Source organism: Callionymus lyra, chromosome 15, assembly GCF_982586985.1.
Source record: "Callionymus lyra chromosome 15, fCalLyr1.hap1.1, whole genome shotgun sequence".
Taxonomy (NCBI): Eukaryota; Metazoa; Chordata; class Actinopteri; order Syngnathiformes; family Callionymidae; genus Callionymus; species Callionymus lyra.
This window is the reverse complement of record NC_141832.1, coordinates 9,014,292-9,154,824: the sequence shown is the minus strand read 5'-3', so window position 1 is coordinate 9,154,824 and position 140,533 is coordinate 9,014,292. Positions and strand designations below refer to the sequence as shown.

Sequence of the window (140,533 nt, the reverse complement as noted above, 5' to 3'; positions counted from 1 at the left end):
CGGCAGAAATATTAATGAGGGGTAAATGGAACGGCGTCAAAAATAAGTCGATAAAATAGTAATGATGGAATGGAGTCAACAATGGCCGCCCCTTAAACCAACTGACCCCTGCGGGGATGTCGTCATGCTGGAGGTTAGCAGCCGAGGAACTGATGTTTTTAAACGGCAGGAGGTCGACTTGTCCCGACTGCTACAGAGGTGAACGAGGAGCCTTGTTTTTTTTTGGAGGGGGATGGAGGAGGGGGGGTCCCTTTTTTGGGGTTAAGTCTGAGAAGTTGTTGTTGATTTTCTGCACTCGGAGGTCAAGAGCGTCTCGTAAATATTGTGGTGTTACATAAAAACGTCGGCCTCCATCTCTGCCTGACCTGCTTGGTTGTTATCACACGACCCTTATGTTATTATTATTATTATTATTATTATACGAGTCTTTACTTCTGTTATCCTGACTGTGAGGAAGCTCATAAAAAACATTAATGAAGCTCAAGGTCCCCTTTCTTTCACTTATTTATGGTTTGTGTTTCACTCATTTTCACGAGTTTACAGGTTTATTTTTTGGAATAAATGTGAATTAAATGAGCCTCTTGAAGGGTCAAGAGTCGCAGGCTAATTTTACGTCAAAGAAAAAATATATTTTATTTCAAAACAAAAAACCTTTCAGACAGTTATAATCAATAGAACAGAAATTATAAAAGTTATCTTTTCTCCTTTTGCAGCCTGGTAACAAATGACTCACGGATCGGGTGGGCCGGGTTTTTTGTGGGGGGCGACACAGACCCCCCCGTCTGTGTCGAGAAAAGCTCCTTACTTCAACCAGAGTTAGTCATGTGATCATCATATCTGTCTGTCAATCAATAGACTGTTGACAAATGTTTATAAAGTTGCTAGTTCAGGGTTATCTGATGATCAATAACACGTCATTTCTCACACTGAACCAGAAAAAACATTGAAAAATGAACTCTGGAGACTTAAAAAAACGAAAAAAAAACCCAGCAAAAACCTCATGCCATCCTGTGCAGATTTCAGCAGAAGACCAATATGCCAAACTCAGCACTTTTTCGACAGAAGCCCGCAGTCACAGAAAGGTTTGCACCTGCAGCGACTTCTAAACGTTGAACGTCTCCACAGAGATTGGTGGAAATGTCGACGAGACGCGTGTCTGCGATCGCTGTGGTTTCGAGCAGCTCGCCCCTCTTGCCTGTCACGGCGGTCATGTCGCTGACGGTGATGCAAAGGGGAACCAGACCCGCAGTGAGCAAAAAACCCACACAGAGAAACTGCTGACATACACCTGGCATTTCAAAGATACGATCAGAGGATGGAGTGAGAATACGAAAAAAACAATGCATTTCAGTTTGATTGTGTTGCTGTTGAACGACTCAATCGGCGTCACCTTTTAGTTTCTTCTGGGAGGTCGAGGGGGCAGCAGCTGCAGGCCCCTCGACCAGTTCCTCTCTCTAGAGCATATTCCAACGACAACCAGTGGATGGTCTAGGTTTATCCACCTCGACATTTTTTCTCCAGCTCCACTACGAGCCTCTATCTCAAGACTGAGCTACACAATGGGTGACAATACTGGGTCCCATTTTTTTTTAGTGACTGGAAAGTAGGGTTTTGTGGTTTTATTTTGGTTTCATTTTTCCTGTCGATAATATAAGCAGTCAACATGTTTTCAAAAAATACAGTCATTGCGGTGATACTCTCTCTCCACATCACCCGGCAGAGCCACTTATGCACTCACAATTTGGCCCCAAATTTATACTGATATGTGGGACACAATTATGGCCACTCAGAGTCTGCTGTAATTTACAAGATTTCCCCCCCAAATATTACTTACAGTTTACAAGATTTAGCTCCAAAATAATGCTGACAGATTGCAACTCAGAGTGTATGATAATTGACAGTATTTCCCCCCAAAATAATTTTGACATAATGCAATTTGGGGTCTGTTAGAATTAACAAGATTTAGCCCAAAATACTAGTGACAGAATGCGCCTCAGTCTATTACAGTTTTCAATATTTAGCTCCAAAATAATCCTGACAGAACGCAACTCAGATTGTGTTGCAATTGACCACATTTAGCTCCAAACTAATGCTGACAGAACTCAACTAAGTCTACAAAAATATACCCAATTAGACCTAAATATTGCGAACAGAACGCAAATCAGAGATAATCTCGATTTTTCAAGATTTAGCTCCAAAATAATACTGACAGAACGCAACTTAGAGTCAACTATGATTGAAAAGATACAGATTTAAAATAGAACTGACAGAATGAAACTCAAAGTCAATTACGATTGAGCGTATTTAGCTCCAAATATAATAATGACAGAAGTCAACTCAGTCAATTACAATTGCCAAGATTTAGCTCCAAAACAATACTGACAAAAAGCAACTGAATGTCAATTACAATTTACGAGATTTAGCTCCAAAACAATACTGACAGAACACATCTCAGTGTATATTACAATTGATAAAAATTTAGCTCCAAAATAACACTGACAAAACGCAAGTCAGAGTCAATAAAAATTGACAAAGTTAACCTCAATATAAAGCTTATAGAACGCAAATCAGAGTCAATTACAACTACCAAAATTTCGCCCAAAAAATAATACCGAAAGAACATAAGTTGATTACCATGGAAACATGTTCAGTTTCATAGTATCTTAATATAATTTTAAATTATGATTCCTTTATTTTTCTTCATAGAGAGACGATCTAAGCTGTAAACTCTGCAATGATGTTGAGTTCCTCTTCAGTCGAGTCTCAGGTATTCACTGGCACTTGTTAAGCCAGCGTGACCGATCAGTGAACACGGATCTGATGACCGATGGTTTGTGTTGTTCCTGTGAGGATTTATCTGCACGGACAAACAGGCTTAATCCTGGTAACATCACGGATAAACTACGCTTTATTTAGGAATTTTAATCCTCATATTTACCAAACCGAGGCTGCTCTCTGCAGCCAGGTTGGACGAGCTTCACGAACTTCGACACATCACAGAAAAGGCTCCAGTGGGAACTTCAGTTCCCCGACGAGAAACATGAGCTGTTTGCATTTTACACGACTTATCTTATCAGGAATCACACGCTCTGTTTTGTATCTGCGCGGCGAGACGCCGACACGAGATTTACGGCCTTGTGGCCTGAAGTCATACATAACCAAGAGCTAAAATACAAACTGGCGTCAGCAGCACTTGAGCTGAGATTTATGCGTCGATAAATCAATGGGAAAAAAGTTGTTTCATGAAGAAATGGGCAAGAAATAAAAGTGTGTGAAACATTTAGATGTTTTCATGAGATGAGTACCAACTGCCAAAAGAACTGTTGCATGGCTTCATGTTGAAATGTGGGGTTTTGACGTAAAGTTTGGACAAAAATTACATAAAAAAAAACCATAAACTATTAAAAAAAGAAGCCACCAATTACATGTCTTTTTTTCCTTTTCCAATCCTCGTTCTTTTATCAATAAAATTCAAATGCCTGCAAAGTAAAGCAGAGCTGCTGTTGACCAATGAGGTGTCTGTGTTTTGGTCATGTGATGTGGCAGACGGTTGAGTCAATAAAGTTTTAGTTTAGGCTAAAACCGTGACGACGCACAAGCTTTTATGTAGATACAAGTTCAATTTTGTTCGTATATAAGTCTTACCTAGAAATAGTTTAAAGTAAAGAAAGTCGAGAAAATGTAATTGCTCCTTACAACCCGGAAAATACGGTAAATTAAGTTCAAAGATTTATCTTTTATATATTGGCTATAATTGGATTCTTTTAAGTGGGTCTACAAGAATACATTTTGGCCGGATAACTACTGGAACGGCTTTGCTTTAATGGGATTAGATTGTCTGTAAATGGAGCTATAACTCTCTAGTGGTTAAATAGCGCAACTGCACGAGAAAGAAATCTAGCGTGAAACTGGTTACAGGACAGTTGGAAGCTTCGATAACACATTTAGAATAAAATATTGTTATCGTTGACATCCCTAAGACAAACCAAATATGTTTTGTAAACGCCTAAGTCGTAGCTCCGCCTCTCGAAAAGAAGTAAACAACAGCACAAAAACAGTGTATTTCGTTATAATTAAGAGCAAAAAAAAATGCAAAAACTGAGGTTTAAACTAATTTAATTTGATAGTTCATGTTAAAAAAAACATGAAATTTGTGCGAGTTTGGTCTAAGCCCGATCCCAGCAGGGATTAACTAGAGGAGTCATGTTTTTAAATTCCATGTGCGAGGAGCAGAGGAGCAGCTGGTCGCACCGACGGAACCATCCGGAACCAAATAAAGCCTCAGCCTGAAGCTGCATGGGTTTGTTCCACCGAACCTCCAAACATCCCGGCGCTTGAGCACCTCTGACCCCGGCCAACCTGCCGTCGAACACAAGGCCACAGCTGCATCCCAGAAAGTGAAAGAGGGGTCGAGGAGGAAGAAGATGCTGATGAAGCAACTCTTATTTTGGAAATATCTGGGGAAGCCGATGAAGCCGAGCCGCCCTTTCAACCGGTCGGCCCCTCTGTTCTTTTTTTTTTTTTTTGGGAGGTGGGAACACAAGTTTCTATTTACTTCCGCTGGGACAATGTGAGGAAGTCGGCCTCTGATGAAGAGTCGTGATAAGGCTGCGACTGGGTGTCGAGGGGTGACATTACTGAGGGACTCGCCTGTGAAACAGTTCACCGTGTTGTTGACGTGTGAGGACACAGTTACTTATGCAACACAAATGCTCGACAAACCTTGGCAGAAACACAACGATAGCAAAGTTGCTAATATCTAAATAGACTTATGTTTTCATAGTGTCCATTTTTGATGAATGTATTAAAGTTTAAAGAGTGAAAAGAGCAAAGGAAAGTCATAGAGGTCAGTGAGTGTGTCTGCCAAGTATGACTCTTTTTATTCTTCAATTTATTCTGAATCATCTCCGTGTTTGTCCTTCTTTACCAAACACTCCCAAAACATTCACTCAGTTTTACTCTCATGGGAAAATCATCTTTAACATCTTTACATCAAATCAACGTTAATCTACTTTCTGTTTTCGTGCAAACCATCCAGAGGGACCACAATGACGAGTCGACCCCCGGGTACCTCGAGCTCGACCCGTGACGTGACGCCCCCCGTTAGGATGGACGGCACCAGCTCTTTTCCAGCGATTCAGAACCCAAGCGGGATTTCTACGAATGTGAAACTGAAAACAAGGGTCGACTTTGACGATTCGTCACGCACAGGAAAAAAAAAGGAGGGAAGTGAATAAATCCTGGAAGAATGTCGGGACGGGAAGTCGTGAGTCGTTACAATGGAACAATCGTATCACCAAATAAAGTCTGCGTAACAGAAACTACGAGTCAAGCACGGTGACAGCATCACATGGAAAGTTTTAGAATGACACTTTAAAGTGTCAAACTGGTCCAGAAAAGGGCCGAGACGGTGCAGGTTTTTATTCCAACCAGTCAAGCACACATGAGTTAACGAATCAGGTGTCAGCTTAAACAAGCAACACCTGCCTGACAATCAATTGATTACAGTCTTCAGTCGCCTGATTGGTTCAACTGTATGTGCTGGACTGGTTGGATCCAAAACCTGCACCGTCTCGGCCCTTTTCTGGACGAGTTTGACACCTGAGTGACATTGGTACCCAATTCTAATCCTGGATCTATTGATTATTACGGTTTTTGAAAGAAGATCATGTTTTATCTTAAGAAACGTCACTTGTTTTAAGTCAAGTTTACTCAAACTATAAACCAAACTCTCTAAGATGAATTGTTACTGCTTTAATCTGAAGATCTGTCCGTGATTATAATAAATGGAACCGGTCCGGCTGGTTAAAGTGAGCAGCAGAATTATTAGCTCCGTCTGCTGCTTGTTGTTATAACCCGCCAGATAATCAACCCTGTTCATGACAAGCGGTGGCGGATGAATGAATGAATGAACCTTGTGTGGTAGTCGGGGGGGTCACCACACCCTGGTCTTGACCATGGATCGACAGCGTCAGGACCGACAAACACGTCCCTTCTGTGGGTTAACAGCTGCTGGTTAGACTCTCTGCTACTGAGTTAGTGAGTTTTTTTTCTATTCTATCATTTACATAAACAAACTTCCTGTTACGCACGAACCGAAGCTTTACCAGAATCACCTGACCCCGGCTCATAAATCCGCAGAGACGAGCTTACGGTCAGTACCTGCCTCTTTCCCATCGTGGACGGCAGGAAGCGAAGAGGTCTCGCCCGCTCGCCGGTTGTCTCCGCATGTTTCCTGAAACTCTTCAAATGTTGTGAAACGAGCGTTTCCTACTGGAGATATTTTATCTCCCCGAGCTCACATCAAGGCCTGCGACTGTCTTGCGAAAACAATGGGGTTCTGGAATCCCACTCTCTCTGCCAGGTGATTTAGATAAACCATATCTCCGCGTCTGGACACACGTCGAGGACCTCGCTGGTGTGACTCGAGACAATGCAGCGTTAACGGCTGTTTGAGATCTCAACGGCAAACAGGCCTGAGGAATGTCAGGGAAAAAAGCCTCTTCCTAAAAGGGGATTTTTGGGGGTTCAGCTGTATCAGTGAATCTGGAGGGTCATTGACTCCCCCCCCCCCACCCCGCCCACCACAGCAGACGGAGCGAAACATCTAAATACTGACTTCCTGTAGAAAATGCTTGGTCAAAAGCGTTGCCACTTCCTTTTTCTCTTCGCTCTCATCCTTCATCTCCACTCCGAAGATTCCCAGTGGACTCTGGTGAAATTCCCAAAGTCTCACTTGATTATTAAACAATCTCCGAGCGGCGCCGAGTCTTGAAGTCTTCAGTTTAAGGAGGACGTGACAAGCAGTTGTTTTCACAACCACGGCGGAGAGGTAGTGGCCGCGCAGCGTCGACTTTAGTAGAAGTTACCGGTAAACAGAAGATTAACTTCCTCAAAGTTGCGATGACAGAACCTTTAATGCGGTTAACCATGCTTTATCATCTGGAGGTGAATGTGTGAAGATTTCAAAGAAAGACGAGAAGGTGTGAAGGTGGGAAGGTTTAATGTGCGAGAATATCGTTGATGTCAAAAGGGCACTAACAGAACTTGGTTCACACTCAAACTAGCCATTGTTCACCTCTGACCTCTAAACCAGTGGTTCCCCAACCAAAGTCTCACTTCATTATTAAATGATCAGTTTGGTATTTAACGGAACAGTTTAATTTATGTTGAATAGGTTATTAAAAGGGCTGGTTATCCAACTATTGTTCTTTTGCTGCACTGTCAAAAGGCTACGACGGTTCCAAGCTCCTTCAGTTTCGATATCCAGATCAAAACTTATATGTTAAATAAAGTAAAGGTAAAAAAGGCTGCGAACATAAGAATTATTTGTTGTTTATTTATTAGAAAACTGTTTTAAAATGTATCAAAGATTACAAATTAAACTCAAGATTTGTGGTGTGTCATTTTATTTTCTCTTGATCTTATGAAATTGGTTTTCGAAAGACACCTGTATCGAAGTGAATGTACCAGTATTGGTACTGGTATTAAAACATTACCAGCAATACCCAGTCCTAATTATTACTGTCTGAAAGGTCTTTTTTTAGGATATATTTTCTCCAAATTAATACTACGTGAGACCTGTTGATGCTATATCAGTCAAGTTAAAGGGTTAGTTCAACCAAAATTCCAATTTAATACATTTTCGAGGGATTATTTTCACAGTAATCTATTCCTTTGTAGCGTTATAGACAAAAATGTATGTTCATTTTAATGTAGCGACCAGAGTTTAGTGGACAAACTTCGTCCAAAAAGACACTTTTAAACATCCAAATACCTCCATAATACTTGTCTGTATTTAAGCTTGGACATGAAGAATTGTGCTTTAACTTAAATAAGTCTGTATTTTACACTGGTTTGTAAGAGATATTTATAAAACCGAAGTACTCCGGGTAAACACCGCAAACACTTCCAGAACGCATACAGTCTACAGTCTACACTGGAAGCGCTCGCGATATTTACCCAGAGTACCTCTGGTTTATATCGCTTGTTATTCTTTAAACGTCTGCCACAAACGAAGGTAAAGTATGGACTTGTTTACATTTTTTCAGAAACAATTCTTCTCATCGACGCTTCAATACAAGATGGACGTTACAGACGAGCAGTACGGAGGTATTTGGATCATTTTAAGTGTGTTAAGTGGGTTAAAATGGGAACCCCTGGACGACAACATGAATTCTAAACCTTCTCCTGCGCAGCGAGCAGCGTGAGCATCAAACAAATACGACCTAAATTTAGCCAGAGAAAACAAGCAGACTTCCTCTGGTGATGCAACAAGTCCAGATGCGGTCAGTCTTTCAACGGCTCCTAGAAAACACTGAGGTCATGGGAAAAGAAAGGGAGCCACCCACCTGAGGGGGTCGCTCTCACATGTCCGTCCAGACCAACTCAGCAGTCCAGGGAAAGCTCACTCAGACCCTCAGACGTGACAGAAGAGGAGATTTAGAACGATTCTAAAATGAAGGGAGGAACTATAAAAACATCGGAGTTGCTTAAAGTTACAGAATGAAGCTGAAAGTCGAAACTTTCTCCCTGAGCCTCAGGCTGTGATCGACAGTCGTCTTTAACCTTCCACGACTGGAAAAACATTTATTATGTGGTGTTTTGTTTTCAGAGGGTTGTGAGGTTCCACAACTGTGGTAACAACGTTATATAACTTCCTCATACTGTTAAAGGAAAGAAAGAAAGGAATAAATGTGGCTCTAATCTCTTTATTCCGTCTAGTGAATGTTCTGCAACAAGGAAAGCCTTGAAAATGCTGCACATGTGAAAATAATTCACACTTCAAGAAGTGAGAAGAACTCACTAACATGTGGCCTGCAACACCTGCTCCACCCTGCACTGGATGGATATTTCGGAGAAATTGAGCCGCTGTGTTAGTCAAGATAACAAACAATTATTTGTATCATGTTGAAGTGCTATGTTTAGATGTGTGTGTTCAACTGATCAAGGTGGATGATGAAGGTGAGGCTAGAGGATGATGATGGTGAGACTAAAGGATGATGAAGATGGTGGGAATATGGTTTTGATTGTTTAAGCGCTTTGTGACCCTGGTCTGGAAAAGCAGTATATAAATACAAATTACTTATTTACTTACTTACTAGAGGAAGATGAAGATGAAGGTGAGACTAGAGGGTGATGAAGATGAAGGTGAGACTAGAGGAAGATGAAGATGAAGGTGAGACTAGAGGGTGATGAAGATGAAGGTGAGACTAGAGGAAGATGAAGATGAAGGTGAGACTAGAGGAAGATGATGATGAAGGTGAGACTAGAGAATGATGATGATGAGGTGAGACTAGAGGTTGATGAAGATGAAGGTGAGACTAGAGGAAGATGATGATGAAGGTGAGACTAGAGGGTGATGAAGATGAAGGTGAGACTAGAGGATGATGAAGATGAGGTGAGACTAGAGGATGATGATGATGAAGGTGAGACTAGAGGATGATGAAGATGAAGGTGAGACTAGAGGATGATGAAGATGAATATGAGACTAGAGGATGATGAAGATGATGATGAGACTAGAAGAAGATGAAAGTGAGACAAGAGTATGATGAAGGTGAAGGTGAGACTAGAGGATGATGAAGATGAAGGTGAGACTAGAGGAGGATGAAGATGAAGGTGAGACTAGAGGATGATGAAGATGAAGATGTGACTAGGGGAAGATGATGATGAAGGTGAGACTAGATAATGATGATGATAAAGGTGAGACTAGAGGATGATGAAGATGAAGGTGAGACTAGAGAATGATGAAGATGAAGGTGAGACTAGAGGATGATGAAGATGAAGGTGAGACTAGAGGAAGATGATGATGATTAAGGTGAGACTAGAGAATGATGAAGATGAAGGTGAGACTAGAGAATGATGAAGATGAGGTGAGACTAGAGGATGATGAAGATGAAGGTGAGACTAGAGGAAGATGATGATGATGAAGGTGAGACTAGAGGTTGATGAAGATGAAGGTGAGACTAGAGGATGATGAAGATGAAGGTGAGACTAGAGGATGATGAAGATGGTGGTGAGACTAGAGGAAGATGATGATGAAGGTGAGACTAGAGAATGATGAAGATGAGGTGAGACTAGAGGATGATGAAGATGAAGGTGAGACTAGAGGAAGATGATGATGATGAAGGTGAGACTAGAGGTTGATGAAGATGAAGGTGAGACTAGAGGATGATGAAGATGAAGGTGAGACTAGAGGATGATGAAGATGGTGGTGAGACTAGAGGAAGATGAAGATGAAGGTGAGACTAGAGGAAGATGAAGATGAAGGTGAGACTAGAGGAAGATGAAGATGAAGGTGAGACTAGAGAATGATGAAGATGAAGGTGAGACTAGAGGATGATGAGGTGAGACTAGAGGTTGATGAAGATGAAGGTGAGACTAGAGGATGATGAAGATGAAGGTGAGACTAGAGGATGATGAAGGTGAGACTAGAGGATGATGAAGATGAAGGTGAGACTAGAGGAAGATGAAGGTGAGACTAGAGGATGATGAAGATGAAGGTGAGACTAGAGGATGATGAAGGTGAGACTAGAGGATGATGAAGATGAAGGTGAGACTAGAGGATGATGAAGATGAGGTGAGACTAGAGGTTGATGAAGATGAAGGTGAGACTAGAGGATGATGAAGATGAAGGTGAGACTAGAGGTTGATGAAGATGAGGTGAGACTAGAGGATGATGAAGATGAGTTGAGACTGGAGGATGATGAAGATGAAGGTGAGACTAGAGGTTGATGAAGATGAGTTGAGACTGGAGGATGATGAAGATGAAGGTGAGACTAGAGGATGATGAAGATGAAGGTGAGACTAGAGGTTGATGAAGATGAGGTGAGACTAGAGGATGATGAAGATGAGTTGAGACTGGAGGATGATGAAGATGAAGGTGAGACTAGAGGTTGATGAAGATGAGTTGAGACTGGAGGATGATGAAGATGAAGGTGAGACTAGAGGATGATGAAGATGAAGGTGAGACTAGAGGTTGATGAAGATGAGTTGAGACTGGAGGATGATGAAGATGAAGGTGAGACTAGAGGATGATGAAGATGAAGGTGAGGCTAGAGGATGATGATGGTGAGACTAAAGGATGATGAAGATGGTGGGAATATGGTTTTAATTGTTTAAGCGCTTTGTGACCCTGGTCTGGAAAAGCAGTATATAAATACAAATTACTTATTTACTTACTTACTAGAGGATGATGAAGATGAAGGTGAGACTAGAGGGTGATGAAGATGAAGGTGAGACTAGAAGTTGATGAAGATGAAGGTGAGACTAGAGGATGATGAAGATGAGGTGAGACTAGAGGTTGATGAAGATGAAGGTGAGACTAGAGGTTGATGAAGATGAAGGTGAGACTAGAGGTTGATGAAGATGAAGGTGAGACTAGAGGATGATGAAGATGAAGGTGAGACTAGAGGTTGATGAAGATGAGGTGAGACTAGAGGTTGATGATGATGAAGGTGAGACTAGAGGTTGATGAAGATGAGGTGAGACTAGAGGTTGATGAAGATGAAGGTGAGACTAGAGGATGATGAAGATGAAGGTGAGACTAGATAATGATGAAGATGGTGGTGAGACTAGAGGATGATGAAGATGAAGGTGAGACTAGATAATGATGAAGATGGTGGTGAGACTAGAGGATGATGATGAAGGTGAGACTAGAGGATGATGATGATAAAGGTGAGACTAGATAATGATGAAGATGAAGGTGAGACTAGATCAGGGGTGTGCAAACTCGGTCCTCAAGGGCCGCAGTGGGTGCAGGTTTTTGAAAGAAACTGGAAGCCAGTGAAGAGTTTTAAGGATCAGAGAAATGTGAGTTCTTCTACTAGAGCGGCTCAGAATTCTCGCTGCAGAGTTTTGTATTAACTGCAGGCGAGACAAATCCTTCTTGTTAAGACATGAAAACAAACTGTTGCAATAGTCCAGACGAGAAGAAACAGACGCATGGATTATAAGCTCCAGATCATGTCGTGACAACATTTTCCTAAATTTAGAGATTTTTCTCAGTTGAAGGAAACAGTTTCTGGTCAGTTTTCTGCAGAGTTGAACTAGAGACATACAAAGATACAACACCCAGGTCCCTCAGGCTCAGTTTGACAGACTGACCTTCATCATTAATCATCATTCATTATTCATCATTAATAATTCTTAAGCATTAGAGCAGGGGTCAGAAACCTGCCTCTAGTGTACAAAATTGCAATGTGTTCACAACACTGGCAATAAACGTTTTCTGAGGATTTCTTTGCCTGATTTCTCATGTTGCGATTACATGTGACGCGAATATTTGTCAGCGTTGTGTTGTCGGGAACACCAGTCGTGACTCAACTAATGTGTGTCTGGGAACCAAGAGCCGTCATCACAGAATGATTCAGACACGTCATTAATTGTTTTGTAGAAATAACATTTATCTTCTGATGATGAGGTCGCGACAGTGACGGGGTTCACGCCAACGTCACAGAGTTCAAAATGTTGCAATTTTAGATCAGGATAACACGTGGGAAACCCACTCAAGCAGAACAGGACAGAGTGTACTCTTGAGGTCAGTGTGCAAACTACACAACCGCAGCCAACTAACAAATGTACTTCTAATGGATCATTCTTTACTCAAAAAATTACTTTTTGCTTAACATTTCAAGATTATTTGAAAGATTATTGATTTGAAATTAAACCATATATTAAACTGAACTTTTTCTACTCTCATGTCGACTAAAGGTCGAGATTATTTCCAGAGTAATCTGTTCCTTTTTAGAGTTATAGACAAAAATGTTTGTTCATTTTAATGTAGCGAGTGGAGCTCAGTTTGTCAGTGTCCAAAAAGACACTTTAAAAACATCGAAATACTTCCACACTGCTCGGCTGTATCGTCCATCTTGGACTGAAGCCTTGACAAGAGAAAAACTAAAAGAAAGTCTAAATTTGATGCTTGTTTGTAGCAGAATTTTATAGAATAATAAGCGATACAGACAAGTTCTGTGGTAGATCTAAACATTTTCAAGACTTTTTAGATCTAAAGTTTTTCCAGGAACAATTCATCTTGTTTCGGTTTCAATACATTATAGCCATGTGGTGCAGCCTACTCCCATCAGTATGTGTGAATGGCTGTCAAAGCGCTTTGTGACCCTGGTCCAGAAAGGCGCTATATAAATAGAGATTATTATTATAGACAAGCAATATGGAGGTATTTGGATGTTTTTCAAATGTTTTTTTTTGGACGAAGACCAAGACAACTGAGCTCCAGTAACTACATTAAAATGAACACACATCTTTGTCTAGAAGTCTAAAAAGATCAGATTACTCTGAAAACAATTTAAATAAAATGCTATGTCTTATTTAGCTGACTTGTATAAGGTTGTGGCTTAATTCGATTTTAGCTTCTTCTTTTTTTTAAATTCTTGTTACTCAAGTCTACTTTTCTTAATTATATTAAAGCTCTTTTTCTCGTTCCCCTTCTTTCCGAGGTGTTTACCAACAGAAACATTGACGTCAAGACGGAAACCAGACTTGAGTTCCTGCTTAGGCTGTTGCTAACAGTTAGCAGGAAAGAACCCAAGCCACAAATACCAATGCCACCCTCGACGTTTCCATTTCCTGCCGAGAAACTTCGCTCACCGTTTTGCAAAAACGTGATCTTAAGGCTGCAAAGTCGTGGAGACGCTCCAGTTAAAGAAGGCTATGGTCATGTACTCTGTCATTGTGAGGAAGGCTATCTCGCGCCTGCAGAAGGAAACTTAACCACAAACCATCAACCTCAACAGTAAAAAGGGTCAAATGTCACGGCGAAAAAAGTGGGTCAAATACAAAATAAATTTGTGTCTTGTCATTTTGACTATTGTAACAGTTTATTTTGGTGTCTAAACAAGAAGGATCTGTCTCGCCTAGAGTTAATAGAAAACTCTGCGGCCGCTCTAGTAGAAGAACTCACATTTCCTCGATCCTTAAAACTCCAGATCATGTTGTCACAACATGATCTGGAGCTTGTAATCCATGCCTTTGTTTCTTCTCGTTTGGACTATTGTATCAGTTTGTTTTCATGTCTTAACAAGAAGGAGCTGTCTCGCCTGCAGTTAATAGAAAACTCTGCAGCTGCTCTAGTAGAAGAACTCACATTTCCTTGATCCTTAAAACTCCAGATCATGTTGTCACAACATGATCTGGAGCTTGTAATGGACTATTGCAACAGTTTGTTTTCATGTCTAAACAAGAAGGATCTGTCTCGCCTGCAGTTGATTCAGAACTCTGCAGCGAGAATTCTGAGCCGCTCTAGTAGAAGAACTCACATTTCTCCGATCCTTAAAACTCTTCACTGGCTGCCAGTTTCTTTCAGGATCAACTTTAAAAGTCTGGTTCTTACTTTCACTTCTATTCATGGTCAGACCTTCCATCAGTAGATTCTGATCCAGACTTACACCCCAGCTCGGGCTCTGAGGTCTGTGGATCAGAATCTACTGATGGTTCCTGAACACGGTTCAGGACCAGAGGAGAGAAATCCTTCCAGGCTGTTGCTCCTAAAGCTTTGGAACGATCTCTTTGTTTGATGGATCTACTGACTCCTTCAATATCTAGTATCTAATATCTATAGACATTTTTATTTATGCTTTTTCTTGGGCAAAAATCTTGACAGAATCTTGGGAGAACAACGTCGACCTGAACACTTCATCCTGCTTCCTCGAACATCTCCAGCAACATGTGCGCTCCAGATTCTCTCCTCTCGCTCGTACGAACACATGTGGCATCTGAGCCGTCTCATTAAACAGTGGGTATCCAAACAGAACCGAACCGCAGCTCGCCAGGATTCCTCCGCTCAGTCATCTTCCTAATAACATTTCCAATAACAGCCTCTATTAGGCAAAACTATTCCCATCAACCGCACTGATCTGTTTATGGTCTTCGAGGGCGGCATTGGCCCCGAAACCAGAGGAAGAAATCTTGAATAAACAAGTGAGTCAGTGGAGAGAGCGGGACACTGGGAAAAAAAAAAAGAAGGGGTTGCGGGGTAATAAGTTGGAGCTGATACGAGTCCAGAATCTCGAAGACTAATGACCAACAGTAACGGCAACCATGTGTTGAATAAATTATCCTAACTAGCTATGACACATCGCTACATTCCCGCTCGTCAAAACAAGCCTCGCAGACTCAAATATCAACAAAGACAAATCTCTCGCTCGTTTCCAGATGACGGGGTTCGAGACACTTTCCAGAGGTGAGAAGTGGAAAAGATATTGGGTCGTGTCGTCACAGTCCGAGGGGGTCAAATATTAGCCCGGAACAAACATGTGGCCCCCCGGTTTTTCTCACTGAAATACTTGACATAGCTCCGCGGTCACGTCAGGAGGAGGAGCGTCACTCAAACACACAGAAGTCACAACGTTTAATTGATCCACGACACGACCACGTCAACGGAAACGATAGTGTTGAAAGTTGGAAATCAATTCTACAAATTTCCAATAATAATAGAACAAAGCAATGGAATTGACGGCCAAACTTTATTAAAAAATTGATCTCGAGGGACGTCAAACTCAGTCACACAAGGGGTGGAAAACTTTTGGGAGTTTGGAGTAGGAGCGGAGTGAAAGGAAGATGTATTACGTTTATCCATCTATCTATTCTGTTATATGTTAATCTTTGTATACTTTTCCTTCGTATCATTTCTTTGTGTTATTTCCTTTGATTAATGTTCTTTATATTTGCACTTTGTCATCATTTGCACTTTGTTCTTTTTTCTATGACACTAGCTGTCCCCTCTATTGTCTGCTGTCTATCTATCTATCTATCTATCTATCTATCTATCTATCTATCTATCTATCTATCTTTGCATTTTTCTATCCATCTATCTATCTATGCATCTATCTATCTATGCATCTATCTATCTATGCATCTATCTATCTATCTATCTATCTATCTATCTATCTATCTATCTATCTATCTATCTATCTATCTATCTATCTATCTATCTATCTATCTATCTATCTATCTATCTATGCATCAATCTATCTACCTACAGACCTACCTACCTACTTATCTATCTATCTATCCATCTTTGCATTTTTCTATCTATCTATCTTGTATCTATCTATATATCCATCTATCTATGCATCAATCTACCTACCTACCTACCTACCTACCTACCTACCTACCTACGCATCTATCTATGCATCTATGCATCTATCTATCTATCTATCTATGCATCAATCTATCTACCTACCGACCGACCGACCGACCGATCTATCTATCCATCTATCCATCTATCCATCTATCCATTTATCCATCCATCTATCCATCTATCTATCTAAATTATCTGCACTTTCACGTTAGACTAACAATTACTGAGGTGTGGATTTGGCCTCCAGCGTCTTACGAGGATCTGAGGAAACTCCCGAGACAATGGATCAGACGTAATTATCCACATCATTCATAACAGATACGAACCAGACGTCATCCCGGTCGTTCCCGTCAAAGCTAAATGGGGCCCACGTGTGCGATGATGGAGCTCAGAAGGCCGAGCCAGTAAACAAAAGTCACGATGTTTATGATGTCTCTCAAACTAGAGTGTAAACATCTTCGGCTGAAGATGCTCAAGTAAATAACTCGGCGACCACAGGATCGAAAAATCACGTCAAGGGGACTGATCCGGGCAGACAACTGTAGCCATGTCATGCTATGCTCGTCATGCCATCATTAGCGGTGAGACCACCGGTCGGACATTTCTTACCGAGATCAGCGACACATGTTTGTTTATTGCTTCTTGTTGGCGAACGGAGAAGTCCTGAGAGAAGCTGGAGAGACACGAGTTGTGGTTTATGGTTTGTTATTGTGTAGCTTAGGGTCATCAGACATGTTTGCCCGGGAGTTCCGATACTTTTCTAGGACTTGTTTTTGCAACCGTCAGGAATTGTCTCTGCAACCAACGACTGACGAACCAGTGGCAGGGATGGAACAACCTCGTACCCGACTTCAATTAGCTCCGCAATCCTGCAGCTGTAAGAACTCTCCATTTTCCAAGACCACAAAGAAATAATGATACCAACAACAATGATAATAACAATGTGCTCGACAGGCTCCATGTTTCCACAGGAAGAGAAACAAATTTTGGTTTACTTTAGTTCTTACCTACCACGTCTTGTTACAACATGACACACTACATTTTGTCATTTAAAGTCATTTAAAGTGAGAAAATGCTTGTTTTATGGTGAGATAAGGAACATTTCTGCCGTGTTATGCTAAAAAGAGCTGAAGATGTTTAGGGATCGTTGTAGTATTAGTGGTGCAACAGTTTTAGAAAGTTAAAACATCTTTTTGTAATGAAAAATGATATTTTTGATCATTATAAATACGACAAATGTTGGATAAATGTTGTTAAAATGTGGCTCCCCATGCTTTTTGTTAAACAGAAAAACTGGTTTAAAGTTGATTTTGACAGACGGACCCCCCAGATAAAAACAGCTACAATACATTTGTCGTGTTATCAGTTTTATCTTAATCTTTAAAGTATATACTTTATTGAATATTATTTTGATTGTTTAAGCGCTTTGTGACCCTGGTCTGGAAAAGGGCTATACAAATAAAAATGACTTACTTACTTACTTACAATAGAATGACACAATACAAGTTTCCCTGTAACAATAATATGAATTGTTTTATTTATATATTACCTTTCACACAACAAGATGGTTTGTGTTTTACTCATTTTTTTGTAGTTTACAGGTTTATTTTTCTATGCCAACATGTTATATACAGTAACTATGAACCCTTAAGACATTTATAAAAAATTGTAATTTATGTGTGGCCCGGTCACGACTATTTTACCGGTACCTGGACCCGGCCTTGGGGTTGACAACCACTGTGTTAAAAAACGCAACCTCTGCAAAAACTTGAGTAATAAACACGATTTTATTCATGATAGAAGCACAACTGGCCTGAACTGTAAAATTATTCAGAGATATCTTGGCGTCATGAGTGCGTCTTATAAACTGATTTTCTACTTCAAACACGTCACGTGAAAGACGAGACCTGATTGGTCGTCCAGTGTGTGTCAACAGTGTGTGTCAACAGTGTGTGAGGGCGATTATGTGGCAGCAGACCAACAGTACAAACCAACCCACACTGGAGCTTGAATCAAGTGCAATAACTCAACTCTCACTTCTGACAGATGATGTGTTTGAGTTCCTGTGCGAGCACGCACCTACAACTGTGTGTGTGTGTGTGTGTGTGCCAGGTTGTAATAGGTTCCAGAGGCTGGACATGTGTCAGCCAATAAAAAAACACGAGAACCTACAAAAACGTTGAGCAATTGACTTCCTGTCGGAATGTTTTTTATCGGCGCCGAGACAAACGACCTGTTCAGCTGGTTCTGTCGCTGGATTGTGTATCTCAAGACTTTCACACACGTTTCCCCTGCAGCCGCAGGAAGTGACATAGCGAGAGCAGGAATACGGCTCAATAAAGAGACGCCGGACGTCAGTCGAAACTTTACGTTCCAGACTCTCAGGGGTTTCAGTTTCATGGAATGGGTTGAAGAAGAAATAAAACACTCGGATGAAACTCTAGACTCACAGCATTCTTCTCTTCTTACCATGTTTAGTTTCACAGCAATATCTTAGGTTTAACTAGTTTATAATAAAGGATAAACTAGATTTATTCTGTGCTTGAAGCTCACAGACTGGTGTCCAGTCAAAGCATCACAACTATGTTTTCCTGCTTCCACTCATGTGTAAAAAAGATCCGACGAAAACCCAAAATACAACCTCGGCGGCCACAGGAAATGATGTCACGAGTGAAGCTGGCAAATATAGAAACCCATGTAAGATCTCAGGGAGAGATTCGGGGTGGAAACTTTCCACGTCTGTTTACTGTTAAGTCGTCGGAAACTATCTTTTATGAAATGTCGCCGAGGCTAATCGTCCGCTATCAAGTCAAGTTCATGAGTTTCCATGGAAGTAGGGCCACGGTTTCTTCACGATGCTGCCACTGAGAGCCGCCACCGGACCTCCGCCTGTAGCTCCTCCCCCCAGCAGCAATGGCCGCCACTCGTGGTGAAAGAAAGATCGAAGGGTTGCCAGATCGGTCCGATAGTTTCTGGCCCAAACACAACTTAAACTAGCGGGAAAAAATGTCGGAAAACTAGGGTATGATATCCGGCGGACCATGTGATGCTAATAATTGTTGCATAAATGTGTAAAATGTTGTTTTTTGAAGGCTTAAAAAAGGTAGAAATTTACCAATTTTTACCAGGGTATGATAAGATCCATCCATCCATCCATCGATCCATCCTTCCATCCATCCTTCCATTCATCCATGCATCCATGCATCCTTCCATCCATCCATCCATCCATCCTTCCATGCATCCATCCATCCATCCATCCATGCATCCATGCATCCATGCATCCATGCATCCATGCATCCATGCATCCTTCCATCCATCCAACCATCCTTCCTTGCATCCATCCATCCATCCATCCATGCATCCATGCATCCATGCATCCATCCATCCATCCATCCATGCATCCTTCCATCCATCCATCCATCCTTCCATGCATCCATGCATCCATCCATCCATCCATCCATGCATCCTTCCATCCATCCATCCATCCTTCCATGCATCCATCCATCCATCCATCCATCCATGCATCCATGCATCCATCCATCCTTCCATCCATCCATCCATCCTTCCATGCATCCATCCATCCATCCATCCATCCATCCATGCATCCATCCATCCATCCATGCATCCATCCATCCATCCATGCATCCTTCCATCCATCCATCCATCCATCCATCCATCCATCCATCCATCCATCCATCCATGCATCCATGCATCCATGCATCCATGCATCCTTCCATCCATCCATCCATCCATCCTTCCATGCATCCATCCATCCATCCATGCATCCATCCATCCATCTCTCCATCCATCCATCCATCCTTCCATCCATCCATCCATCTCTCCATCCATCCATCTCTCCATCCATCCATCCATCCATCCTTCCATCCATCCTTCCATCCATCCATCCATCTCTCCATCCATCCATCCATCCATCCATCCATCCCTCCACCCATCCATGTTTTAAGGCCTAACATTATATTTCTTTACTTTTTTTGAAAAACTCAAGTGTTATTTATTTCAAAAATACTTCAATTGTTTATTTCCTGACCTTTTCTAAAGAACTCAACGTTTATTGATAGATTATGATTATTAGTGAAATTATTTATTTATCTGAAGAAGAAACTTGTAAAGAACTTGGAAACTGTGTTTTGTTTGTGGCTTTTAAGGAAAAAACAATACATTTTTAGTTGTCACAGTATTTCTGTTATACACTGACCCTGGCCCCCCATCAGAGAAGGGAAAAGTTACGTGGCCCTCAGAGGACAAAAAGTGACTTAAACCGACCAAACTGAATAAAAAAACAGCAAAAATGGGGGAGGCTGACTTGCCCTGGCAACCACTGATGGAAAAGAAAACGACCAAAAACTTTAAATTCCTTCAGCCAGAGTGTTAATCTGATTTCTTTTGGCAACTTAAATGAAAAACATGTGTAGTTATTACAAACAGATCTTAAAAAGTAGACAAGAATTTTCCTTTCGGGAGATTAAAGGAACTATTTGGGTCAGTGGTCCAGCTCTTATCAGCTCTCTGGTCTCACCGCTTCACAGTAAAGCTCAGCTGATAGCAGATCAGCCCCTCCAGTCTGGCATGTGTCATTTACGGCCTCGTTCTCAACGGACGTCCAACGCTTCTGGAGGCCCGAGAGAGAGGGAAGGCTCGTGGGCGGGACAGAGTTGAGACAATGCAGGCCGTAAGAAGGTATTTTTAACTACTCTCTAAGTACCCTGAGATGACTTTTGACATCACTTACTACGGCGGTGACGACCTCTAGTTACCTGCTCCACGGATTCACACTCAGGTGGAAGTCAAATAAAAGCAAGACCGAGAGGTTTTATTGACAGTCAGTCTCCACACCGTCGTTTAGAATCGAAGGAGCCCAGATCGACGACTTCAGACACAGGAAAAATAATCACAATGCTATTAAAAAAGGGTCTAAATACTCACAAATGATCGACAAATAGAAAAAAAGAGTCGTCGGTGAAGGATTGGCGCTTCATTTATACTAACAAACAAAGATCAACTTGTTCCAAAATGAAACAAAATGAAAAGAAAAAAATACCATCTTTTTTAAAAGAAAAACATATGTAAGTATTTAAGTAATTATCAATAACTGGTATTAAATTCCCCCCAGACTTTTTTCTTGTCCATTAGGTGGTTGTTGTTATTTTCTTGTGCAAGACGTGTTTTTGTTACCCTCTACTATGATGTGATTTTTTGTTGTAGTTCTATGTGTGTTTTTGTGTTGTTATTTGTAACTTTATAGTAAACTTTTTTTTCGTTCTTATGTACGATGTGTTTTTCTCATCATCATTATACAATGGTAGTAAAATAAAAATAGGGATGTTGCATTTTAATCTAATGGATTTTTCATATGTAATAAAAGAAATTAAAGGTGTAGATCAGGGGTCGGTATTATGTCTGCATTATATTCATGGACCAAACCTCAGATAAAAACAGTAAAAATAAATAGTTTGTGTGTCACTTATTTTCAACTTTTTTTCTCCCTTTTTTAATACATAAACTTGACTTAAAACGAGCCACAAGCTAATTTCACTTCAGAGAAAATACCGTCTATTTGTCCAAACTAAACACTCTTCAGGCATTAATAATCGATCATACATATTGTTACCTGGTAACAAATGCCTCACAGACTGGTACCGGTCCACGGGACCAATGGTGTAGATGATGCACAATTTTTGTTGGGACCAAAATATGGAACAATTGTAGGATAATGTCGTTAATATATTTGCGACAGATGCCAAATGCTACATGAAAATCTATGACTTTTTTTATTTGTTCAGGCTTTTCCTTTTCCTTCCTTGATTTTCTGGAACTCCTGTTGTGTTATCAGTTTTATCTTGCCCTTTAAAGTTTATACTTTAATGAATATTGTTTTGGTTGTTTAAGCGCTTTGTGACCCTGGTCTGGAAAAGCGCTTTACAAATAAAAATTACTTACTTACTTATAAATAGGATAATTCGACTTCAGCTTGCGAAAAAATACAATTACACAAAAAAGGTTTAAAATGCATTTCCATGATTGAATCAGTGCCTGAATAAATATATATATTCCATGTGAATATCAGAAACAGAAAAAGGCTTCATTATATCTTTTTCGTGTGTAGTATGTTGTGTGTAAACCCAACAGAACCGAGGATGTAAGAAGGAGTATCACTATGACATCATCGTCGCAGGGTTAGAGACGTTAGAATGTGACCTCAAGGTTCTGGACTTTCCCTCTTGTTTTCCACCCACTCGCCGGGAATGTGACCCTCCGACCGCGATCCACTCCGCGGGGCCCACCGGACCCGTCATTGACAACGACCTTCACAGACGGTTCTGAAAAAGACCCGACGAACCGAGCGCCGATGACTCACCTCGGGTTCTAACCGCCCGTCACTCTTCCTCGTGGGTTCATGCGGGAAGACTTTCTTTTCTTCCACTCCGTCCTCCCAGATGAACTCATCCCAGAGACTCGCCGGACACACAAAAGACGCTTTCATGAGCCGCTGGCGTGTCAACAGCTCCGCCAATAAAGAAAGAATAAACATGTAACCCGGAGCGTAAATGGCCGAACTGTTCTGGAGGGAAAATGGAAAAGTTCACGTTGGACTTTTGCTGAAGTTTGAAAACATTCGCTTCTTTAATATGAGAGAGTGAGCCTTGAGATGGAGGTGAAAGGTCAGATGCGAGCTTGTGGGAATGTGGACGAAAGGGAGAAATAAAAGGGATTCCTTTGAAAGTCATGTAACAATCCACACACTATGTTTGTTCTTGTGTTTGTGTTTTTTGTTGTTTTATCTTTGCTTTTTATTGGTGATTTTTTTTTGTTGATGTAACCATTCATGTTGATAATTATGTTTCTTTTTTATTGTTGCTTAGTTTTTGTGTTATTTATTCAAACGTCATTGTTAGTGTTTTTCTTTGTGTTTTTGTATTTATGTTTTTAACTATGTTGATCTTTTGATTTTGTTTGATATTATTATATTGTTGTATAATTGCCTTTTTTCTCGGCCATTAGATGGTTTTTGTTGCTACAGTCGACATTGATGCTAATTTATTTTGTTTTTGTACATTTTTGTGTCTGTGTTATGTTGTTGTCGATGTTGTTTTATTGTTGTTGTATTAATACTTTTTTTGTTCTTCTGCATGTTTTGTGACTATCTATGTTTATGTTGTCAATCATGCTTTTTTAAATGTACTTAGCTTGTTTGTGCTATTTATTTTCACCTTTTTGTTTTCGTACTTATGTTGTTGACCCTGTTGATCCTCTTGATTTTGTTTATGATATTATCTATTGTATTATTTCCTTATTACCTATTCTTCGTGTGCATGATGTGTTTTGTTGTTGTTACGGTCGAATTGATGTTACTAATGTTGTTTTTTTTGTCTGTGTTATTACTGATGTTATTGTCAATGTGGTTTGTTTTATGTTGTCAATTATGCTTTTTTAAATTGTCATTTGTGTTTTTGTGTTATTTATTTTTTATCATGTTGATTTATTTCTGATATTATTTATGTTGTTATACTTTTATTTCCTTTTTTATTGGCAGTTTTTTGTTTAGTTGTTGTTACTGTCTACTATGATGTCTATTGTTTGGTTGTTCTTAGGTTTTTTGTTTGTGTTATTATTTGTTGTTATTTTGTTGCATTACTTACTTGTGCATAATGTGGTTTTTGTTACTGTCTACTATGATGTGCTTTTTTGTTGTATATGTGATTTTGTGTTATTTGTAACGTTATAGTAAACTTTTTTGTTGTTCTTATGCATGATGTGTTTTTGTCATCATCATTATACAATGGTAGTAAAATAAAAATAGTGATGTTGCATTTTAATCTAATGGATTTTTCACATAAAAGCAATTTTAAAGTCATTTAAACGTCTTAACTTAATGAGACTTTTATGTAGGATTAAGACGCTTTAGTTTCAGTCGTCTGTGGATTTAAATACAATCACTATTTTGGTTCATAAAAAGGGTGACAGAGTCTCAACAGAGAAACGGACAAAAGAGAAATAGGGATGTTTATGTTGACATATGGTCAAGAGTGACTTTCACATATGTTGTTTTTAGTCAAACGTTCCCAAAACGCGGCCTCTTCCTGTGTCCACTTATATCACACAACCACAACAAACATCCCAGCGGCTTCGCTCCATATGGAAAAAACATTCATGGGAATCCAACGTCTTTACTCGAATCAAAGAACGTCGAAAATGCAATTAAGTATTCGGCGCATGATTGTGGGGGAAAGTTTGGCTCCGACACAAACGTAGTTCTTGTAAAAAAAAGTTAGCTCATGTCATTGGCTTTGGTGAGAGAATTTACACTTTCAAAGAGTCACAACTGTATGGTAATGTTTCTCTTTACAGCCAACACACTCTTTTCATAACCATTAACATGTGTTTTGTGATTGAAACAGCTCCATGCCAAAACAAAAACGCCGAAGCAGACGCACTGAAGTCGGCGGGAGTGAAGCGAGATCTTTGAAAGGTAAGAAATCCAGAAAATAATCCAACACTTTAACGTTTTCTCCTCTTACAAATTTGGGCCTGAACTCCCTACATTCCTATCAGAAAGTGTCAGAAATATTCCGTGATCAGTGAAAAATGTTGTACTTCTCGGGGCTATAAAGAACAATACGTCAACAGTGGATGTAAACACATAGATATCAAAATTTATTCTCACAAATTTTAAATAAAAAAGCTTTAAAAAATAGTAACAATCACTGAAAACCAACCGCTTGGCTACAGATGCTAAGCTAATGAAGCTAACTGTCAGTTTCCTGAAAGGGCTATTTTACTTCTTTTTTTGTATCATTTGCAATACAAATATTAATATAATTATATATGCTATATAATTTCTGAAAATTCGAATTTAATTTGAAAGCTACTTATATGTAATAATAGCGACCATAATAGCGCAAACGGTAGCAAAAACGGTGGCTAACGGATTAGCAAAATGATTTCTCTCGTGTACTTTATAACAATAAAGTTTTGTTATGGTTAGCGTTTTATTAATGTCTGTGGTCTATGATATTTTATGTTTTGAAGGTTTTTATAATCATAATTTGTGGGGGTTTTTTTCAAGATACATTTAGAATATTGTTTTTTTTTTGTGAAACAATGTTAGCAAAGAGGGATGTTGTCGTCTAAGAAAGAAGACGAGCTAAAACACAGAATCTACTGTCTTCTGTGTGCAAATGTTGTCGTGTGTGAAACCAAGATAAACACAGAGAACTAGTCCAAAATGGGAGACAAAAGCAGTCCTGCTCACTTCCTGTCTACGGGAACATAAGCGTGACAGGGGAGAAAAAAAAAAAAGCACCAGGACTCCTGGACACGACATACTGAACCCGCCCTGTCGGAAGAAGACGACGTGGGTGTGCCCGCCTGGTGCTCAGAGGACTCAGTTGGCCTCGGGCCGAGACCGTGACGGAGCAGATCCCCGCTGTGGGAACTGAAAGAGTCCGAGGCCGAGAGTCCTGCCGCAGGTTCTTTGTGTGCTAACTAATCTGCGGCGGCACACTGAGAACCTGTCACTGCCTCACCGTGGGGGGGGGGCGAGCGAGGTGCCACTCGGCCCGCCGGGCCCGGGCGACGCTTGGGTGGGCCCCCCGAGCTCATTACACGGACCCTTGATAGAACCCGGGTCGTTAATACCGAAGAGGTTGGTGAAGCTCAGAAGGGACGTCTGGGTCATGATGACGATTCCATGACGGATTCGTAAAATGGGTCACATGTGGACACGCCCTGAGCCGGACTGAGTCACACAAAGTTTTTTGGTTCATTATGACAGTAGAAATAATCATAACAACATCTCAGTCGGACAACAACAACGAAGGTTCTTTGAGCCGTGACCTCATCCGGATGTCACGCTCCTCTCGAGGCACAATGGAACTCCTTCCTGTTTGGGAAAAAGCTGGACACGGGAACTTCGCTCATCCCGTTACCGCTTTCGTCATTTCCTCTCCTGTTGTCGTGACGATGGCCCGTCCACACGACTGGAGAACGTTCCTCACGCAACATTCTTACGTTTTACACCATGTTTTCAAACATAGTTAGTGAGTAAATAATCATTATTTGTAAAGCGCCTTTCTAGACCAGGGTCACGAAGCGCTTGAACGATCAAAAGCGACATGTAAGGTGACCATGAATAGAAAGTAAGAACCAGAATTTGAAAGTTGATCCTGAAAGAAACTGGAAGCCAGTGAAGAGTTTCAAGGATCGGGGAAATGTAAGTTCTTCTACTACAGCAGGTCAGAATTCTCACTGCAGAGTTTTGAATCAACTGCAGGCGAGACAAATCCTTCTTGTTTAGACACGAAAAAAACTGTTACATTAGTCAAAACGAAGAGACACAAACACATGGATTACAAGCTCCAGATCAAGTTGTGACATGATTTTCATAAGTTTATGGATTTTTCTCAGTTGAAGGAAACAGTTTTTTGGTAATTTTTTAGTGTAGATCTGGGGTCACCAACTTTCTACCTCGAGCTACGCCCAGGGCACCAGGTGACCCAGAGGACTACACAGTTTTAAAAAAGTACTTGTATATAGTTGTGAATGAGGAATGATATTTCATTAACACATAAACCACATTATTTATTCTATAATATAGTCATATCATTACTAATGGGAAACTACACGGGAAGCAGAAAATCAAACATAATAACAAGGTAATTGTATTAATTAAATATTTTTTAAAAGGCCGTTTGCAGCCGCCTGTGTAAACATTAATGATGATGGACCGTTTTTAAAGATAGTCCTTGAATACTTATGATCTAAGACAGTGGTCGCTAACGGTTCTTAAACGCAAAACAAATAGCATTACGTGCGAAAGAATTAACATTAGGTCCATTAAAAATACATCCCGCCATGATGTGGATTCAGAAGGACCTCTGGCCTGCTTTTCTGCAACATCATAGTTCCATGAATCGTTTGTTTTTCTACTTGTTTTGGCTGGTTTACAAGTTTATTTAACCCGAATGAGCATCTTCAGATGTCAGGCTTGATAGACTGAGGTTATTTCAGAGAAAATAGGGCCATTTTTCTAAATAAAACAGTACAACAGACAGTAATAATCCATCCAAGAGAAACAACATTTTGTCTTTTTCTATGTCTCACGATGGTTGGAGACCACTGACATAATATAACATATATAAATAAAAGATGTAAATATAGCAACAGAAGTATTAAAAATATCATTTTTTCTCTATAGAAATGTGTTTACGCACAGGAAAAGTAATTTTTATTTATATAGCGCTTTTCCAGACCAGGGTCACAAAGCGCTTAAACAATCAAAACAATATTCAATAAAGAATATACTTTAAAGGTCAAGATAACATGGAGAACACAACAGGTTCCTTCATCGGACCAGTCGGCACTTTGCAAAAAAGGGTTTGTTTTGTCTGCGGACCTCCTCTGGTTCCGTCCGCTCGCCGAAGAATGGATGACAGTCAGACGAATGAAAAGTGAGTTAGCCTCAGCTTTACTAATGACGGCTGATCCTGTTATCTGGATCTGTCTCCAGCAGAGCTTCCCATTGTGATGCAGAGATACTTCTCTCACGTGCACGAGAAGGTGCCTCGACTCCATTTGGTGATCGGGGTTTGTTGTTTTATTGCGACGGTTTATAGTGAAAATATAAGAAGCATCTGAAGGTTCTCATGGAGATAAGTATTTCAAAGTAAGGGTGAGGCAGATCAATGGGACTCGCTGCTGGATTTGTTTTTTTTAATCTGCCAGAACCAGAAGAGCAACAAAATGACTGATGGCTGTTCTACTTCTGAAACTTCTGCTGCAGCTGGAGGGCAAACTTAGGAGAGCAACACTCACATTTGTCCTCCGAGGGTGATTCATCAGACACCCCCCCAACAACCCAGAGGTCAGGCCAGGAGGAGGAGTGAGGAGGGGGGCTTCTGAAGGAACTGCCCCTAGAGCGCGTCATTCCCACGCACGCTGCCGTGGAGCGCGGTTCTCCTCCAGACCTTCTACCCGAACTCTGCACAGGTGAGTGTTTTTTTCTAAATACCTGCTGTCCATCACAGTTTGATCTTCTTTTAAGCTGAATCTCTGACTCAAAAACACAGTTTAATGTTTTAAAAAATTAAAAAAAAAAAACCGAATGAACACAGAAACTGCTGCAAAACACGTGAAATATTTTGACTTGACGTCTGTTTAACGACCATAAAAAAGAATTTTCACGTGTTTAGGAAGTATTTCTGACTTCCGAATATTTTTAAAGCGGAATTGCGATACTCGTGTGTAAACACAACTTTTAATCGTTTAAGACAAGTCATGATATCGCTGAGGAAATAAAATAAAATAAAAAAAAGTTGGTTCAATTTAATGACTTTTGCCAAGTTGTTGCAAAACGTTTTTACTGTATTCAGTGTACGCTGTATTTTTTTTATTTTTTTTAAATATCTAATATTATTCGCGACGCCGTCAGCAAGTAACCGGTTAATAAACAAAATAGAAGTTCACCGATTCAGTGAAGGAGAAGGAGATTTTCTGTGAGTCGAAAAAAAGTCGTGACTCAAGTGAGAAGTTTAAACGTTTAAATTACCATCTCAGTTGTGGTTTTGACGTAAAAAATAAATCGTCCATTAAACGCATTTTTGTACTTTAGTGTGTAATTGTGTTTCATTCGAAGACATCTCGTTCTTTCTCTTTAAATGTAATTGAGATTAAGACACAATTGTCAAATATTTTGATTATATATTTTGGTCGATTTTGATTTAACTTTACTGTGTTTTCGCAGGCTGGCTTTTGGCGCCCCCTTGTGGTCGGTTACCGGAATCCTACACTCGCTGGTTGAGAACTCTGAGGATGCATGAGTTTACATCCGTGGATCTATTTTAAAAATACAAAAAAAAACTGAAAGAGAATCATTAAAAAAAAGATGGCAACGGAGTCTTTCCACGCCGCCTACGCCGCTGTGGCCGCATCGGTCGTTCCTGTGACCCCGTCCCCCGGGGGCCTGTCCCTGATGTTCCGCCAGTACCAGAGCAATGCGGTCCTCCTGGAGCACTACAACTTCACCGGGAAGCTGAAGGAAAACAAGTACAAGGACGGAGTCAAACCCGAGGCCGTGGCCTTCCTGCTGGTGTGCCTGCTCATCGTGCTGGAAAACGCCATCGTCCTCGCCGCCATCTGGAGGAACAAGAAGTTCCATCTCCCCATGTACTACCTGCTCGGGAACTTGACTCTGTCCGACCTGCTGGCGGGGTTCACCTACATGGTGAACATCATGACGTCGGGGGCGCAGACGTTAAAGATGACCCCGGTTCTGTGGTTCCTGCGAGAAGGAGGCGTCTTCATCATGCTCGCCGCCTCCGTGGTCAGCCTGTTGGCCATCGCCATCGAGCGTCACGTGACCATGGTGCGGATGAAGCCGTACCAGGGGGACAAACAGGGTCGGATGTTCGCTCTGATCGGCGCCAGCTGGGTGTTGTCCATATTCCTGGGGGTCCTGCCCGTGCTGGGCTGGAACTGCATCGGCCGACTGGACCATTGCTCCACGGTCCTGCCGCTGTACGACAAGAGCTACATCCTCTTCTGCATCACGGTCTTCAGCGCCATCCTGATGGCCATCGTGGTGCTGTACGTCCGCATCTTCCGCATCGTCAAGTCCAACACCCAGCGCCTGGGTCCCGGTCCGATGCGCAAAGGGATGTGTCGGAAGTCTCAGAAGTACATGGCGCTGCTGAAAACCGTCACCATCGTCCTGGGCGTGTTCATCGCCTGCTGGCTGCCGCTCTTCATCCTCCTCTTGCTGGACTTCTTCTGTCCCGCCAAGAGCTGCCCCGTGCTCCTCAAAGCGGACTACTTCCTGGGCATCGCGATGTTCAACTCCCTGCTCAACCCCATCATCTACACCCTGACCAGCAAGGACATGAGGAGAGCCATCATAAGACTGCTGTGCAGACACTGTCTCCTGACGAAAGACGGACAGATCAAGAAGATCGGGATGCCCTTCCTGGAGTGCAGCACCAGTAAAACGGACGCTACCTCTCGGAGACTAGAAGGGCTGGAGACCACCGTGTCTTCGGGAAACTTCACCCCGTCGACGATAAAAGCCATCTTTCCCAAGATGTTGAAGACCTGAGACCTAGGAGCTCAGAACCACTGACCAGAGAAGCGATTGATCCATCGATCTTCAACAGTGTCGCACGAAGATCTTCAGTTCAGCCTGAATCTGATTTTACCATGAGGTCAGTTTTATGACTTCAGGCTCAGATCGTCACTTCTGTTATGGGTAGACCACAAGTCTACTGACGGGACTTTATAGCCGTCGGGTATATTCTTGTTGGGCAGGTTGTCTATCCCTTCATCAGCTGGAGCTGGCTCCAACTAAGTCGAGGTTGACGAACTGTCAGTCATTTATTCAGTCAGAACATGATCCAGGAAGTGAGTGCAAGGACGGATGACGCCAACACTCGTGTCATCTACAGCAGTGGTCCCGGGGAAGGGGACATATGAGGATTATAATTTATATGACTTGTGTTCTATTAATTATTACTGTCTGAAAGGACTGATTTATTATCCTGTGACAACATCAAGACGCTTGTTTCGGTAAAGTTTACTCCAAAAATAAACCTGTAAATACGAGTGAAAAACAAACTCTATACGATTTATTTTTTAGTTTTTATCTGAAGGTTGGTCCGTGAATATAATGCAGATGTTAAACCGGTCGGTAGCGCAAAGAATTATGGGGATCCGCGATCTAATGTCTTAAATACGTAGTGGAAGCAGCTTTTTTTCAGAGTGTGTGTTCGTACGACGACGTCACAAGTTTCCCAGATAATTACACTTCACCTCTGGAAGCACATGTGTGTCCTCTGCCTTTTAATGACATGTTGTTACAAAGGTGGAGCATCCACACCCAAAACTCTGCTGCCCAAAAACATGCAATTTCTGCCTCGTTTTTTTTCTTTGGTTTACGGAACCGTCGCGACCACCAAGGTGAAGCCTGGAGAGGACTGCAACCTCGCCCCAACTTGAAGACCAGAGCTAAAGACTCTAAAAGTGCTAAAGTAGCCGCAGTGTTCCGACGATACCATGGACGACACTTGTAACCTTGTATACAAAGAGAAAAGTCGACATGTGTGTGTAGCAGTCGATGAAAGATGCATTATTTGAAGTCACTTAACTTATGTTGTTTTTGTATGTGCACTGAATAAAGAGTGGATGATTTTTAAAGGTGTTTTTCTTCTTTCAAAGCTGTCGTTTCTTTAACATCCATAACACAGTAAACTATACAAACATGCTCAGAGTTCTGTGCTCTTGTCAAACATTCATTGACCTTTATAACCACATTTACGTGGTGACCTTGACTGCCTCACAAAGCCTCCCTCCGGGGACTCCGGTTTCCTCCCACATGCCAAAAATATACTGACATTGATCGAGAACCTTATATTGTCAGTAGGTGCGAGAGTGTTGCATGTCTTCGCGACATGTTGGCGAACTTATCACGGCGCCATCTGCCCATTACCCAAAGTAGCTGGGATAGACTCCCGACCTTGACAACCCCCTTAAGGGACTAGGTGGAAGAAGATGAAGGGATGAAGAACACTTTGGCTAATAGCTACTTATAAATAACCGTTATAAATCCAAAATAATTTACTATTTAACTGTTGGTCTCCATGGTTACCACTAATCCCAGTTTTTAATTAATACAAGATTTTATAGATATAGAGTCTGAACAGAACAACTAGTTGACAGTTAAAAACATAATAGTCAAACCAAAATATAACAAAGAAAACTCATTTGTGTGAAAACAATGCAGAAAATTAAGTGTGTTTTAATCAAAGCTGATAACGGATCCTATAAAGTTGACAATAAAGATACAGTCATGTGACCTGAAATATAAACACCAGACAAACTAGCATCATTGCATTTGTTAATTAAGACATTTTAAACATTTTTTATTTGATCATGAGCAGAGAAAATCTCTGACGATACAAAGAACCACAGATAAATTATTGAAAGTCTCAAATGCTAGTCAGACAGACGTTTTTTTTTAATAGAAGATTAGATAAATTGCAGATTTGTGGATACAATTAAAAATAAATAAATGCTAGTTTGCTTCTAATGATCCACTAGTTGATCTGCAGTGACTCCTAGTGGCCGAGGAGTAGAACTCGCCGGAATCATGAACCCCAAGGAAACCGGGAAACTATAACACTTTTAATTCATTATAACATTTAAAAAAGGGATGAAAATAACCTCGTCATAGTCCGCTCTATCATTTATCTCCGATGAGGCTCCACAGCTGGTCGCTCACGTCTTTACGCGACTGCATGGACATGTTGATGCTGATGGGCGACGCCAGTTCTGCCCCATAATGCACTGCAGAAGGAGCGACACGTGGATCAGCCGTGTGAGCAGAAACGAGACGAGATAAAACGCACCTCCTCTCAACATGTCGGGCTCCATGTCGAATTCCCACTTGATTTTGGAGACCAGGTAGAACAGCTGGGAGACGTAGCTGGAAGACAAACATGTGTGTTCATTAAACTGGACGCCAAATAACCAAAGATATTTCTATTAAATACAATTGTTAATAAAAACCTAATTTTGCATCTTAAAGTGTTAAAAAAGGAAGTCCTATTTCCCAACCTTACCTGCTTCTTTTCTTTCTGGGGGTGAAGTCTTCTTTCTGCGAGAGCGCATGACTCTAAGCAAACTCTTGCACCGAACTAACGTATTAAATCAACGCTTCAAGGTTAATAAAATACAGTTTTTGGTCAGGTTATTGAGAGTTAAAATTGATGAACCAGATATCAGAATCATAAACTTGTATTGCCAGTGTTGTAAACACAACATAGGACTTTTGTGGTATCAGTAAAGAATAAAAGAACAAAATAAGAAAACACACAAACGGAACCAAGCGCCTTTATTATTGGTTGATGAAAAATAAATCAACCTACAGTCAAATGGTTAAATGATCATTTGGAGAGACAAACGAAAAAATTAATTAGGGGCTCAATGTCTACACGTGTAAGCGGTTAAACGTATCCATTTAAAAAAAAAATTATTTGCATTGCCTCCATGTTTATTTCTCACCAATATATACATGAATGCAGTGGACCAATGAGGCGCGTGTGTTTTGGTCATGTGATGTGGCACCGAGTAGACTGCGGTGTCAATAAAGAGATTTTTGACCGTGACAGAAAGATTTTTAAAAGCTAAAACCACAAAAATGTATGTTTATTGTACTATACACTTTGCCGCATCGATATTCAACATTATACTTCCGGCCTCTAGATGGCAGCAGTCATTACGTCCTCCGCAGCAAAAAGAACAACGAAATCCTGCAAGATCCCGCCGTAACTGAGGACAAGAGGATACCGTCGACTCCAGCAGCTTTTAAAGCTGATGTTTGGACATATTTTGGCTTTCAGTTCTTTTATTCAACCAAAAATAGCGGAATAATAAGAATTCAAGTTCAGTGTTCCCTAAAATCTTCCCCAAAATTATGAAGATTTATAAAAAATAAAGCGTATCTTGATCTGAAGATATATTGATAGATTAATGTATTGCTACAGCCTTAGTGTAGCTTCGTAGTATAACACTAAGAGGGTTATTACTATGAAGCCTCACAGAGTTATACTACTGAACCTTGGCTTTTGATCGGCGTGTACCACGTAAAATTGCTTGAAGGTCAAAGAGTAGAACCAGTATAAATAGATAAGGCTTATAAGGCACACAATTAAAGGATTTTAAGTGCGTCACATAGTCTGAAAATTAAATTATGTGATTAATACGTTACATCGGCTCTAAATAAGTACTGTACCTATTTTAAGTGGGTCTACAAGAATATTTGTCTGATGACTACTAGAAGGGATTTGATGTAATGGGATTATAAGGCGTTTGAATGGAGACAGACCCTGGCAACCGGTTACACAACAGTGAAGAAAAAAAATGTAAACGTTGACAGCTCTAGTGTGCGTGGCTGATGTCGACCGAGAGAACTGAAGTGGACTCACATGGCTGCGGGGATGACCTCAGTCGTGTCTTCATTGGCCTCGGTCTCGAGGATCTGCAGCTCTTCTTCGGTGCTTCTGAGCTTCTCCAATTGTCTCTGGAGAAACCTGGATGGTGGGTTAAGGAAGTTATGGATACAGGATGAGGAGATGGGGGAAGATTTTAGAACGACCTGGGATTCATGTTCCCCCATCAAAAAGGATACTCTATTTCAGAGTCTGTGGTCTGGCTCTTAGCGGTGAACCTTCTCAGCTGCTCCTCCAAGCTCAGAAGCTCCTCTTCTCTTTGTCGCTTCTCTCGTTCCATGTCCAGCAACGTCTCAGCGACTCCCTCCTCCTCCTGAGCCATTCCTGCACACGGGGGAAAGCCGGTCGTGACACCTGTAGCCATTAACATTAACGTGGGCAATTTTACCTTTTAAAATGTTATCGACAATGTTTTTGGTGTCCATGTGTCTATCGGACAGAAGCTGGAGTTCTTCCTTCACCTTCATCAGACTCTCAGGCTGACTGCTGTTGATGTAGGCGACCAGCGCTTCGCCAGTTTCTTCCAAGTCCTGGAACTTGTGACCCTCTGGATCCATGGTGGCGGTTCTGAGGCTACAGTTCAACAGAGAATGAAGGGACAATGTTAATAAACGATGAGTAAAACCAGCTTATATGTTTTTTTTAATACGCATTAGGACGTGTCTCTTTACTAAAAGCAGTTGATGAATCCAAACATATAAATTAAAATGTTGAAATGTAACTTATATTAAAAATAAAAAATGTATTTTAGCACCGCTACTTAAAACGGTGTTGACAGACGAAAACGATAAAGTTGTTGAAAACTCGACACGCGCACATATCACACACGCGTACAGACTTACATAAATGTCCAGTTTGGCAAGTCTATATATTTAATACTTAAGTGTATTAAAGGTTTTAATAAATAAAGTTACCGTGCAGGAGGATTCAAAACAACCAGGATCGCGCCTTCACCACGCCTTCTTCTTCGTCGTCGTTCTTCCGAGGCTGTCAGTGACTATCGCCACCTACAGTTCAAGCGTGACACTGCATTGATATTGGACGCAAAACGTATCGACTCCATGACATTAATAAACCTTTATTCCTCTTTTTTTAAGACTTTAAAATAGATTTATATATGAAAATCATGAATATTACATTGTGAATCAACTTGAACACGTTTTTTTGTTTTGAAAATCATTTGAGATGCTTTTTTTATTTAAGATCTTAATCATAGATGTTGTCGAAAATACCTTAAATACAGAGAAATGTTTGAAACCAGGGGCACCAGTCCAGCAGCAACTAAAAGACGGACCTTAAATGAATTTTAAATCATTTCCGAAGATAACTGAAGACATTGTGCTCATCTTGACACACTTAAAAAAAAAAAACGATAACACTTTATTTAGAGTGTTGTCTTTTAAAATGAATCCATCAAAGCATATTAATTCAGGTGTCGAGAACATGATCTGTTAAAAATGTGTCCAAAAGTCAGATTAACGTTTCTTTTTCTCCATCTTCTGCTGGTCTTTCCTTCTCTGCCTGCCGAGCTGTCTGAAGAAGAGTCTCTTGGGGTTCAAGCCGTACGCCTTCAGTCGCCGGCTGCTGAACTCCCGACCCCCGATTTTCACTTCCGTTTTCACCGCGGTTTGATGGAAACGCTTCTTGTTCTTCTTGACCGCTGCTTTAACAGCCGTCTTCTCGACATCCACTTTGATCTTCTTCTTAGGTACTAGAACCTCGTCGTCTTCATCCTCCTCGGCCTCGACTGCAGCCGGAGAGTTTGAGGAAAGTTGAGCCGACGTCTCGCCCGTCGAGGCTCGGTCGTCGTTCTTCGCCGTTTCTCGTTGTTCCTCCTGCACCTCCTGACCGTCCCTGCAGTTTGGAAATGAAACGTGTCTTTATTTTGCTCCAAAGATGAAGGAATTGAACTACAGGGCGTTTACTCACTCGGAATAGACGGACACCAGGATCTCTCTCTTCTTCTTCGAGTTCTGCGACTTGATCTGATAGTTTTTCAGTTCGCACATTTCCTCGCGGTCGGAACTGCAGAGAAGAAGCTCGAGTTAAAATCTAAGGGAGGAAATCAGTGTCATCACAATATTGCACGATTGAATTGAAAGTTTTTAATAAATGTTGGAACTTATTTTTAATGGAATGTTTGCTTTGTTTATTAAATTCAATTGTTGTATATTGAAGAGTTAAATAAGGAAGTGTACATTTTTCTAAATTAATTCATAACATTTGCACAATAACTGAAGAATACATTTTCTAAATGTAATTTAATTATGTTTGTGGCCTTCAAAACTCAATATGAAAACATTGGTGAAATAATGTCAAACAATACCAACAGTCAATTTAAAAAGGCTACCAATTTTACAAAATATTGAATTAAAAAATATTTTTTAATTATTGGTAGTAAAATATCAATGTCTATGTGTAAAAAAAAAGAAGAAAATTTAAAGTTCAAACTTTCAATAGAGAAATAATTAAATTATTCAAGTAAAAAGTTCAATGCTATAAAAAAAAGTTTGAAATAATATACTTTTGATACAAGTTTTTTGTTTTATGACCACAACTGGCCAATTTAATTAATAGAAAATAATAAAAAATAATAATAATTTATTATTATTTATTTAATATTATTATTCTTTTTTTAATCTAATTAATTATTATTTATGTAAAAACCTAATACAACCTTTCAATATATAAATTACTGATTAATTTATCTCAACAACAAAATAATATAAAACATTAATAAAAAACATTTCAACTTTTCAAATTTAATTTCAAATATTTAAGGTAAGGTAAGGTAAGGTAAAACTTTATTGATCCCTCAGGAGGTCTCCTTTGGGAAATTGTTTTTTTACAATAGCCAGCAATTTTTCATAAACAATAAAAAATAATACATAAAAAATAAAATAAGAAGAACATAAAGAGGAAGAACAAGATGACACAATCTAAGTCTAAAGACAAAGACAAAGAACATAGGTCAAGGAAAGAAAAACAACAAAGACAAAGATACAAAGACTAACATGGAACAGAACATCCAGATACTTTCACTCCACTCCTGCCCCCGAACTCAGAATTGTACAATTTAATAGCCCGAGGGATGAATGAGTCCCTGAGTCTATTTGTTTTGCACCTGGGTAGGAGCATTCGTGCACTCATTCTGCTTCTCTGCTCACTGATGACAGTGTTCAGAGGATGACTGTCATCGTCCATGATGGACAGTAGTTTGTTCAATGATCTCCTCTCAGCAACTGTCACCAGTGAGTCCAGCTTCATTCCAACCACAGAACCAGCCCTCCTGATCAACCTGTCCAACCTGTTGACACTCCTCTTGGACACATTTCCACCCCAACACACCACAGCATAGAACAGGACACTGGCCACCACAGACTGGTAGAACATGCAGAGGAGCTTCTTGCAGATGTTAAATGAACGAAGCCTCCTCAGAAAGTACAGTCTACTCTGAACCTTCTTATACACATGGTCTGTGTTGCAGGACCAGTCCAGTTTACTGTCCATCCACACGCCGAGGTACTTATAGTTGTCCACTATCTCCACCTCGTTAACCCAAAGAAAGACGACAGTTTGAGCGACATGTACCGGAACATGCAGGTTTTCTTCAGGGAGGCCCAGCGGTTCAGGTCCTTGTCGTTGGCCTTCAAAATCTACACAGAAACAACAGTTTCAAGAAGTCGTTTCAATGGTAAAGTTTGAGCCGCTCAGAGAGAAGATTAGTGAGCAGATCATCGCTGGTCACGACCAGCTCAGTGACAATCGACCTCATCACTGCAGCTCGTCCAATGAGCAGCGAGCGCGTCGACTCACCTCGTCCACCGACAGACCGAAGTCGTTCGCCAAGACCTGGCGGTAGCGGAACCTGCAGGGCAGATCGTCGATGATGTCCTCGTAGTCCAGTTTGTAGTACTCGTCCAGGTACTGCTGGAAGCTCTTCTCGTCTGAAACAGTCGCACCGTCACCGGCCGTCATGTGACCAACACCAGAACTCCGACTTACTCGGGTCGAACACGGGCTTGGCTGTCGTTACGGCTTCAGCGAACAGAGACTTTTTCTTCTTCTTGCCCATCTGCGGTAAATCCATCTTCTGCAACTTCTTCCTCTCCTTCTTCTTCTTCTTGGAGGCGACGTGCTGACTGGGGTCGTAGTCCGCGTCCATCTGACGAAGAGGATTCAATGTTTGTTACACTGAAGGAAAAAATTGATTTTTATTTCGGCTTACGACGAAGTCCTGGTCGTCACAGTGTGGCTCGAATCCTTCTGGCTCGCCGGCCTCCTGGTCGTGGTCGTGGTTTTCCTCTCCGGTCCATGTGTCCCAGTTCCAGCGTTCTGAAGCACACGTTACACTTCAGTGTATTCTTGGAACAATTGTGCGTAATATAATTTTTATATAATGTACTGTATATTTCAATATAAAGTTATGTACGATAGAAATACTGAATATATGATTTAAGGGGGTTTATTTCAGTGGGACAAAATCATTTTATTTTTTTATTTTATTATCCTGAAAGGCTTATTCTCTAATCTATTAGGGCTGTGTATTGGCAAGAATCTGTCGATACTATAAGTATCACGATACATGTGTAACCATACAATATATTGTGTTACTGTAGGAACAACATTTTTTCTGGCTTTTACAACAAAGTAATGAGCAAATATTTTCTCTAATCAAATGTGAAAGTGCTTCCTAAAATATGAACAAATAAAATGTAAACTTATTAAACAATAAAGTTCTTTTTCACTCATTTCGGCGGTTTTGTCGTTTCTTTGGCTCGGAGGAAATGGCGAATATTGCCAACTAGTGATCGGAGGTTTAATTGCAGCACAGAGATGAAAAAACACTGAATATCTGAGTGTTCATTTTTGCACATTAAATGTAAGTAAGTAAGTAATATTTATTTATATAGCGCTTTTCGAGACCAGGGTCACAAAGCGCTTAAACAATCAAAACAATACTCAATAAAATATATACTTTAAAGATCAAGATAATACTGAGAACAACACAGGAGTTCCAGAAATTCAAGGAAAAGCCTGAACAAATAAAAACGTCTTAAGATGTTTCATAAAACATGAAGTATTAACCATAAAATAAATTTTGAATATGATAAAATCTTTAAACAAATCGAGTTTAATTATGGTGTTATCTCAGGGTCAAGGGGACCCGGTGGCCCAAAAACAAATGTATTACTGGCATCCCTTGGGTGGTCTCCAGGTCACCTTGACATATAAGAAATAAGATTATGTGAACTTGTTCAACTTTGTAATCCTACCCTCATCAGGATAATCCTGTTTTAATAATAATAATCCTGATCCCACCGTAAAGTTTTTAACGACACAATCTAAAGACTTGATCCAGATTTAAACTAGGATTCAAATTCATGATCCGATCTAATTTCAAGAATCATTCTTTTCCGTTTTGAACGACCCATTTTCAAGATTGATTTCTATAACCAGAATCTGATCACTTTTAAACAACAGGCCCCCTTTAAACAAACAAGAAAACTCACCTTCGAATTCCTCGTCGTCCTCAAACTGTGGCTTCTTGTCTTCGTTCTCTCCGTAGTACTCGTCTCCAAAGTACTTCTGCAGACGTCAGATGGAGGAGGTTTAGGAAACTGGCCGAGAGAACGTTCCCTCCGCACACCGACGCCGGTCTCACCTGCATCAGCTGGTCGTGCTGCTGAGGATCAAACTCTCCCTCCAGGTCGGTGTGACTGAAGGCCAGATCCTCGTTCCCCGTCAGCTCCTGCAGCTTCTTCAGCTTGTCCATGATCTCGCTTCTCTTCAGATTCTTCAGCTGCTTCAGCTGTTCTCGTTTATGCTCTTTCTCCTGTGGAGAGCGAAGAGAGACGCGTCAGAACATCCGAGCCCGACGCTCAAACGTACCACCTTCTCCACTCGTAACCCACCTTCTCTTTCCTGTCCTTCACCTCCTCGCGCTTCCTCTTCCTGCTGTCGTCCTTGGAGCGGACGGAGGTGGCGATGGTACGAGGGTACGTTTTGATCTGTTGAGCGCCGGGCTCCTCGAAACGAAAGTTGTACGTTCTCTCGAAGGCTTGCTGTTGCTTCAGGAAGTCCTCGCCTTCTTCTTCGGAGTCGTCCACGTCGTCTTGGATCACCTCGTCGTAGGTCGGGATCCTGAGCAGATCAGGGATTGATTTGTGCTTTCAAACCCTTTTGTCGACTTCACCGTGTCGCCAATACTTTCAATAATGTTACAACAAAATAAACAAGTCTTCAATAAGAGGTTTATTGTAAGTAAGTAAGTAATTTTTATTTATATAGCGCTTTTCTAGACCAGGGTCACAAAGTGCTTAAACAATCAAAACAATATTCAATAAAGTATATATTTAAAGATCAAGATAAAACTGATTACACAACAGGAGTTCCAGAAAATCTAGGAAAAGCCTGAACAAATAAAAACGTCTTAAGATGTTTCTCGAAGGAGTCAGTAGATCCATCAAGATACTATGGAAGTATAATAGTTCCATCAGAATATTTAATGGTTCAATATTTCAAATATTAAAACTTTAAATTGTTTTATTGAAATGTTGTCGTTTTTTATTGTTAGATTTTTTTGGAATAATTTAATTAAATCATTTTTATATTTAAAGGTAAAATTTGTTTTATTTTTTAACAATTTAATTTATAACAACAAATATTTCTAAAAAATTAATGTGTTTATATTTACACAGAGGTTCATATTTTAATACCAATAATCCTAAAATTTCTAAATTTGATATATTTTTAATTTTCTGAAAGTTCTATCAAGAAGCCCATTTTTGGTGTCGTCTGGTGGAACTATTATACCATTATTTTTAGATGAAATTTAAAAGGCTACAAATGAAAGAAATATTGAATTTAGAAAGATGTATAAATATTGTAAATATCAAAATATGTGTGAAAAACATTTTATATTGTTTTCAAAATTCGATTTTTCTAAATTCAATTATTAAAAATGGAAAGAAAAATCAATTAAACATTTCATTATATAAATAGTTTAATTCAATTATAAACAAAAAAAAAGAATTAAATGCTTAAAACACAAAAAAACATTGGTGAAATAGTATCAGACAATACCTTAAAAGGATACCAATTTCAAAAATATTGAATTAAAAAAATATTATTTTTGAATTGTTGGAAGTAAAATATCAACGTCTGTTTAAAAAAAATAATATTTAAAATTCAAACTTTCAATAGAGAAATTATTCAATTATTCAAGTAAAAAAAGTGTTTTGTTTTATGACCACAACTGGACAATTTAATTAATTAAAAAAAACCCATCTACGTGTATTTTTTAAACTTGCTATTCACATCAAAACTGCTGAAATATTTACAAAAGACAAAACAACATACCGATCTTCATCATCGTTATCAAGGTAGCCTTTGTTCAGGACATAATCTCGCAGGAAACGTTCCTTCTCGTCCAACTTTGGGTCATTCCAGTAATCTCTGAGATGTTTCTGCATCAAAACAAGATCTTTATCAAACAAAAACCTTTTTCTTGCGAATCCTTCGACCTGAACAAAAACACCCACCATGTCCTTCACCTCCTCCGGTCCCTCCAGCTCCGCCTGACCCTTCAGCCAGTCCAAATAATCGGCGTGCTCTTTGTCCTGCGACCATCACTCGGGTCATCTCTCAACATCAACACAACAAAAATCAAAACCTACTTTCTCGTCTTGTGTTTTGACCCTCCTGGTCAGCAGCTCCGACTCGCCCTGGCCGGGAGCGTCATCATCGTCATCGTCCTGGATGAACTTCTGGAAGCTGCAGAGAGACGATTGGTTAAGTGACCTCGGCTGCGACCCTTAGAAACGGCGTTCACCTTTCTTTAAGACGCTTTTGCTCCTGGATGTAGGTCGGAGACGCGGCTCTCTGCAAAGAAATATAATTAAGTGACATGAAGAAAAATATCAAGCTTCAAACTCTTACCTCGCGTCTCTTCACAGCCTCCTCGTCGTCGCCATCGCTGTCGTCATCATCTTCATATTTACTGTGGAATTAAACGTTATTTTCTTTACTTTTTGAATCTGTTGGATTCAGATCCCAAAAAGGAATGGACTCACCCTTCTTTTTCCAGAATAACTTTCCGTTCATAATCCTTCAGATACATGGGTTTTACTGCAGTTTTGGACGTAGATGGCTTTGCGTCGTCGCTGGGTGCGTCTGCAGATGATGACGTCATTGTAATCCACTATCACGTCACGTGGTTACCGTTAGTAAGTAAATACCTGCGTAGAACTTGGCATCCTGCTGATAGATCTTTGGATCTTTTTTCTTCAGCAGTGACAGCGTTCTGTAGAAATCTCTTTCCACTTCCGGGTCCAGCTCCTGCACGTGGAAACATGTTTTTAAACAAAAACAACATAAAAACCAAAAGTAAACAAAAGCTAACGATGCTAACGAACCACGTTCTCGTCCTCAGAGCTGGACTCGGATGACCCAGATTCTTCATGGTCCCAATATTTGTCTTTCACTACAAAAAAAAACAACACAAACGATTAAATACAGAAACATTATTTAGCAGCTCCTCGTCGTGCTGTTAGCATTTAGCTAACCGAGCTAGCTAGCGCGTCACTTACGCCTTTGAAGTTCTTCTTTCTGCCGATATTTGTCGTATTTATTGGCGAACTTGTTGTTTATCTTGAACTCCGAGTGTCCGGGCATGTTTGTTATAGTGTGTGTCAAAGAAAGAAGACACGTGAAGAGACTGGAGCTCAGCTGTGACCAGCGTGTGAGGAATCACCCGCATGGGAACCAGGGCAGTAGCTCAGGTCGTCCTGAAGAGGGCGCACTCGTCTTAGTAACAATAAGACAATTCAGTCATTTTTCAGAGATTGTTATGTTGGTTTCTGTCCCTGAGTGTGTGTCTGTGTGTGTTTATGTACGTGTGTGTATGTCTCTGTGTGTGTTCATGTATGTGTGTGAATGTCTGTGTGTGTGTAAATGTACGTGTGTGAGCTTATGTGTGCGTTTCTGTCTCTCTGTGTATGTTAATGTAAATGTACATGTATTTATGTTTGTATTTATGTTTGTGTGTGTTAATGTGTGTAAATATGCATTTGTGTATTTCTGTCTCTCTCTGTGTGTTTACGTGTGTCTCTCTCTCTGTAAATGTAAGTGTGTGTGTCTCTGTGTGTGTGTCTATGTCTCTGTGTGTGTGTGTCTCTCTCACTGTGTGTACATGTACATGTGTGTGTTTATGTCTCTCCCTCTGCGTAAATGCGTCTGCATGTGTCTGTCTCTGTGTATGAGTTTGTTTGTCTGTGTGTGTGTCTCTCTCTGTCTGTTTGTGTGTCTATGTTTGTGTGTGTGTGTGTTTTTTGTATGTGTGTGTCTGTGTTTTTGCATGTGTATCTATGTGTGTGTGTTTGTTTCTATGTATGTGAGTGTTTGTCTGTGTGTGTATGCTGTAAGTGTTTCTTTTAATGTGTTCATGTGTGTGTCTTTGGTTGTCTGTGTGTGTCTCTCTTGCTGTGTGAGTGTTCTGTCTGGGTGTGTGTCTATGTTTCTGTGTGTGTTTTTTGTATGTTTGCATCTGTGTTTGTGCATGTGTATATAAGTGTGTGAGTTTTTTGTCTGTGTGTGTGTGTACTTGCGTTTATACAGTATATGTCTGTGTACGTGTCTTTTCATGTGTGTTTTTGTTCATATGTGTGTGTCCCTCAGTCTGTGTGAGTGTTTCTCTATGTGTCTACGTGTGTGTGTGTGTCTCCACCTGTGTTTATGTGTGTATTTGTTTGTATGTGTGTGTCTATGTGTGTGTGTGTGTGTGTCTGTAAATGTACGTGTGTGTGTGTACATGCATGTGTGTGTGTCTGTACATGTGCGTGTGTGTGTCTGTACAAGCATGTGTGTGTGTCTGTACATGCATGTGTGTGTCTGTACATGTATGTGTGTGTGTGTCTGTACATGCACGTGTGTGTGTCTGTACATGCATGTGTGTGTGTCTGTACATGCATGTGTGTGTGTCTGTACATGTATGTGTGTGTGTCTGTACATGCGTGTGTGTGTCTGTACATGTATGTGTGTGTGTCTGTACATGCATGTGTGTGTATATGTTATCTGTGATCTCACCTCTCTGTTGAGTTAGCAACACACGTCAAACTAAGTCTTATCATTTGTAATCTGTTAAAAACTTCCTCTCCCTCTCTCTCTCACTGGCCTTGACCTTTGACCTTTGCTCTCCGGGCCCGTCGGTGGGATCGGTGTTGACACAGAGTCCAGCAGAGAGTCTGTGCTAGTTTCTCCTCTGGAGTTCATGTAAACATCTGTGGCTCTCGGAAACTAGGAGCAGCTTTGTTCTCGTTGAAAAGAACGACTTGGATTGAAGTTCATACAAGTTCGGGAAGTTACACACAGTTTGATTGTGTTCCTCCCACTCAGGGTTTCGAAGAAAAAGTGGGTCTGTCCGTGACGTGTGCGTTTCCCAGGAAAAGTGTGTTTTTCATTGTGCGGCCAGAGTAGAAGCGACCGCCCCCCTGAACAGACCCCGGGTCGGGCGGGGGGGTGGGGGGGGGCAACTCACGTTTTCCACCGGGGTCGACATACCGCAGCTGCTACACACATTTATCACAAGTGTTTAGATTAACCCCGGAGATTGTGTAGAAGATTGTATAGCAGATGTGTGTGGGGTTGTAGCTCAGGAGTCCATGCGCTGACCCAGTTTAGCTGGAACTCGTCTAGTGTCTCCGTCATACGCCTGTTTGTGTACTTTTGTGCGTCGACTTTGAGACTAGGACCGAGTCCAAAACCAGAGACCAGAAAAAAAATAAGGACCTCAAATTGAGCCCTGAGGAGCCCCGCTGTTTACAGTTGGCCTCCAATGAAAGGAAAGATATTGTATAACTGCATTTTTTGGATGTTTATTATGGACTAATTACGTGTTGGAGAACGTACAACACAAATAACGACGTGAATATGCTTCACCTCACAGCGCCACACACAGGACTGGCATGTGTACTACAGCGTAGTCTGGTTAGATGCAGGCAGTTGTTCCCAAAACGACCAATAGATCCAATGTTTCAAATACGCAGGAAGTTCTTTAATTAATAAAAGTATTAAAGTAGTATTGGTAATCAACGCATAATCAATAATCCCAGTTTATTATATTACCTTAACCATTAGCATCTTCATAGAGAACGATATTCTTGTGAAGACTATACTTGAGAGTGTAGGGTGTCGTCGGCGTATCGATACATTTGGTCATTTGTTGACGGGTGTTTCAAACGTTTTTAGTACCTCGAATATACTCCATTATTTACTTCATCGACTACACAATCCACGACAAACACTTTTTGTTGTTTTTTTGTAAGAAAAAAGACGATTTCACAATAAATATAAAAATGTATTAGTGTCAATACATTTGTTGACGTGTGTTTCAAACGTTTTTAGTACCTTGAATATACTCCATTATACTGTATACTTCATCGACTACACAATCCACGACACACTTTTTGTTGTTTTTGTGTAAGAAAAAAGACGATTTCACAATAAATATAAAAATGTATTAGTGTCAATACATTTGGTCATTTGTTGACGTGTGTTTCAAACGTTTTGAGTACCTCGAATATACTCCATTATATACTTCATCGACTACACAATCCACGACAAACACTTTTTGTTGATTTTTTTGTAAGAAAAAAAAGACGATTTCACAATAAATATAAAAATGTATTTATGTACAGAAAACATCTGTAAAAACGCTCATTACCAAAAAACAACAACATTGTGAACAAATATATACATTTATGAACAAGGTATGTACACAGAACTACTATTAGTACCATTGTCAGTATGTACAGCTGGACGAGAAAACTGCTTCTGTCCGTCACGAACGCGGCGTGTGACTGTAAACAAGCAGGTTTTCGAGCTGCACCAGGATGTGAACGGAAGGCAACGAAGACGTGCAGAGACCATGATGTGGCACATCTGGAAGGAGGGCGGAGGTTCTAATCCCCCCTCGGAGAGAATGTAAATGATCACGTGTCACGGGTTCCCGGCGCAGCTCTGTCGGCCACACGTGACGCCTTCAAAGCTAAACTGTCTCTCAGGAATGTACAGCTTCTCTTTTTTGGGGAGGGAGGAAGAAAAAAAAAAAAAAAAAAAAGGGTATTCAGGAGGAAAAAAAAAAAAATTGGGGGCCTCCTTTTTAGAAGGAGACATTCCTTTAGGAAGGTTCTGAGGTCACACTGGTTCTACTGGCTCAGAGATACATTCACACACACACTCCAGAGTCCTGTCTGAGAAACACTAAAACTCAACACTTGTTTTTTTCCTCTTTTTAAAAGTTTGAGATTAAATGTGAATCATCTGAAGATCGATCATACTGAGCTGGTGATCATGTTCACGCAGCTTTATATTCATTTATCTTGCAAATAATCAACGCTTTTTGTGTGGATTACACACCATTTGCTTTTGAAGCATCATGTTCAAAATATTGTGAATTATTTCCACCACTAAAGTGGTTTGATTGTCTCTGAAACATCAAGGCTTTTACTAAATAATTTGTCTTTTGCGCATCACGACCGACGTCTTAACTGAGTCGTGACTAAATATTCTTAAGTGAATGACTTAAAAAATAAGTGAGAAATAGTGCAAAACGTCACTGTGTACCTTCCACTATTATCTACGGTTGTTCTTTCCTTCCGGACGCGTCGTGACGGAAGAACAAGTCGCTGAAACTCGCGGTGATGATTGTGAGTTAAAAGTTCTTCACGTCTCGTGAGGTAAACAATAAACATAGAGCAGCTTCTTCAGGGTTGGATCGTCTCCGTCGCTCAGTTTGGCTCAGTTTTTGTCAGTTTTCCGTGAAAGCCAGATTGTCGGTCTCTTCGTCCAGACTCACCGCTTGTCTCTGGAAAAAAACAGGGGAATATGTTTAGGTCCGAGAGCTTCAGCTGCTGCAGTGCATTGTGGGACTTGCAGTGACAACAGACATGAAACAAAGGCATTATGGACACAAGTGGACAGAAATATTTTTTGTGTCTATATATATATATAAATATAATATAATAATAGACACAAATAAATTAAATGATTCATCCTTCTGTTATATTTCATTTAACTTTACACTTTAAAAAGCTATTATGCTAATGTTACTCCAGTGCTAATGTGGCTAACTGGGAGATGCTAACAAGGCTAATTTGTTTAAAAGCTAAACTTGATATTTTTACTTTAAAAAGACAAGCGTTGTACGGATGATTCTTAATGGAGGTAGAATATAAAGTACAACATAAGTAATAAATAATGACAATAAAAAAACAAGGGGGCATTAAGATAAAATTATAAAATCCAATCAAGCTAAAATTATTACTCTATTGTATGTTGTTTGACCTTTTTTTAACCGATTTAAAAGTACTTTTCTTTATTATTATTTTTGTATATTCATTGCATATTAAATATGATGGTAGATTTTTTTGGTTTCTATATTTTCTAATTAAAAATAAAACGAAGAAAACTTTCTTAAATTATTAAAAACAACTTTTGGGAATATATTAATTAAAAAAACGTTTTTAAATAGTGTCCATAAAGGCACCTTTGAATAAAAACATTATTATTATTATGTCATTATTGTTATTATTATTATTATATGATCAGAAGACAAAAATAGAACTTTAAAGAAAAAAAACAATTACAATAATAAAAAAAAAGTGTTCACACCCTTTTTAAATAAAATATAAATATATATAAAATGTAAAATATTTCTTGATTAAAGAAACTTTTTTTATGGAGAATATTCATTTTGACTGAAGCAACTTTTTATTAAAAAAATAAATAAAACATGAAACAAATCTATCTCCATTTAATAGCAAAAAAGTAAGTAAGTAAGTAAGTAATATTTATTTATATAGCGCTTTTCGAGACCAGGGTCACAAAGCGCTTAAACAATCAAAACAATACTCAAAAAAGTACATACTTGGTGCTAAAAGTGGAGGAAAAAAGTCCCCCCAAAAAATGAGTCATATTTAGAGACTAGTAATGAATAAAATATATAAAAACAAATATAATGGTCAGTTTCTGAATGACCTTTGACCTCATGAGGATCCCATGAATACAGTCTAAGGGTCATATGTGCCTCACTTTGTCCATGTCTGGCGTATAAGCAGAGACAAGCTAACGTCGCTAACACGCGACTTACTTTGGGGTACAAGAAGCCGTCGGTGCTGTTGCTCCTCCAGATGTGGACCTGGTCCTCGGTGGTCTTCTGGTAGACGGGGTTGTCGAAGTGAATGGTGTTGGTGTTCTTCAGCCTGTAGTTCCTCCACATCAGCACGCCAACTATGACGGCGGCACAAACCACGGCTGAGGACGAGAGGATGCGTTTAGAGGAGACGTACGAGTGACGGCTGCAGCAGGGTCTAACTCACCCAGGGGGACCACGATGTACAGGGCCACGGGGGCGCCGGCGGCCGACTTGGCGACGACCTGGTGACTCTCGCGGGTCTTCTCTGTGACAGCAGCTGGACTTGACGTGGTCCCAGTGGAGGGTCTCACGGCCGGGGCGGTCGTGGTCTTCGGGTCCGGCCTGGTGGTTCTGACCGGAGGTCTGGAGGTGGAGCCAGGATCCGGAGAGGGAGTCGTGGGAGCGACGTGGGCTTCGGGCGTGGTCCGGGCCGGAACCACGTGAGGATGAGGGGGGTCGATGACCTGGACGTGGGGCTGCTCGGTCTCGGGGTGTTCTGACCCGACTGACGACAACAAACTTCATCAATGGACTGTTTTTAACTCGACATGAAAGTATATCAGCGTCAGAATATTTAATAGTTGAATTTTACATTTCAATTTTTGAATTATTTTTGATAAAATGTTGTTGTTTATTAAACATGAAATATTTTTGCACAATTTAATTCCATTTTTTATATATTGAATTGATTTTTTTAAATAGTTTCTTGCATAATTTATATCAATATATTTTACAATAAAAGGTCAAATGTGTTGTGTTTTTAATTGTTTAATTTAAAAATGCAAATATTTTCAAAATTAATGGATGATTTTTTTACACATAGAGTTTGATATTCTTATTCCAACAATTCAAAAATAAATATTCTAAATGCAATATTTTTATAGTTCAAATTAAAAATGTTGGTGTAATAGAGAGTCAATACCAGACAATACCAGTAGAGCACCGAGCTACTTGATCGAACAGTCACATGATCACTAGAGCATCTCATGATTGGCTGAAAGTTCGATGAAGTAACTTTTGGTGCTAAACATAAATTAATATTACATTTTGAAGGCTAAGAATGAAAAAAACATGAAATTGTTTTTAATTATTGGAATAAGAATAGAAAACTCTATGTGTAAAAAAAAGTTTTGAATTAAACGACTAAAAACGATTTCAACCTTTTATTATACAATGTATTGAATTGAAAAACAATTTAAATTAAAACAAATATATATATATATATATATATATATATATATATATATATATATATATAAATTCAATTATTTTTAAAACAATATCAAAAATCTTAAAAATGTTAAATTCAACCCTTCAATATCCTGTTGATATACTTCCGTACAACCTTTCAAAATAAGACTCACCTGCTACACAAGTCCTCCGGTCCAGGGCCAGGGTCATGTGATCCGGGCACACGCAGGTGTACTTCGGGGGGTGTCTGCCCACCTGAGGCGCCGCCAGGCACATGAACTCACAGCCTCTGTTGGCCACGCGGCACCAGTCCCAACCTGGGTGACGACAAGCAAGGGTCAGAGGGCGGCGAACAGGAAGTGCGTCATGGGGGTCCGGACTCTCACCGCTGGGCTGCTTCAGGTTGTGGTACAGGACCACGTCCTCGGGGGACGACAGGTGCTCGGCCAGCGCCGTGATGTCATCGCCCGTCAACCTGTTGGCGCTCAAGATGGCGTTGCTGCCCACGTCCGTCCAGAAGACGCGCTCCTGAGACCAGAGTTTGTTTGGATTATTATCAGTTATTATTATCAGTTGTTGTTGAATTTAACTTTTGAAATGTTGAAACTTAACTTTAGTGTTTAATGTTTTTAGTTTATTCAATAATTTATTAAATATAAGATAGAAATACATGTTGAATGTAATTTAAAAAAATATATTTTCACACATAATTTGATATTCTAATTCCAAAAATACATACAAAAATAAATAAATTTAAATCTATATATTTTTATTCATAGCCATTTAAATTAAATATATAAGATTTATATTTTTTAAATACAATAAATAATAAAACAAATTAACTTTTATATATACAAATAATTGAATTCAAATATTCCAAAAAAACATGCCTAAGAAAACAACATATTTATATTGAATTTTAAAAATATTATTTAAAAAATATTGAATTTAGACATTTTATTTTTTAATTATTATAAATGGAATATCAAAATATATGAAAAAAAACATTAAAAAAATGTATTTAAAATATTTCTAATTATTCAGAAAAATATTTAAACCTTTAAAAATAAATATGATTGAATACAATTATTTAAAAATATTAAAAACAACATGAATAAAACCTGAAGAAATGGTAAAGATCTGATCAAGCAGCTCTGTGATCTGTTGGTAATGTCTGGTGAAACTATTATAACATTTTTATATTGAATTAAAAAGACTACAAATGAAAAAATATTGAATTTAGAAAATGTATTTTTGAATTATTGTAAATAGAATATCAAGATCTACGTGTAAAAACATTTCTTTTAAGTATTCAAATATTTTTATTACAGAAATTATTGGAAAAAAAAAGGATAAAAACATTTGAAACGATAAACTTTTGAAAAAATGATCTAATAAGTTTTAATAAAAAACAAAAACTGACCTCGAACACGGTCAGACCCAGCGGGTGACTCAGCTTGTCCTGGTCCACGATGAGGGTCCGCCGCCCGCCGCCCTGCACGTCGATACTGGACAGGGTGTGGAGTTTGGAGTCGACCCAGTAGAGCCGCTGGTTCAGCAGGTCTGCGTCGGGGGAGCGGGGAGGAGGCGGAGAACAGGTCCGTCAAGAACGGGTCCTCACGACGTGGACTCGCATGAAGACTCACCCAGGGTGATGCCGTTGGGCCACTCGATGTTGTCCGTGACCAGGGCGATGCGGTCCACTCCGTTCAGACCCCCCTTCTCGATCTTGGCCGGGGTCCCCCAGTCGGTCCAGTACAGGAAGCTGAGACGTCAGAGGCGGGTCAGTAACCGGTTTCGGAACCAAGGGGTCGTCGGACTCACTTGTTGTGCGGGTCCACCACGATGGCTCTGGGTTTGTTGACGTCCCGCTGGAAGAGGGTCTTCCTGCGGGCGCCGTCGGCCGAGACCACCGACACGGTGCTGCGGACGCTGTCGGTCCAGTACAGGTTCCCGTGGATCCAGTCCACGGCGATGCCTTCGGGCGCCTCGATGTCTTCGCCCACGAGCGTGGTGTGGCGGGTCGCGTCCTCGGCCGAGACCATCCCGGTTCTGAACCCAAGAGAACACATTAGAGTCTGTAGCCTCGCGAGACATCCCCAAACCAGAGTGGGAAGTATAGTTAAGTTAGTTAAGTCCGTACTTGTAGATCTTCTTCTGGGAGATGTCGGACCAGTAGATCTCCTTGGCGGCCATGTTGATGTCCAGCGCCACGGCGTTCTTCAGGCGCGGGATGACCCGGGTGTACTCGCTCTTGTCCAGGGTCATCTTGCGGACCTCGTGGCGGTTGGTGAAGAACAGGTACGCGATGGTTCCTGAGACGACGGGTTCAGAGCGAGGTGAGCGTCTGGGATTTCGGGGGTTAAAGGGAGACCAGCAGCTGGTGTTTACCGGTGGCTTTGCAGGTCTTGGTGGCCGGATCCACCTGGTACCCCTCCTCGCACTCGCACTTGTAGCCGCCCACCTGGTTGATGCAGATCTGACTGCAGGTGTCGGGGTTCGCGCACTCGTCCACGTCTGGACACAAGTTGAGAAGCTTTACTTTGGACTGTTTTAAACATTTTTATGAGTCACGACAGCAGAGGAATATCAGTGCTAAAATATTGTGTTGCCTCAGGGTCAGGGTGACCCGAAGGCCCGAAAACAAATGTGTTTGAGGTATCCCTTGCGTTATCTCAGGGTCAGGGTGACCTGAAGGCCCTGAAAACAAATGTGTTTGAGGTATTCCTTGTGTAATCTCAGAGTCAAGGTGACCCATAGGTCTGAAAACAAATGTGTTTGAGGTATCCCTTGTGTTATCTCAGAGTCAAGGTGACCCATAAGACTGAAAACAAATGTGTTTGAGGTATCCCTTGTGTTATCTCAGGGTCAGGGTGACCCGAAGGCCCAAAAACAAATGTGTTTGAGGTATCCCTTGCGTTATCTCAGGGTCAGGGTGACCTGAAGGCCCTGAAAACAAATGTGTTTGAGGTATCCCTTGTGTAATCTCAGAGTCAAGGTGACCCATAAGACTGAAAACAAATGTGTTTGAGGTATCCCTTGTGTTATCTCAGGGTCAGGGTGACCCGAAGGCCCAAAAACAAATGTGTTTGAGGTATCCCTTGTGTTGTCTCTGGGTCAAGGTGACTTCCATTTATACATATGCATTGGTGGAGGTCGTTCACCTTCGCACATGTTTTCCTTCGACATGATTTTTATACTGATATATTCCAAGGACCTCCCTCACCTTCACACTGCTTCTGGTTGACGAGGGTGTATCCAGCCGGGCAGAGGCACTTGTAGCCCAGCTTGAGGTCCATGCAGGTGTGAGAGCAGCCGCCGTTGCCGAAGAGACACTCGTTGAAGCCTGAAGAAGAACGACGGTGTGAGTCGAGAGCTTCGACTTAAGACGACTTAAGACGACGAAGACTCGGGACTCACCGCACTCCCTCAGAGGCTCGTCGGACCAGTCCCTGCAGTCCTTGCGTCGGTCGCACACCTGCTGCATGCTGATGCACTCGCCGCTGCCGCACTTGAATCTGTTCGGCTCGTCGCACAGGCTGACTACACACACGGACGCACACTTGTGTTACTTCACCATGACACACACAAACAAATTGGAAAATACATGTTTTTAATTGATTTTTTTTATTTGTAGCCTTTTAAATTCGATATAAAAATGTTGGTATAATAGTGCGTTTACATCGTCACATTTTTATATTGAATTAAAAAACTATAAATAATCTTTTTTTTTTAATTCAGCAAATTAATTTGTGATTTATTGGAATTATTATATAAAACTCAATGTGTAAAAATAATAAGTAAATATTTAAAGAATTACATTCACCCTTTAAATATATAAAAAAAATGTTTAATGCTTAAAAAACAAGATTTTAATTTTAAAGATGAAATCCAACGATTCAATACACAAATTATTCAATTATTTGACAAAAACAAATTCAACCTTTAAATATAAAAAAAATATTAAATTAAATGATTAAAGAAAAATAAATTAAAATCAGTATTTAAAAAAACCAAGATTTTAATGAATAAAGAATTAAAGTTTCAACATTTAAAATCATTCCATAAACAAATTATTTCATTCAATTATTTGAAAAAAAACAAATTCAACCATAAAATCAAAAAAATATTGAATTAATTGTAAAAATAAGTAAATAAAAAAAAATCAATATTTAATAAAACGAGATTTTAATTTAAAAATGTAAAGTTCCAACCTTTAAAATCATTCAATACTCAAATTAATTCGTTCCACTTCAAAATAAACTAATGGTTGAATTCAATTATTTAAAATATATAATTGAATGCCTTAAAAAAAACATAATTTCCTAAAAAAATTCAACCTTTAAATATAAAAAAAATATTAAATTAAATGATTAAAAAAATATAAAAAAATCAGTATTGAAAAAAACAAGATTTGAATGAAAAAAAATTAAAATTTCAACCTTTAAAATGTTAAATTAAACCATAAATATTCTGATGCCACCGACTTCCACAGATTTATATTATATTATACCCAAAATTATTTACCGTTCACGCAGCCGAACTCGTCGCTCATGTCCCTGCAGTCGTACTGCCGGTTGCACTGCAGGCTTCCATGGACGCAGGAACCGTCGCCGCACTGGAACTCGTCTGGACCGCACGTGGCTTTAGCTGCAGGTCAACGCTTTCTCATTAGAGACTCTCAAGATATTCGGAGCAGTAGAAACTCGTACCGCAGTCGTCTTCGTCCGATCGGTCCTGGCAGTCGGCGCCGCCGTCGCACCTCCAGCTGCCGTGGATGCACTCGCCGCTGCCGCAGCGGAACTCCAGCGAGGAGCAGCGGTGCGTGACCCCGGGCGTGGTCCTTCCCGACCCGCACTTCCGCGGCCACTCGTCGGAGCCGTCGGAGCAGTCGGCGTCGCCGTCACAGGCCCACAGGCCCGGGATGCAGACGGTGTTGTTGCACTGGAAGGAGGCGGAGCTGCAGGTGACGGCCGGACACGACACCTCGTCGCTGCCGTCGTCGCAGTCGGCGTCGTCGTCGCACTTGAAGGACAGCGACACGCACTGGCCGTTGCTGCAGCGGAACTCGCGCTCCGTGCAGGATTTAGGCGCTGCACGATAAAGACACGGATGAATACCTACCCTTCCTTGAGAGGGACACCCTGGAAAGGTCGGAGGGTCACTTACTGCACTTGTCCTCGTCGGCGCCGTTCTCACAGTCGGCTTTCCCGTCGCAGCGCCACGAGCCCGGCACGCACTGGTTCAGGCGGTCCGAGCAGCTGAACTCGGACGGGGCGCAGGTTCTTGCCACTGCGACGAAAACGAGAGGTGAACACGGGAAGAATCCAGGCGCGTTCCTAGAATGGTCGAGCGAGGAACTTACTGCACGTGGCGGGGAGTTCGTCGGTGCCGTCGCCGCAGTCGTCCGTTCCGTCGCAAACCCACCGCAGCGTGATGCACTTGCCGTTGCCGCACTGGAACTGTTTGACCCCGCAGGTCATCAGGGCATCTGTGGACACGGGACGGCAAGAAAAGAGCTGAGCCAAGAGTCAACCGTCGAGTACTTTGAAGCTCGTTGTCTAAGAGCAGATGATTTATTTAAACGGCAAATCAACTTAAACACAACAACAGAACTTAGTGGCGGACAATAATTATCGCGTCAACTCTTTCTTCACATTCTCAGGGTCAGGGTGACCCGAAAAAAAATGTGTTTGAGGTATCCCTTGTGTTATCTCCGGGTCAGGGTGTCCTGAAGGTGCAAAAACAAACGTGGTATCCCTTGTGTTATATCTCTATTGTTGCTACAATACTGTATTTAATTGATATGTGTCAAAAAGTGACATCAATTGCGTTGTCGGTTGACTGGGCGGCAAAGCATTACTCTACAGTTTTAAGTCATCGTAACTAAGAGGGTTGTTAAAAGGGATGGGACCTCATACGCAATGTTGAGTTTGCAAGTTTAAATAAATGTTTTCAATAATTGTTTTTAACATAAGTGTAAAGTTAAATCCCATTAAAGTGTATTTAACTCTAAACTTGTCATGTATTCAACAAGTTTGGATGTGAGTTTGTTTTTCTTCGTCCGGCAGCTTCACGTGCGGACCTCACTCGCGGTGGGACAACTGGACGGTGATAAATCTAGTGGACCTCGAAACAGTCAAAAACACATGACCCAACACTGAAACACGTGTTGCCGCGGCGACGATGAGGTTTGACCCTCAGTCCAGTGGAGCAGCGACGACCGAGAATCAACAGTTTATGAAACAGGATTTAAGGTCGACTCAGGTTTTTGGTGACAGAAGCTGGTTTAAGGTGAGGAAGAGCAATGCAGGTAAGAGAGGAGATAAGAGGCGGGGGGGGTGGGGGGGAGAGAAAGGAAGGTGAATAAAGAAAAGTGGGGGAGAGGAAAGAAGGTGAAGAAGAAAAGTTGGGCAGGAAAATTTAGTTGAGGAAGAGGGATGCAAGTGATGCAAGAAGAAAGAAGAATATTAGATAAGGAATTGAAAAAGTAAGGTGAGGAAAAGAAGGGTAAGTGGGGGAGAAGAAGAAAAGTGTAGAAGAGGAAGTCAAGTAAAAGAAGAAGAAGAAAGGTGTAGAAGAGGAAGGAAGGTGAGGGAGAGGAAGGAAGGAAGGTGAGGAAGAAGAAAAGTGTAGAAGAGGAAGGAAGGTGAGGGAGAGGAAGGAAGGTGAGGAAGAAGAAAGGTATAGAAGAGGAAGAAAGGTGAGGGAGAGGAAGGAAAGTGAGGAAGAAGAAAGGTGTAAACGAGGAAGAAAGGTGAGAGAGAGGAAGGAAGGTGAGGAAGAAGAAAGGTGAGGGAGAGGAAGGAAGGTGAGGAAGAAGAAAGGTATAGAAGAGGAAGAAAGGTGAGGGAGAGGAAGGAAGGTGAGGAAGAAGAAAAGTATAGAAGAGGAAGGAAGGTGAGGGAGAGGAAGGAAGGTGAGGAAGAAGAAAGGTATAGAAGAGGAAGAAAGGTGAGGGAGAGGAAGGAAGGTGAGGAAGAAGAAAGGTATAGAAGAGGAAGAAAGGTGAGGGAGAGGAAGGAAGGTGAGGAAGAAGAAAGGTATAGAAGAGGAAGAAAGGTGAGGGAGAGGAAGGAAGGTGAGGAAGAAGAAAGGTATAGAAGAGGAAGAAAGGTGAGGGAGAGGAAGGAAGGTGAGGAAGTAGCCCTCAGTGGACTCTTCATCATTAAAACTAGGCTCAGGTTAAAACAACATTCGTCTGGACTTCAAATCTCTCAGAGACCAAACAAACAAAGTTCAAACGTGTCTCGACGTCTGAACTATTTACTCGACCCAGAGTCACAAGAGTCCAAACACGCCATCGTTCGACTGCAGCGTCACAGTTGACCGACGACGTCAGACGTTAAACATCCACAAATATTTACCGCAAGTTATTATTGTCAATATTTTGATCTTTACATTTCCTCTGAGTCTTCTGGGCTTTTATGAAGACAAAAAACACTCAAGATAGAAAAATCACACATTTAGTTTTGATTAGAGTAGTTAGTTAGAGTAGAACAATTTATTTTGTTTTCACTGCTGCATGTTTACTTTGTGTAGCAGCTACATGTTAGCTTAGCATCAAGAGATTAAACATATACCTCTTTATTGTGCAGCTACAGTACATGTTAGCAGCTACACGTTAGCTTAGTATCAAGAGGCTAAACATATACCTCTTCATTTGGCAGCTACATTTTAGCTTAGCATCAAGAGACTAAATATATACCTCTCTATTTTGCAGCTACATTTTAGCTTAGCATCAAGAGACTAAATATATACCTCTCTATTTTGCAGCTACATTTTAGCTTAGCATCAAGAGACTAAATATATACCTCTTTATTGTGCAGCTACATGTTAGCAGCTACATGTTAGCTAAGCATCAAGAGACTAAACATATACCTCTTTATTTTGCAGCTACATTTTAGCTTAGCATCAAGAGACTAAATATATACCTCTTTATTGTGCAGCTACATGTTAGCAGCTACATGTTAGCTAAGCATCAAGAGACTAAACATATACCTCTTTATTTTGCAGCTACATTTTAGCTTAGCATCAAGAGACTAAATATATACCTCTTTATTTTGCAGCTACAGGTTAGCTTAGCATCTGTTAGAGTAAAAGAGGAAGAATATAAATGAAAATATTGATATATTTTTATTTTAAGGTGATGTTGTTACTTTAAAAAGATTGATTCAAGAGACTAAACTAATACATCTATATTCTGCAGCTACATGTTAGCAGCTAAACATTAGCATAGCATCTCTGAGAGCATAAGAGGCCGAAAATAATAATAATAATAATTTTTAATTGAAGTTTAAAAGTGAATTGATTGATTTTAACCAAAAAATGTAATTATAAAGAAACAAATCTACCTTCATGAGAAACTCAGTTAAAAGTCTTTTTGCAAGTTTATTAACCCTTTATATCAGCCTGGCTACGAGGAAGTTGTTTGTCCGACCGTTGGTTGTAAAATTGTAGCTTCAAAGATTTTTATTATTATACTATAACATAAAGTTTGGTGAACCTCCTTATAAAGTACATCGAAATCAAGAGTTTATATTGGGGAAATATATGTTGTTTTTTTTATAAAAGTTACATTGAATAATTATCCGTTTAAAGAGTTAAATAGAAGAAAAAATTGAACATTTTAATATATATAACAGCTTTTCAATTTTTTTCTATTTAAAGAAATAAATAAAAAGGGATTATTAAAGCGTATTTAGATTTTTTTTTTTTTAACTCCTGATTTTGATTTCATCATCTTTCATTTCCCGGCAGAGACGGACCGAGCAGGTCGCTTCTGCGTCTGCGCAGATGCCAATAACTGGTTTGGAACTGGTCAACTGGTTCCAACATGTTTCACAACCATTCCCAGAACCGGCACCGGGAACAGGTCTGACGATGACTGCTGAAGAAAAAAAAAAATAAAAAAAGAAGGGAGGAGGAGGGAGGAAGGGTTTCCCCTCTCCGTCTTTTTTAAATAAAACATGAATACCTAATAAATATTTAATTATTATTTTCGTTTTCATTTTTTTTTTCTTTTAATGCCGCTTGACAGTTTCCCCATCGCTCAAATCTGATTGGCTGATCAACCAGCGCGCGATTCAATGAACGATACAAAAGATTTTTTAGTTTATTTTGTTTTAAAATGTATTTATTTATTTAATTGATTTTTGTTTCACCTGCACCGACGGATCGAAACTCCCAAGTTCAGTCCGGGTTGGATTTGACCTACATTCGCGTCCCCCTGACGACCCCCCACGACACACACACACACTTCTAACTGACACATTAATAATAATAATGTTATTAAACTCACGTGTGTGAAGCGCACAGATGACGAGAAGCGCCACAGACGCGTGAATCTTTTTTTCCATCTTTATCCAGAACCAAAAACCCGGAGGAAGAATCTCCGCGAGAGATGCTGCTGGTTCCGCTGAGTCCAAAACTGTAATGTTTGGCAACAAAAACCAGGTCCATTTCAATGTGGTCAGAGCAGGTGGGCGGGGCCCGGCGAGGAGGGGGGGGCGGGGCCAGGAGTGGTGTGATTTCTGGGGCGCGCGACCGCAACAATCGTGGGCGTGCACGAGATGATGGCGCGTCATCGACCGTGAACTTGAACATCCAACCGAGCGACGCACGAACGTTTGGAAGAAGAAAACAAGTTAAATCCGAGAGTTTTTGATCCTTAAAGTGAAAAATACGTTGATTCTTGATGACGTTGCGTCATCCGAGAGTTGGACGAGGGTCACGTGACACTGACATCAACCGCCATTTTAAATTTTTTGTTTATAGTAGCCTAATGTAAATATAAATCAAACTAAATCTGGCCCGACAAGTTATTTTCTGAAGGGCCGACAGATCGGAAGAGTCGGACCGGGAATGTCGAGAATGAATTGTTATAAAAAAAACTGGATAAACAAAATGGGTGGAATGAAAACTTATCTAGTTTAGCACAGAAGCTACATGCTAACATCATGTTAGCACGTAGCTCCTCATTGAGGAGCATCTAAAAAAGTTATTTTATAGGTGTTTTTTTAGTCGATGGAACTTTTTTAAAATCTGGGTCAAACTTTTTGAAATTGATGATGTCATAGCTCTTTAGTCCGGAAAAACAAAAACAAAGGCCGACCAAAAAGTCTATCAAGGTAGATTTGTTTCTTTATTATTTAATTATTTTTTGTATAAAACATTTTTTGTACAAAACATTTGTAATAGTTAAAACAAAAAAAAGTGTATTCCATAATTAACGTAATATTTTTTTTTAATTAAATATTTTGGGTAGGAAATTTGTGTCTTAATAATCTTAAATGTTATTGTTTTATTTGATTGAAGTTAAAGACTTTTTCTAAGTATTTATTTTAATTATTGACTTAAGCGGGAAAAGTTTTGAAGTCGATTTGTATTTTTTTAAGGGAAAATAAGTTCTGTAGTAGTTTTTTTTATAGATTGAAGTAAAACAACTCAAGTAGTTATTTTTTAAATTGAAGTGAAAAAAGTTTTGAAGTTTTTTTTTATTGATTAACATTAAAGTGAAAACAGTTTAGTAGTTTTTTTTATTGATTGAAGTAAAAATGTTGAGTAGTTCTTTTATTGATTGAAGTAAAAAGGTTTAGTAGTTCTTTTATTGATTGAAGTAAAAAAGTTTAGTAGTTTTTTTATTGATTCAAGTAAAAAAGTTAAGTCGTTTTTTTATTGATTGAAGTAAAAAAGTTTGGATTTTTTAACGATTGAAGGTCATTTTTGAAGTGGTTGTGTTCATTAGTTTCACTAATTAAAACAGGAACTACTACTACTAGTATGACGGCCTAGTTCGACAACTTCCTGTTTCGGGCGCGTCAACAAACCCTCCATCAACCGACGCTGTCACTCACTACTACGAAGAATGTCTTGTTACGAACGCTCGTTAACCTGCATTTCTGACACGTTTTAAAAGGTGTAAAGTCAGATAACGACCGTAAAGCTTCATTTTATCTGCAGCCGGTTGCTTCCATACGAACACGTGACTCCTGGTTCAAGGTCTTTACGAGGGTCCGGAAGATAGTTTGACGAGGGGATAAGAAAGATGAAAGTCAAGTCGCCGCACGAGGCTAGTTTTGGGACGAAAACAGTTTGATACTTTATCAGTTTATCTGACTGACCACGAGGAGCGAGACGGGAACGAAACACGTGAATCCAGGTGGTCTCACTTGGTGTGTGTGTGTGTGTGTGTTGGTGGGGGGTGTATTTGTAGTATTGTTGAGTACTTGACTCTGGTGTCATAGAATTTACAGACCACATGATTCTTGATGGAGTCGTAACTACTTTAATTTGTTTTTGAACCAAAATATGTCCAAGCATCAGCTTTAAAAGCTGCTGGAGTCACTGTATCCTCTCGTCCTCAGTTGTAACTGCTTTCATTTGTTTTCAAACCAAAATATGTCCAAAACATCAGCTTTAAAAGCTGCTGGAGTCATTGTATCCTCTTGTCCTCAGTCATGGCTGGGATCTCACTTTTCAGCGCCCATGTGGAGCGAGAACCAGATCAGGCTCCGCTTGACCTCAAGTCCCACCCGGACACTCGTAGGGGGGTAGCGGGGTGTAGGTCTCGCCCTCATTTCAGCCTCAAGTATCTGTCGGAGGAGGATCACCACGCCCGGTCCTCTTTCAGGTTCCTCCAGTCGTCGACCCCCCACTGGAGGTCGAATCAGGTTCTCCCTGAAGCGGACGAGCAAGTTTTTTCTGGCGGCCTCGGTATGAGTGGGAGTCGAGGAAAGACTTCTGGTCTAGAGCCACTTCCTCAGAGGACTCTTTAAGTCCGGCGGGTCTAGCCAGTCCGACCTCATTTCACCCGAGAATCTGTAGGAATGATGACATCACTTCCTCTCCGCAAACACTACATGTCGGTGTCTGGAGTCCCCTCACTCAAGAGCCAAACCAGGAGACAGCAGAGGCTTGTTTTGACGAGTGGAGCGCCCCCTGTCAGAAACTGGACCGAACATCAAGGCGAGAATGTCTTGAAGCTCCGCCCCCCCCGGGAACACGTTTGTTTCCTCTCAGCGTGGAGCGCCGACCTTGACTTCCAGGAACTGCCTCGTATTTGTTCAGATGGGTCACATGTAGAACCCGGGCCGGGGTCCTACTGGTCCCTCCCCCCGAGCCGAGGTGTTGTGGGGAACGAACCCGCGGGGCCATAAAAACACTCCAGGAATGTAAACAGTCTCAGGTTGTTTGAGTGGAGCTCCTGGACAGGAGGCCGAGCATGAACTATAAATCAGAGGCTTCTGCAGGTTCGGACAGGAAACGTCAATCAAACCAGAGATAAACTGGACTGTTTCATCTACCGCCTCCCTTAACATGAGGCCACGGCGCCCCCTGGCGGTCTACAATGATATTGAAGAAATAATTATTTTTAAATAAATGTTATCACACATTTTTATTATTCGAGGTGTTAAAGTTGACAGCTTTCCAGGGTGTCCCCCGCCTCATGTTAAATATCATTTTTCAAATAATTAAATTCTTTTTTTTTGTATTTAAAAAAGATGCTTTAATTCTTCCCCAAACATTGACATTTTAAATACACGATTAAATATTGTGACGTCACTGATATACATTATGGTTTGACGTCACTGGTTGTGAAGTAGAAAAAGAAAAAAAAACAAAAAACGTTTGAAAATTCACGAAGGTTGTTGGAAGTCAAACACCGCCATCTCCCGGTGAGACCTCGCATTGCAGCGCGACCAAGATAAAACCACGTGACGTCAGTTGTTTTTATTAAGAGATGCCTTTATTGTAGTTTTTTTGGAATCCAGTGACAACGACACGAGAAAAATGGTCCTGTCCCTCCCTCCCTCCCCCCCGTCACTCGCCCGCCTCAGAGGGAGGGGCTACGGGTCGGGATGCACCGCCATCCCCGCTTGTAGTCTTAACTTACACAGATAATAACGAAGACCGGTCCGTGGGCCACGGACGCACATGCACTCCAGAAACACAGAGCCGCCCCGGCTGCGTTCACATATTAACTTGGTCGACTAACTCGAGCGTCTCCGCTGACATGGAAAAAATGAACAAAAAAAAAAAAGACTATTCAAGGGAAAACCAGTTTAAATATGGAGGTCGTTCATACTCTTTAGACGTAATCTAGTCTCACTACGGTGGATCCTCGGGAGCGTCCTCAGTCCTCGTCGCTGCCGCTGGCCGAGCGCTCCTGTGGGGGGAGGGGTGACAAGAGAGGTCAAGAGAAGGTCGACTCGAGGGGTCGACGTGACGACCGACTCACCTCTTCCAGCTCCTCGTCGCTGTCGTCGTCGCTCACCACGGGCTTGGCTCGGGCGCCGCGTCCTCGCCGCTTCTGACCCTTGCTACCTCGGTCGCCCTTTTCCTTCCTGCTCAGCTTGATCTTCACCTTCACCGACCGAGCTGCGGGAGCACACGGAGGTCAGCGGGGGTTCTAGTGGGTCATGGCCCGGGGGCCCCGAACCAGGACCCCCATTTTTATTGTTTGTTGTGACACAAACCAGAGATGCTACAATATAGCGGTGTTTGTTTCCGAGTCTGGTGATACGTATCACGATACAAGGTCATCAATACGATATATCGTGATACTGTAGTAACAAGTATACATGTGTAGTATTGTCCAGTACTTGACTCTGGTGTTGTGACACTGTAGTAACAAGTATATATGTGTAGTATTGTCCAGTACTTGACTCTGGTGTTGTGATACTGTAGTAACAAGTATATATGTGTAGTATTGTCCAGTACTTGACTCTGGTGTTGTGACACTGTAGTAACACGTATATATGTGTAGTATTGTCCAGTACTTGACTCTGGTGTTGTGATACTGTAGTAACAAGTATATATGTGTAGTATTGTCCAGTACTTGACTCTGGTGTTGTGATAGTGTAGTAACAAGTATATATCTGTAGTATTGTCCAGTACTTGACTCTGGTGTTGTGACACTGTAGTAACACGTATATATGTGTAGTATTGTCCAGTACTTGACTCTGGTGTTGTGACACTGTAGTAACAAGTATATATGTGTAGTATTGTCCAGTACTTGACTCTGGTGTTGTGATACTGTAGTAACAAGTATATATGTGTAGTATTGTCTAGTACTTGACTCTGGTGTTGTAATAGTGTAGTAACAAGTATATTTATTTATTTTTTTTTTTTTTTTTAGAATCCCTTATTAGTCCCGCGAGGGGAAATTCAACCATTCACACATACTGATGGGAGTAGGCATGCACACTTGCGCCAAGTTCACCATCAGGAGCAATCAGGGTGAAGTGTCTTGCTCAGGGACACAACGACACAAGCTTGTCTGGAGCTGGGATTGAACCTGCAACCTTTTGGACTGCAGGCAACCACTCTACCATCTGAGCTATGTCGCCTCTGTAATATCTGTGTATATATGTGTAGTATTGTCCAGTACTTGACTCTGGTGTTGTGATACTGTAGTAACAAGTATATATGTGTAGTATTGTCTAGTACTTGACTCTGGTGTTGTAATAGTGTAGTAACAAGTATATATGTGTAGTATTGTCCAGTACTTGACTCTGGTGTTGTGATACTGTAGTAACAAGTATATATGTGTAGTATTGTCCAGTACTTGACTCTGGTGTTGCAGAATTTACAGACCACATGATTCTTGACAAAGACGTAACTGCTTAAATTTGTTTTGCTGAAGTCGACTGTATCCTCTCGTCCTCAGATAACACCGGGATATCAATGTTCCACTTAACTGCAGAGGATGTAAGGACTACTGCCATCTAGTGGCTTGAAGTGTAATCGCAATATAAAATGAATACTATCGATACAGTGCAGTGAAAAAGAAACAACATTCAAGTGTATCTAAATATTTAACAAGTATTTAACGAGTATTTCAGGAACTAAAGTTGAACCTCGACTGCGACTCACATTCCGACTCCGAGCCCTCGTCCAGATCCTCCTCCTCCTCCTCACTGTCCTCGCCCTCGCTCTCCTCGTCCTTCTCGATCTTCTGGCGGACGCTGGTGAAGACAGACTGCAGCACGATGGAGTCCTCGTAGATCAGCGAGCCCTCCAGGTTGAAGGTCTGAGCGTTCTGGCAGAGGAGCATCACGTCCTTCTCGAGGTCGTTCAGGCTCCGGTACTTGTGGCTCCGGATCCTCTCCTGCGGGGGGACAGAGGCGAGCGGCGGTGAAGGTGGAGCTGTGATAGAACACGAGCGTCTCCCTGAAGGACGCTCACCTTGATCTTCCTGAAGTCCACGGGTTTGCGGATCAGCTCGTAGTACTCGGGCAGCTCCTTGCGAGACGGCAGCTGAATGAAGACCTCGCTCAGCTGTCTTCCATTGACGCTGTAGAGACAGACAAGAGACGTGTTCAGCTCCCCCTGCTGGCCATCACCCGTCACTACACTACCCCCCCTCACCTGTCCTTGTACTTTATCACGGCGTCCACGATCTTCTTCATCTTCTTGGTGAGCGAGGCCGGGTTGGGCGACAGCTTCTCGGCAGGAGGTCGCCCGCGCTTCTTCGTCTTCTTCCCGTCCTCGTCCTTGTCGCGGTTGCGTCCGCTGCTGGAGCTCGGCGTGGACGGGCCGTCGTGGTCGCGGTCCCGCTTGCGCTTCCTGGTGGTCTTCTTGGTGCGGACCTCCTCCTCCATGTCCTCCAGGTTCCCGTCCTCGATGGCCTGGAGAGAGGAAGACGTTTTTGACACATTTAAATATCAGTGTATGTTTAGCTATAGACTTAGATATAGACAGAAAACTGTGTCATAGAAATTCACTTTAATTTAAAATGTTGAAACTTTGAATTTTATTTACAATATTTAATTTAATAATTTCTATAAAGAGGGATTTATTTTTATAATTAATAATTAAATTTCATTATTTCTATATTTTAATGATCTTTTTAATAATTTGTATATATAATTTATTTTTAATTTATTTAATTAATCATTTTCTTTAATTAAAAAACATTTTCCAATTAAAAAATATTGAATTATCTTTTGAATAGTTTTTTTCAATCATATGATTTCTTTTTTAATAATTAAAATATAGAATCGAATATTTTCAAAGTGAACAGTACACTTTGATGAGCTAATTCAAAAATATTTTATACAAATTTTATTCTAAATACAATACATTAAATACATATCATCTGGGCGACGCATGATTGGCTAAAGGTTTGATCAAGTATCTCGGTACTCCTTTAGTACGGTCTGGTAATATTTAGAATATCAAATAAATGTATGAAATAAATGCATTTGCTTCGAAAATATGATTTTCTTTTTAAATCACTTGTTTCTATTTTGACAGGTTGAACTCTTTTTAATGATTTAATAATAAAATAAAACCAATAATAATTCAATATTCTGATGCCACTGACATAGAATCATTGATAGACGTGTGATATTCTCATATTCAAGCGACAAGATCTCACCTTGAGCCACTGCTTCTCCGTGAGCGAGTCGCTGTAGTCCACCTCCTTGCGCTGCCGGGACCCTCGTCCGAACAACTTCTCCTCCTCCTCCTCACACGTCAGCCTCTCCACCTCGGCGTCGTCCTTCAGGATCCAGCTGGGCAGGTCGTCCTCCTCCATCAGACGCGGCTTCCTCTTGGGGTTGCGGGCTTCCTCGCGGCGCCGGTCCAGATCCATGCGCTGCATAGACGGAGACGCGGTTAGTGGAGAACCGGAGAACCAGGAGGGAGCTGAAGGAAGTCGGGATCCACCATGAACTGCTCAAACTCCTCTTCGCTTCTGGCGATCATCTGGTTCACAGTCTCATCGTCCGGGACTTCGTCTTCCTCCTGCGGACGAAACATTTGATCAACAAGTGGATTCTTCGGAGCTCAGTGCAGGAGCTGCACACAGACTGGACGAGCACCAGAGTTGGGAAGTTTTACCGAAAAGCTTCCGGAAGTTTTATACCGCCAAGAGTCGGGAAGTTTTAGCGCCAAGAGTCAGGAAGATTTATCCTCCAAGCGTCGGGAAGTTTTACCGCTAAGAGTCGGGAAGTTTTACCGCTAAGAGTCGGGAAGTTTTAGCGCCAAGAGTCAGGAAGACTTATCCTCCAAGAGTCGGGAAGTTTTACCGCTAAGAGTCGGGAAGTTTTACAGCTAAGAGTCGGGAAGTTTTACAGCCAAGAGTCGGGAAGTTTTACAGCTAAGAGTCGGGAAGTTTTACAGCCAAGAGTCGGGAAGTTTTACCGCTAAGGGTCGGGAAGTTTTACCCTCCAAGAGTCGAGAAGTTTTACCTCCAAGAGTCCGGAAGTTTTACCTCCAAGAGTCGGGAAGTTCTACCTCCAAGAGTCGGGAAGTTTTACCGCTAAGAGTCGGGAAGTTTTACCTCCAAGAGTCGGGAAGTTTTACCGCTAACAGTCGGGAAGTTTTACCCGCCAAGAGTCAGGAAGTTTTACCGCTAAGAGTCGGGAAGTTTTACCTCAAAGAGTCGGGAAGTTTTACCGCTAAGAGTCGGGAAGTTTTACCAAAGAGCCTCGGGAAGTATACTCTATACTATAGTGAAAACTGAAGTAATTTAAGTGTGTATTCTAGTCTGAAACATGGGTACATCAAGTGGGCTCGTCCAGTGTGTGTCCATCTTCATGTGTCAAGTGTCTCACTGTACTGATGGAGGAACTACAGAGATGGTCTGTGAGAGAAAGTTAGATGGATGGAAAACCAAGCATGTGACGAGTTTTACTGGAAGAGAAGGAAAAGAGAAGGAGGAGGAAGGAAAAAGAAAAAGTGGGAGAGAAGCCACAGGCAGCAGTGGATGGGTGGGAGATGTTTGCACGGTTTCGATGCACACGCACCCACGTCCCCTTGGGGCGGCAGCCCCCGCTGGCCCCGGCCTCGTCCTGCTCCTCGTGCTCCAGGATGGCCTGCAAGAAGGCCCGGCGCTCGCAGCCCGAAGACTTCTGGTCAAACATGCCGGCCTGGATGACCTTCTGGTCCACGTTCAGCTTGTACTTGGCGGCCGCCAGGATCTTCTCCTCCACGCTGTTGACGGTGCAGAGGCGCAGCACGCGCACCTCGTTCGTCTGCCCGATGCGGTGAGCTCGGTCCTGGGCCTGCAAGTCCTGCGGGATCAAAGTGAACAAAACGGTGAGACTCGGGGGGGGTTAAAGGTCGAGGGCGAGGGAGGGTCGACGTGTACCTGATGAGGGTTCCAGTCGCTGTCGAAGATGACGACCGTGTCGGCGGACTGCAGGTTCAGACCCAGACCTCCGGCCCTGGTGCTGAGCAGGAACACAAAGAAATCCGAGGCCGGGTCGTTGAAGGTCTTCAGCAGCATCCCTCGGTCTTCGGCCTTCGTGGTTCCTGCGAGGAAAAGAACTCGTTCAGTCGTCGCCCACTTCAAAAACCCCCATCTCGTCTCGAACTCTCACCGTCCAGACGGAGGTACTTGAAGTTCCTGTAGGCGAAGTAGTCCTCCATGATGGTCATGAGCGTGGTCATCTGACAGAAGAGCAGCACTTTGTGGTCCGTGGCCCGCAGCTTGGGCAGGATTCGATCCAGCAGCTCGAACTTGCCGGAGGAGCGGAACAGGTCCGGGCTGCAGGTGGAGAGAGAGAGACGAGTGAGTCACATGATCGTCTGCGCGTCGCACGATTGGCTAAAATATCTCATTTTTATATTGAATTCCAAAGGCTACAAATAAAATGAAAAAAAACATTATTTTACATTATTGGAATAAGAATATCAAATTCTATATGTAAAAAAATAAATCATGTTGAAAGTATTTAATTTCTTTTTGATTTATTAAAAAACAGGAATTCAATCTTTTAACAAAGATATTATATTATTCAGAAAAAGTATTAATGTAAAAAATAAACTCCTTTTTTATATACAGAGGTTGAAATTCTAATTTCAATAATTCGATATCTTAGATTATACGACCACGTACCCGGACACGACCCCTCCAGAGTAGCCAAGATGCTCAGAGAAAGACTCCTGCGAGGAGAAGAAGAGAAACGTCAGTTCAAATCTTCTGGCGCCCTCTGTTGGCGAGTCGCGCCACTACACGCACCTCGATGTGCTGGAACATGTAGGGATGGTTGCAGATCTTCCTCAGCTGCATGATGGTGTTCATCAGGGTCTTCGTGCCACCTTTACCCTGCGGGGCAAAACAAAAAGAAGCGCCGTCGTCAAGACGTCCCTTTCCTCCGAGCATCGCTCGTTTTTTTTCCCCTCACCTTCTTATCTTTCTCGGAGCCGTCGGTGAGCAGGACTCCCTTGGCCTGCATGTGTCGGTACAGGACCCTCTGCAGCGCCGACATGTCGCACTTGATCACGTACTCCACCTTCTCGGGCAGCTGAGCCTCCACCTCCTTCTTGAGGCGGCGCAGCAGGAACGGCCGCAGCACCTTGTGCAGACGGCGGATGATGAGGATGGTTTCTTCTTCGTTCAGGTCCACCTGGAGAGAGAGAGAGAGAAAAAGAGGTCACTTCGAGGCGGGAGGGGTTTCAAGGGGGGCTACACGGACCTTCTCCCCGGTCATGGCGAAGGGGGCGTTGAACCACTGCTCGAAGGTGCTGCAGCTCTTGAAGATGGTGGGCAGCAGGAAGTTGAGCAGCGCCCAGAGCTCGGGCAGCTTGTTCTGCAGCGGCGTCCCGGTGAGCAGCAGCCGCCGCGGCGCCAAGTAGTGCGTGTTCAAGACCTGAGTCAGCTTACAGTGGTGGTTCTTCATGCGGTGGCCCTCGTCCACGATCATGTACTTCCAGCGGAGCTGCAGCCGAAACACTCCATTAGGGACGCGACTCAATAATCCTAATAATTTGATCTTTTCTAATAGGTCATTTTTAATATCTCTTCAATCATTTCTCATTTAGTTTCATGTAACAGTTTCTAAATCAAAAATTTATGTTTTTAAATCATTTTTTCAACTACAGAATAAGTGCTCAGAAGTTATGGGATGTGATATAGTAAGTAAGTAAGTAATATTTATTTGTATAGCGCTTTTCGAGACCAGGGTCACAAAGCGCTTAAACAATCAAAACAATATTCAATAAATATACACTTTAAAGGTCAAGATCATACTGAGAACAACACAGGAGTTCCAGAAAATCAAGGAATATAGGTTTTGTATTAGGTTTATCATGGAATAAAACATGTCACTATAATGAAGGTATATTCCTATATCGTTATAAAATGTGTTTATTCAATCAAACAAACATTTGGAAATTGACTATTTAAAATAAAATAAAAAGCAAAATTATGAAAATGTTAAAAATTATTAAGTTTTCTTCTTTGTAAAACATGATTCATGATAAAGTTACTCCTTTAGCATTTTGTGTTAAATCAAAAGAACTTCTTTTTTTTTTTAATGAATAGAAATACAATTTAGAAACGACAAATTAAACTGAGTTTACACACATTTAATAAAGAAAATAAATATTTTCTGGACATTCATGACCACAAAGACACAAAAAGATGGTAAAATGTTCCATTTGTTTTATCCAAGACAAGAATTAAAATATAAAGATATTCCTCTATTAATATCGTGTTTCTTTTCTTTACAAATAGTTGGATATTCTTATTCCGAATATTCATTCAAAAACTAATAAACACGTTTTAAATGAACAAAAAGCCTCACCTTGGCCAGCACTTGCTTATCTTTGATGATGTACTCGTAGGTGGTGAGCAGGACGTTGAACTTGCCGCTGCGCAGGAGGGGCACGAACGCACGGCGAGCTTGAGGAGACCCCTGAGGGAGGACGGGAGACCAGAACCTTCAGTCCGACCGCCACAGAAAGAACTGGAGGAAACCGGCGGAGACTGACCTTGTAGGAGACCTTGATCACAGACGGAGCCCACTTGTCAAACTCGTACACCCAGTTGGAAAGAGTCCTGAAGGAAAACACAAGTTGGACTCAGTTCTGGATCCGGAACCACTTGATGGAACCGGACACTCACGAGAGAGGGACGATGATGAGGAAGGGCCCGTTGATGCGCTTGAGCTCCATTAGGTAGGTGATGAGGGCGATGGTCTGGATGGTCTTCCCCAGACCCATCTCGTCGGCCAGGATGCCGTTCAGGTTGTTGTTGTACAGCGACACCAGCCACTCCAGACCCTTGACCTGAACACGAAACCATGAGCTCCGCCGTCAGCATCACACCCACCATCACTATCTCTACCTGGTACTGCTTGAGCTGCCCGTTGATCAGCAGCGACGACTGCTTGTCCACCTTCTCCGTGACGGCGTGAGCGACGGCATAGTACGACTGCAGGCCGCGGTTGAAGGCTGCGTTGCCGTACTCGTCGTCCACGTCCTGCTTGGCGTGTCTGACGGAAGGAGAGATCCAGACGGTCAAATACTTCAGTGCGAGGCATCGGACTCCATCGGGGGTCAAGGGGCAAAATCATTTCACTCTCTTGGTCAAAGACTGAACACATTTGATGTTTAACTAAACTCTTCAGTATCTTATTCCCATCGACTTCCTGTCTCTCAACCTCAGTTGTTTTGTTTCTACAAATGTATAATTGTTGACTATGAAGTTTAATTTTAACCTTAATTAAAATGTTGACACACTTCTTATTGACTTAATTATTTTTCTAAACCATTTAATTCACTAATTGAAAGGTTTCATTGGTTTAGTTTTTCTAAATCATTTACTATTTGAACATTTTCTAAATGAGTTGTTTTTTTTGGCAAATTCTTGTTAAAGAAATTAGAAAATTAAACATTTTTTCGTAGCTCTTTAAATTCAATATCAAAACTGTTGGTACAATGGTGTCACCAGACAAGGTGCAACAACATGGTCACATGATCGTCTGCTCGTCTCATGATTGGCTGAAGGATCAAGTAGCTCTTGGTACTTGTCTGGTGACACTATTACACAAACATTATCAAAAGATTACGATTAAATGCATTTAATATACAATTTAGAAAATGTTTTTTTTAAATAACTAGCATTAATATATCAATGTGTAAAAGAAATGACGTTTTTTTTATATATTTATATACATTTCTTTTTAATTTAACAACTAGTGTCAACCATGATTGGAGGAAAGTACCTCTGGACTCTTAATATTGTCTGGTGGTCGCAGTATTACCAACGTAATTATATTGAATATAAAAGGATCCATATAAAAAGATATTAAACTTGGTAATTTGATGTTTGAATAATTGGAACTAGAATATAATAGAAAACTCCATAACATGAAAAATATTGATTCTTGAAATTCAAATATTCAAAAGAGAAAAAACTAATTGAACCTTTTTTATTAATAAATGATCGAATCAAATAATTAAATCTCAAGCGAGTCAATGAAACCCCCAACAACATTCCAATTAAACTAATAATAAAAAGTAACATTTTAAATGTTAAATTCTGATGTTTAGAATAAAGACATTTCAGATGGAAGATCAGATGAAAACATTAGCAGCTTCTTACTCGATGATGTGCTGGACGTCCACCTCGTCGACACTGTCGGGGTCCAGGATCTTCTTCTTCTCCTCCGTCTGTGAGGTGGCACCTTTAGAGTGCTCGTCGTCCTCCTCCTCGGGGAAGAGGCCAAGGTCAAGGTCAAACACATTTTCCACCACCGGGAAAGACTCCGACGTACCTCCTCGTCCTCCTCCTCTTCCGAGCCGCTGTCTTCGCTGTCCGAGCGAGGAGCTACTTCATACCTGCGGGGACACGAGTGCAGGTCAGACTCGGACCCTTGGCTCTCGGCCTCAAAAAGAACTCACCCTGGGTTCATCTCCAGCCAGGTGTCCAGCTGACCCGCCTTCGGCGCGTCCATCCCGGTCAGGATCTTTCCACTGTCCACGTGGATGACCTTGACCGGGAGGTCGCTCATCTGACTGGTCTCGTCCAGAGGCTGCCGGCGACACAAAGACGTCTCAGTTTTCAAGCCTCGCTTCACAGGTTCAGGTGTAAATTAAGTCATAGTGGAAGGTTTTTTTCTAATCGTTAAAAGTGGCTGAAATGTATAAAAAGATTTTACAAAGCAAGAGTTGATCGGTTCAGAGACCTGATTATGTCCTTGTCAAAATATAGACTTAAATCAAAGGAAGAACTGTTTGACAGGGGTTGGGGAAAACTGTACAAATGTGAAGAAACTATATATTATATATATATTTTTTTGTTTATTTTCCTTTAATATATAGAGTTGATGGATCTTAAGTCAGTTGTTCAACTTTCTCTGTAATAATGTCATTTATAAATCGACATCTATAATAAAATGCTATTAAAATATTATGGAAAAAACACCAAAAAAACAGTTGATTTCCTCACCTCTCCGTCAGGTCCAAGAGCAGCGGCGCCACCTTCAGTAGGCTCAGGCTTCTGCAAGAATAACACAACTTGTGAACATCTTTCAAACTCAGAAAAGGGGCCAAATATTTTTGACGTAAAAAAAAGAATAATAAGAAACTGTCAAAATCCCATATAATTATTTTCCTTCTTCATCAGTTTTTAGTGTAATTGAAAGCTTCTGTACAATTGTTGTCAATATCTTATCTTATCTCTCCACCTTGAGTTAATATTAAATTCTGAGCTGCTCTGGTAGGAGAACTTACATTTCCCGCTGCATTGGCTGCCTGTTTCTTTCAGGATCAATTTTAAAATGCTGGTTCTTACTTTCAGATCTATTCATGGCCAGACTTTTTTGGTTTGTCTTATGTGTCTTGGCCTTTTAAAGGATATATTTTAACTGTGTATTGTTTTTGATTGTTAAAGCGCTTTGTGACCCTGGTCTGAGAAAGCCACTCTTTAAAGGTGACCATATCAATATGAACATTAATGTACGTATACATTTAGAGACGACAACATTAAATGACTGGCCAGGCTTTGAGTCCCTCATGTGCATCTTTGTGAACATAAGTAATTTATATTTGTAAAGCGCTTTTCCAGACCAGGGTCACGAAGCGCATAAACAATCACAACAATACATAAGAAACTTAAAAGGTCAAGACACCACAGAGACAAACACAGGAGTCTCAGCAAACTAAGGAAGAGCCTGCACGAATAAAAATGTCTTGAGATGTTTCTTGAAGGAACTCACCTTCTTTTTCTTCTTCTTCTTCTTCTTCTCTTTGAGAGCCTGCACCGCTTTATGCGCTCGCACCAGCTCGGTGAGGTTGGCCACGTACTCGTCCGTCTGCTGCAGCAGGTAGGCCAGACGCTTGTCTTTCTTCTGGTCGATGAGTTTACGGTAACCCTCCTCATCTTCGGCCTGAGGGAGGAAGAGGCGTCAGGCTGGAGTTCGTGGAGACGGAAGCACGAGGGACTCACCATCAGCCTCCGCATACGCTCCTTCTCGATCCGCTCGTTCTCCTTCTTCTGCTCGCGCTCGGTGTTGGCGTGGTAGGTGGCGACGGCTTTGGTGGCCTTCTGGATCTTGGCAGTGATGGAGCGGTGGTATTCCTTGAAGTCCTTGGCGTGCTGCAGGATGCTGTTGAGGTATTCCTGGTGGGCGACAAACACACGTCTCAGAGGTCTTCACGCTTCAAATTAAAAGGGGTCCGACGACTCTACCTGGTGCTTCTGCCGGCGTTTGCGTTCCTGCTCGATCTTCTGCTGTTTCTCAAGTTTCTCGGTGATGCGAGCTTCGCGCAGAGACTGACGTTTGCTGCGCTTGTAGGCTTTGGCGTTGAGAGCGGTTTCCAAAGCCGTGTCCCGGCGCATGCAGACCACGACCTCCTGACGCAACTGTGGACGCGATAGTTTAGATCTTTGTAACACACCTTAACCAGCTCCACATCGCTTTCTAGGACGACTCCGGTCTCACCTGTCTCTGGAAGTTGAGCAGCCGCAGGGCCTTGAGCTCTATTGTGGCTTTGGTGCGCAGGTCTCCAGCTAAAGAGCCCGGCAGGTTCTCCAGCTCCTGGATTCGGTGAGCAATACGGGCCTGCAGCCTGGAAGAAGAAAAAAAACTCATCATCTATGTATCCATTGAACCGTTTAATTCCGATTCAGAAACTGCTCTTGAAAAAATCAACTCTGTAACAATATCCTTTAGGGTTTTCTGCTCACTTTAAATAATAGTTCTACTTCACGCATGCTTTGCCCTTTAGTCGAGTCCTTTGACTTTATTCTCACTTTGTGAGATTCTTGTTTAAGAATATGGAATCGATTACATGTGTCACATATAATCATGACTGTGATGTTCATTCACGCTGGGAAGAATCGTTTTCCATCAGATGTTTACACCACGACGTAGGAGTCCGAGCACATGAACGAGCCGCTTGAAGCCTTTGTTTTTTTTATCTACCAAGAATGGGTGTAAATTTAACGCCCGTTATCCTGGTAGTTTGTAGATAAATCCACCGGTGAAGTACTTAGTTTGGTATGTTTCGTCACAGACCACTTGTTGTCGGATGCTAACTTTAAAGCTAGTCATGACGCACATGTATGCAGCCTTGTGAGCTTCAACCCGACATAAACGTGTCAATAATGTGCGCCATTAATCGATACTTAAATATTTAAATCAAATCGATTTAATCCATTTTTACCCAGCCCTACTACTTGTGAACCACATGTGACATTAAAGAGAAATGGACGTCGCTCTTCTCACCTGTACTCTCTCTCCTGGAGGATCTCCACTGGGTCCAGCCCACGAGGTTTTTGGATGGGAGTAATTCGGTTCTGCTTCTGGTGCAGCATCATGGGCGGGGGCTGAGCCGGCTGCCCCGGTGACTGAGTCTGAGGGGGCATCACCGGGGAGGCGGCCGGCGGCACTGACGGAGGAGCAGGCGAGGGTCTCCCGGTGGGCTGAGGAGGGATCAGCTTCTGAGGAGGGTTGGAGGGAGCAGCAGCGTTCACCATGGGTCCTGGAGGAGTCGGAAGAGGGTGAGTGGTCGGGTCGGACAAAACGCCTTGACGGACAAACGCACCTTCAGGCCAGGGCTTCGGAGGCCCGTTAGTGGGCTGACCCTGCATACCAGGGGGGACTCCAGGTCCAGGAGGTGGCATGTTGGGTCCAACCATGCCTGGAAAAGAGCATATTAACAACAGCTGATAATGATAGAAAAGTGGTCATAATGTTATGGCCGATCAATGACTTTTGTAGTAAAACTAAGGATCATCATAAAGCCCACCATGAGGTCTGTTGTAGTTGGCCTGAGCTGGTCCTGGCCCGGCTCCAGGTCCAGAAGAAGGGGGCATGTTGGTCATGGGCGGCTGCGGTTGCATCCCCGGCATGGGCCGCTTCCCCTGCACGGCCATCTGCAGGTGCTCGGGCAGCGCCTGGCTGCGGGCCAGCATCTTGTAGGCCATGATCTGGGCCCGGAGTTGATGCAACTGGTTCTGGTTGAAAGGCGTTGGTCCCCCGGGGCCCACGGGTCCTCCTCCCGCCGCCCCGCCAGGACCCTGTTGGGGTCCCGCGCGGTTCGGTTGGACCATCCCCTGGCTGGGGTCTGCGCTGGCCTCCATGGGGCCCGAAGCGGGGCCCGGCGGGCCCCCGGGCATCATGGGTCCGGAGGGGGGGCCGTTGGCGGGGACAGGGCTGGGGGCGTGCTCGGAGCCCCCCAGTGGCGACGGGTAACCTGAGGAGAAGGTAAACTTAAAACCCGAGGGACAGTATGAACATGATCGACAGATAGAATCAGATTTAAACGACAAACGTGCCGTCGTCTCGTCCAGCCAGACACTTGACAAACAACAGCCGAGCGACTCAAGAGGAGAAACCGGACGGATGAGTTTTCCCGCTAACACACACACACACACACACACACACACACACACCTCGTGCTCATGGAGTGAAGCGTCCTTCACCCTGGATTCCATCGGGTTTTAAAACGACTGATTTTAATCACTTCAAAGTCCAATTTGTTACCCATTTAAAATATTATTTCAAGGTCCTTTAGAGGAGATTCAATTTGTCAAGAAAGTGAGAAGCTATATATTAAAAAAAAAACTTTCAAACAATATACGTGTTGTGCCTCAAAGGGAGTGAGCTTCACTTAAACTCTTCCCGACATCTCTTGTCGCATCAACATGTCGCCGTACAGTGACTTCAAACACTCGCTCAGACAGAACAAATACTTTATAGTGAAATAAGTTAAATAAACTACCTTGAGAATGTTGGTCCATGGGACTCGGAGGAGGACCCATCCCTGGATGGCCGCCCGGTCTCATGGCCATGCCCTTCATCTGTCCATACCGAGGGTCATCCGACATTCCTTTCTCGTGCATGGCTTCCATTGGCTGCAAGAGGTCAAACAAATTGTCAAACACTTGTTGTGCATCAACCGCGCCGCGTGTTGGTCCAAGTATTTTTTACTTTGTGCATCTGGTGCATGTTGTCCTGAGGGTATCCTGAGGGTCCCTGTGGAGGGTGCTGGTGTCCTGATGCAGGAGGTCCGGGACTAGGCCCCATCATGCTATGGGCCGAGCCAGGGGAAGGACCCGGGCTCGGACCCATCATGCCTCCTGGAGATGGCCCTGGTCCTGGGGAGGGACCAGGCCGAGGCGTCCCTCCCATCGGAGGGTCCGGGGTGGACATCTCGCAGGGGGAGCTGGGAATGTGTGGCAGCAATAGACGCCCCTGTGGAGCCAGAAGATCAAACTTATGGGCGTCTGTCGAGACCCTGTCTCAGCTCAACATACTGGGTTCAACTCAAAAAGACCTTCAGAGGTGAGTGACTTAACAAGGATCATGAGTCTTGACATGAGTGACAGCTCGTGTAGTAAACACTGATAATATCCTGACGAAAATCTAAATAACAGGTGTTGAGAACCAGTTTAAACGTACGACTTAATATCTCTATGTGTTCTCAGTATTATCTTGACCTTTAAAGTATATACTTTATTGAATATTGTTTTGATTGTTTAAGCGCTTTGTGACCCTGGTCTGGAAAAGCGCCAAATAAAAATGACTTACTTACTTTTATTTTAATAGTTATTTTACACATTCATGTGGATATTATTCATTTATGAGGAAGAAATTCGTTATTTAAAATACAACCTAGAGAACTAATGACAACACAATAGTACAACCTCATATTACAACTGTTTTATTTGTTAAATAAATCACAATATCAAAGTCAAAGCATTGCAAATATGAATAAATCGGATCAAGTAACAATAGCCAGTGTTGTGAACAAAACCAGAGAATAAACATTACCCTTTACTTTTTGTAAACATTGAGATGTTTATCGACAATTAAATCCTGATAAATCATAGAAAAATGCTTGTTTTTGTGCGATTAATAAACAAACATTAGGTAAAATAACTCATAGTTATTGAAATACTACTAAAAACAAAGATACATTTTGATTTGTAATAAAATCTGTGACATCACAACACGTCAATATCTTTGGAGGGAAACTGACATATGTTTACATACATTAAAATACATTATATTTAACACTTAAAGTAACTCACAGCATTAAAGTATAATTTATAAACACATTTCAAGGACAATAACAAAAAACGTTGAATAGAATGTTTAAATAACAATTCAATCTGGAGGTCAAAACAACGAATTAAATAACAAGAAAACTCGGACTAGAGTAAAGTAAATATCATAAATATTCATTTAGATTTATTCCAATCATGTTGTGCTGAAATAAATATTGTATTTTTAATACTTTTTACCGTTCGGTGTCGCTACCGTTAGCATGGCCTGGTTCGCTCCTGGGGGCTAACATCTCGCACGGACGGCGAAAGTACTTTAAATCACTTTTACGGAGTTTTTAGTGAAGTTAACGTACTTTAAAGAAAGTAAAACAGACGCTCGAACGGACGGAAACAACCGGAATATCGACGGACGACGACTTGCGATCGCTGGAAAGAAACAGTTAGCATGCTAACGGGGCTAGTGTGGCTAGCCGAGCCGGCCACGCTCCTCCCGGGGCCGACGAGACGCAGGGAGGAGAAGAAAAAATAAATAAAAACCCGGTGGAGGATAAAAAGTTGAAGCATCTTCTCCGCCGAGGACGATTGATCCACGGCGCCTCCCGTACCCTTGGCTCGCAGCGTCGCTTCGCTCTCGTTCCAAAAAAAAAAACACATTTCATTCATCGAGTCTCAGGCGCAGCCGTGAAGCGCCTCAGCGCCGCCGAGAGAAACACCGACAAACAGCGAAGAAACACCGCGAAGAAAACGCGCCGAGAACCGTCGCGGTGGAGCCGCGGGAAGCGACGCTCGAACTTACCGAAGCGGTGAGAAGGTGATGTTTGGTAAACTCGCCGGTCGCAGCGTCTCTCGGTTTTTTTCCTTCCTCCAGAAACAAAGACCTGCCCGGTTGGTTTTTTTCCTTCGACTCCCCCCCCCTGTCCGTCCACCGCGTCTACAGCGCCCCCTAGCGACGCGTCAGTGGGGGGATGGTAGCAGCGCGACGCACGGAAAGAACAATAAACTCCATTTATCTTTTAAATCTATTCCTTCAATATCACTTTTTTCAACGCGACACTGAGAAACAATAAATAAAGATTGTTTTTTACATTTGTTTTCTTCAACTTTATCGTGAAAACAATGTTTGATGATGGAATTAAAAAAAAGTATTTCCGCTTTAACACACATCAAAGCGCCTTTTATTGTGCAATAAAAACATCAATATATGTATTTAACTTTATTATTTTTTGACTGGATCATAAATATATTTTAATGTAATTTATTTAAATATTATTAATTTATTTTATATGCCACTCGATATAACCCGAAAAATGAATTGTATTTTTATTAATCTCATTTTATTTCAACTTTCGTCACTATATAAAAAAAAAACAAAAAACATTGGCAATAAAATAATTCGAGTTATGAATGAAAAATACTGACAATTATTTTAAATAAATATTTACTATTTTCATTACTTAAAGTCAATATATGTATTTAACTTTTTTTTTTTTTTGACCGGATCATAAATATATTTTAATGTAATTTATTTAAATATTATTCATTTTATTTGATATGCCACTCGCTGTAACGTCCCTGAAAAATGAATTGTATTTTATTAATTTCATTTTATTTCAACTTTCGTCACTTTATAAAAATATTTATATATATAAATATATTATATATATTACTTCTTATATTATATTATATATTAATATATAAACATTTTTTTTATAAATAAATAAAGTTCTACCTTACCTTATATTTAAAAAAAAAACATTGTCAATAAAAAATTTCGAGTTATGAATAAAAAATACCGACAATTATTTTAAATAAATATTCACTATTTTCATAACTTTAAGTCAAGATATGTATTTAATGTTATTAAATGATTTGCTAACTTAATTTTTAAAATTGATTTTATATTTCACTTAATGTAACGTCCCTTAATAAAAATAGTGATTTATTAATCAACAGGTTTTATTTATATTTATTTCATTCTTTTTATCTATTTTATTCTTGTCATCAACATAACAAGGAAACACTCACAATAAAAGCTTTTGGATTTTGATTCTAAAATATATATATTTTTTAAATCAATGTTTTCTTCATTATTTTCATGAAGACTAAAGTGTTAATTGGATTTTATTATTAATTTGATCTTATTGATATTTTTAAATAAAGTTTTTAAGTATTATTCATTTATTTGATATGCCACTCGATGTAACGTCCCTGAAAAATTAATTGTATTTTATTTATTTTATTTTATTTCAACTGTCGTCAGTATATTAAAAAAAACAACCATTGTCAATAAAATATTTCGAGTTATGAATAAAAAATACTGACAATTCTTCTAAATAAATATTCACTAATTTCATTACTTAAAGTCAAGATATGTATTAAATATTGTTAAATTATTTGCTGACTTAATTTTTTTAATTGATTTTATATTTCACTTCATGTAACGTCCCTTAAAAAACATAGTGTTTTATTAATCAACAGGTTTTATTTTATTTATTTATATTTATTTCATTCTTTTTAACTTTTTTATTCTCGTCATCACCATAACAAGGACTCGCAATAAAAGCTTTTGGATTTTGATACTAATATATATATATTTTTTAAATCAATGTTTTCTTCATTCATTTAATGAAGACAAAAGTGTTAATTTGATTTTATTATAAATTTAATCTTATTGATGTTTTTAAATAAAGTTTTTAAGTACTATCGCATCAAGCAGGAAACTTGTGGATGAATAAAATAAAACTAAGAGGTGAAACTGCAGTAAACAACTAAATAACTTATATTCAATTATAAGCGAAAACAAATGCAGTTTTTTAAACTATATTATTGCTAAAAACAAAAATGGAAGCAGTAACGAGATTTTAAAAAGCTAAAATTACGGTTTCATCGGTCGACAAGAATTAGAAAAAAAAATTGATTAAATGTTTTCATGTGAACGTGAACGTTCAACGTCACTGATTTTATTATAAATAAAGTTTTCTTTAAAGTCCTAACTAAGTGAACGAAATGTGGAAAATCATGAACAAAACTATTGTTAGATACGTGAATTAAAGAGGAAACTAGTAGATAAACACGAAACATGTACTAAATATTTTTTCAATACAAAATAAAGTTTGTTAAAAGATAATATTGTCAAAATATAGAAAAAATGGCAGCAAAGGTACAATTTATTCTCATTTTTGAGACTAAAAAAAACAGTTCAAGAGATAATATTGTAAAAAATAAATGGCATAAATTATGGGATTTATTGTCAGTTTTCTTCATCTTCCTACAATGTTATGATTGTCAACAAACATGGAAAAAAAACATACATTTTTTTGTGTCACAGGACATTAAAGCTGACAAGAGCTGAACAGTTGTAGATAAAAGAGATAAATATAAATACTCTGAACTACAGGAGATGAAACTAACATGAGAGAAACTCTTCATGATTGTGAGAACAAACGTCCAGTAGTCTTGAGCTGCAGGTCACACGTTTCCACCTCGTGGTTCATCACATGACCAGGCAAGTGGTCCAGCATGACCTCTGGAAAAACCTCTTTGGTGGAGCCTTCATAACAGCAGGAGGGGGGGGTGGGGGGGGGGTCTAAGGTTAGAGGTAGAGTCTGTCTCAATAAAGAGTCATAAAAACAGCAGTAGTGTAAAGATCGCCGGGTCACAGCAGAACAAACTCGTCCAGGCTGTCGCACGTGTCAACTCTCCGGCGCCCTCTATGGATGTGGGTGACGTTGGAGGGCGCGGCGTGGGGGCCGCCCTCCTGGCTGAATCCGTCGATGAAGGTGAACATGGGGTACGTCTCCGCGGAGGTGGACACGGCCTGAGGGGACACGTTAGTTTTCTTCTGCTCAACGAGCGGGTGTGTCTTCGCTCACCTCGCTGACGGATCTGCAGAGCGACTCGAAGTCTCGCCGGCCTTTGGCGTAGAAGCCGATGGTGCAGCTGGGGTCCATGCGGGAGACCGGCAACTTCCGGGGGTGTTTGCAGTGGAAGGACTTGAGGAGGGGATAAAGGGTCGAGGTCAGATCTTAGAACTCGGTCCTGTATATCACCAGAATATTAAATAGTGGAATTTAACATCTTCTTATTGAAATGTTTAAATATTTAACTATTTTATTCAAATGTATCTCTATTAAAACATTATTTTGTGTATTTGGTAAAAAATTAAATTTAAATATTTGTATGTTGTCAAAGTTTTTTTTATTACATGTAGAATTTTATATATTAATTCCAATATTTCAAAAATAAACTTCCGAACCTAAATATTTTTTAAATTCAGAGCCCTTTAAATTAAATATTATAATGTTGGTGTAATAACAGACCATACCAATGGAGCACCGAGCTACTTGATTGAACTTCAGCCAATCATGCGACACGGAGACGATCACGTGATCACGTAGAAGCCCATTAGCTACATACTCTTTTGGTTTTGTCTGCTGGCAATTTTAATATTGAATTTAAAAGACTATGAATTAAAAACGATTGAATTTAGCACAAAGGTTAATTATTGATTTTTAATTTATTGAATTTTATCTAAATAATTATATTCATTATTTTTATATATATATATATAAAAAAAAAACATATATAATATATATATATAATATTTTTTTTTTTTTTTTTTAACAGAGCGTTTAATATTTTTATTTACAATAATAATAATAAAAAATAATAATGATTTTAAATCAATTGCTTTGATCGCACAGCTCGGTGCTCTATTGGTTTTGTCCGGTGACACTATTATACCAACATATATTGAATTTAAAAGGCTAAACGACAAAATATTGAATTTAGAAAATATATGTTTGAATTATTGAAATTAAAATATTAAACTATGACCAAAAAAACTTCTACCATTAAATAATGAAGTTATTGAATTAATTATTAAAAATAAATAATCCAAAAATCCAAAGATTAAGCATTTGATATGCTATATTCAACTACTCAATATTGTGATGCCACTGATGTTCCTCACACCTCCAGTGGAAAGCCGTCCTTGGTGGTGTCCACGGTGGGCTGGCAGTAGTGCGGGTCCAAGTACAGCAGGTTGTCGCCTGAGACCAACAGAGCAATGACCTCCAGAGGGCGCTGTGAGGGGATTTTAAAAACCGGCGTTACCTTGGAAACCGACGAAGAACAAGGAGTGTTTGGGTTTCCCTCCGATGATCCCGATGCAGCAGCGCAGCTTCAAGAGTCTCTACGGCAACAACAGAGGATGTGAGTCGAACAGAAGTCGGGCGTAAGAACGAGGACGGGCTACTTTGACGCAGGCGACGTAGGCCGGGTTGAGCTCGTGACCCCCCAGACGGACTGGAACCAGGAGGACGACGGACCTCCATGACGAGGGTCTTTCACAGGCTCTCCTCACGTCTCCTGTGTAGACTGACAGAGACGGAGTGAAGCAAACGTATGGAAGTGACACCAGAATAAAGTTGAATATATTATCTTTACAAATAACTATTACTTACTAATCTAACGTTTTAAATGTTGAAACTTTTTAAACGAAATGTTGTTATTATTTTAATGAATCATTTCATTTAATAATTTCTATATTGAAAGGTTGAATCGTTTTTTTTAAATAAAATTTTTCAAAATTATTCATTTTTTTATTTTTACACATATAGATTTATATTCTTTTTCTAATTATGCAAAAATAAATGATATATATTTAATATTGTTGAATCCGTAGCCTTTTAAATTCAATTTAAAATGTTGGTATAATAGTGACGCCAGACAAAGCCAATAGATCACCGAGCTACTCGATCAAACTTTCAGCCAATCATGTGACGCGCAGGCGATTAAAACTTTTTTTTTTCATTGTTATTATTGGAAATAAAAATATCAAACTCTTCGTAAAAAAAATAATAATATTTTTGAGTAGATAATTTTGAAAAATCGATATAGAAATTATTGAATTTAATTATTTAAAAAAATAAAATAAAAATCAATGCTTAACCTTTGTGCAGTCTCTGGGTCAAGGTGACCCGGGAGGCCCGGAAATAAATGTAATTGAGGTATCATTTGGTTTTGAGCCTCCGGGTCACCTTGACCCAGAGACAGAATAAAGGTTAAAAAGAACAACAACATTTAAATAGAAAAAATTAAAGTTTCAACATTTAAAATGTTAAATTAAATAGCGCTGGCACTGATTTACTTCAAACGAGACTCACTAGTGCAGTCCTGGGCGACGTAGACGACCAGATTGGGAAGATCGACCGACGTCGACACAGCTTTTCTGGACGAGAAGAATCTTTAAAACACCAATCCACACTTGTGACGAGGGTTTTATGTCGACTCACTCCAGGATGTGTGCCACGATGGACGGTCCGTACCAGTCGCCCGCCTTCTTCCCCGAGCTCCGGCCCAACTCCACCAGCTGGTGGATCCCGAACGGCGCCGCGGGACGATCGGCGAACCAGGACACGGTCCTCCTGTGCGTGGACTCCATGCGACTGTCCAGCAGAGAACCCAGGCTCAGCGTCCGACTCTTTCCTCCGCTTCCTTTGCTTCTGAAACTCTGTGCGTAGCTGCTGATGGACGCCTGAGGGCGACGCTCGGGCAGATCCATGTCGTCCTTCACCACGTGGTGACACGCCGACCAGCTCCAGCCTGAGAGAGGAAGCTAAGGTCACAGAGGCAGCAGGCGGGGCAAAGAAGTCCAGATGTCTGTCTTTCTAGGAACATCGTTCGTCGCTGCTGAAATACTACGTCGAGTCATAGTGATCTAGGTTCGCCCCGGGGCCTCCTCCCTTAACCTGAGCAACCTTGAGTAGATTCTCTGGATGTTTGTTTGTGAACAGTTACGAAACATTGACCTGAACTCCTCACTTAATCCATTTAAAAACATTCATTTTGGGGCATTTTTCAAGAATTTTTCAATTCATCAATTTAATTTTTTTTCACCAAAATTCTTGAGACACTTTTTATTCAAAATGTCCAACGTTACCTAATCTTTGCTTTTGCAGCATGTTTATCAATTTTTCAGAATCGTTAATATTTAAGATAAAAAATAAAAAAAATAAAAAGTGTCTGTTATTTTTATTTTTAGAAAATCGAATTTGTTATTCATTGCCTGAACTTTGGTTTTGTGTTTAGTTTTTAATATCCATTTTTAGGAATAATAATAGTTTTTATTAAAAACATCCAAAAAAAAAGTGTTTATCTAGATTATTAAGGCTTCGGAAAATCACATTTTCTTGGAACTTGTCGACTGTTACCTGGAATTTGTTGCATTTTTAGAAACATTACATTGTTATACATTACATACTTTTTATAGGGAATTTTTTGGTTTTGCTCACGGATTTCTTAGGGTTAACAACCGAGTTAAAAAGGAGGGTTTGAGGAAACTATTCTGCTGTGTGTGACTCACGTTCATAATCCAATAAAGTTGTATTCAAAACCTTCACTGCTGAGGATTTATCTTTTCAAACAGTGACTCGTGTTCAGAGAGTCTAAAGTTTGTCGTCACCTTGTGGCATCAGGTGCAGAAGCAGCGCCTGCGCCAGCATCATCTGCCCGGTGCGTAAGAGACAACCCCAGCCGCTGTCGCTGGTCAGACCGGAGCCCACCAGTGGAGAGAAACCTCTCCTGTAGGTCAACCACAGCAGGGACTCGAAGCAGCGATGAAAACAATCTCTCCCGCCTGAAAGAAAAAGACAAAAAAAATCAGTCTCGGTCACAATTTCATCTTCGAAAGACTTCGTCTCTCACTCGGATCCTTGAGGTCGTACGAGTTCCCCAGCATGACGACGGGAGAGCTTTTGCTGAAGTGAGACCTCTGCTTGAAGGTCCAGCCTGGGAATCAGAGAGACTCGTCACGCCTTGATGGGATTAACCGGTGACAGGATCAAACCGTCCCGCTATTGTCTCGAACAACGCACCGTATTTGACGCTGTTCCACGCCGACAGGAACCTGGACCTGAGTTTACTTCCGTCCTGAGCCTCCGACTGGTCCCGGCCGGCCTCGGGCGACTGCACGCTGGACGAGGAGAGGTACAGCCAGTCGTCCAGGTGGTCCTCGTCGGAGGACTGGTCCTCCGGGGAGGCGCCGGAGGTGCTCGGGTTCATCGCAGCAGAATTCGACCAGAACTGGCTGTGAAGAAACTCTCCGTAGGGCCATAGCTGCTGCGAGGCATCACGAGGGTCAATGTTATGTGACGTTTTATCATAAAATATCAAGATTCGTAGAGTCACGTGGATTCACACTTGACTTTACCGTATAATTACCAGTTATAAGCATCTCTTTGTGCTAGAGTTAATAATAAAAATGACAGTCTATGAAGTAAAATGACATAAAGACGAACAAACATTTGTATCTCACGCATATAAAGGCATAAACTCGTTTATACTGTAGATTATGAGTTAGCTAAAAATATTTAAACGATAGTATGAGACTAAAACACACTTTTGACACATTATATATAAAAATAAATGCCCTTTCAAGCTAATACAAGGACGTATAAGTAGTAACTTGAAAGCAAAACTAGTTTAACCTCCAGTGATGCTAACTCTGTGTAGTCAACAGCTGTCGAGATTCACTAAACTACGAGCCTTTAAACTCGCTGTAATTCATTTAAAGATAAAATACAAAAGATAACTGAATTTACCTTCATGAGAAAATGCTCATGTTGCGGAAAAGAAAAGAATAAAATCCGTTTAAAAGCTTCCGGAGTTGAAGAACGACTTCATTACTTCCTGTTTATATTAGCCGAGTGACGTCACTACGCTGTGATTGGCCCAAAACTATCCCCCACCCTGCGGGTCGAAGTGATTGGTTCATATTGTCCAATCAGAGTGGGTTATATTGACACGCACGTTATTTTCACACAATGAAATGTAATTTCACATTTTTTATTACATCACTGCAATATATTCTTTTTTTTTTTTGCATTAGTAGTTCCACAATAAATATGTCACGGATGGAAACTGCGATGCCGCATTTGGCCACTTTTAGAGAGAATTCATTTTAAATCGTTAATTCAGTTGTTTTGCTCCCAGGAAGTGGAACAAATGCGGGAATCGCGTACAATTAAATGTAAAATTAACATTTTTTAAGCACAAAAAAAAACATCACAACAAGGAATGAACAAATATATCTCAAAATAGTCCATTTCTTTAAAGGCATTATAAAATTCGAAGTAAATAAAAAAATAATAAATATAAAATAAATATGTAATTGACGTGGAATAAATAAGACATAGAAGATGACGCTGGAAGATTCGGGGGGGAAAAAAAAGTATTCTACGTTTTGTAATGGAAACTATACTGCATGATGTACCTCTACGTCGTCCACATCTAAGACTCAAAAACTATCATTTTCAACTAGACAACGCAACAGGACCTCGACACTAACCCTGACAAACTAGATCCTGCTCCGACACACAGACGAGGAACGCTCAGTCGAACTGGAACTGGGCACTGTAGGTTTGCATATCATCATACAAAAACAAAACCACAGATCACCTAATGAAAAGAAGAACAAAAAACACTGGCACTTTAATGGACACGGGACATTATATATAACATATTGCACGCCTGCATATCTAGAAGAGTCGCTACCTCTGACAAGTGCTAGTTTGATTACGTGCGTCGACACACAACAAAAATAAAAAACGCGTTGAATTGCACATATTAACGACGACGGATGGAGTACACGTCAAACTTATTGCAACCTTCTTCTCTCCCGTCTACAGTGTAAACATCATAGTTGGGGACGACACAAGTGGCGTCATCAGCACTTTGCATAGCATCCCTGTGCAAGTTTGTCACCTCATACTCGTTCAGCCCTTCGATCGATCGATTAACGCCACGTTTTGGTGCCTTTTTTTTTTTGGTCACGCACACAGTTTGTCGTCATAACTCTCTTGTTATTTTTAAGCGTCGTAAAAAAAGGGGTACATCCAATGACTGTTAGCTAAATATGGAACGGAAAGATGTTTTGGTCAGTTTAAGATGCGTTTCACAGTGTTCGCGACCGACAGGTCCTCGTGTTTGTAAACCATGCTCTCAGGTCAGCATGAAATGATTCGTGTAGCGAGGGGTGACGGTGGAGAAGCTTTCCAGAGGAATAAAACTTACATTTCATGTTGTTTTATTCTCCTAAAAACTTTTAATAAAGGAGCATTTTAGCGTGAGTGATTGACCTTTAAACCTATGGAAGTATATCAGTGCCATCAGGATATTGAATGGTTGAATTTAACATTTCATATGTTGAAATTTATGTTTTTTTTAAACGTTAAATTGTTTTTTTTCCATAATTTCTATATTTTAAGGTTGAATCTATGTTTTTAATAATTGAAATTAAATTATTATTTATTTTTTCACATAGAGTTTAATATTATTATTATTATTAAGTCCAATAATTCCCACAAAAATGTTTTAAATTCAATATTATTGGTTCGTAATCTTTTGAATTCAATATAAAAATGGTACAATAGAGCCACCGTGATTGGTCGACAGTTGGATCAAGTAGCTCGGCACTCGTTTGCTATTGTCTGGCGGCACCATCGTGATATACTTCCGAACTAAAACCGCCTTCAGTGTCTCAGTCCTCGCTGACCCACGTGTGCGCTGGAGGTCACGTGAACATGCACAGTGATGGGGGGGAACACTCGCAGGTTACATTAGGGTCACATGTGCACACTTGTCAAGCTGATGCATCGTAATCATTTTGGTCTTTTTTTTTATTTATTTTTTTAAATTTCAGGCATTTGAGTCCAGGTGACTCAGGAGTGGGCGATATGTGGGTCTGGATGCCACAGCAGAAGGCATCGGAGTCAAGAGTGATGTTTGGACCCGCGACTGTTTCCTTTATCCAGCTGAAGAGTCGCGCTCACCGTCCCTCGACGTCCACTGGTGGACGCTTCAGTTTTCACCGCAGAGTTCCCCCTCTTCTCCTCGCCGGACTTGTTGTCCTTCATCTTGGCGCCCTCCTGCAACCCCCCCTTCATGGGTCCCAGGACCGTCTTGGCGACGGTGGTGAGCTGCGTGACGAAGCTGGACTTGTCGCCGGGGGACACCGGGCGAGACTTGCTGGAGCAGGGCGAGGCGGCGTTGGAGGAGGGGGACATGGGGTTCTCCTCCAGGACCTCCAGGTGGGACCGGTCCTCCTTGCTGATGCGGTAACTGTGCGACACCTTCTCCACTTTGGACCTGACGGCGGGGTGAGTCGGCGCGATCGCCGCCGGCGCCGGAGGTGCGGGACCCTTCACCGCCTTCCTTTCCGGACCGGTCGCTTCAGGGACCTTTCGAGTCTTGAGTGGATCCGACGGCTTCTGCAGGTTTGTTCTCGCTTTGTCCTCAGGTTTAGCGACGGCGTCCGTCTTGATCGGTTGATTCGGGATCTTTTTCTCTGAACTCCGACCCTTGGGAGCTTCGGCCGGTTTGTCGACGGGCCGGCTCTCTGCGGCGTGAACCTCTGAGCCCGTCTTACTCTCCTGGTCCGTCTTGGCCGTCACCTCCGTTTTACTCTCAGCTGCAGCCATCACCACCTTCTCTCTCACGGTGGCCAACGTGTCCCGGCTCAGCGGCGACTCCTGCCGGCCCAGCCTCCGCACGGGCTTCAGACCCCCCGCCTCCCCCAGAGGAGGCGACGGCGACGAGGAGGACGAAGGGGACGGCGGCACGGGTCCGTTCTCCCCCTCCATCTCCAGCAGACTCTGTAAACTGTGCTCGCAGTGGAAGGAATCCCTCCGGTAGTCCCCGTGCGAGACCTCCAGGCTGTGTTTGCGCAACGACACGCCGCCCGTCAGCGGGGACGGCGAGGAAGACGAGGAGGAGGACGAAGGCAGGACGGGGGCGCCCAGCTTCTCCGCCGACTGCACCCGCTGCAGCAGCGGGGACCTGGGGGGCTCGGCGCTCTTGGGTCGGGGGCGGGCCACGGGGGGCGACGAGTGCAGCTTGACGGGGAAGACCTGAGTGGTGTTGGAGCTGCCCACGGTGTGGCCGCTGAGCGGGGGAGGGGAGGAGGTGGTGGGGGAGGGCGTGTGCGCCAGCGGGGAGAGCGGGATGTTGCCGGCGGACTTGCAGCGCGCCGAGCGGTACTGGCGGTGCAGCTTCGGGGAGAGGCCGTGCAGGGAGCTGGGCCTCATGTGGTGGGAGGCGGCCGGGGAGTTGGGGGTGCTGGACGCCGGCGAGCTGCTCTGAGACGACGTTCCTGAGGAGACAGAAGAAGAAGACGATGATGATGAGTCGGGCGGGAGCTCGTGCTGCGGGTGGGCTTACCCAGGTAGGCGGACTCCAGCGTCGAGCGGTAGTTCTGGGCGGTGAGGCTGTGGGTGGGGGATCCCGGGAGACTGTCCCCCGACGACAGCGAGCGGTTCAGGGACGACAGGCTGCGACTGGTGTGGAGCAGGTTGGACTGTTTGGTGATCTTCCTGAACAACGAGCTTCGCTTCCGACTGAATAGAAAATCATCGTCAGTGAGCGACCCGACGGACCGGAGACACTAGGACTCACTCTTGTCCCTCCTTGGCTCCCACGCGCTTGCTGCGCCGCGCCATCTTGGACTTGTAGCTGGTCTTGCGGGCCGGGCCCACTTTGATGGACGTGTTCTCGAACGGCGTCGTCGTCACGGTGACCTTGTTTCCGCTCTGAGGATAAGACACGAGGGTCACCCGGTGGGTTTCGGAGAAGAAGGACGAGGAAACTCACCTTGAGAATCAGCTCCACCACCTCGGTGTGGACCAGACCGTGGACCGACTCTCCGTTCACGTGAGTGATGAGGTCCCCGGCGCTCAAGCCCGCCTCCTGAGCCGGACCCCCCTCTTCCACGTGCTGCCACGAAAACACCATCAGTCACTCATCGTCCGAAACACAGACACACACTTCATCTTCAGCTTCTTACCCAGACCATGTGATGGACGCTGTACACGTCACTGTCTCCGATGTAGACCCGGATCGCCCGCAGGGTGAAGCCGTACTTCTTGCCCGAGCGGTGGATGGTGATGGGCGAGTGTTGGACGTTGACCACGGGCGAGTAGTCCCTGCTGGGCGAGGAGTCTCTGGAGGAGGCGTTGGACGAGAGCGAGCGAGGGGACATGGGGCTGGCGAGGGGAGACGCCCCGTGTTGCTCCACTGACGAGAGAGAAGACCAGGAGTGAGTCCACGATGGAGGATGGTTCCGGCGAAGGACCTCACCTGCCGGGATGATGACCGACAGAGCCGTGGCCGAGGCCGACTTGATGACTTTGGTTCCGGGCCGGGCGCCGCGCTTCTCTCCCTCGGCGGAGAGCTGGTGGTGACGGACTCTCCGGAGGACCAGATCCGTGGATCCCGCCCGGCACCCCAGAGGGTCGGGGAGTCCCAGAACAGGAGGACTGACTGTAGGGGAAGAACATCCTTTAGCTTGTGACTACAAACACGGTGCAGAACCAGTCGTGAAGTGACTCGCCTGCCGCTGCGAGTCCATTGTTCTCCTTCAGGAAGGACCTCAGGTCTCCCTGCGAGGACACGGTGCTCAAGGCTCCCTCCAGGGAGGTTCCTCTGGCCTTCACCGGCTGCCTGCAGGGGAGCAGCAGCTCGGCGTCCAGCTCCAGCGGCGAGGACAGACGGTGGCTGTCCATGAGGGCGGAGAACCGCCTGCGAGCGCCGGAGGGCGGGCTGTAGTCGCTGTCGTTGAAGGAGGACTCGGAGCAGGACAAGCGCTTCCTGAAACCAGACGGAACCAGCATGTTGAACCGGACGGAACCCCCGAGGGAAGTCGATGTTTCTCTCTCACATCTCAGGGGATCCGGTCCTCCAGCTCTTGTCCCTCAGCGTCAGGCTGCCCAGACTCTCTCTCTTGACCCGGTCCTCCCGGGGGCCCTTGTGCTCCCGCAGAGTCACGGCGGGAGTTTTGTGCTCCAGCTGGGACAGGTGCTCCATGCTGCTGTACACCTGGAGGGTTCGAAACAGAGGGGTTCAAGCAAAAAAAAAAAAACCCCACACTTTCGTTTAACGGGGAGCGGGCTGACCTTGCTGAAGCGCGGCGAGCAGGACGAGAACCTGAGGATCTCCACGGGCTCGTCCTCGTTGGTGTCGTCCTCGTCGTACGACTGGACGTGATGGTAGCGGTCAGAGCGAGCTGACGAGACATGGAAACGTCATGATTACAGAAGACTATCTTTATCACCATGACTGTGAGGGTGAGTCAGTGACTCATGAGTCACTTCCTGTAAATATGCTTCATGGACTCGTGACTCACTGTCGAAGTAACTGGTGTCCTCCTCCGACTCCAGGTGAGGGATGAACTCGGCCTTCTGCCTCAAGAGACTGTTCCAGTCCACCTCCGAGAAGAAGGAATGCTGCTTCACCTCAAACGCTCCCCCTGCAGGTCAGAGTTTGAATGATCAACAGCAGCCTGGAGTCAATGTCAGAGTCAGGGTGAGAGAGTCAGAGATTTAGAGAGTCAGATTCAGAGAGTCAGAGAGTCAAAGTGAGAGAGCATGTAAAAATCAGAGAAGTTAGGGTCATAGAGTCAGAGACTGAAGGGTGAGAGAGTCGGGGAGTCAGAGATTCAGAGTCAGAATCATGAATCAGAGAAAGAGATTCAGAGAGTCAACGGCAGAGAGTCAGAGATTAGAATGTCAGGGTCAGGGGTAGAGATTCAGAGAGATAAAGTCAGAGAGTCAGAGATTCTGAGTCAGAGATCAAGAAAGATAAAGTCATAGATTCAGACTCAGAGAGTCAGAGAGTCAGAGATTCAGAGAGTCTGAGAGGTAAAGAGAGAGATTCAGAGAGTCAAAGATTCCGAGTCAGAGAGTCAGAGATTCAGAGATGAGGATTCAGAGTCAACCAGTTAGAGGGTTTAGAGCCAGAGAGTCAGAGTCAGCGAGTCAGATCTGAAGTGTATGCATCCTGAGTCACAGACCTGTTCCCAGGCGCACCAGAGGGTTGGTCTGCAGCAGCGAGGAGATGAGGTGCTGAGCGTCCAGAGGAAGAGCCTCGTCAGCTTCTGGCCACACGATGTCGTCTGTGAGGAGCAGCAGGAGGAGCAGCAGGTGAGGTCAGGCCGACAGGAGGCCGACAGGAGGCAGATCAGTCGGGACTCACCTGTGATGACCTGACCGAACAGCTCCTCCGGTGTGTCCCCGAAGAAAGGAACGCATCCCACCAGGAACTCGTACAAAATGATGCCCATCGCCCACCAGTCCACGGGCTTCCCGTAGCCCTGTCGGAGGATGACTTCTGGGGCGATGTACTCCGGGGTTCCACACACCTGCACAGCATATACACAATTATACACTAACACTCTACAAAACATCCACATTTACATCTAAACAAACATCTACATATTCATCTAGACACCTACACAAACATCTACATATTCATCTAGACACCTACACAAACATCTACATATTCATCTAGACACCTACACAAACATCTACACATGCATCTAGACAAACACAATCACCTAAACAAACACAATCCTCTACACAATATTGTAGACAAACACAATTATGTAGACAACACAAACATCTACACAAGCATGTAGACCAACACAATCATTTAGACAAACACAATCAACTAAACAAACACAATCACCTAGAAAAATGAAAGCATCAACACAAACATCTTCAAAATCATTTAGACAAACACAATCGTCTAGACAAACACAATTATCTACACAAACCCAATCATCTAGACAAACACAATCATGTAGACAAACACAAATCACCTACACAAACCCAATCATCTAGACAAACACAATCATGTAGACAAACACAAATCACCTACACAAACATCTACACCATAATTTACACAATCATTTAGACAAAACCTAACACAATCACCTACACAAACACAATCACCTACACAAACACAATCATCTACACAAACACAATCATCTACACAAACACAATCATCTACACAATCACCTACACAAACACAATCACCAACACGAACACAATCACCTACACAAACACAATCACCTACACAAACACAATCACCTACACAAACACAATCATCTACACAATCATCTACACAAACACAATCATCTACACAATCACCTACACAAACACAATCACCTACACAAACACAATTATCTACACAATCATCTACACAAACCCAATCATGTGAACAAAAACAATGGTCTACACAAACACAATCATCAACACAATCATCTCCACAATCCTCCAGACAAGAGGTCCTCTCCGTGACTCGCCTGCTTGTCCAGGAACTCGCGCGTGTCCTTCTCGATGTGACCTTCATACAGGTTGGTGGTGAGGCTCATCAGGCCCATCTTGGACAGACCGAAGTCCGTGAGCTTGATGTGACCCATGGAGGTGATGAGGAGGCTGAGGACAAACATCCATCAGACACCGGCGTCACCAGAGCTCGCAGCAGAGACTCACTTGTCCGGCTTCAGGTCCCGGTGAACGATGCCGTAGTTGTGCAGGTACTCCAGCGCCAGCACCGTCTCGGCGAAGTACAGACGAGCCATCTCCACCGGCAGAGCTCCGATGTTCTTCAGCAGCGTGGCGCAGTCTCCGCCCTCCACGTACTCCATCACCATGCACAGGTGGCGCCGCGTCTCGAAGGAGCAGAACATGGAGACCACGAAGGGGTTCTCGGCGAAGGTCAGGATGTCTCGCTCCACGAAGGCCTGCTGGATCTGGTTCCTCAGGATCAGGTTCTGCTTGTTGATCTTCTTCATGGCGAATCTCTGCCTGGTCTCCAGGTGGCGCACTAGATACACCGCTCTGCACACAAGAACATCTCAGCATCACTTCCTCTGATTAAACATCACAACACAAGAATCTACACAAACATCTATCAAACATCCACACAAACATATAAACAAACATCTACACAAACCTCTTCACAGACATCCACACCAACATCAACACACACCTCTACACAAACATCCACACCAACATCTACACACACCTCTACACAGACATCCACACACCTCTACACAGACATCCACACCAAAATCTACACACACCTCTACACCAACATCTACACACACCTCTACACAAACATCCACACAAACATCCACACACCTCTACACAAACATCCACACCAACATCAACACACACCTCTACACACACCTCTACACAAACATCCACACCAACATCAACACACACCTCTACACACACCTCTACACCAACATCTACACACACCTCTACACAAACATCCACACACCTCTACACAAACATCCACACCAACATCAACAAACACCTCTACACACCTCTACACAAACATCCACACCAACATCAACACACACCTCTACACACACCTCTACACAAACATCCACACCAACATCAACACACACCTCCACACACACCTCTACACAAACATCCACACCAACATCAACACACACCTCCACACACACCTCTACACAAACATCCACACCAACATCAACACACACCTCCACACACACCTCTACACAACATCCACACCAAAATCTACACACACCTCTACACAAACATCCACACACCTCTACACAAACATCCACACCAACATCTACACACACCTCTACACAAACATCCACACACCTCTACACAGACATCCACACCAAAATCCACACACACCTCTACACAAACATCCACACACCTCTACACAAACATCCACATCAACATCTACACACACCTCTACACAAACATCCACACACCTCTACACAGACATCCACACCAAAATCTACACACACCTCTACACAAACATCCACACACCTCTACACAGACATCCACACACCTCTACACACACCTCTACACAAACATCCACACACCTCTACACACACCTCTACACAAACATCCACACCAACATCTACACACACCTCTACACAGACATCCATACACCTCTACACAAACATCCACACCAACATCTACACACCTCTACACAAACGTCCACACACACCTCTACACCAACATCTACACACACCTCTACACAGACATCCACACACCTCTACACATACATCCACACACACCTCTACAGACACCTCTACACAAACATCCACACCAACATCTACACACACCTCTACACAAACATCCACACCAACATCTACACACACCTCTACACAAACATCCATCCACACCTTTACACCAACATCCACACACACCTCTACACAAACATCCACACCAACATCCACACACACCTCTACACAAACATCCATCCACACCTTTACACCAACATCCACACACACCTCTACACAAACATCCACACCAACATCCACACACACCTCTACACAAACATCCACACCAACATCCACACACACCTCTACACAAAAATCCAGGTAAACATCACTTCCTGTCATAGAAAGAGGCGCTTGTTCTGCTCACCCGTACGCGCCGTTACTGATGAGCTTGATGGTCTGGAAGTCTGCTTCTCCAGGCGCCTTCATCGCCCTCATCTTAGCCTGAGAAACAACACTTGTTTGTTATGAGTATCATCTTCTTAATCATCATCATCATCATCATCATCATCATCATCATCATCATCATCATCATCATCATCATCTTCATCATCTTAACCATCATCTTCATCATCATCATCATCATCATCATCTTCATCATCATCATCATCATCATCACCTCTGCTGAGTCGTCATGTTCGGGAGTGAGGGGCGTGTCTCCGTCGAACGAGTCCAGCTGCACCATCTCTGCAAACACACAGTCAGTGTCATCAGATCAAGTTATGATGATTGACAGCAGCCGTACCTTGGAAGGGGTCCCGGGTCAGGCCCAGCTGGCTGATGATGTATCGAGGGATGTCGGTCTTCATCAGGTGACCTTCCTTGGCGTGATCCTCGGCTGCTTCCAGCAGGTGGTAGAATTCCTCTGGATTGAACTCCTGACAGCAGAGAAGAACGTCAGTGAAGTGAACATCATTCCTGACTTGATGTCTACTGTCAGAGCACAGCAACACAAAGTTGCTACACACACTCATGCACAGACACACACACACTCGCAGACACAAAGATACACACAAACACTATAACATACACAGGAGACATACACACACACTCACATACACAGGCAGTCACAGTGTTGCAGTGGTCAGTATTGCAGTGTAGCAGTGGTCTGTGTTGAAGTTGTCTGTGTTGCAGTGGTCTGTGTCGCAGTGGTCTATGTTGCAGTGGTCTATGTTGCAGTGTAGCAGTGGTCTGTGTTGCAGTGGTCTGTTTTGCAGTGTAGCAGTGATCGTGTTGCAGTGTAGCATTGGTCAGTGTATCAGTGGTCTGTGTTGCAGTGTAGCAGTGGTCTGTGTTGCAGTGTAGCTGTGGTCTGTGTTGCAGTGTAGCATTGGTCTGTGTTGCAGTGTAGCCGTAGTCTGTGTTGCAGTGTAGCTGTGGTCTGTGTTGCAGTGTAGCATTGGTCTGTGTTGCAGTGTAGCAGTAGTCTATGTTGCAGTGTAGCCGTAGTCTGTGTTGCAGTGTAGCAGTAGTCTGTGTTGCAGTGGTCTGTGTTGCAGTGTAGCCGTAGTCTGTGTTGCAGTGTAGCTGTGGTCTGTGTTGCAGTGTAGCATTGGTCTGTGTTGCAGTGTAGCAGTAGTCTGTGTTGCAGTGTAGCAGTGGTCTGTGTTGCAGTGGTCAGTGTTGCAGTGGTCAGTGTAGCAGTGATCAGTGTAGCAGTGGTCTGTGTTGCAGTAGTCAGTGTTGCAGTGGTCAGTGTAGCAGTGGTCAGTGTAGCAGTGGTCAGTGTTGCAGTAGTCAGTGTTGCAGTGGTCAGTGTTGCAGTGGTCAGTGTTGCAGTGGTCAGTGTAGCAGTGGTCAGTGTTGCAGTAGTCAGTGTAGCAGTGGTCAGTGTTGCAGTAGTCAGTGTTGCAGTGGTCAGTGTTGCAGTGGTCAGTGTTGCAGTGGTCAGTGTAGCAGTGATCAGTGTAGCAGTGGTCTGTGTTGCAGTAGTCAGTGTTGCAGTGGTCAGTGTTGCAGTGGTCAGTGTAGCAGTGGTCAGTGTTGCAGTAGTCAGTGTTGCAGTGGTCAGTGTTGCAGTGGTCAGTGTAGCAGTGGTCAGTGTTGCAGTAGTCAGTGTAGCAGTGGTCAGTGTTGCAGTAGTCAGTGTTGCAGTGGTCAGTGTTGCAGTGGTCAGTGTAGCAGTGGTCAGTGTTGCAGTAGTCAGTGTTGCAGTGGTCAGTGTTGCAGTGGTCAGTGTTGCAGTGGTCAGTGTTGCAGTGGTCAGTGTAGCAGTGGTCAGTGTTGCAGTAGTCAGTGTTGCAGTGGTCAGTGTTGCAGTGGTCAGTGTAGCAGTGGTCAGTGTTGCAGTGGTCAGTGTAGCAGTGGTCAGTGTTGCAGTGGTCAGTATTGCAGTGGTCAGTGTTGCAGTGGTCAGTATTGCAGTGGTCAGTGTTGCAGTGTAGCCGTAGTCTGTGTTGCAGTGTAGCATTGGTCTGTGTTGCAGTGTAGCATTGGTCTGTGTTGCAGTGGTCAGTGTAGCAGTGGTCAGTGTTGCAGTGGTCAGTGTAGCAGTGGTCAGTGTTGCAGTAGTCAGTGTTGCAGTGGTCAGTGTTGCAGTAGTCAGTGTTGCAGTGGTCAGTGTAGCAGTGGTCAGTGTTGCAGTGGTCAGTATTGCAGTGGTCAGTGTTGCAGTGGTCAGTGTTGCAGTATAGCCGTAGTCTGTGTTGCAGTGTAGCATTGGTCTGTGTTGCAGTGTAGCATTGGTCTGTGTTGCAGTGTAGCATTGGTCTGTGTTGCAGTGTAGCCGTAGTCTGTGTTGCAGTGTAGCTGTAGTCTGTGTTGCAGTGTAGCTGTAGTCTGTGTTGCAGTGTAGCTGTAGTCTGTGTTGCAGTGTAGCATTGGTCTGTGTTGCAGTGTAGCATTGGTCTGTGTTGCAGTGTAGCCGTAGTCTGTGTTGCAGTGTAGCTGTAGTCTGTGTTGCAGTGTAGCTGTAGTCTGTGTTGCAGTGTAGCATTGGTCTGTGTTGCAGTGTAGCATTGGTCTGTGTTGCAGTGTAGCATTGGTCTGTGTTGCAGTGTAGCCGTAGTCTGTGTTGCAGTGTAGCTGTAGTCTGTGTTGCAGTGTAGCTGTAGTCTGTGTTGCAGTGTAGCAGTGGTCTGTGTTGCAGTAGTCAGTGTTGCCGTGGTCAGTGTTGCAGTGGTCAGTGTTGCAGTGGTCAGTGTTGCAGTAGTCTGTGTTGCAGTGGTCAGTGTTGCAGTGGTCAGTGTTGCAGTAGTCAGTGTTGCAGTGGTCAGTGTTGCAGTGGTCAGTGTTGCAGTGGTCAGTGTTGCAGTGGTCAGTGGTTGTTTGTCACGATGTTCTCACCAGACACTCCAGCAGTCGAGCAGGTCGCGAGATGATGATGAGGAGCTTCTTCACCAACTCTGTCACGAAAGCCACCTCTGAACTCTCCGAGCGCTCGAAGGCCTGTTGGGAGGAAATCAGAGTCAGTTGATCCTTCAAAAGGACTCACTACCGTTGCCATGACAACCGGTCTGCGGCGGACTCACGTTGTGAAGCAGCTTCTCCAGGTTCTCCTGCAGCTCGAAGAAGTAGACGGAGGTGATGAGACCCTCGCAGGCTTTGGTCAGACAGTCTCTGGACAGCTCCACCAGCTGGTGGTGGATGAAGCTCAGGACGCCGTCGGCCAGCGGCAGCACGTTCTCAGGAGAGTAGTTCTGGATGAACTCAGCCAGACGTCCTTCCATCTGAGCCGTGGCCTGGTGACACAACGTTTACTTCATAACTTTATTGATCCTGCAGGTGTTTACAAGCAACATTTATTTACTATGTCGCTACTTTGTGTTCGAGTATTAGTGTGCGAGTACAAGTCTGAAACTTAGAAACATGTGTGTGTATGTTTGCATTTGTGAATGTGTGTGTGTGCATCAGTGTAAATATTAACGCGTGTGTGTCCATGTGAATGTTTGTGTATTTCTCTGTTAACCTGAGAGTGTGTGTGTGTTCTACCTTAGAAACATTTGTATGTGTGAGTGTGTTTCAGTGTGTTTTTTACCTCAGGAAACATTTGTGTTTGGGTGTGTGTGTGTGTTACATTAGGAAGCATTTGTGTGCGTTTGTGTATCTGTGTGTGCATGTGTGTGTGTGTGCTACCTCAGGAAACAACTGTGTGTGTGTATTAATGTGTGTGTTTGTGGGTGTGTGTGAGTGTGTGTGTTACATTAGTGTGTGTCTGTTACCCTAGGAAACATTTGTGTGCTTTTTAATGTGTATGTATTTTTGTGTGCATCTTTGTTACCATAGGAAACATTTGTGTGCTTTTTAATGTGTATGTATTTTTGCATGCATCTTTGTTACCATAGGAAACATTTGTGTATGTTTTAATGTGTGTGTATGTTTGTGTGCATGTGTGAGTGTGTGTGTGACCATAGTGTTTGGGTTTGTTGCCCTAGGAAACATTTGTGTGCTTTTTAATGTGTATGTATTTTTGTGTGCATCTTTGTTACCTTAGGAAACATTTGTGTATGTTTTAATGTGTGTGTATGTTTGTGTGCATGTGTGAGTGTGTGTGTTACCTTAGGAAACATTTGTGTGCGTTTTAATATGTGTGTAGGTGTGAGTGTGTGAGAAACATTTGTGTGTGTTTGTTAGTGAGCATGAGCATGTGTTACCCTAGGAAACATTTGTGCGTCTGTGTGTGTGTGTGTGTGTGTGTGTGTGTGTGTGTGTGTGTGTGTGTGTGTGTGTGTGTACCTTAGGAAACCTCTCCTTGTACACGTGGTTCATCATCATGATCTCGTTGTCGTAGCAGGACGACGATCGTCCAGGACTGAAGAAAGAAACATTCTGTCAGAAATACTTTGATTGACAGGTGGAGAACATTAGCACGCTATTAGCATATGTGTGTTAGCATTGAGGAGCTTCAAACTACATGTTACTACTATAACTACTATGTTTACATTCATGTGAACTAAACTGCAGTGATCGATAAACAAACGTGTGCAGCACCAACACAAGCACCTTCTGTCACTCAGGCTGACCTGTCAATCAAACGTTACGTAAAGGGATTAACTGCTGACTCGGCCTCTGACCTGAGGCTGCGGGATCGAGGTCGCATGTGAGGCGAGCAGCGTCCGCCGTCGTCGTCCGTGATGCTCTCGGTGCTGCCGAAGTGTTTGGACAGGAAGTGCAGCTCGTCCATGGTGGGCTGGAAGGGCAGCTGGTGCAGACGCTCCTGAGACGAGCTGGACGACTGGAGACGACACCTGTCAATCACTTCTGTCTCTGCACATCTGTCGACCGCGAGGGTCTTTACCGTGGAGCTGGGCGTGTTGGTGCCGTAGCCAGAGGAGGGCAGAGACGCCAAAGACCACCGTCGGCCATCCGCCCTGTGGATACAAACAAACCTTTATCGACACTTTGTCTGGTGACGACACCACTGAGGAAGTGACGGATCAACACAAGAGATTTCTTCATCAAAACAAGTAACTATGTTTTTTCTTTATATATATTTGGGCCATTATTCTTAATTATTCAATCAAAAAATGTTGCCTCAATCAAAAAACATATTTATACCCTTTTTTATACTTTAAGAAATGTTTTTGATTGAAGTGAAAACACGTGTTTTTTAATGAAAAAAACTTTTAAAAGTGGATTTGCTTATTAAAATTAAAAAAATGTTTTCTTTTTTTTTTCAAATAAAGATTTTTTTTATTGAAGTTAAAAAAACATATAATTGTTTTTTATTCTTTAATTTAAATGAAACCGTTTTAAAGTCATTTTTTTTATTGTAGTGAAAAGGTTTTTGACTGTTCTTTGTTGCGAAAAACGTCTAGTAGTTGCTTTTTTTTAAAAGTGAAAACAATTCAAAGGCCTTTTTTTTTTTTTTTTAAATGGTTTTGAGGTGGATTTGCTTATTAAAGTCACACAAGTTTTATGTTTTTTTTAAATAACTAAATAATTCCATTTATTTTTAAGTTTCAATATGTTTTATGTATTTTTTTATTATTGCAAAAAAGTCTAGTAGTTGTTTTTTTATTGAAGAGAGAAAAGTATTAATTATTTTTAATAAATAAAGAATTCGTTTTTTTTATTAAAGTGAACAAATGTACAACAGTTTTTATTTATTTATTTTAAGTTTAAGTATTTTTTTATTGTTGGTTTGGAATTACATTTTTCAACAGTTTACAAATCAATTTTTTATATTATAGTGGAAATTATTTTTTATTGTAGCAAAAAAAGTTAAGAAGTCGTTTTCATTTTAGCTAAAAAAAAGGGTTAAAATTAAGTTTAATTTAAATATTATTATTATTTTATCTTTTTTTTAGTTTTTTTTATCATTAAAAAACGCGCATGACAAGTTTTAAAATAAAAAATTCTAGCCGTAACTTGTTTTCAGTCGAGCACTAAAAGCGAGAACGTCCTGCTCGCGTCGCTAACTCGAGCGCTCGGATCAACTGTCACTCGCTGATGATGTCATCGCTCCACAGCGGAGGAACTTTCTCCGGCGTGTCAGAAGCGCTAGCGTCCCGTGAAGAGACGCCTCGGACTGAGCTCGGGACACGAAGCGACAGTCGGGTCGACTCGGGTCGAAAAGTTTCTTCACTGTCAAGAATCTGAGATGACGGTGGAGGCGCTTGATTCGTTCACACCGAGAGTTAAAACTCACCGTTTGGAGGAGGTGAAGGAGAAGTGAGCCGGGTTGCGGGGACTGTCCAGAGGACTGGATCCTGCCGGGACATGCATGGTCAGACAAGAGTGGTCGAGGCTGCAGGTGTGTTTGTGGTTACCCAGGTGTCCCGGCAGAGGCAGGGGGGAGTGAGGGCGGGGGAGAGTGGGGGAGGTGGTGGTGAGGATCAGGCTCTTCCTGTTGTTCGTCCGACAGCTGCGGAGAAACATTCGTCCAGAGGTTTAAACACCATAACGACCTTTTAAAGTCAAGGCCCGGGGGCCAAATCTGGCCCACCGAATCATTTAATGTGGCCCTCCCTGTGAAGAGTGTTTAAGATGAGATAAGACTCCATCGGAACCTCTAGAGATAAAACAAAGACAAGATGGTGATTTCTAGTACTTCCTGTTACTGATATTTTTATTATTATACATTTTTGTTTCGCCCTCGACCTTGGACTGCTTGAATGAACTCATCTCACGGACATTGATCGCTCACACACACACACACACACACACACACACAATCTCACACACACACACACACACACTCGCTGACGTGGATGAATGACACAGCAGTGATATCATCACTGAGTCACAAACACTTCCTGGTTCATGGGCTGCAGACTGTCATGTTTTTTTTTATATAAAAGGTTCATTATTAGGTTGTTGTTGTTGTTGTTGGTGCTGTTGTTTTGTTGTTTTGTATAATATATTTTTTGTTGTTTTGTTTACAGGATCTGTCTCGCCTGCAGTTAATACAAAACTCTGCAGCGAGAATTCTGAGCCGCTCTAGTAGAAGAACTCACATTTCTCCGATCCTTAAAACTCTTCACTGGCTTCCAGTTTCTTTCAGGATCTACTTTAAAATTCTGGTTCTTACTTTCAGATCTATTCATGGTCAGACCTTCCATCAGTAGTTTCTGATCCAACGATTTTCTTCTTTTTCTTTGTGTTATTGTTGTTAATTATTTAATGTTTCAATCGGTCGTCGCTCTATGGAAGTGTGTCGTTGACATCGGAATCTATTTAAATTTTTCGTTTTGAGTATTCCAATAAATAAATCTGACATGTTTTATTTAGAGTTTGTTATTCTAATTACAATAATTAGAAATGAAAGAAAGAAATTAATTTTTCATGCGTCACATGATCATCTGCGCGTCGCGTGATTGGCTGAAAGTTTGATCAAGTAGCTCGGTGCTCTATTGGTAATGTCTGGTTTCACTATTATACCGACATTTTTATATTGAATTTAAAAGGCAACCAATGGAAAAAAATGAAATTCAGAAAATTTATTTTTTAATTATTGTATTTAGAATATCAAAATGTATGTGTAAACAAAATTAATTAAGTTTGCGTAACGTAAAAGCATGGAAGTATATCAGGATTAAAGTTTCAGATGTTAAATCTTTATTATTTTTTTAAGCATTTAATTATTTTATTGAATAATTAAAAACGAATCTTTTTTTTTTGTCATGTAAAGTTTGATATTCTTATTTTAATTATTTAAAAATAGGTTAACATTTTTTTAAATATTTTTTAATTGGTAGTCTTTTAAATTCAAAATAAAAATGTTGGTTTAATAGCATCACCAGACAAAACCAATAGAGCACCGAGCTACTCCACATAACTCTTAGCCAATCATATGACATTAATTAATTAATTTTTTAATATTATAATTTCAAATAAACATCAAACTGTCTCAGCAAAAAGAAAATATTCATATTTAAATTTTAGTAGATAATTAAAAAAAACATGTTCAATCCGGAAATTAATTTAATTTTAATTAAAAACTTACAAGTTTCAATATTGTAAATTTTGAATGTAACTTCCATATAACTTCTTATGCGGTCCTTTGTTGAGTGAGTGCGACTCATTTAAGTTCTTCTCAGTATTTCTAGTGTTTTTATCCTCACACTGAAGTGTTCATGAGCCACACTAGGAGCTTCTTCTGTTTGGCTCTTCATCGGGTGTTAGCGGAAAAAACCCTTGAAGATGTTCTCTTTATCTTCTCTACTCATCACTAACAGTGTTTGTCTCTCTATTCTAACGCGTCATGGGTGACGGTGCCTTGACAAACATTCATTTGTGTGTCTTCTGTGCTGGACCTGTTGTGTAGCAGCGGCTTCATTGTGTTACTTTGTTAAGTACTTCCTCGACACTCGACACACTTCCATTCACGCAGTGTTGACACAGTGTTTACTTCCTGCTTCCTCCGTCCACAGAGAAACACAGAAGAAATAAATAAATAATATATAATAACATATATAACCCTGAACTTCAACGCATACGACACATGGCGTCAGCGGTGGGATGAACAGACAGAATCACTCGTTTAGTTAAAGCATTGATTAACACGAGCAAAAATCATATTTGTTGTACAAATTGTCAAAGAAATATATCATTTAAATTTCATCTTAAGCTTCTCTTACTTGGAGACACTTTCTTGACACTCGGGCTGTGATGAATTTCTTCGATAAGAAAATAAGAAAAGTCACAACTTCTGGATGAAAGTGTTGCAGAGACAAACAAGAACAAGAGAAGAGAGCGATGGAGGGAAGTGCTGATCGTCACCCACACATGCGGAAGTAAACGTGACCCACTTTAGTGCCACACACACACACACACACACACACACACACACACACATAACTGCATAAATATAAAAATAATAGAAAACACATGGGGATTGTGAGGCGCTACAGGAAGACACACACACACACATTCTTCAAGCACCTTCCAGCAGCAGCAGGATTCATTAATATTAACCAAACCTTTCATCTGCGATCACACAAACACACTCTCAAGACTGGGGGGGGAAACAAAAAGAGGAGACGCTACGACAAAAGTGGTCTCATCGTGTCTTGTTGCTACGCAGCGTCTGCTGACGACCGACACCTCGGGTTCCACTTCATTAAGGATGATGGGAGTAATTGTGTGTCACAGTCGTGAGGGACGGATGGTTGTTGTGTGTTTTTAGACGTGGAGCCAATGACGTCTTGTACGGTGGCCCGGGAGTACAAAACTAATATACAACTCTGAGACTAAATTAAAAATATCCTGAAAAAAATGGACAAACTTATTAACAAATGGATCTTTTTATGACATTTTATGTTTCAGTTTATAAGTTTGTAAAACACAAATAGTAAACTCTTGTCATTTTGTATCAGGGAATTGTAATTTTGTTTATACATTTGTTTCAGGGCGTTATAGTTTTTTTTTGCATAACATTGTAATTTGTTTTAGAGTTTGTAAATGCGTTTCATAGTTATGGAATTGTGTTCTTGAGTTTGTTCATTTGTTTCTGTAAATTAAAATTGTGTTCTAAAGTTTGTTCATTTGTTTCTGTAAATTAAAATTGTGTTCTAGAGTTTGTAAATGTGTTAGAGGAAAATGAAAGTTTGTTTTAGTTTGTTAATATGTTTCAATTAATGACATTTTGTTCTTGAGTTTGTAAATGTGTTTAGGAAAATTAAAGTTTAGTTTGAGAGTTTTTTAATGTGTTTATTTAAATATAAATTTTGATCTTGAGTTTGAGATTACCAGTAAATTTATTTTTTTCTCGAGTTTGTTTCAGTAAATTGTAATTTTGTTTCAGAATTTTGTAAATGTGTTTCAGGAAATTGAAATTTTATTCTTGAGTTTGTAAATGTGTTTCAGGAAAATGAAAGTTTGTTTTAGAATTTATAAATGTGTTTAAGTTTGTAAAAAGGACAGGAAAGAAGAAGAGTTTTATATTTCAGAAATAGTTCAATGTTTTTGAGTTCAGTTCACCTCTAGGCCACCGTAGTTGTGCAATTTCTTTCTGTATTTTGATGATTTCTTGTGACGAGTGAAAGGATTCTGCCACGAGCCGAGAGACATCTCTCTGATCATGAAGCTAAATGTATCTCGCTGACACATCTTTGCATATTCTTTGGATCAAAAGAGGTAAAAATAAGATATTTTTGTTGTGACCTCTGTGTCGACAGTTTTCCTCCCTTCATTAAAAATAGAGCTTCAGAAGTGATGCTGCAGAGAAACATCAAAGTCTTCCGTTGCGTCACATGATCTGCAGTAAAGATAAAGCGGTCGTCAAGACGATCCTGCGGCCTCGCACGAAACAAACTCGTAAAACAAAGTGAGCAAAAACGTCGCTAACAGCTAAACACCATCTTGTTGCCAAGTCTTCCTCAAACTCGCTGACACCGGCCGATGCCGTCGGGAGTCGGACTCCTCGCCGGGCGTCGTACAGCGAGAGACGTCGGGCGTCGCCCGCGATAAACGTCCGGTCACTCCGATTCTGTCGCCCGGAGTCGGGAGCTGAACGCAGACGTGACAGATTCCATTGAGCTGATGGAGGAGAACGAACTACGAACTCCTCTGACCTCCTTCTCCGGTTTGGATCCGGAGACGGTAACCTCACCCGTCTGGTCTCACGCGTGAGAAGAGGTGGGGGGGCGCCAAGGGGCGAATCCAGGGTCGATGTACGACACCTTACAATTCATAACAAATATTTTTGATCAATGCCGTGTCTCAAATCGCATACTTGCGTACTCAAAGTTAGTATTTTTAGTGCGTAAGTGCGTCTCAATTCTTAGTACGCCAATTTAGTGTGCATGGCGCACTACTAAAACGCCCACAAAACTGAGTATGGTTCGATGGACACTAACCACCCTAAACGGCCGCCATCTTAGTGACGTTTTAAACGGAAGTTACGTCATATATAAATGCATATATATTCATATACTTACAGGTGTATTTTCAGCAGCAGTAGAAGATAAACACGTCTTCTGTGCTGATAGCAGCTTAAATATCTCGCGAATATTTCGATTGTCATATTTTTTCTTTATTTCTTTTTCCAAAGTTGCTAAACGTGCTGCCAGCAGGTGGCGATAGTGTTCCAACAGCTGGTTGAAACATCCTTAAATAGTAGTAGAAGAAGAAGCTGTCATGTGATTTCCGGTTAGTGTGTTAGTAGCAGCAGAGTTTGTTTTGAGACATACATCTGTGGAGAATTTGCGTACTAGTTAGTATGTACACTATCCTGATGCATACTAACTTCTAGTATACTAAGAGAAGTATGTGATTTGAGACACAGCACAAGTGTTTAACTTGGATTGAGCCTCAACGATCACCATGACCAGGTCCAGTCGCAATTTATTTGAAAATTAAAAGTACTTTTATGAATCTGGTGGCACGTTCTGTCAGTATTATTTTGGGGATAAGATGTTTGCGCTGTCGTGTGATGTAAGAAAACACGTGAAAGAATCCAGTTGAACTCGGGGTCGTCGGATAAAAAAAAAAGTTTCAATGCAGATCCTCCAGATGAAGGGATTCAGCAGCGGAAAGAAAGAAGCCGAACAAAGGGAAGTGAAAGTCCGGCGGCTCGTCTGGATGCTCACGTAACCTCGGTGATGGTCTCTAATGGAGGAGACGACACAGATCTCACACCACCCTCCCTCCCGGGGGGCCAGGCACGCCATCTCAGCCTCGCTTCTTACACAACTTCCAGTTTTATCCTCCGCTTTTAACGGCCACTCTTCGTCTTCTTTTAATGTGAGTGACTTTTCCTCCGAGCACGAGAGGGAGTGTCATGGATGACGAGATCTCCGGCTCGTCACACACACAGTTTCATCCACCGGAGGGTGAAGGAACCTCAGGGAGATCCTCCACTTTCAGGTGATTTATTCACCCAGTCCTGCACCTCCATGACTGACCAATGTGACCAAGACAATCACTCACAAACTCTAGGGGGCAGCAGAGAGCAAACAGTCGGCTTGAAGGACAACTAATGTAAAGAATAACCCATCTCTCCTGACATGTTTCAATCGTGGAAGTCTTTCTCTCAAAGATGGAGTAAGACCCTCATCATGACCATGTTTTCAACTTATTATTTGATAAAGTTGGTCTGAAATCTGGGCGAACGAGAGGTTACGAGAGTCCATTATGACAGCAAATGATGGCTTCACTCCTCCTCCAGCCAGCTGTCATCACGCCCCGCTTTGTTTAAACAACGAGTCCCTTGGAGGTTGAGACTTCCGGGATTGATGACAAACCTGGATGTTTGACCCATCACAGGAGAGTGGGTATGGTTATGGCAAACAAGATTTCATCTCCAAAAAAACAAAGTTGTTTTCAGTGGGCGGAGCTTAAGATCATTTTCTAATGTCAATATTTCAATGAAAAGAGAGTTTTGTCGATACAATAGAGTCCCACATCACTTTAAGACACACTTGGTTGAACTTTAACACCTTCTCGATCATCTGGTTATATTCCAGACCAACCTTCAGATAAAAACAGTATTGTATAGAGTTTGTGTTTCACTTATTTTCACTAGTTTTAAAGGTTTGTTTTTTAGACTAAACTTGACTTAAACGTGAGTCACGCGATAATGTTTCAGACATGAATAATCGATAGAAGATTCATTATATTCCGGGGCCCGGTAACAGATGACGGTCACAGATTTGTCCGAAGACCGAAGCCGTCAAGGTCATGTAGACTCTTATGTAACCAGATCTTAAGAGGCAGAACCTGATGACGACATGAGCCACACACACACCAATACACACACACCAATACACACACACACGCACACACACACACACACACACACACACGCACACACCAACACACGCACACACACACACGTGGAACTTGACAAGAATTCAAGAGCCTCGTGATCACAAAGACGATCAAGTTCATTCAGGTTCGAGGCGACCGGGGGACTTTCAGAACCATGGACAGTGTTGCACCGTCACTCACTCACAGAATCTCCGTGAAAGACTAGACAAAAAAAAGGGGAAAGAAGAAGAAGAGACTCACCTGCTGCTCTTGCGAGGAAGTGGCAGATCCTTCTAGGAGAAAGAGAGCAGAGATCAGGTACAGGAAACACACATGAACATGGACCACAACATGGGTCTCGCGGGTGGTTCAGAAATCTCTCAGGGACGATGGTTCTGATCCGTGTGTTTCATCGATCGCACTAATTGACGCTGAGCCTTCAAAGCCTGCACTTACGAGGCGTGATGAAGCGTGTAAACACTGTTTGTATGTTCAGGATCATGACTGGACGGGCGTTAAACCCGGGGCTCTGTTTGCCTTTCAGGACCAGGAACACCTTTTATTGCCAGTATTGTGGAAACAACACCGTGTCTTTTGGTGGTGTTTTGAATAAATTATAGAGTAGAACGAATGAAATCAAAAGGATAGAATAGGTAACTTAAATTAAATCAATTATGATTTAAAATTAAATAAAACAATTTTGTAAATATTTGTTTCTTGCTAAGTAACCACAGCAATAGGCTCCTCTCCATGCACTGCAGAACTGAATTGTTTATTTCTGTCTTTTTATGTTTTGTATGTATTTATTTGAGGTATTTATGTATATTTTTTATTGTATTCATGTATTGATTTGATTGTTTTAATATGTAAATATGGATGTTTGTATGGATGGATGTGTTATTGCTGCTCTATAGATCCATCCTTCCATCTAATCAATTTAGAAAAATGTGTTTTTCTTTTATTTAATTGAAATGTTGTTGTTTTTGTAAGCATTTTATTATTTTCTATAATTTAATTGAATATTATTTTACATAAGTAAGGTTGAATTTGTCATTTTCAATGACATTATGAATAGAAAAAATATGGATATCTTGAAAATAATAAAATATTTAAACATATAGTTTTATATTTTAATTCCAATAGTTAAAACATGAATTTTCTAAATTCAATATTTATTCATATTTGGATTAAAACTTATCATAAAAATGTTTGCACTGTTATACCAACATTTTTATACTGATTTTTTTTTTTAAGTGCTTAAAAAACAACATTTAATCGCATTAGAAAAGGTTAAACTAAACCACTCAATATACTGATGACGCTGATATACTTCCATTCAACCCAGATATTATTTTTGTTTCTTCATAAATTAAATGTAAAAGCAGTCAAAGGTCACAACAGAAGCCCCGCCCACATTTCCAGGGACGACATAATCCGACCTAGAAGCTCCAGCAGCTTTTGAACTCATTTCATTTGATTTTCAATTAAAGTAAATAAAATGTTTGTTTTTTTTGTTTAATCCGGTCAACTCTGTCTATTTATATATATTTTAAGCCATGTCAGTTTGAGTTCACATGTTGAATGAATTCAATTTATCTCATTTGATTTTAGATGTAAGTAAGTAAGTAAGTCATTTTATTTGTATAGTGCTTTTCCAGACCAGGGTCACAAAGCGCTTAAACAATCAAAACAATATTCAATAAAGTATATACTTTAAAGATCAAGATAAAACTGATAACACAAGTATTTTGGCGTGTTGCTGCAAAATGGTGTCTCCTCCCCCGTCGTGAGCTGGACCTGTGCTGCTCTACTGTCATCTCAATAATACTGTCCTTGAAGTGATCTTGAAGGCACCGGGGAAACGTCTACGATGATGAGATGACATCAGCGGAGGCTCCGAGAGGGACCTGACACCCATTGTGCGGAGAGAAGAAGAAAAAAAAAAGATGGACGAGCGGAGAAACGATGTCACCGTCGGACGCTGACGGACGAGTCTGGTACTATTTTAGAGTTGAAACCGGGCTAAAAAAGAAAGTGTGTGCGCTCCAGCGGAGACGATTGTGAGTCAAAAATGCAGAGTCACCAAAGCACAAGACTCCACTGTCGTCACCCAGCTTGACCTCTGACCCCCCACAGCAGGAGGATGGGGTGTGTCACCATATGGCTGAGGGAGCCAGGGTGTGTTAATGTGTGTGTGTGTGTGTGTGTGTGTTAAAGACAGGGTCGAGCGAGCGAGTGGCAGTTGGGATGAAGAGACCCAGGGGAACGGCGAGCAGCTGAGTGTGACTCAATAGGCCCATAACAGTCGCACGCACATGTACACAAACGCCAGTCTTGATCCGCACACACACACGCACGCACACAGTAACACAAACATCCAGTATATATACACGAGATAAAGAAGATGTGGTGCGTGGTTAACACTCATCTGGTGAGTCTGTGGAGATTATAGGAACTTGACCAAATTGAAACTTCATGGAACAATTTAAACATGAACACTGTCCTCCCATGATGCAACACTAATAGACTCAGTGACTCATTCATTCCTCGTGCAATTAGATTGTATAGTTTAAAGGCAGGAGTGAAAGTATGTTATTCTACGTTAATCTTTGTATCTTTTTCCTTTGTATTCTTTTCTTTGTGTTATTTCCTTTGATTTATGGTCTTTATACTTTGTCATCCCTTGCCCTTTGTTCTTTTGTTTGCACTTTCTTCCAGTTTTTGTTCCATCCATCCATCCATCTTTGATCTATCTATCTATCTATCTATCTATCTATCTATCTATTAAAACTTGTAAAAATATGAGAATGTAGAAATGTTTCTGACAACAAATCATTTTGGTATTTCATTTAATAAATAATTAGTAGTTCATCAGTAGTTTTAGATTAGATTGACCCTCAATATAATATTGAAATATTTATTCTAATAATAGGTATATACGATTAATTTTGTTTATTTTTAGAAAGTAAATATATGAGATATTTACCATTATATGATTATTATTTGTTTTTACTTGGATTTTCTTTTTTTGTTTTTCACTCATAATCTGTCTTTTCGCGCCTTTTTTTCTAAAGCTCCTGACTTTGATGTATATTAAATAGTTGAATCTTAAGATTCTTGTTTATATTAAACAAACTACAATCTGGGATTTCTTTCATTTAAAAGGTCATTTAAAAATGAAACATGTTGTTGTTTTCTTAGCTCAGATAACGACGCCTGTAAGATGAAACTACATTAACCTTCACTAAATGGACCAGACGGACCTGAGACATTGACAAGTGAAAGAACTACAAAGAGACTCGATCGGTGAGGTCAAAAAGTGTGACAATGTTTAATGCAAAAGATGATTTTGTAAACCGTCATTAACCGATACAAGAAACTAAAGTTAGGTCCACTATCGTATGAGTTTTAATTAAGACTTATAAAAAGCTTTTTTAGGACCAAATAAATCAAACGTACATTATGAAGTTGTTGTATTTTAAGTCAAGATTACAGATCTAAAGTTAAAATAATAACACGCCTGGACTTGATCATGTTTGAGTCACTGAAGGTATGGAGGGAACAATGAGCCTCGACATCACATCTTTTGTTTCCGGAATTTATTCATTTTTTAAAATAAGAATAAGACGTTTTAATAAATACTAAGTACTTATCTCTCAGTCTTGATAAGAGAAAATAAGTAATCTGTCATTTTAGGAACACTTTACTACGATTTATTAATAGTTTTATTAGATTTTCTTTCCTCAGTGAGAGATGTGGAGGAGCTGGTTGATTTTAACACGTATTTAACTCCAGTTATTGTCAAGTCAAATCCACACAAAAAAAAAAACTTCAAATGTATTCTCAGACTCACTTGCAGCCTCCGACGCCGAATTATCCCCGAGTCATCCATGTCTTGGTGAAGCGCCTGATGGGGGGGGGGGGGGGGGGGTACCCCTCTTTTCGCTCTCTCTAGATCAGTCCCCGGGACCCCGGTGGTCGTCTGGTCCTCCCTGCGGCATCCAAACCAGCGGCAACAACGTAGAGGAAAACCTGAACCACATCAATGTCAGTCCGAGAGGGTTCTGGTCTCATCCACGCCTCGCTCAGGCTGGAGCATCTTAAGAGGATCCTGGGCCTCAGATCCCGCTGTCGTCCGCGACCGATCCCGGTACCGGAGTCCAAACAACCTCTTGTCAATATCGATGAGATTATTTCCCTTTAAAATAAAAGCGTAACCGATTTTTATGGACGGAAGACGTCCGCGTCTCGGAAGCTCCGGAGCCGGACTCACGTCGGACCAACACAGTCCGTCCGCAGCATCATCATCATCATCATCACCGGACGAATCGCGTCCAGAGTTACACAAAAATGAATAAAATAAAAACAGGCTGCTTCATCCAGGTCTGGGTTTTAATAAGCGCACGGTGCGACAGCGGCAATGCGATATTTGTGAGCTCTTCCTGGGATTCCCTGTCGCCCCTCCTCCCTCTCTCTGGAGCTCCACATGAACCAGAACAACAGAAATCTTTCCAGCTGGCATCACGTGCTGCTTTGCAAGTCAAAAAAAAAAAAAAAAAACGCCTTCTCTAAACCCTCAAGAGCAAAGGGGTGGGAAATTTAATTTCCTCAGGGGCCAACGCTATAGGGTGGCGAGCGTCGTGAGGGGCCACCGAGTCGGAAGAAAGGGAGACGAAATATGACGGGAAAAAATAAAAGAATGTGACGATAAACATCTACTTTAATCATCTCATGACAATAAAATTAAGTAAAATACCGAATTATTAAAATGTATTACAATTTGTTGGCGAATAAATACTTAATACTATTATTTTTTTTTAAAAAAGGAATATATTAAAAAAAGAGAATAAAATTACTGAAGCATAAAGCAAAACCAAGTTATATTTAGAGTTTAACTAGTAATTATTAATAAAAAATAATATATCACAAAATAGTTAGCTGTCAGAAATATTTTTATGATTTCAGGGAATCGGTACGATATATAGTGATACTGTAGTAACGAGGATATATGTGTAGTATTGTCGAGTACTTGACTCTGGTGTTGTAGTATTTACAGACCACATGACTCTTGACGAAGTCGTAACTGCTTTTCATTCGTTTTGAAACCAAAATATGTCCAAACATCAGCTTTAAAAGCTGCTGGAGTCGACTGTATCCTCTCGTCCTCAGTTACCGCCAGGCTCGCGCGGGATGACTTAAGGACGTTATGATGCTGCCACCTTGCAACCCCGAAACTTAATTGCAACGCAAAAATGTCCACTGCTATCCACTGTTTACTGTATCCTCTCGTCCTCAGTCGTCCCTGGGAACCTCGTGGGATTTCATTGTAAGGTAAGGTAAAACTTTATTGATCCCTCAGGAGGTCTCCTTCGGGAAATTGTTTTTTCCAGTAGCCAGCAATTTTTCATAAACAATAAAAAATAAAAAATAAAATAAGAAAAGAACATAAGAGGAAGAACAAGATGACACAATCTAAGTATAAAGATAAAGACAAAGAACATAGATCAAAGAAAAATAACAAAGACAAAGGATACAAAGACTAACATGAAACAGAACATCCAGATACTTTCACTCCACTCCTGCCCCCGAACTCAGAATTGTACAACTTAATAGCCCGAGGGATGAATGAGTCCCTGAGTCTATTTGTTTTGCACCTGGGTAGGAGCATTCGTGCTCTCATTCTGCTTCTCTGCTCACTGATGACAGTGTTCAGAGGATGACTGTCATCATCCATGATGGACAGTAGTTTGTTCAATGATCTAAGATCTAAGATTGTATCTTGTAGCTGCGGAGGATTTAATGACTGCATGTATATGACTGAATATAAATATTAGATTATAAATGATAAAACAACAATGATTAAAATATACTATGATTAAAAAGGCAAAACACTATTAAAAAATCAAAATGTATACATTTCTGTTGAACATAGATACAGTATTTTGGAATATAAAAGATATACATATATCGGTATATCAATACCTGATTGTCAGTTCTTTGCAGAATTGTTGCATCATATTTATGCGTAAATTAACCTCATGAACTCTGATGTATCTTGATGTAAAATCTGACTCGCTCGTGAACTCAAGCTCCATTTCTCACAACTCTGAGTGACACACGACAGATCCAACTCCTCCACCTGGACGGTAGGATCAACTACAGGTGACCTCAGATCCTCCTGAAGATCTCACCGCAAACCATAGCATCGAGGAATCCGCTTCAAGTCGTCAGAACAGCCGACGTGTAACGTTCTCCAGCAGCTGCTCACAGGGTCACTGCTCCACTTCAGCACCACAGACAGCGACACATGAGGCGACACACGCTAAGGTTTATTACACTAAAATAAACTAGTTCAACACGATCATAACACGCCTTCGATGACATCTTTTGTTCTGGGCGTACTTTTGCTGAACGTTTATGGCCAGGAGGGGGCAGTTGACTGGTTTAATTCATCTGACTCCTCAGGATCAAAGAGGAAGTGACATGTATGGTTTGAAGAGGAAAGGGGGCGGAGCCTAACGCCAGACACTGAGCCCCTGCATTATTAATACGTCGATGATTGATTAGTCAGAAGAAGTCCGAGGTCAAGGATTTGTGTCAATCCTCAGAGTGAGAGAGAGTGAGAGAGAGAGAGAGAAGGAAGGAAGAGGACGATGACGACACCAGGTCTGCTCTGTGTCTAAACAAGAAAGTGTTTATAAGGCAAATGTTTGGGACAAACTGCAGCCACAGAGCTCTGGAGTGAATCACTTTTATGTTGTTCTGAGAGGAATCTTGGCAGCAGCTACTCCTGGTTTACTCTCAGATCACATGCAGTGGAGCTTAACTCCAGTCTGGTGGCGTCACGCTTCCGTATTTACCTTAAAAAGAGTTGTTTTGGGAGTTATTGAGAGAGAGGTAACAGGGCAGTAACACTCTTTTTGGAGGAAAATAAGTGTCAACAAGAAGATCAGGAAAAAGGAACAAGAAACAGTGTGAGCTACTGGAAATAGTTTATCTTAAATCAAGTCACAGAAACACTTGTTTGTACATTATTATTACTATTATTATATAATACATGGACATCATGTATCGTTTCTATGGAAGAATATCAGAGCCATCGGAATATTTAACTGTTAGGTATACATTTTTCAAATGTAGAATCTTTTTCTAAGCAATTAATATTTGAATTAAATATATAAATGTTGGTTTAATAATGACGACATTTTAATAATGAACTTAAAAGTCTACAAATCAAAAATATATTGAATTATCAATGTGTAAACATTTTCTTTATTATTAAGAAGAACAAATTAAGCATTTAATTACTTGCTTTAATAATTTAATTTATGCATTTCTATATTTAATTGAATTTGTTGTTATTAAATAATTGAGTTCACTAATTCGAGAAATTAGTAACAAGTATATATGTGTAGTATTGTCGAGTACTTGACTCTGGTGTTGCACAATTTACAGACCACAAGACTCTTGATGAAGTCGTAACTGATTTCATTTGTTTTCAAACCAAAATATTTCCAAACATCAGCTTTAAAACCTGCTGGAGTTACTGTATCCTCTTGTCCTCAGTCATCGACGGGATCTTGCTGGATTTCATTGTCCCTTTAGCTGTGGTGGACCACAAATTAAAAAAGGTATTGAATTAAAATATTTTTATTATTAATATTAAACATTTTTTATTTATACATTTAATAATTTCTTATGATTTCTAAATTGTTTTTAATAAATAATTGAGTTCACTAATTCGAACATTGAAAGGTTCAATCAGTTTTTATTGAATGTTGAAATTCTATTCAATATTAATCAAAACATTTTTTTGTACACATTGCACAGATTTTATATTCGAATTCCAATATTATAATGATCATTATGTTTAAAGAAAAAAAAATTGAAAAATATAAAATGATTGAATTAATTGAGTCAATAAACTAGAGAAATTATTACGTTTTTAATACAAAAATAAATAAATAAAATGTTTAAAAAATACCACACTTTATGAAACGTTAAAAAAATATATTGTTAAATATAAATATTCTAATACTATGTTTCCATCAAAAAATACCTTGGATAACAAGCTTAAAAAATAATAATAATAATAATAACAAGCAAATTCCAGGATCTGCTTCAACGACAAACCGTCCCACAACAGTTCCTGGAGGGCGGACGGAGGAACCTCGTGACCGACCTCATGTTCCATCAACAGAAACTGGGCTCACACGTCTCCACGGGGGGTCGTGGTGGAGAACATGTGGACCAAACCTCATCGAGATCTCAAGTCAGAGCAGTGACGGGGAGTGACCGACCTTCGACCACAGTCCTGTCCGACCCAAAACCACCCAAAAAGCCTCTGGTGGTGAATCTGCCAGAAAGCCCAGATGATTCTGCTCCAGGATCTGCTTACATAACCGCGGCGCAATAATCCCTCTGAGCCTCGGGACAACAGCTGCTCACTTGACTTCTGAAGGACGAACTAATTACTTGAACGTTCAAGCGTCGGTTCAGATGTGTGACGTCACACTTTCTCCACCAGGAGTGATGGAGTCACTATGGAAGGAAGCGTCAACACAAACACACTGAGTCTCCCTGGAGCTCGTCGCTGAGAGACGACCTTCTCTCTGAAGACCACGAAACAACATGATGACGATGATCCATCAAGATCTTCACACGTTATTAAACCTTCTTCTCATCCTTCACACTCCTGACTTAAATTCTATCACCTTTTCACTTGATTCAATCTGACGCTACCAACACCGAACAGTAGGTGGCAGTAGTTCATTGATTTACGGTACTGACCACAGCAGCATCATCAAGTCGACTTTAACCGAACTACGGTTATCACGATTCCAACTTTGATTGAAACCTATTTATAATTGATAAAAATGCTAAATATTACAACAGCAGGAAGTTTTCATGACATTTACAGCTTAATTATCAGATTTGTAATAATAAAAACGGACGGTTATGTCTTTCTCGTCGCACTACCGCCATCACGTGGAAGGTCACGGAAGTGCAACAACATACAGACGTGCGTGGAATTTAAAATGTCTTTAAATCAATAAAATGATTAAAAAAATAAAAAGTTATTCCTCTTTCATTTCATCTCAGATTCTTTCATCTGTTCTGACCCCTTGTTCTTCTGCTCTTCCTCCCTGTTCCCTCCCTGTCCTCATCTCTCACTTCATCATCTTCCTCCTCTCCCTCCTATACGTTCTCACTTCCTCTTCCTCTGGTTCATTCTCGTCCTCCTTGTCCTCTTTTGCCTACTCTTCCTCTTCATCCTTTTACTTCTCTCCCTCCTCATCTTCCTCTCCCTCCTCATCTTCATCTCACTCCTCTCCTTACCCTCCCTGCTCATCTTCCTCTCCCCCCTCTACCTCCTCCTCTCCCTTTCATCTCTTTCCTCCTCTTCCTCTCCCTGCTCATCTTTCTTCTCTGCCTCCTTGTCTTCCTCTCCCTCCTCATCTTCTTCTCCTTCCTCTCCCCCCTCATCTTCCTCCCCTTCCTCCTCTCCCTTTCATCTCTCTCATCTTCCTCTTCCTCTCCCTCCTCATCTCCACCTCCATTTCCTTCCTCTCCTTCCTCTCCCTGCTCATCTTCCTCTCCCTCCTCATCTTCCTCTCCTTCCTCCTCTCCCTTTCATCTCTATCCCCATCTTCCTCTTCCTCTCCCTCCTCATCTCCATCTCCATTTCCTTCCTCTCCTTCCTCCTCTCCCTTTCATCTCTCTCCTCACCTTCCTCTTCCTCTCCCTCCTCATCTCCATCTCCATTTCCTTCCTCTCCTTCCTCTCCCTGCTCATCTTCCTCACCCTCCTCATCTTCCTCTCCTTCCTCTCCCTCCTCTTCTCCCTTTCCTCTCTCCTCATCTTCCTCTCCCTCCTTTCCTTCCTCTCCCTCCTCCTTATCATCTCCCTCCTCCTCTCCCTTTCCTCTCTCTCCTCATCTTCATCTCCCTCCTCCTTATCATCTCCCTCCTTCTCTCCCTTTCCTCTCTCTTCTCATCTTCCTCTCCTTCCTCATATTCCCCTCCCTCCTCTTCATCTCCCTCCTCCTCATCCTCCTCGCCTTCCTCTCCCTCCTCCTCTCCCTCCTCTCCCTCCTCATCTTCCTCTCCCTCCTCTCTCTCCTCATCTTCCTCTTGCTCCTCTCCTTCCTCTCCCTCCTCTCCGTGAGGCCTCAATCTAGTGGATAATGACTGACACCCACAGACTGCCGTTCCAAATTAAAGGGATGAGGGAGCAGCATGAAGGTAATCCAGATCAAGAGTGAGCACTGGAGCCTGTCAGCAGGACAGACTGCACTGACCCATTGATGCCGTAAGAGGATTGTTCTCTTTGATGCTGCCCAAACACAATCCAGCACACACACACACACACACACACACACACACACACACACACACACACACACACACACACACACACACACACACACACACACACACACACACACACACACACACAAAAACACACACAAAAACAACATTTTAGTTTACCACAGTTAACACAACTTATACCAACATTCCTCACATGCTTCTACACAAAAAATATGAGGCGACTCAGCAGTGTGTGTCTGTTTGAAATGTGTGTCGACAGACTTTGAATATGGATTTCTACAACTGACTTACTGTCTGATATTTTTCATTTAATATGTTCTTGCATTGAATTGTTTACACTGATTTTTTTTCAATAGAATATTTTCTTATGTTTAATTTGATCACATTTCATAGTTAATTGATTGATTTTTAAATTGTTTACACTGAAATAAATTACATTACATTTTGTTGCACATTTACTTTTCTAAATATATATATTTTTTTACATCAATGTTTTTCTACGAATTGGATTTACTAAAAATAATATTTTTTTGTTTAATTAACATAACATTTTCTTTATATTAGAATTTTGAATTTGTGTTTTTTACAGATTTAACTTATTTAACAGAATATTTGTTACGTTTAATGTATTTTCATAGAAAATGTTTCTAATTACATTTTTCTGTTGAATTTCTAACACTGAATATGTAGATGTTTTTACATTTAATTGTGTTTACACTTTTAATTTACTACGCAGAATATTTCTTACATTATATTTAATTAATATTTGATATCTTCCTCTCTTTGCGCTTGATGATCTACTGACTCTTTTAAGAAACATCTTAAGACGTTTTTATTTGTTCAGGCTTTTCCTTGATTTTCTGGAACTCCTGTTGTGTTCTCAGTTTTATCTTGATCTTTAAAGTATATACTTTATTGAATATTGTTTTGATTGTTTAAGCGCTTTGTGACCTGGTCTGGAAAAGCGCTATATAAATAAATATTACTTGCTTACTTAATATTTTTGACACGTAATTATTTCCATTAAGTTTCTTCAATGACCTTTTTTAGAACACATATTGAATTGAACAAATTCAGTTTTAAAGTCACATTAAAGTCTGCTACACTAAACACCTCATGTTCACACCATCAGTCACAAGAACAACGACGTCATTGTTGGCAGGTCCACCCTGAGGTCCGAAATAAAACAACGCACAAGATTATCGTGTGTCCTCAATAGGTCTGAGAGGTGGAACACCGAGTCCAGACACAATCTGAGCCTGTGACCTGGGAGGTGGTTTTAATCGGGACACGCCTGACGTCACCGGGCCTCCTGCCGAGGATGTGACGCGGGACTCCTGGTCCACAGGTACGCGGCAACATTTGGGTTGGACTTCATTCGGCGCGAGCTCTGAAGCCACACAGAACCTCCTGCGAAGATGAAGACGACCGCTCAGCAGAAGATGGACGCTCAGCTGCAGAGGCACGGCTGGAGGGTGGCGACCAACAGAGGGGCGTCCACTCAATTCGTGGGGACCACCATCGTGATCCTCTCCACCTACGCCGTCGCCACGCTGACCATGAATCTTGGGAAGAAGATCCAGCTGCAGAGATTGTCTCGGAGCTGGCAGCAGTGAAGACACTGGACTGGAGGGTCTTCATGACCCATGAGACTCTTGTGGCCGGTCAGGGTCTGTGTGGACGCTGAGAATCTTCTCGATCAAACATCTACAAGGACTTGAGAATACGTGCCTGCAGTTGCGCCTTCCCACCGCTGGATGTCGCGCTTGGACTACTGCGATGTTGATGTGACGCTTTGAAATAATTCAAGCGAAGGATAGTTTGTGATCGTTTTTGATAGTTTGTGATATTCGTCTGCAGTTCTCTTGATATTGACATTAAATTTGTCATGAATCCTCCTGACTTGTTTGAGTTTCTCATGTACTAGTGTGTCGTTCGATTTAAATACAGTGTTCCAACATTTGTCTTAACTTAAACTCTAATATATAGTATGATTTATATATTTAATTCTCACAATTCTTTTTAAAACAAAAACTGTAATTTTAAACTATACGAACATAAGGGCGACATTCATCTTCTACTTTATTTCTGGAAAAAGCACAAGTGGTGGAAAGGTCAAAGGTCAGAGCCCCAACGACCTCTCAGACTTGTTGCATTTAAAACATCAACATTATATTTCACACACAAACTAAAAAAAACATAAAATGGGACATTTTCTAATTTTCAACATTCATTTTGTAACATTAATTTGTGAAGAACTTCCTGCAGCTGACGCTTCTTATATACAGTATATCCCCTATATGTGTGTGTGTGCTTGTGGTATGTGTGAATGTGTGTGTTTACATGTGTGTTGTGTGCGTATGTTTGTGTTTGCATATGTGTGTTGTGTGTGAATGTGTATAGGTGTGTGTTTACATGTGTGTTGTGTGTGTATGTTTGTGTGTGCATGTGTGTGTATGTGTGTGTTGTGTGTGTGTGTTGTGTGTGTGAATGTGTATAGGTGTGTGTTTACATGTGTGTTGTGTGTGTATGTTTGTGTGTGCATGTGTGTGTATGTGTGTGTTGTGTGTGTGTGTTGTGTGTGTGAATGTGTATATGTGTGTGTTTACATGTGTGTTGTGTGCATACGTTTGTGTCTGCATGTGTGTGTGAAAGTGTATAGGTGTTTGTTTACATGCGTGTTGTGTGCGTATGTTTGTGTGCATGTGTGTGTTTGTGTGTGTGTGTGCGTTATTGTCTATATGTGTGTCTACATGTGTATTGTGTGTGTACATTTGTTTGTTCATGTGTGTGTTTGTGTTTTTTGGTGTGTTTGTATGTGTGTGTTTGTATGTGTGTTTGCATGTGTGTTGTGTGATGTTTTTATGTGTATGTTTGTGTGTTTGTATGTGTGTGTTTTTCTATGTGTTGTGTATGTGTTTACATGTGTGTGGTGTGCATACGTTTGTGTGTGTATGTGTGTGCATGTGTGTGTTTGTATCTGTGTGTACAGTGAGTGAGTGTGAGTAGTGTGTGTGTGTATGTGTGTAGTATGTGTGTGTCTGTATGTGTGTAGTGAGTGTGTGTGTGTGTATGGATGTGTGAATGCATGTGTTATTGTGTTTGCCTGTGTGAGTTTGTATGAAGTGTGTGTGTGTAGTGAGTGTGTGTATGTAGTGCATGAATAGTATGTGTGTGAGTTTGTGAGTGTAAGTGTATTTGTGAGTGTAAGTGTATTTGTGAGTGTGTGTAGTGAATGTATGTTTGAGTGTGTGTAGTGAGTGCGTGTTTAGTGAGTGTGTGAGTGTGTGTGTGTGTGTGTGCGTGATTGTGTGTAGTAAGTGTATGTTTGAGTGTGTTTAGTGAGTGTGTGTGTGTGTGTGTGTGTGTGTGTGTGTGTGTGTGTGTGTGTGTGTGTGTGTGTGTGTGTGTGTGTGTGTGTGTGTGTGTGTGTGTGTGTGTGTGTGTGTGTGTGTGTGTGTGTGTGTGTGTGATGTGAAATGTGTCTCACTGACCAACTCAGTTTGATTGGCAGCGCACTCTTATTCAATCCCAGATGGATTGTGTGTAAGTGGTTGTGTGTCTTTGTTCTCCCCAGACGGGCCAGGACGCCCCTGCCTTTTGTGGGTGGCGCGGGATCAACCGGAGGTCCCGGGCGTGCCAGGACTGAAGTAGAAGACCAATGAATGCAACTTTTAAAAATCGACCCAGATAAGCAAAAAACCGAGAATTTGTTGTGTTTCTTTTAGTACGCTCGGCGTTGACCTTGGCTCGACGGTCGCCTGGCAACCGCGGGCGCCGCCAACAAAAGCCTTTGATGCAGCTGGACAGGAAGCCGAGTCGCCTCACTTCCTGCAGACCGGGCCGCCGAAGAAAATAGGCCAGTGGATCAAATCAACGAGCTTTAATTAGTGGAAATGAATGTCTTCGCCGCGCTAACCGAGGGCGACAGCAGGGAACACGGAGAGCAGCCGCGGCCGCTTTGTCCTCGCGCTCATTCCCTGAATAGCCCGGACACAAAGATATCGTTCTTCCTCCTCTAATTACCAGATGGGCACCTCGCTGGCGTCCACAAATAACGTGTTCCCGACGACCCTCTGAGCCGCGGCTCCGAGCATCACCTCTTAAGTAGAAGCACTTTATCTCAGGGCGACGCCCCCCTCGGCCACTTAATAACCCAAACTAATCACAGGCGCGAGCGTCGCGGTCCTGCTTGAGCCGATCCACAGAACCTCCATCTGCTGCCCGGTGGCGCCGCGGGAACACGCCGGGCCACGGATTACACTGGCGAGCTCACGGAGCACGATTAAAGAAACGCTCGTCCGCTCAAGGTCAACAACAACATCAAAACTGCAGTAGGAAGAAATGTGAAGGTTTCAAAACGTCAACATTACTTTTCAACATCAAACAACACAAACACAAAAATGGGACATATTCTTATTTTCAACACACAATAGCTTGTGTAGAACACGACTCATGAAAACTTCCTGAGCTTCTTCTTAAAGCTTTTATATGTGTCTTTTTATATGTGTTTGTGTTTGCATGTGTGCATGTGTGCATGTGTATGGGTGTGTTTGTATGTGTGTGCTTTTATATGTGTGTGTTTATATGTGTTTGCATGTGTGCATGTGTATGGGTGTGTTTGTATGTGTGTGCTTTTATATGTGTGTGTTTATATGTGTTTGCATGTGTGCATGTGTATGGGTGTGTTTGTATGTGTGTGCTTTTATATGTGTGTGTTTATATGTGTTTGTATGTGTGCATGTGTATGGGTGTGTTTGTATGTGTGTGTGTGTTTGTATGAGCGTGTTTGTATGTGTGCATGTGTATGAGTTTTTATGTGTGTTTGTATGTGTTTTTATATGCGTGTTTGTATGAGTGTGTTTTTATGTGTGTGTTGTTATATGTGTGTGCTTTTATATGTGTGTATTTATGTGTTCGTGTTTGTATGTGTGCATGTGTATGGGTGTGTCTGTATGTGTGCGTGTGTATGAGTTTTTATGTGTGTTTGTATGTGTTTTTATATGTGTGTTTGTATGAGTGTGTTTTTATGTGTGTTTTTATACGTGTGTGCTTTTATATGTGTGTGTTTATATGTGTTTGTGTTTGTATGTGTGCATGTGTATGGGTGTGTCTGTATGTGTGCGTGTGTATGAGTTTTTATGTGTGTTTGTATGTGTTTTTATATGCGTGTTTGTATGAGTGTGTTTTTATGTGTGTTTTTATACGTGTGTGCTTTTATATGTGTGTGTTTATATGTGTTTGTGTTTGTATGTGTGCGTGTGTATGGGTGTGTTTGTATGTGTGCATGGGTTTGTTTGTATGTGTGCATGTGTATGGGTGTGTTTGTATGTGTGCGTGTGTATGAGTTTTTATGTGTGTATGTATGTGTTTTTATATGCGTGTTTGTATGAGTGTGTTTTTATATGTGTGTTTGTATGTGTGTTTTGTATATATGTGTGTGTTTGTATGTTTGTTTTTATGTGTTTGTTTGTATGAGTGTGTTTGTATGTGTGCATGTGTATGTGTTTTATGTGTATGTTTGTATGTTTTTTATATGCATGTGTTTGTATGAGTGATTTAATATGTGTGCGTTAGTATGTGTGTGTTTTTATATGTGTGTTTGCATGTGTGTTGTGTGCATACATTTGGGTGTTTGTGTGGATGTGTGTGCATGTGTGTGTATGTGTGTGAGCGTGTGAGCGTGTGAACATGTTTTTATGTGTATGTTTGTGTATTTGTGTGTTTGTGTATGGGTGTGTTTTTTGTGTGTGCGTGTGTTTGCACCTGTGTACAGTATATGTGTGTGTATGTGAATGTATATGTGCATATGAATGTTTTTGTATTTGTGTGTGCAGTGAGTGAGTGTACGTGTGCTTGTGTGTAGTATCTGTGTGTGTGTGTGTAGTATCTGTGTGTGTGTGTGTAGTATCTGTGTGTGTTGATGTGAGCAGGAAAAACTTAAATAAATCAACAAATAAAAAGTGGGAAATGTTTCAAATGTTATAAATAAAAATGATAAATAAGAAATAATGCTATAAATAGTTGTACGGACGCCTGCTGTATTCAATAATAATAACATAGAAGGAAAACCTTTAAATTATTTAACAAAAAAACAGTTAGAATGTTTAAAATGAATGATAGAAAAGTAATTTATAAAGGAAACAGTAATTTTGATCTCCAATTAGAAAAAAAAATCCAATAAAGTAAATCAAACAAAACAATTTAATAAAGATAACAATGTGTTCAAATGATTTTGATTATTATTGTCTGAAAGGAAAAAAAGATTAAAAATAAATAAACAGCGGAAATGTGTAAAAGTTACTTAAGTAATGATTAATAATCATTAAAAGAAATAGAGGGAAGACCATTTGAAAAAGATGGATACAGATATTTAAAGAATAACAAATTGTATTAAATTAGATATAAATGGAGTATGATGTGATGTTATCCACCTTCTTGTCAATAAAATACAATTAATCATATATTACTTTTAATTTATGGGGAAATTCAATCATATTTGGTAAACAATGATATACAAATTCTTATCAAAATTATGTTTTTTTTAAATAATTAATTAATTAATTAATTAAAAGTAATTTTTAATAACATCATGACGATTTATTATCTTGACCTCTGAACCCCAGCGAGGAAGCTCACGATGTGAAAATCTTGATTCATGACTAGCCGGTGCTGACCAGGAGGATTTGGTAAATCACCGGCAGATTAGGAGTCTTTTTCGGAGCGGTGGAGGAGGAGGAGGAGGAGAGAGAGCGAGGGAGGGAGAGAGAGAGAGAGAGAGGAGGGGAGGAGAGAGAGGAGGGAGGGGGTGAAGAGATGTCCTTCAGTTAAAGTGTCGACAACAGAGCGAGCGAGCGGCGGAGCCAGCGACCCGAGCCACGGATCCGAAGCACGACGACGGCAGCATCGACACGACAGGAAGAAGAAACATCTCTCGACCGAAGGAACCGCTCCGGACCCACTTCTTCCACATCAACAGGTAAAAACACACACACCCTGGACTCGTCGCACAAAGTAGTTTGAGGACCGGCGGAGATCAGAGATTATGGTCCGAGGCTCCCTGAGAAGACGTGGCCGGCCTGTCGGATTAAACATGTCATCGATCACAGTCGCTCTTCATCAGGCTCAGAGATCCGCGAGGTCGCCCCCCCGCCGAGCCCGACCGCACCGCAGATGACGCCTCGGACAAACAAACCTTAACACCGAGAGACTGTTTTTTCTTTAAGGAAAGAGCTGAGCCAGGAGCTCAATCAAACGTGTTGATCATCACTGAACTTGAGGTTAAACTGAAAGAGATGAAGAGACGACTCTCCCAGACATGAGCAATAGATCCAGATCAACGATCCGCAAAAAGAAAATCTGATGAAAAAATACATTTCTGGAAATGACTGACAACATTGTTACCGTGGCAACAGATAAACTTCAGTCAGAATGATGTAACATCGAGCGCTCATTATGATTAAGACGCAAACTCTTTTGATAGAACTGGAAAATCTTTGGAAGTATATCATTAAATATTTAATGGTTGAATTTAACATTTCATTTTTTTTCACATTTTTTATGTTATAAAATGTGGTTTTAAGCATTTGACTTTTATTATTGAACTCAATCATTTATTATAATAAAAGGTTGGATTTATAATTTAAAAATTCCAATGTTTTTTTACTTATTTATTAAGAGATTGATATTTTTATTCCATTAATTTAGACAATACTAAAAGAGTAATGAGTTACTCAATATAATATTTCAGCCAATCATGCGAGAGACGTTCAAGATGTAGATTTTTTTTTTGTTTAAATTTATATATATATTTTTTTATTTAATACATTAATTTTGTATTTGGTTGTTGTTTCGTTATTGTTTAGTTTAGTTTTCTTAATTTGAATATTTTCAAAATAATAAAAAACATTTTTTTAGCACGGTCCTATTTTGGTATTTTTAATAGAATTTTTTTTTAGAATTTTGAATTTGAAAAACTACAAACTAAAAGATTTCTAATTTTGAAAAATATATATTTATTTAAATAAGACTATCAAACTATGTGTAAAAAAAATATTAAAAAAAATATGAATTGATGAATAAAACCTTTCAATATACAGATTATTAAATCCAACTGTTAATCCAATGCTTTACAAAAACAACAACATTTCAATAGAACAACAATAAAGTGTCAACCTTTGAAATGTTTAATTCAATATATACTGATGATACTAACAAAGACTTCCTGTCTGAACTAAACGTCACAAACCAGCCTCAACAACCGTCGTCGTCAACAACAAAAAGACGCTCATCCAAACATCTACACAACAATAATTGTCATCACAACAACACAACTTGTTTGTCCTCAGACATGACGCGCTGCTCTCTACTCTCGCTCTGCGCGGCGCTGCTGCTGCTGCTGATGGCGAGCGGCGTGCGATCCGAGGGCTCGTGTCTCCGGGACGGGAAACACAAAGACGCGCCCGGACCGGAGCTCAGCCTGAGCGAGTGTTCGCTCTACGCTGACAGTGAGTGTTGAAGGAACGTGTGTTTGGTGTGGTTGTGTGTCGGTGCTGACAGTGTCCTCGGTGTTGACAGACAGCTGCTGTTCTGACAGAGACATCCAGGACGTCGGCCATGTTCCCTCCAGCCTGAACCAGAACCAGCCCTGGGACAAGTGTGGACCCCTGAGTCCCATGTGAGTCCCCCGGGGGTCTGTGTGGGTGTGAGTGTGTGTCGAAGCTGCGCCTTTACCTCTGCTAGCTGGGACGTCACTAGTTATTTTACACTGACACACACACCTGATAATCACAATTACACAAAAACACACAAATACACACACCAAACATGGAAGTAAACGAACAGAATGTTTTTAACATTTTATTTAAGCTTTGATTTATTTTGATTTTTATTTAAACAATTGAATTTAATCATTTCTATATTAAACGGTTGGATTTGTTTTTACTGAACAAATACAATAAAATAAATTGTTTATTTAAAAGGGGCATTTTTTTTAAATAATTGAATTAAAAGATATTTCTACAAATATAATATATATAATATAATTATAATGTTGTATTTAAATTCTAATAATTAAAAAATAATTTCTAAATTCAACATTTCTCCATTTGTAGCTTTTTTAATTCAGCCAATCACGCGGCCCGCAGACGATCACATGACAACATAAAGGAATTAAAATATATCATTTTAGTATATATGTATAGTTTATTTTTCGATTATTTAAATTTGAATATCAATATCCATGTGTAAAAAAAAAAGGATTGTGCAAATATTCTGCAACCTTTCATTATACACATTTTTAAATTAAATGAGTCAAAAAATTAAATGCTTAAAAAAAACAACCAATATTTAAAGTTTTAAAAGTTTGAATCAATATTCTGAAGACACTGATATACTTCTATAACAACATAGAAACACACATTTGTAAACAAACACAAACGGTATCCTGTAAGACAGTTATTATAAATGACAAGCTGTCAATCACATGAATCTTTTACAGTTTCTCAGGTTGTCGAGTAGCAGCAGTTGTGTTGTTGTTGTTGTTGTTGTTGTGTCACCTGCTGACCCGCCTCAGACCCAGAACTTTGATACTCACTGTGGTGTCTCAGGTGCGAAGGCTTCCTGAAGCGTGTGTCGTGTTTCTACCGCTGCTCTCCGGACGCCGCCCGCTGGCCACACCCCCACCGGCGCTCCTACATCCAGGCGGTGCCGCTGTGCCACAGCTTCTGCCGCGAGTGGTGAGAGTCCATCGTTAATGAAAAAAATATATCTGAAGCTTCAACCCTGTCAAAGAAGACAGAAATATCTTCAGAACACTGTGGCAGCTCACCGGTCTCCCTGTGAGGTGTATATTTTCAAAATAATAGGTGTACGTTTTGGCAAGAATCTGGCGAAACAATATATCGTGATACTGTAGTAACAAGTATATATGTGTAGTATTGTCGAGTACTTGACTCTGGTGTTGCAGAATTTACAGACCACATGACTCTGGACGAAGTCGTAACTGATTTCATTTGTTTTCAAACTAAAATATGTCCAAACTTCAGCTTTAAAAGCTGCTGGAGTCCACTGTATCCTCTCGTCCTCAGTCATCAATGAAATTTCATTGTCCATCTATCCGTCTGTCTGTCTGTTTATCTATCCATCTTCACAGAGGTAATGACTACTGCCACCTAGTTGTTGGAAGCTTAATTGCAGAAAAACAATACCAGTGAATACGTTAACCACAATTTTAGAAATCAATTTATTGTAATAAACCATAAAAACCCATGACAAAAATCAAATTTAATTGGTAACATTATATCAAATAGCAACATTTTCTTACACTTTTAAAGGAAAGTCTGATTTTTCTTGTTTCTTTCTTTGAGGCAAAACTTATTCTTATCTTAATTATTTCTGTGTTTTTTCTCCGTTACAAAAAAAAAACATTAACTTCCCTCATCCTTAGTTTTACTCGTATTGTTGGCATCCATCAACTCTGTCCCTTGACTGCATATCGGCCTGTTGAATGCCAATAAATCCTTTTGACTGAATGATCTCTTCAAGAGAGAAAAGCTGGATTTATTGTGTGGAACCCCTGCTGTCACTGAGCCTGTCTCCAGCTTGTGGTCCTTCTTTAACTCTGTGACTCTGGCTGATACATCTTGTTTGTCTTATGTGTTGGCCTTTTAGAGTCCTTACATTTGTAGGTATAAAAATGTATATTGCTTTTGATTGTTCAAGCGCTTTGTGACCCTGGTCTAGAAAGACACAAATAACTATTACTTACTTACTTATACTTATCTTATCTTAAACACCAGCATATCAACATGAATGTTGATTTTTGAGATGACCGTATTTTCTCTCTTAAGGTACGAGGCCTGCAAGATGGACTTGACCTGCGCTCGGAACTGGGCCAAAGACCCTCGAGGGCAAAACAGCACCGGGACTTGTGTTCAGTACCAGCAGGTGAGTCTCACTCAACAAGTCAAACACAAGCGACGAGTCTATTCACTCGGTGCATCTTACTCGTGAAAAATATTAAAGCCGGTTCATCTTTTAATCCCGACATAGACGACGTGAGAGTGGAGGAGGGGGTCGTGTGTGTGTGTGTGTGTGTGTGTGTGTGTGTGTGTGTGAAGAACGAGGGAGACACACAAACAAGAAAAAGGTCTAATAGAGAGATCAGGTGCACATGTTGTGACACCTCGGAGGTGCAGCTTAATGGCTTGTTATGCGAGGAGGGCTTAAAGTGTCCCTGGAACTCCCTGATTAGCTTCCTGCAGGATTCACCACGACTTCTGTCGGAGGCTTTGAACGGCTTAAATGTCCAATTCACAGGCTTTTGTGCGTCGTTGTGTTAGTTAGAGCCGCCGGTGGACCGGTTTAATGTCGCCATTATATTCACGGACTGACTCTCAGATCCATGCAGTCAAAATTAATTGTACGGAGTTTGTTATTTCACTCATTTTAACTGCTTTATTTTACGAGCGAAGAGTCGCCGACTTCGGAGAGAAAAAGTCGTAGCCATGACAACCCGATGCCTGACAAACCAAGGCTGATACTTGCAACACAAAGATCAGAAGCAGGGTTTTGTATCACTTCAATGGATGATCCATCAAAGCGATTATCTTTATCTCATAGAGCTGACGCTTCGTGTTGTCGTCTATTCTCGGGGCTGACGATGAGTTTCGTCTTCGCTCCGTCACGGAGATAATTGTAGCGTCGTCCGCGGGAGAATAATAACGTTTAGGTCCAGTTCTGTTTCCAATGGTTCTGGTGCTTATTTTTCCATCTTTATCGGACTCTGGGATTCTGCACAGCTTCTGTGCTCCTGACGTATCTACAGCTACATCACATTCAATTACCTTCACCACTGTGAGCAGAATATTCAAGTTCAGGCTGAGCAGCAGCAGCTCCACGTACACTGGAGCTTAGACTGAATGATGGTGCTACAATGACCAGGAACCCCACCTTCATCCTTTTCATTATCATCCCACCTTCATCATCATCATTGTTTCATTTTTATCATCATCATCATCATCTTCTATTCTAACCTTCATCTTCATCATCCTCTAGTCTCACCTTCATCATCATCATTATCCTCTAGTCTCACCTTCTTCTTCCTCCAGTCTCACCTTCATTATCCTCTAGTCTCACCTTCATCATCATCATTCTCTAGTCTCATCATCATCATCATCATCATTATCCTCTAGTCTCACCTTCTTCTTCCTCTAGTCTCACCTTCATCATCATCATTCTCTAGTCTCATCATCATCATCATCCTCTAGTCTCATCATCATCATCATCATCATCATTATCCTCTAGTCTCACCTTCTTCTTCCTCCAGTCTCACCTTCATTATCCTCTAGTCTCACCTTCATCATCATCATTCTCTAGTCTCATCATCATCATCATCCTCTAGTCTCACCTTCATCATCATCATTCTCTAGTCTCATCATCATCATCATCATCATTATCCTCTAGTCTCACCTTCTTCTTCCTCCAGTCTCACCTTCATTATCCTCTAGTCTCACCTTCATCATCATCATTCTCTAGTCTCATCATCATCATCATCCTCTAGTCTCACCTTTATCATCATCATTCTCTAGTCTCATCATCATCATCATTCTCTAGTCTCACCACCATCTTCATCATCCTCTAGTCTCACCTTCATCATCATCATCCTATAGTCTCACCTTCATCTTCCTCTAGTCTCACCTTTATCTTCATCATCCTCTAGTCTCACCTTCATCATCTTCTAGTCTCATCTCATCTTCCTCTAGTCTCACCTTCATCTTCATCATTCTCTAGTCTTACCTTCACCTTCATCATCCTCTAGTCTCACCTTCATCTTAATCTTCCTCTAGTCTCACCTTCATCTTCCTCTAGTCTCACCTTCATCATCTTCTAGTCTCATCTAATCTTCCTCTAGTCTCATCTTCATCTTCATCGTCCCCTAGTCTAACCTTCATCTTCATCACCCTCTAGTCTCACCTTCACCTTCATCATACTCTTGTCTCACTTTCATCTTCTTCTAGTCTCATCATCATCTTCATCATCCTCTAGTCTCACCTTCATCTTCATCCTCCTCTAGTCTCACCTTCATCATCATCACCCTCTAGTCTCACCTTCATCATCCTCTAGTCTCACCTTCACCTTCATCATCCTCTAGTCTCACCTTCATCATCATCACCCTCTAGTCTCACCTTCATCTTCATCCTCCTCTAGTCTCACCTTCATCATCATCACCCTCTAGTCTCACCTTCATCTTCATCATCCTCTAGTCTCACCTTCATCTTCATCATCCTCTAGTCTCACCTTCACCTTCATCATACTCTTGTCTCACTTTCATCTTCTTCTAGTCTCATCATCATCTTCATCCTACTCTAGTCTCACCTTCATCTTCATCCTCCTCTAGTCTCACCTTCATCTTCATCATCCTCTAGTCTCACCTTCATCATCATCCTCCCCAGTGTCCAGAGGTATTTGCAGCTGTCTGAGTCAGCTTGTCTTGGTCTTCTTGCAGATGTACCAGCACGGCCGGGATCTCTGCGAGAGTCTCTGGGGTGATGCTTTCATCGCGGTGGAGGACGAGCCCGAGGACGTGGCGGACACAGCGGCAGACGGGGACGCGAGCCGACCCTGCGGCTGCCTGACACTCAGCCCGTCAGACAAAGACGTGATCGCGGCGCTGAGGGCGCAGCAGGACGACCCGGAGGAGCTGGACACCACCAAAAGTGGGCTTCCTCAGTACAGAGCCCCGTGCCAGACCAAGCGTCCCCAGCAAGCCAGGGGGGTCAGGAAGGGCAACTCTGTGCTGCGCAAACGTTCCATCGTGATGGACGACGGCGAGGGCAGTGGGAGTGGTTTGTAAGGATGAGTTAGCAACGTGGCGCTCATTAGCGACGCTAGCCTAGAATAACAAAGATTTAGCCTCTCCTGAAACTAACCTCCCACGCGTCAACATCGTCATCACTAGATTTTAGAGTTCTTCATCGTACCGGCTCCATGATGACTCGAGTTAGTGGAAGGATCCATGTTTTAAAAGTTCAAAAAGTAGAGAGAACAGACCTCCGCCAAGCAGCTCATTTACACCCATATTGAGATTCTTTTATTTAACTGAACATTGATCACAACTCAGATTCAATTGAAGTGAACTTGTATGCACTGTAACAAGTCCAAGCTCTCTTTAAACAAAGAGTATCCTTCAAAAGATTTATAGATCCAGATGGTCGACAACAGCCATGTGGTCTGTCAGTGTATTACAGCTTCATTTTCCACCAATGTCCAAAGTAAAAAAGTTGTTTCTCCACTTAAAAATCGACCTAGTTTGTTTTCTGTGGTGGTGAGTCGGCTTGAGTTCATGAAAATGAAAGTGGCTCACCTGGATAATTGTGTTGAGCCTGTGGTCGTCGTCGCTTCACTTTCATCGGACCGCTTGTCTCGCTGCCTACAAAAAAGGTTGTAAAAATGAGTCAACAAATGCAAAAGAGGAAAAATAATTTCATACCAGGTGAAGCTGAAATGTCTTTACTGTCTGTCTAGTGCATCCTATGTCTAAGTCTTGTGATTATGAATGTAATTTGGAGAGTTCAATAAAAAAACCACTAGAATGATAAATGAAGCTTGAGACGTTTAATATCCTGCAGTATTGTTGAGGTTCAGTAGAGGTCACTAGCACGCCTGGTGAGATTTCTTAGGAGGGTGAACCATGAGCATCACGAGGATATCATTGAAATGTGATTTATGTATTTATAGAGTCAGGCAAAGACACACTTTAAATGTTTTGTATGGAACTAAACTCTGATTCATGGTCCACGTGACGTGTTACTGTGCTTTTTCTTTACATTCTCAATAAAGAAAAAAATTAAACCCTTATATTGTCATGTTTATTTTATTGTTGCGGATTTAAAAAAAATGTTTAACAAACTGAAAACATTGATGTTTGTTTCTCTGTACTTTTTTGTTATTAATTGTATTTAGTTTAATTAAAACAAGCAATTTAAAATGTAAAAAAAGAATCCTTTATTAATTGTTGTAATTGTTTGAGAAATAATATATATGAGTCGGACCATGGAAGAAATGATGAAAAATATATACATTAATAGACAACAACATTCATAAAAATTAAAGTTAAATATTCATGAGGTTATTTAAGTTTGGTCTTAAAACGAATAATTCAGTAAAACATCTATTATTTATCTATATTTGATTTCTAAATAATAAAAACATAGAAATTCATTATTTTAAAGGAATTGTAAATACAAAAAAGCTTTTTCAAAGTTCTACATGTTTACACTTAAAGATAAAGTGTAGCATCAATTTTAAATGTAAGTCATTTTAAGTTTAGAAAAAGTTGGAAAGCCGGAACTTTTTCTTTTTAAAATGATGTGTTTTTGTAGAGTCTGCAGTGTGGATTTTATTTTGAAACACTGACCTCCCACTGTGCAGGATCTCTTGCTGGTTTCTCAACATCTTTCAGGGAATCCTCAGAAGGTCTGGAAATACATCTGACACACAGCAGGTGTTCGACTGTCTTTGCTCTGCCAGCCTGAGCTGCACATTTCCAGTTCTACACAAGATAAAGAAACACATAGAATTGATGTTTACTATGCAGCAATGATTTCTTAGTGTTAAAAGTTATTTTTTGAAGTTGTTCATGAGGTAAATCTTCTTTTTAGTTTCATTACTTTTGTCCTAAAAACTTTACGTGTGGTCGTGTATTTAAAGATATACATTTATTTGAAATAAAACCAGCTTTTATTGAGCTTTTGAAGTTTTTAGCTCATCAAACATGTATATGTTAGTAAGTCAGATAAACTTTGAAAATGCCGCCTCACATTTACATTTTGACCCACATATTTAAAAAACAATACAACATAACGTGGCATTAGAAAATTAACGAATAGAATAAGGTTTATTAGTTTCGTTAATAAAGAGAAACAAAATATGTTATACCTGAGATGAGCGCGGCTAACGGTTAGCTGTTGATTAGCATGACACTTTAAACCGGAAGTAGTTAAACTCTGCGATTAGCTGTGCCGCTAAACTCCGGCCACGTTTCAATTAGACCTATTTAAAAAAAAAAATACGCAAACACAAAGCCTCATATTTTAGGTAATATAGATTAAAAAATATAATAATAATTTAATTATTTATTTATTTTTATCTTGTATTTTCCTGGCTCGTCGTGGCCTTTTTAACGCTCCAAGTGTGCCACCTGCTGGTGAAAAGGTAAACCTCAAAACTCAAAAAAGGTTCAGCAACAGCTTCTTCCCTCTGACATCAGACTGTTGAATACAATTTAACTTCGAGTTATGAAATATTTAAAATATTATTTATTAATTCGTTTATACTATATTGCAATATTATTAACTTATTAATATTTATATTTATACTTTTATATACATTTATTCTATGCAATATTTAAAATATTATTTATTAATTCGTTTATACTATAGTGCAATATCATTAACTTATTAATATTTATATTTATACTTTTATATAAATTCATTCTATGCAATATTTAAAACATTATTTATTTGTTATATTTATACTATATTGCACTATTTTTAACTTATTAATATTTATATTTATACTTTTATAAACATTTAATTCTATGCAATATTTAAAACCTTATTTATTTATTATTTGTATACTATATTTCACTATTTTAAACGTATTAATATTTATATTTATACTTTTATAAACATTTAATTCTATCTAATATTCAAAACATTATTTATTTATTATTTTATACTATATCATCTTTCCGCTTCCGGTGAGCCTTTGATCGGCTGCTTGAAACGTAAGCTCCTGCAATAATTGCCTAAAACAGTCGTTTTAACGACTAGTTGTCCGGATATTATGCTCATATCACTTAAGATATGTCTCAAGCATCTCGGATCTATGATCGTGATGCTCTTCTCAACATCAGAGAGTTGATGGAGGATTATAACCGCGACCGTTACCAACGTCCGGTGAACGTGTTTCCGGCTCCGCTTCTCATCGACTCGGACTCTGTGGAATATCGTTTGATCTCTCGAGTACCGGGCGATTTCCACAAGGGATCGAGTCGGGCTGGAGTACAGGTCAGGATGAGACGTGCAGTTGCGATCGCTCGGAACAACTCTGACGTCATCGAACGTCATCGATGTTTGATCGACATCCCTCTCACTGTGTGTGACGATACATCAGCGCTGCCGTCTGTCCAGACCTCAACGAAAGGTGGTAAGATTTTTTCATTTCCTCTCTTTAATTCGAATTTTACAACCGAGTTGAACTTCAGTGACAGCTGGTACCCACGTGACCGCTGTTCGCTTCAAAAGATCCCGCTCTGCGCGCCTGTCAGTGACGCGGCGTCGTCAGTGACGTCATCGGTGCTGAATGTGGGACTTCTTAATGTTCGCTCCATTACAAATAAATCCTTTATTCTTAATGATCTTTTCACAAGAGTTAATTTGGATTTATTATGTCTTTCTGAGACTTGGCAGAGAGAGGAAGAGTTTATTCATCTGAACGAACTCTGTCCAGTAGGGAGCGCTGTCCTGGGGAAGCCTCGCCTCTCTGGTCGTGGAGGAGGTCTTGCTACTGTTTTTAGGGAGAGTTGTTCTTGCAAAGTGATTCAGACACAGGAATTCACTTCTTTTGAGTCTCAGATGATCTTGGTTGGTTCTACAAGACCTTTCTATTGTGTGTCAATCTACCGTCCGCCTGGTCCTGCGGCGGTGTTCTTGAAAGACTTTAGTGACTTCTTATCTTCCATTATTCAGATGGAATCTGTTCTTATTCTTGGAGACTTTAATCTTCATGTTGATGACGTCACATCTTGTTCTGCTAAAGAACTTTTAACTTTAACTGAAGCCTTTAATTTTGAGCAACATGTTTCTGAACCCACTCATCAAAAAGGCCACATTTTAGACTTAGTTTTTACTCTTGGCCTGAACATTTCTAATGTATCTGTACATGATGTCCATCTGAGTGATCATTCTCTTGTCTTGTTCAACCTGGACTTCATCCCTGAACCTAAGCCTTTGAAAGTTAGGTCTCAGAGGCGTGTCATCTCAGCCGATACTGCAGACAGTTTTTCTGCTATGTTTGACCGTCTTTCCTTTGATGACTGTCCAGATGTGGACAGTTTGATTCACTGTTACACTGATCATTGTGTTGAAATACTGGATCAAGTGGCACCTGTTAAAATGGAACTTGAAAATTCAGAAAAAACTGTGCCCTTGGACAAATGAAGATCTCCTGAGTCTGAAGAGACTTTGTCGAAAGACTGAGCGTCTCTGGAAGTCTACTAAACTTGAGGTGCACAGACTTCACCTCAGGGATCTGTTGACTTCTTACAATGAGATGGTAGAAACTGCTAGATCTGATTACATCAGAAAACTGGTAGCAGCAAATAGGAAAAACCCCAAAGTTTTGTTTGACACGATTAATTCTCTCGTGTCTCCTGCTCCTCAAATCACGCCGGTCTTCTGTGAAGCTGACAACAATGCATTGTTGAGATTTTTCATTGGCAAAATTAAATTGATCAAAGAGAAAATCTCTCCCCCTTTGTTTGGAACCCCTACTGTCTCTGAGCCCATCTCCTCCTCTTGGTCATCCTTCACTGCTGTATCTTTGTGTGATATTTCAGCACTAGTGAACAAGATGAAACCCTCCTCTTGCTCAGATGACGTCCTTCCTTGTAGGCTTTTTATCAAAGTATTTGATGTAATTGGCCCCTGGGTTACCAATATGGTGAACCTCTCCCTTTCCACAGGGGTTTTTCCCAATGCATTTAAACATGCCATTGTGGAGCCTCTGCTCAAAAAACCAGGCTTAGACCCAACTGACCTCAGTAATTTCAGGCCTATTTCTAAGCTCCCTTTCTTGTCCAAGATCTTGGAGAAGGTGGTGTCCGAGCAGCTGTCTTTGTTCCTGGATCAGAGCGACATCCATGAGAAGTTTCAGTCTGGCTTCCGTAAACATCACTCTACGGAGACAGCTTTATTGAAAGTGTCCAGTGACATCATGATGTCGGCTGACTCTGGTAAATTCACTGTTCTGGTTCTCTTGGATCTGTCCTCAGCCTTTGACACAGTTGATCACCAGATCCTGCTGAGAAGACTAAGGGATGAAGTGGGACTGTCTGGGTCTGTGTTAGAATGGTTCTCATCTTACCTTTCTGGGCGCAGTTTTAGTGTATCTGCCAATCAAATGAGGTCTGAATCGGCAGATCTGTTGTGTGGAGTCCCTCAAGGTTCTGTTCTGGGTCCTTTATTGTTTTTGCTGTACTTGATTCCCCTTGGTAAAATCATTCAGAGATTTCCAGATGTTTCTTATCACATTTTTGCTGATGACATCCAGCTCTACTGCTCTTTTGACCCAACTGAGCCCCAAAGGCTGAACAGCTTAGTCAATTGTTTGCTAGAAATCAAACAATGGCTGAGTGAAAACACTTTACAGCTTAATGTGGACAAAACTGAAACTCTGGTGATTGCTCCTGATGATAAGATTCCAGGGTTGAGTCAGTACTTGGGTGACTTAAGTCAGTCTGTCAAACTGAGCCTGAGAAACCTGGGTGTTGTATTTGATAAAGCCATGTCTCTTGTTCAACACTGCAGAAAACTGACCAGAAACTGTTTCCTTCAACTGAGAAAAATCTCTAAACTTAGGAAAATGTTGTCACGACATGATCTGGATCTTGTAATCCATGCGTTTGTTTCTTCTCGTCTGGACTATTGTAACAGTTTGTTTTCATGTCTTAACAAGAAGGATGTGTCTCGTCTGCAGTTGATTCAGAACTCTGCAGTGAGAATTCTGAGCCGCTCTAGTAGAAGAACTCACATTTCTCCGATCCTTAAAACTCTTCACTGGCTTCCAGTTTCTTTCAGGATCAACTTTAAAATTCTGGTTCTTACTTTCAGAGCTATTCATGGTCAGGCTCCTCCTTACATCACTGATCTGATCCAGCCTTACACCCCAGCTCGGTCTCTGAGGTCTGTGGATCAGAATCTACTTATGGTTCCACGCACACGGCTCAGGACCAGAGGAGAGAAATCTTTTCAGGCTGTTGCTCCTAAGCTTTGGAACAATCTTCCTCTCTCTTTGCGCTTGATGGATCTACTGACTCCTTTAAGAAACATCTTAAGACGTTTCTATTTGTTCAGGCTTTTCCTTGAATTTCTCGAACTCCTGTGTTGTTCTCAGTATTATCTTGATCTTTGAAGTATGTACTGTTTTGAGTATTGTTTTGATTGTTAAAGCGCTTTGTGACCCTGGTCTCGAAAAGCGCTATATAAATAAATATTACTTACTTACTTACTTACTTACTATATTGCACTATTTTTAACTTGTTAATATTTATTTTTATACTTTTGTATACATCAATTCTATGCAATATTTAAAACATTATTTATTTGTTATATTTATACTATATTACACTATTTTTAACTTATTAATATTTATATTTATACTTTTATAAACATTTAATTCTATGCAATATTTAAAACCTTATTTATTTATTATTTGTATACTATATTTCACTATTTTAAACGTATTAATATTTATATTTATACTTTTATAAACATTTAATTCTATCTAATATTCAAAACATTATTTATTTATTATTTTATACTATATTGCACTATTTTTAACTTATTAATATTTATATTTATACTTTTATAAACATTTAATTCTATGCAATATTTAAAACCTTATTTATTTATTATTTGTATACTATATTTCACTATTTTAAACGTATTAATATTTATATTTATACTTTTATAAACATTTAATTCTATCTAATATTCAAAACATTATTTATTATTATTTTTATACTATATTGCACTATTTTTAACTTGTTAATATTTATTTTTATACTTTTGTATACATTAATTCTATGCAATATTTAAAACTTTATTTATTTGCTCTATTTATACTATATTGCACTATTTTTAACCTATTAATATTTATATTTAAAATGAGAAAACGTACCAGGGTCAAAACCGGGAAGGAAAAACAATCTTGAAGCGGAGTCTAAAATGTTAATCACAAACTAGACAAAAACAGGAAAACAAGTGTGACGAACCGACAAAGACTGAGGGAGAGTGAACAGAATAAGATGCTGCCAGCAATCAGTGGCAGCTGTGGAGCAGAAGAACACAAGACAGGTGAAGACAGTAACAATCAGCAGGAGAACACAAGACAGGTGAAGACAATAACTAATCAGCAGGAGAACACAAGACCAGGTGAAGACAATAACAATCAGCAGGAGAACACAAGACCAGGTGAAGACAATAACTAATCAGCAGGAGAACACAAGACAGGTGAAGACAATAACAATCAACAGGAGAACACAAGACAGGTGAAGACAATAACAATCAGCAGAAGAACACAAGACAGGTGAAGACAGTAACAATCAGCAGGAGAACACAAGACAGGTGAAGACAATAACAATCAGC

At 41.1% G+C, this 140,533-nt stretch overlaps 8 protein-coding genes across 15 annotated transcripts; 2 read left to right on the top strand and 6 right to left on the bottom strand.

Annotated features, from left to right (window-relative positions):
* The first annotated feature begins 27,950 nt into the window (after window positions 1-27,950).
* On the top strand, window positions 27,951-31,294 carry s1pr5a (sphingosine-1-phosphate receptor 5a). Its single transcript, XM_087808676.1, has 2 exons — window positions 27,951-28,105; window positions 28,860-31,294. The coding sequence occupies exon 2, from the start codon at window positions 29,001-29,003 to the stop codon at window positions 30,204-30,206; it is 1,206 nt and encodes a 401-aa protein (XP_087664802.1). The 5' UTR covers window positions 27,951-28,105; window positions 28,860-29,000; the 3' UTR covers window positions 30,207-31,294.
* Window positions 31,295-31,883: 589 nt separating this feature from the next.
* Window positions 31,884-35,067, bottom strand: spc24 (SPC24 component of NDC80 kinetochore complex). The gene is made up of 6 exons (XM_087808678.1): window positions 35,028-35,067; window positions 34,502-34,686; window positions 34,293-34,437; window positions 34,090-34,194; window positions 32,512-32,588; window positions 31,884-32,449 (listed from the first exon to the last, which is right to left on the bottom strand). Exons 2-6 carry the CDS (start codon window positions 34,668-34,670, stop codon window positions 32,346-32,348), a joined length of 600 nt encoding a protein of 199 aa, XP_087664804.1. The 5' UTR covers window positions 34,671-34,686; window positions 35,028-35,067; the 3' UTR covers window positions 31,884-32,345.
* A 108-nt stretch (window positions 35,068-35,175) lies between these two features.
* On the bottom strand, window positions 35,176-42,862 carry kri1 (KRI1 homolog). Its single transcript, XM_087808675.1, has 18 exons — window positions 42,705-42,862; window positions 42,531-42,598; window positions 42,354-42,453; window positions 42,189-42,288; window positions 42,055-42,115; window positions 41,948-41,997; window positions 41,793-41,889; window positions 41,658-41,735; window positions 41,476-41,582; window positions 40,029-40,257; window positions 39,779-39,949; window positions 39,627-39,702; window positions 38,342-38,448; window positions 38,119-38,278; window positions 37,930-38,060; window positions 37,705-37,769; window positions 36,043-36,138; window positions 35,176-35,967 (listed from the first exon to the last, which is right to left on the bottom strand). Exons 1-18 carry the CDS (start codon window positions 42,787-42,789, stop codon window positions 35,589-35,591), a joined length of 2,160 nt encoding a protein of 719 aa, XP_087664801.1. The 5' UTR covers window positions 42,790-42,862; the 3' UTR covers window positions 35,176-35,588.
* A 2,973-nt stretch (window positions 42,863-45,835) lies between these two features.
* Window positions 45,836-58,913, bottom strand: ldlra (low density lipoprotein receptor a). The gene is made up of 17 exons (XM_087808738.1): window positions 58,800-58,913; window positions 54,864-54,989; window positions 54,668-54,790; window positions 54,211-54,591; window positions 54,026-54,148; window positions 52,919-53,041; window positions 52,725-52,844; window positions 51,890-52,015; window positions 51,642-51,813; window positions 51,323-51,550; window positions 51,145-51,263; window positions 50,922-51,061; window positions 49,885-50,026; window positions 49,672-49,815; window positions 48,492-48,812; window positions 48,263-48,426; window positions 45,836-46,978 (listed from the first exon to the last, which is right to left on the bottom strand). The coding sequence occupies exons 1-17, from the start codon at window positions 58,855-58,857 to the stop codon at window positions 46,922-46,924; spliced, it is 2,667 nt and encodes an 888-aa protein (XP_087664864.1). The 5' UTR covers window positions 58,858-58,913; the 3' UTR covers window positions 45,836-46,921.
* A 3,311-nt stretch (window positions 58,914-62,224) lies between these two features.
* Window positions 62,225-78,644, bottom strand: smarca4a (SWI/SNF related BAF chromatin remodeling complex subunit ATPase 4a). Of its 4 annotated transcripts, none has more exons than XM_087810173.1 (32): window positions 78,550-78,644; window positions 76,675-76,938; window positions 76,466-76,598; window positions 75,491-75,937; window positions 75,287-75,382; window positions 74,968-75,223; window positions 74,182-74,308; window positions 73,929-74,102; window positions 73,686-73,859; window positions 73,456-73,626; window positions 72,687-72,737; window positions 72,140-72,270; window positions 72,013-72,076; window positions 71,841-71,947; window positions 70,581-70,728; window positions 70,359-70,522; window positions 70,226-70,292; window positions 70,039-70,149; window positions 68,929-69,171; window positions 68,638-68,859; window positions 68,472-68,558; window positions 68,349-68,395; window positions 67,831-67,997; window positions 67,599-67,762; window positions 67,255-67,521; window positions 66,173-66,250; window positions 65,883-66,101; window positions 64,871-65,130; window positions 64,688-64,796; window positions 64,376-64,610; window positions 62,739-62,878; window positions 62,225-62,666 (listed from the first exon to the last, which is right to left on the bottom strand). In XM_087810173.1, the coding sequence occupies exons 2-32, from the start codon at window positions 76,894-76,896 to the stop codon at window positions 62,634-62,636; spliced, it is 4,914 nt and encodes a 1,637-aa protein (XP_087666299.1). In that variant the 5' UTR covers window positions 76,897-76,938; window positions 78,550-78,644; the 3' UTR covers window positions 62,225-62,633. The 4 variants fall into 4 exon arrangements, with proteins under 4 accessions (XP_087666299.1, XP_087666301.1, XP_087666300.1 ...); XM_087810175.1 differs by having other exon boundaries at window positions 71,841-71,944; XM_087810174.1 differs by having other exon boundaries at window positions 72,687-72,734.
* Window positions 78,645-80,979: 2,335 nt separating this feature from the next.
* LOC148064810 (cysteine protease atg4da-like) lies at window positions 80,980-86,459 on the bottom strand. Of its 2 annotated transcripts, none has more exons than XM_087809416.1 (11): window positions 86,357-86,459; window positions 85,631-85,874; window positions 85,461-85,544; window positions 85,219-85,392; window positions 84,050-84,359; window positions 83,921-83,985; window positions 83,011-83,132; window positions 82,869-82,947; window positions 82,728-82,804; window positions 81,626-81,745; window positions 80,980-81,570 (listed from the first exon to the last, which is right to left on the bottom strand). In XM_087809416.1, the coding sequence occupies exons 1-11, from the start codon at window positions 86,360-86,362 to the stop codon at window positions 81,409-81,411; spliced, it is 1,443 nt and encodes a 480-aa protein (XP_087665542.1). In that variant the 5' UTR covers window positions 86,363-86,459; the 3' UTR covers window positions 80,980-81,408. The 2 variants fall into 2 exon arrangements, with proteins under 2 accessions (XP_087665542.1, XP_087665544.1); XM_087809418.1 differs by having other exon boundaries at window positions 85,631-85,871; window positions 86,357-86,454.
* A 210-nt stretch (window positions 86,460-86,669) lies between these two features.
* On the bottom strand, window positions 86,670-112,825 carry LOC148064809 (microtubule-associated serine/threonine-protein kinase 1-like). Of its 4 annotated transcripts, XM_087809413.1 has the most exons (26): window positions 112,625-112,678; window positions 109,033-109,064; window positions 102,351-102,445; window positions 102,230-102,290; window positions 100,877-100,949; window positions 100,653-100,813; window positions 100,315-100,390; window positions 99,111-99,320; window positions 98,926-99,027; window positions 96,386-96,518; window positions 96,260-96,327; window positions 96,008-96,084; window positions 94,082-94,429; window positions 93,892-94,024; window positions 92,781-92,946; window positions 92,599-92,700; window positions 91,933-92,055; window positions 91,703-91,812; window positions 91,468-91,625; window positions 91,137-91,397; window positions 90,888-91,066; window positions 90,595-90,824; window positions 90,402-90,524; window positions 90,207-90,340; window positions 89,973-90,148; window positions 86,670-89,904 (listed from the first exon to the last, which is right to left on the bottom strand). In XM_087809413.1, exons 1-26 carry the CDS (start codon window positions 112,661-112,663, stop codon window positions 88,526-88,528), a joined length of 4,749 nt encoding a protein of 1,582 aa, XP_087665539.1. In that variant the 5' UTR covers window positions 112,664-112,678; the 3' UTR covers window positions 86,670-88,525. The 4 variants fall into 4 exon arrangements, with proteins under 4 accessions (XP_087665539.1, XP_087665537.1, XP_087665538.1 ...); XM_087809411.1 differs by having other exon boundaries at window positions 102,230-102,445; window positions 112,625-112,825; XM_087809412.1 differs by having other exon boundaries at window positions 102,230-102,445; window positions 109,033-109,061; window positions 112,625-112,825.
* Window positions 112,826-125,964: 13,139 nt separating this feature from the next.
* On the top strand, window positions 125,965-133,945 carry rtbdn (retbindin). The gene is made up of 6 exons (XM_087809157.1): window positions 125,965-126,081; window positions 127,451-127,609; window positions 127,680-127,779; window positions 128,711-128,839; window positions 129,953-130,049; window positions 132,610-133,945. Exons 2-6 carry the CDS (start codon window positions 127,453-127,455, stop codon window positions 132,955-132,957), a joined length of 831 nt encoding a protein of 276 aa, XP_087665283.1. The 5' UTR covers window positions 125,965-126,081; window positions 127,451-127,452; the 3' UTR covers window positions 132,958-133,945.
* Window positions 133,946-140,533: the final 6,588 nt, after the last annotated feature.

Bases quoted from the DNA above. Each gene is read 5' to 3' on its own strand.
- s1pr5a (XM_087808676.1), top strand. From the start codon at position 29,001: ATGGCAACGGAGTCTTTCCACGCCGCCTACGCCGCTGTGGCCGCATCG.
- spc24 (XM_087808678.1), bottom strand. From the start codon at position 34,670: ATGGATCCAGAGGGTCACAAGTTCCAGGACTTGGAAGAAACTGGCGAA. The intron at 34,438-34,501 runs GTAAAATTGCCC...CCCCGTGTGCAG, and splicing joins TGTCGATAACATTTTAAAAG to GAATGGCTCAGGAGGAGGAG. The intron at 34,195-34,292 runs GTATCCTTTTTG...CCCACCATCCAG, and splicing joins ACCACAGACTCTGAAATAGA to GTTTCTCCAGAGACAATTGG.
- kri1 (XM_087808675.1), bottom strand. From the start codon at position 42,789: ATGCCCGGACACTCGGAGTTCAAGATAAACAACAAGTTCGCCAATAAA. The intron at 38,449-39,626 runs GTGAGTTTTCTT...CGTGTGCTTCAG, and splicing joins GGACGACGAGGAATTCGAAG to AACGCTGGAACTGGGACACA. The intron at 35,968-36,042 runs GTGAGTAAACGC...TCCAAACTGCAG, and splicing joins CTGGTGTCCGTCTATTCCGA to GGACGGTCAGGAGGTGCAGG.
- ldlra (XM_087808738.1), bottom strand. From the start codon at position 58,857: ATGGAAAAAAAGATTCACGCGTCTGTGGCGCTTCTCGTCATCTGTGCG. The intron at 52,016-52,724 runs GTGAGGGAGGTC...ACTTGTGTCCAG, and splicing joins CAACCAGAAGCAGTGTGAAG to ACGTGGACGAGTGCGCGAAC. The intron at 51,551-51,641 runs GTACGGACTTAA...TCTTGGGTTCAG, and splicing joins TCCCAGAAGAAGATCTACAA to AACCGGGATGGTCTCGGCCG.
- smarca4a (XM_087810173.1), bottom strand. From the start codon at position 76,896: ATGTCCACCCCGGACCCTCCGATGGGAGGGACGCCTCGGCCTGGTCCC. The intron at 74,309-74,967 runs GTGAGAAGAGCG...TTCTTCTTCCAG, and splicing joins CTCCAGGAGAGAGAGTACAG to GCTGCAGGCCCGTATTGCTC. The intron at 74,103-74,181 runs GTGAGACCGGAG...TCGCGTCCACAG, and splicing joins TGCTCAACTTCCAGAGACAG to TTGCGTCAGGAGGTCGTGGT.
- LOC148064810 (XM_087809416.1), bottom strand. The intron at 82,948-83,010 runs GTAGCCCGTCCT...TTGTTGCCGTAG, and splicing joins CCTACGTCGCCTGCGTCAAA to AGACTCTTGAAGCTGCGCTG. The intron at 81,571-81,625 runs GTGAGCGAAGAC...GTGTCCCCTCAG, and splicing joins TCTGCAGATCCGTCAGCGAG to GCCGTGTCCACCTCCGCGGA.
- LOC148064809 (XM_087809411.1), bottom strand. From the start codon at position 112,663: ATGGATGACTCGGGGATAATTCGGCGTCGGAGGCTGCAA. The intron at 92,947-93,891 runs GCGAGTCACGGA...TATGCTGTGCAG, and splicing joins GCGAGTTCCTGGACAAGCAG to GTGTGTGGAACCCCGGAGTA. The intron at 92,701-92,780 runs GTGAGTCCCGAC...TGCTCCTCACAG, and splicing joins GTTCGGTCAGGTCATCACAG to ACGACATCGTGTGGCCAGAA.
- rtbdn (XM_087809157.1), top strand. From the start codon at position 127,453: ATGACGCGCTGCTCTCTACTCTCGCTCTGCGCGGCGCTGCTGCTGCTG. The intron at 127,780-128,710 runs GTGAGTCCCCCG...GTGGTGTCTCAG, and splicing joins TGTGGACCCCTGAGTCCCAT to GTGCGAAGGCTTCCTGAAGC. The intron at 128,840-129,952 runs GTGAGAGTCCAT...TTCTCTCTTAAG, and splicing joins CACAGCTTCTGCCGCGAGTG to GTACGAGGCCTGCAAGATGG.